Source organism: Acomys russatus, chromosome 7 (assembly GCF_903995435.1).
Source record: "Acomys russatus chromosome 7, mAcoRus1.1, whole genome shotgun sequence".
NCBI lineage: Eukaryota > Metazoa > Chordata > Mammalia > Rodentia > Muridae > Acomys > Acomys russatus.
Genome location: NC_067143.1, coordinates 39,214,975 through 39,319,922, shown reverse-complemented (window position 1 = coordinate 39,319,922; position 104,948 = coordinate 39,214,975). Strand labels below are relative to the sequence as shown.

Genomic DNA, 104,948 nt, shown 5'->3' with positions numbered 1-104,948 from the left:
GCAGAACAGTTTAGAAATAAATCAACATAGATACAGTAAACTGATCGCACAGAGAAGAGGAAAACCCTTTGATGAAGAGCCTTCTCAACTAGCAACGAGAAGTGACTGGGCAAACAAAAATGAATAGAATCACAAACCTTTCACAAAAGCACAAAAACAGACTGCTAAAATTTCTAGGATATACTAAGAGAAATCTGTTGAAAGGCTGACAACATACTTTAGTTGGTAAACTGTTTGTCCATTCTATCACCAGCACCACATTCCCAGACACAGTGGTATACACCTGTAATCTCAAAATTCAGGTGGATTAGGAAGATTAAGAATTCAAGACAGTCCTCAGATACATAGCAAGCCTAAGGCCTCCGAGAAAGCACTATGTGAACCTATCAAACACACACACACACACACACACACACACACACACACACACAGGGTGGGGGGCGGAGGTAGGTAAATTTTGGGTGAAGGATTGAAAAGTTTACATATAAAAATTATTTATGTCTTCAAGGAGTATACAAATAACTAGATGAAGAAAAAAAAATATCCTTTCAAAACCCAGAGAGAGTCAGCAACAGGGATGAGAAAGTAAGCAAAATGGATGAGAAATTCAGCAAGAGAATGGAGGGGGTTGTGTTTGTTTCCTTGTTTGTTTGTTTTTGTTTGTTTTGAGATACAGTCTCACTATGTAGTCATTGCTAGCCTGGAACTCACTACATAGACCAAGCTGCTTCCGAACACACAGATCCACCTGCCCCTGTCTCCCAAGTAAGTGCTGGATTTGAAGAAGGGTGGGGAGGGCTGGTGGTGGTGGGGAGGAAGAGGAGGAGGAGGAGGAGGAGGAGGAGGAGGAGGAGGAGGAGGAGGAAGAGGAGGAGGAGGAGGAGGAGGAGGAGGAGACAACTTAAAAGAACTCTGGTAAATGATCAAGAGACCAAATCCAGCAATCTGTCGGGGTATAAGGGTCTGAAATAACTAAAAACACCAAGAATGCACTTAATGAAATTAAACGGAAAAAAATAAATTCTACAGAAAAAAAAAGAAATAAATCCAAATGCAAGAAGCATTTTAGATTCCCCCAATTGGCATGACCAGAAAACATCATTATTCACTGTATGAAAATATAAAAGAAACATTAGAAAAAAATGAGAGAGGAAAAAGTGTCATATCACAAAAGCAAACATATCAGAATAACACCAGACCTCTCAACAGAAACCCTGAATATCAGGAAAGCATGTAATGATAGATTTCAAGTCCTGGAGGTAAAAAAACTGCCAACTTATCAAAACTCCTAAAACTGATGTAGAAAGAGGGCCACTTCAAACAAGCACAAATTATAGCAATTCACCATGCCAGCATTACAGAAGATACTTGGAGAATCCTGGACACAGAGAGGGAAGAAAGACAGGCTCAGCCAAAAGAACACAGTGAAGAATAAATTTCATGAGAGGAATATATTAGCAACGGATAACAAAGGGACAATCCATTGTGTCAAACACAGTAAATAAGCAAATTCCTAATCCAAGTAGGAAAGAAAAGAATGAACATCCCAACCTATAAGAAAAACCATCAACAAAATTTGTAGGAGTTAGTGATCTTCTCTCAAAAATAGCCTGAATTGCTAGGCCTGATGGTGCCTTGTAGTCACAGTACTTAAAAGGTTGAGGTAGAAAAGTAGCCACAACTTTAAGACTAAACTGGACTATTTAGCCTCAGCACCAGAATGAGACGAATAGTAATGATGATGATGATAATGATGATTTAAAGAAAATTATCTTTAACTCTCAATTCAAAGAGGTAGACTAGTAGTTTGGACTGCAAAGCAAAGCCAACTGTTTCCAAGAAACATACCTGTCAGGCACCACTCAGTTCACCAAGTGAATAGAAACAGACACAGCTATTCTGATAACTGATAAAGTAGACGTCAAACCAAAACTAGAAGAGACTAAGCCACTACATATTAATAAAAAGATTACTTACATAATTAATTACAGATTAATAAAAATTATATACAAAGACATAACAATCATAACAACATGTGCACTAAAGTTTGGGTAGAACTCCCAGTTTCATAAAACAAACACAAACAGACTTAAAAAAAAAAAAAGATAGACTCTGATATAATAATTTTGGGTGGTTTTGATATATCACATTCATCAGTAGGTAGGTCACACAGATTAAAACTCAATAAACAAACTTTAGAATTCAATTTAGAGGAAGCCTAACAGATATCTACAGAATATTCCATCTGCATTAAGTACTTTTCTCATTGCTGACAATAACAAGGCTGGACAAGAGGTACTTAAGGGTGGAAAGGATTATTTAAGTTTACAGTTTGAAGAGATGAATCTCGCCATACTAGGGAAGGGACCTACGAAGACATAGCACATGGTCGGGGAGGAGGCTGATGGCATGGCATCCACAGTCAGGAAGTGGAGAAAGGTGAATACCGGTGCCCAGATCCATTTCTCCTTTCCTTTATTCAAGGCCTCCAGCCCAAGAGATAGTGTTGCCTATTTTCATTTAATCTTTTGGAAACACACAAACACGTGGAGGCGTGTTTCCATGTGATTCTAAACAAATAGTCGAGTTGACAATATATTACACTCCCCCCAACAGCTAGAAAACACAGATTCTCACCAGCCCATAGAACTTTAACATAGATCACAGTTTAAGCCATAAAGCACGTCTCTGCAAATATGAAATAATTCAAATAATCCCTTTTATTAGATTGCGTTCCTGAAGCATTTGCATCAACACAGTCTGAGGGGTACTCCCATAGACCTTACTTAAACTATCCTGGACTTTCTAGTCTGTGATTAGCCATATTTCTATTATCTCTGGCTCTAGAGTCCATAGGTCTTCCTCTCTCTCTTTCATTTGGAAGTCAACCAACATTAACTAAGTGACTTCTTGTAACTACTCTGGAGCAGACCTCTCACTAATATTGTACGGAAGGAACCTGAGGCGTCAAGCAACACAGGCGCCACACTTTTCCGGATGCTGGCTCCAACTCCAGCCTTCACCAGCACTTCGGGGTAAGTGTCTCTGCGGACCCTGAGCAAGGCTACACTGGCAAGGATAAGCTGGGATCAAGAAGTCTGCTGTGTCCGACGGCACCCGAGGAGCTGGAGGACTCCCAAGACAAAACAATAGAGTCACTGGGTGGATCCCAAATTGCAAACTGGAAGTGGGCTGGGGAAGAAAGGAGGAATAGGGAGGTTGGACATCTTTGAAAGGGGCGGGGCCTGAGATTGTGAATATAAAGCACCTACAGGGGCGGGGCCTTGGGGCTGGGGCGTCCTAGGAGAGAGTTGAGACACAGGTGCTGATCCCGGAAGAAGGCAGTCTAAGCATAGGGGCGGACCAAGGCGGGGCGGGGACCAGACGGGGTCTTGAGGGCGGGTCGGGTCGATTCCAGGGTGGATGAAGAGGGTCGTTTTGTGTGTCCTAAAGGTGCTGTAATGCCGAGGCGAAGAGATCAGGGAAGGGGGGCAAGGGGAGGAAGAAAATGGGATTATTCCGGTGCTGGTACCATGCGGTTCCGGGATCGGAGCCGGGGGCGGGCCGGGAAGGCGGTCAAGGGGCGTGAGAATGGGGCGGTCCCAGGGCGGCTGCTGGGTGGTACCGAGGGTGGGCTGGAGACAGAGGAGGAGGAAAGGGTGTGGGGCGGTCCAGGGGCGGGTGCAAAAAGGGTTCCTGGGGTGAGGAGGCGGTATCAGGGGTTGGGTTGGGGTGTACGCTAAGTGACACGGGGTACCCGCCTGGGGGAGGGCCGTCCCTGGGTTCGGGGCGGTCCGGGAATCTAAGTGTCTTTGGCTAGTCTGATTCTTGCACTAAGCACAGTCGACCTAGCCTACCCCTGCCCGCCGCGGCCTTTCCTGCTCGGCGCTCATCAGCATGTCCTTTATTCCGGTGGCAGAGGACTCGGACTTCCCAGTCCAAAACCTTCCCTATGGCGTTTTCTCCACTCAAAGCCACGTGAGCTTCGGCGTTTGGGCTCGGGCGCGGGGAGGTGGGATCTCTGCTCGGTTTCTTCCGAACCTCGGCGGAGGGTGCTTATGGCTTGAATGCCGCTCATGATTCATACATAGCTGTGCACGATGTCGAAATTTAGTCTCAGCTTCTGTGAGGCTGTGCAAGAACTAGATGCAAAGAGAAATGGAAGCACTCACTCCCCTCCAGGACTGCAAGCCCACGCCATAGCGATCCAGAAACGTAGACCTACAGGTCTTTTCCTTCCAAAAAGCCGGGTGGTCGTTCACTGCTTAGTCCTTGACCCCACAACCTCAAAAGTATCAGCTGACTTCCATATTATTATTTTTTTTAACAACTCAGAGGACGCAAGCACTTCCTGGACTAGAAACTGCGGTCTAAGACACCAGCTTCTCTTACCTCTAGCCTAAATTCTTTCTGTTCTAGTGTGAGCTGCTAGGCATTCCCCGAACTAATCACAAGCCCCGTGGGGCAAGAGAACCGAACTTTGACTTGGAAGCATAGGCTGACTGGAAAAGAATCTTTGAAAACGGTTTAATGGAGCTGAGTGGGAAAAGCACATCGCTCCGAAATGTTTGTGAAATTTCCTGCTTGATTTTTTTTTTCTCACAGTGTTGAGTTGGCCACATAAGCCATAGAGCTGTGGGAACTCCGTGCACCCAAGAGGAGTCCGAATATCTTTGCCAGGCAGGAGTAACAGGTAGCATAGAGGGAGAGTGCTTGGCTAGCATGCACCAGGAGAAGGAAGAAGGGTTCCTGGCAGTCTATACCTTCCGCCACAGCTGTTGCCCTTTTGTATCCTGCCTGGGTGGAATGCCTTGGTCAGAAGAGTCAACCCGTGGTTTCACAACCACCAGGCATGACTAGATGTTGCAAGGACACAAAGTTAACTTGTTGTCCTTTCCACGTATGAGGTGTGTGGAGCCTTAACCTGTGCCAGCCAACCACCTTCTGGAAGCAGAGTACTCCCTCTGACCTCTTCTGATACTTTGCCCTCCGCAGGCATGCTCTCAGCCTTTTCTGAGAAAACCAATGGGCTGGGCGGGGACGTTTATGCAGGCAGGCACATCACTAGAACTTGATTCGGTAGTAAGGAGCTCTAACTTGCTTTGCCAGGGGAATCTGCAGTTACTGGTTTGTTTGTTTTTTGGCTTTTTGAGACAGGGTTTCTCTGTGTAGCCTTGGTTGACCTGGGCTCACTTTGGCTGGCCTCAAACTCACAGAGCTCCACCTGCCTCTGCCTCCCAAGTGTTGGGATTACAGGTGTGCACCACTGTGCCCGGCTGAGTTACTGTTCTTTTATATGTGATTAGAGGCTTTTCAGACACAGTTTCTTCTTCTTTTTCTTCTTCTTCTTCTTCTTCTTCTTCTTCTTCTTCTTCTTCTCTTCCCCCTCCTCCTCCTTCTCCTCCCCCCTCCTCTTTCTTCTTCTTTTTCTTCTTCTTCTTCATCATCATCATCATCATCATCATCATCTTGTCTTTTTGAGCCAGGGTTTCCCTGTGTTGCCTTGACTGTCCTGGAACTGGATCTGTAGAGCAGGTTAGCCTTGAACTCAGAGGCTGCCTGCCTCTGGTTCCTGAGTGCTGGGATTAAAGGTGGGCACCCCCATGCCCACTTTTTTTTAGTAGTAGTAATTTCAATTTTTTTTTTGAGAATTTCATACACTAGCACTGCATCTGTGTCATTCCTGCTCCTCCTTCTCATCTCCCCAACTTCTCCCTTCCCTCTCTCAAATTCATGATCTCTTCTTTACTTATTACCATTACATGTATACCCACGTGTATATATAGCCTACTGAATGCACTTAGCTTTGCTAACTTGTGCACGTCTCCAGGGATGACTGCTTGGGATTGGGCCACTTATGTGGAAGTTTGTCCCTGGAGGCAACCACTGACCTCCTGTAGTTCTTCATCTAGGAGTGGGACCATGTGGAATTTCCTGCCTGCACTGACAGGCCACCTAGTCTCGCTGTGCCAGTCTTGCTGAGAGTTCCTAAGTACACTTCCCTGGTCATGTCTAGGGAGGATGATCTACTAACAGGTGTCCTGGGCCTCTGGCTCATCAATCCTTTCTGTTCTCTCTTGGGTGGTTTTTCCTGAGCCTTAGGAGTAGGGATTGTATTACAGATGTATCTTAGGGCTGGGCTTGTTCTCTGCATTTTGACAGGATCACTCTAACAGTTCCAGCCTTTGATGAGGGGTGAGAGCTACACTTACCTGTGGTCATAAGGGTACATATTTAGAACACATTTGGATAGTATGTTGGTTTAAGGGAAATGGCAGTAATAGGTCCTCTTGGTTCTGTGATCTCTTCAACCATGGGCAGATGGCTAGGTTTTCAGTAACAGGCATGAATTCCCTCCTGTTGAGCAGGTCTTAAGTTCAACTGGACAGCTGTTGGTTACCCCCAGGATATAAGTGCCACTATTACAGCACTGTGAATATCTTGCTATTTCCGTGGTGGTTGTGAGTCATAGGCTTTAGAGCTGGGTAACACTAGTGATCACTCCCCTCTCTTGGCCTTAAGTGCCTTTGTGCAATTTCTAGGCTTTCTTCACATACGACTAGGCAGGTAATGCTTATGATCAGGTCACAGAAGTGACTCAATGAGAGAGGTTCCTTCAGCAAGGTATAGGATGATTGCCCCAGGGTCCCAGGTTCAGGCCCCTGAACATCACCTGCCTGTTCAGGTACCAAGGAAGCCAGCTTAGGAGAGAGTTCTGGGAGGTGAAATCTTCCAGCATGCTCAGTATTGTCGGGTCAGGGACCAACCTTGAGAAGATATTTGGGCTACTATAGTCATCTGAACTCCTGCAGCTCCTGAGCGCTCATCATAAAAGAAATTCATTCACGTGATCTGAGCACTGTGGCCTCTGCACCTCCCTACAACCTGCGCTCTCCTGCATTTGAGCTACCACGGAGCTGATAGCCCCTCCTTAATACAGAAGGAGCACTCACTGCTCTGCGTCATAAGAGAATGGCCCTAAGCCAAGCCCAGCATACAAAAGGATTCAGGTTCATTATTAGAGAAAGGCATATAAGCAGTGCTCGGAACTTTGCCTTCCCAGGCTACCTGTTCTTCCTCTATTCCGTGGAGATGTTTGAATAGTTTGAATACCATTAAGAGCCTACAGCTCTTGTCTCAAAGGAACCCACGGGTCTCGAAGTATTTGCTGTTAACAGTGAATAGGCTGGGCCTATCAGAACTGACTGTCATTCTTCTCCTAGCCAAAGCCTCGGATTGGTGTGGCCATCGGTGACCAGATCTTGGACCTCAGTGTCATTAAACACCTCTTTACCGGACCTGTCCTCTCCAAACATCAGCATGTCTTCGAAGAGGTGGGACACTGTGTCATGGGTTGTCTCCATTTCACCACCTACTGCAATGAGAAAGTAGTTTCTTAGTCACAGGTTATCCCTGGATAAATGGGAGATGTTCCGAGACACATCAGTGGCAGGAGGTAGCCTGGACACTTTAGGGTGGCTTCTCAGCAGAATGTGAGCTCCTGGGTTCAGTCGGTCTCTCCAAGTTGCCTGTGAGGTGGTATTCCGTGTCTCTGGTTCCCATGCTTTGGTCTTTTAAGGCCCAGGAAAACCTTGACAAAAGGAGCCCTGACCCTTGCAATCCAGATTTGGGGTACAGCTTGAGACATTCACCCTGGAGCCCATGATCTTAGGGGATGGACACCCAGTACTTCGAGGGTATAGTCCTGGAGCCTTCAGCCTTGCTAGTGTGTCTATGGAGGATGGCTGTGCTTGTCATCCAGGGCTGCAATAGTGCCTGGGGGCAGCCAGCTTGGCCTCCATATCTCTGTGGGATGCTTATAACTTTTCTCCCTTGTCACAGGTCATGCCTCAGGATCTGTCTTTTTTCCCTGCCACACAGGCAGGGATGGTTGTGGTGTTTGCCAAATACGTGTTCTGTCCAGGAGTTTTGCACACTTCCTTCCTGTCAGTCCTCCTGGTCACCCTCTAGAACAGAGTTTGTTCTGTCTCTAGATAAGTGAGACGTGCCGTTTGTGGGTTGCTCGCCACATTATAGCTCTTGAGCATTGATTGTGGGGTGCATATCTAGGAGTAGATGGGGCATCAAGAAAGGAAACAGATTCCTCCAGCTCCATGCAGAGAGGGCAAAAAGAAAAATGTGAATAAAGCCCCAACTTGTGAATGGATGGAGTGAATCAGACTCTGGGAGGAGAGATAGGCCAAGGGTTTTCTCAGGCCTTACCTTCTCACTTCCTGTTTTCATCTTAGACGACTCTCAACAGCTTCATGGGCTTGGGCCAAGCTGCGTGGAAGGAGGCAAGAGCATCCTTGCAGACCTTGCTGTCTGCCGGCCAAGCCAGGCTCAGAGATGACAAGGAGCTTCGGCAGCGGTGAGGAACACATGGGGAAAAGACGGATATGTCAGGGGAGATGAGGCCTGAGTAGAGCAGTGGTGTTCTGCAGTGCTGCTTAGCTAGCTGCCTGGCCTGGTGCAATCTGACCAGGTTCATCCACCCCACTGCTGGGTTGCATGTTGGTGGGAGGGCTCTGGGCCTGGAAGACTAAATGGAGCCTCTGATTCTGTGTTTCAGTGCATTCACTTCTCAGGCTTCTGCCACGATGCACCTTCCTGCTACCATAGGTGAGTTCTGTTTCCCTGCTATGTCAACCTTCGTAGTTTTGTGGGCCTAGACAGCTAGACAGATGCACTGGACCCATGTATCTTGGTGGAGAGAAACCAGAGTGAGGACTCTAGGATTGCTACCTGATCCCAACGTGACAGAGCTCATCACGCAGTTAGCCGTGGCTCAGCTGTCTGAAGCCCGCTCTGCCAGAGCAGCAGCCTCCCTAAATTTCTGGCTAGCTACATGATTCCATGCAGAGCAGTTCACTCCTTCTTCCCAGGAAGTTGTGGGGCAAACACTTTGAGCTGTCAGATGAGCGTGCTTTGAGGAAAGCCAGAGGGCCCTGCAGGGTGCATGTATGCATTTGGCCAGGCATCTGGTTTGACTGAATCAGCAAGTTGCGGTCAGTACAGCCTGTGGCCGGGCATAGGCTACATCCCTGTATGTCATCCGTGAGAGGTAGCATCTGCTCTTGCCTGGGCACTTTTGACTGAGAGCTATACAGCTCTGACCTGGAAGGATAGGACTTCTCGAAGCAGGTTCTCCAGTTGGCAAAGCCTTCCAGATGTACTAGTTGCCAACGGCTAGGCAGAAGATGGGCTTGAGGATGAACACATCTCTTTCTTCCCTGTAGAACTGTGCAATCCAGATGTTTTCTGGGGATCCTTCATCCTTTCCAGCTAACTGATGCTGACTTCTTGTTTTTACCATTATAGATGTGATTATTCTTGTGATAAATACCTTCACTGTACTTAGGAAGTAGTAAGAACAGCCCAGGCTGTCCATCCCTTGCTTAGCTGGCTCCCAGACTTGCTTTCCTCTCCTCATCCTTCCTCTTCTAGTCCAAGCTGATGGGATTGGGGTACTCAGCTTTGCTTTGGGGGTGTTGGTAGAAGGTGTAGGATGATGAGTAAGCAAACTACCCTAAGTGGATAGTCTAGTAGAGCTTAGTCATTCACTTGCATATGAGACAGGGGATATCTGGAGTTCATGAGCCACCGTGTTCCTCCTGCAGGAGACTACACGGACTTCTACTCCTCTCTGCAGCATGCCACTAATGTTGGCATTATGTTCCGGGGCAAGGACAATGCGCTGATGCCCAATTGGTATGTCCTAGACCAGATGCTGGGATAGACTCAAAGCCAGCCCCTGCCTCCTCCTTTCTCCAATATGTTTTTCCCAGGAGCTGCAGAGACACCCTTTGGTCAAAGTAGGTGGGAGCGAGGGGACCAGAACGGATGATGTTACTACAGCCTCTAGAAACAGCAGGCCCACCTTTTGGTTTCCTCAGCATGACTTTAGGAGTGGGGAGCTATCAAGGGCCTGTGGGTAGCTCCTTTCACCACCACCCCCACCCGCATTAGAAGAGACATTGGGGTTAGCCACCCTGTGATGCTTGATTCTCCAGATTCCTCTGTTGGAAAGCTGCCTGTTACTGTTCTAACCACCAGCATTCTGAAAAAAGATCTGAAATCTAAAATACCTTCAGCCCCAGGCAGTTTAGAGGAGAGATGCCCAACCTTTATTACCTTTAGGACAAAGAACATGTGCACAAGGTAAACACAAGGCGGGGCCAAGGAACACCCTGAGTCACCGGTCACTAGAGAAGGCGTGTTGCTCTTGCCCTGTGAAGGAAATGCAGGCCAAAGGCTGTGACTCCTCAGCCTGGCTCAGATGAGGGCAAGGACCCAGTTCCTCACCAAGCCTTGCTTCTCCCTTCCCGATCCCTGGCATTTGGCTAGAGGAGTTCTCATACCCTGGTGACAGCCAGCTCCTTTAGGGCTACACAGTCTGCTGAGTCATTTTCCCTGAGGCCATGAGAACAGTTTCTGACCATCTGAGGATCAACACAGCCTGGACCTATACAGGGCAGCAGTTTGTCGTATCCACCCCTCTTAAACTAGAGCCTGGAGACTGGCCTAGCATGTCCTGTCTTCCAAGTCTGACCCTATACCCTTTTTTCTGCTGCTATGAACAGTCCCTGAGGCCACATCATGCTTCCGTCTTCACATGGCTATCTCCTCTTCTCTGTGTCTTCTACCTTATACAAGCACATGCTGGGATATAGGGACTCTCAGATGATCCAGGCCTATTAATTACACCTAAAAAGACTATTGCTACATCTTCTCAGGGGTTGGGGTATAGACAGTTCTTTTGGGGAGTTGCGACTCACTGCACTGCAGGCCTAACCTCTTGCTTTATTCAAAACAGCCATCGGTGTTTATCACCTACTGTCTTCTCACCCATGTGTTCAGCTAAGAGCATCCCTGGCCCCACCTTGCTTGGTAGTGCTTTGATATTTGGGAAGATTCTTTTATTTCCTCTCCATACACTTGTTTTACAAACATTGTTCCGCAGCCTTGGGAAGCTATTTGCTTTGAGCACTATGATTTATTGCCAGGGCTCCCTTGTACTGAAGATGGGCAGAGTCCACAGAGGAAGCAGCAGAGCTCTATCTGTGGTCAAAGAAAACTGGGTTCTTTGGGTATAGGGTCAGACTTGCAGGACAGGACATGCTAAGCCGGTCTCCAGGCTCCAGCTTAAGATGGGTGAATATGACAGACTGCTGCCCTGTATAGGTCCAGGCTGTGTTTTCCTCCTCCTCCTTGCCCTGTAGCTAGTTAGTGCTGGCTGGCCTAGAACTCACTATGTGTACCAGGCTGGCCTCAGGCTTGTAGTACTCCTCTTGTCTCTGCCTTCTGAGTGCTGGGGTTGCAGGCATGCCCCGCCCCCACTTCTTCTTAAAGCCAAATCACACACCCCCGCCCCAGTATCATGTTTAGTTTCTACATTGATCTATCAGTAGACATTTGGGGACATATTTTAATTTTTTGAATACTATTGACTCTGTTTCTGTAGTTTAGTTTACAACATGAAACAGCTTTGGCACCTATGCCCTCTCACCCTCCTTTATCAGGCTCCATTTACCTGTGGGATATCATGGCCGGGCTTCCTCCGTTGTGGTATCTGGCACCCCAATTCGAAGACCCATGGGACAGATGAGACCTGATAACTGTGAGTGACTCCAGTATCCAGACCCTGCCGATGCCCAGCTCTGTTTTGTTGCTATGAGCTCTGTAGCCTGGTGTTGATGGTTTCTTTCATCTGCTGTCTTTTCAGCAAAGCCTCCTGTATATGGTGCCTGCAAACGCCTAGATGTGGAGCTGGAAATGGTGAGTTATGTGTGGAGTTTTATTAAGTGGGATCCACAAAGGCCTGAGGCAGGAAAGCTCTCTTTATGGGACAGCAGTTCACACCTGTCCAGCCACAAATACCAGCCCCGTGTGCCCCTCTGACTGTTGCGTGCAGTTGATGCTCTTTCTTCAGATTCTGTGTTTGTGAATTCTCCCACTCGCTAAAGCTTATTTGCAACCCAAATATTAACACAAGTCATTGCCACACAGAGAAGTGGAAATTTTGAGGTCATACCAGGCTCTCTGTCTTCTTGTTACAGGTCTCATTCTAGAAACACGTGTTATTATTTGCTCTGTTCTTCCCCCATGTTTTCCACATAAGTATGTGATTTGAGCTGATTTTGTTATTTATAATGTCCCCCAAGTGGAGGCCCTTTGTGCTCTCCTAACTGCAAGAGGGCAGATGCCCCTTAAAGGGACACACATTAGGAAAATTGTGTTCGTGCCTAGGTGTAGCTATTGACAGGGATCTGTAACACAGGTAAAATGTGGTTAGTACAATGACTACTGTCCATTTGGTGAGTGTTGTAGCCGGAGGCTGTGAAAACCCAGCTCTTTCTTCTCCTTGGAGTACTGGTTTACCTGGTCTGTTCACATTCATGCTGATGGTGTGTGAACGGCCATACCTCGCTGCACCTGTGGCAGGGCCCGCATCATGTTAGTGCCATGCTTTACCCCGCGGCTCCACTTTTCATTTAGATCAAGCATGTTATTTTGAGAGTGCTGAAAACTCACATATGGTTGTGAGAAGTGAGGTGGAGATCCCCCGAACTTGAGAGTAGTGGCATCCTCCATGCCTCGGTGCCCTTGGGTCTTTTTTTCTGTTTATCTTGATGGAATTTTTGCACTGCCTAAACCCCATCTCAGGACAAATAAAACTGTGACCCCCTGGTTTCATGAATGTAGATGAATCTGTGCTGACCTCAGAGTCTGTGCATTTAGTTTCCCCCTAGATATTACTAGATGTTCTATAGGGGTGTGGCTATCGCACAGATCCCATTTTTTTTTGGGGGGGGGACAGCTTAGGCTATGAAATCAACATGCCAGGTGCTCCTGGGTCATAGAGCTGTCAGATAACAGGGAATGGAGTATGGGGGACAAAGGAAGGAGCAGAAAGGCCTGGGCTGCCCTGAGGGCCAGGAAGAAACTGTCATGGGGCTGGTGGGAAAACAGAGCACACACAATGCAATTCCTGTCTTAGAGAGCCAGTGAATTAGTACAAGGTTCTCAGGCAGCCATGGTCCCTGGGTGGACTTTGAAAATAGTTCCCCTCTGCTCTGGAGGCCACTGTGGTCCAAAGTGACAGGTCATCTAGGTTCTAACCAACTTTCCCCATGGCAGGCTTTCTTTGTAGGCCCCGGGAACAGATTCGGAGAGCCAATCCCCATCTCCAAAGCCCACAAGCACATTTTCGGGATGGTCCTCATGAACGACTGGAGTGGTACCGACTGGGAGCTAGCTGCCACTGATGTTCTGTTCTGAGGGGCACACACAGGTGTTGGGTATGGGGCAGGAGGCCCGAGTGCCACAAGGGGTGGGTACCACACAGACTTCTGACTCTGAGGATGTGGGCAGACACAGCTTCCACGGGCAGCTTCCTCACGCGTGGAAGGATGGAATTGACAGGATCTAAAGCTTTATCAAGCCCGGATATATCTCCACTCACTATCACCAGCCCCCTAGTCTGCTGGAGGAGTGGAGTATGGAAGGATTTTATAGCCAGTGACTGAGCAGTAGGAAGTGGGTTCACACATCCCAGGAGAGGGCCCTTCCCCCATTCAGGCCCTTTATGGGAATTATCCTGTTATCTTTTGTGGTAGCCTGGCACAGTGCCTCCAGTGACCTTTGTCTTCACACTGAATACCCTTCTTTCTATTTCCCGAGAGATCTGGTTTGCCACAGCCCTGTAGAGAGGTCCATGCAGGCAGAGGGGAGGAAACAGCTTGGAGTGCGACTGTGAGCCACCTGGAGCCCTAAGCCTGTTCTTCTCCCACAGCACGAGACATCCAGCAATGGGAGTACGTCCCCCTCGGACCATTCCTGGGGAAAAGCTTTGGAACCACCATCTCCCCATGGGTGGTGCCCATGGATGCCCTCATGCCCTTTGTAGTGCCCAACCCAGTGCAGGTAAGCGCCCTTCTGCTGAAAGCCCTGCTCTACGTTCCTGCTTCTGCCCTTTCTCCTGCTGCCCTCTGAACAGAGACAATGCAGCACTTGGATGATCCTGGCGCAGCGGCCAGGCAGCTACGGCTACAGGGGTTTTCTCCCTCCAACACAGCTCATAGGGAGACACATAATTTTGTCTCCTTCAGAGTTCAGGGAAACTGCCTAGCAAAACCCTAACTGCACAGCAGCACTATTGCACAATTTTGGTTTGTGCAATGGCTCCCTCTGGAGTCTAATTTGTAGAATGCATTTTGGAATGGAGGGTATAAGGAAAAGTGCAAGTGTCTCTTGCAACTGGGTTCCCAGCTCCTCTGCCCAGACTTGGGTTAGTGGCCCTCACTCTCGCTCCCTAGCCTGTCACAATATGCTCTGTCCTACCCCTTCACCACAGTCACCCTACCCTTATGGCCAACACCTTGCAGACCCTAACTTTCATAGATGTTCTCTTAACTGTGACTCTGGCAAATGATCTACCTGCTCCCTCTCTGGGTCTGATGCTCCCTCTCTGGGTCTGATGCTCCTCCAGAGGGCTCTGTTCCTGACTCTCTCCGGTCCCTCCTCACACTTTCCCTGGCATTGTCTTACCAGCCTATGTAGTGCTGCACTCCCTCCCTCACTCATCCATGTCATTTTATGCTTGAACAATCTTGGGGGCTTTCTCTGAAAATTGGCCCTATCATCAAAGTCTCTGCTTTCACCCTGTCTCCTTTGATCTTCCTCAGCTGTTCCCACTGGAGCACCCCCCCCCCCCTCTGCTGTTCTCCCTTTCCTTTGTCTCTCTGCCTCCAATATCTCTCCCGTTTTCTGCCCTCATAGGACCTGTTGGGCCACTGCGTTTAATGACCCACACATCCTCCTTCACTGTCCTTCCCCCAGGTCCCTCTTCACAGGGCTGTCTGGACCCCAGCTGCCTCTGTCCTTCCTAAGTTGTTTATGTACAGCTGTCGCCACTCTTGTCCCTTCTCAACTAATCAGCTTCTAGTCTCTAAAGCAGTTTCTAATTTAACCCTTTGTGCTCTGGGAAGGAGCTGTATTCCCTACAAGCATCACCAGTCAGACTGCTACCCTTAAAAACACGCAGCTGCTCAGATCACCCAGAATGATCTTAGGTCCTGCTAAATGATTTTTGCGTTGTATTTCAGGAGAATACTATTTTTCCCAATGTGCAACATTCTGCCTGGCTAGCAGCTGCCTTCCCAGCTGTTCCAGCACCAAACAGGGCTGCTGGTTTCCCTGCTGCCAGGCACTCTGTTTTCCAGGACATTTATCTTGCCTTCTCTATTGTCCTAGCCTTTCCTCACAGGTTCTATGTCCATCTTTGACCTCTCATTGTCCCCCAGTTCCCAAGCTTCCTGGAGCAGTGCTCCTTTGGCCCTATGACCTTTAACCAGCTATGCACCCCTTCCTCAGCTTATTTTCTCAAGTGTGGCACATGTGACTTCCTGAGTCTTACTGTCCAACCAAGGACAGTGTGCAGGGACTGGGTCTTGGAAGGAGAAACACCGCATGGCCCACTCTGTGTTGGAGAGCAGAGGCTGCTGGGAACTCAGCCTTCCTGATAGCCACACCTTTGATGTGCTCTTCCTTCTAGGACCCCAAGCCCTTGCCATATCTCTGCCACAGCCAGCCCTACACATTTGATATCAACCTTTCTGTTGCTTTGAAAGGTATGTTATGGGGTGAGTGGTGCTGCCCAGGCTCAGTGGGCAGGCTCAGTGGGCAGGCTTGGCCAGATCATTGCCCCAGGGGAGTCTGAGTTTTGGCTGGGTATCAGTAGAGGCATCTGCTCCAGCCTGTCAGAATCATTGTCCTACACGGGAGTCCTGGTCCCCCACCCTGTGTTTGACTCTGTAGCCTTCCAGCCAGGGTCCCCCTAGTCTGTGTTCACAATCTGTCACTGCCACGTACCTTATGCTGCATCCCGGATGTGTGGCACATTTCATCAAATGTCTGTTGGAAAGCCTGATCTCTCAGCCTCATGAGACTGTGAGAAGTAGGCCTCAGCCCTGAGCTGCATCCTGGGCAAGCCAGAGAGCCATGATGATGACCTGCCTCCACTGAGCCTCTCTGCAACTGAGCTGTGGTGAGAGGGGCCTGCTATGTGGTGGAGGGCTAATTTGTCATCTGTGAAATGGGAACTGCAGCATTGATTCTGTAGTATGAGGGCAGTGACTAAGGAATAGAAGCTGTAACTAGGAAGGGGCAGGTGTCATCTTCATGTTCCAGGTAGAAGAGAGCTTGTCTGGGGGACACATTTAGAGACATTTCGTTCCCCAAAGCCAAACTCTAGCTAGCTCCTTATTCCTTCAGTCTTTCCCCCTTTTGTCTATGATCACACACAGGCTCTGCTGTGTCCTTATGGCCAATCCCTAGCTTTCAGGAGTTTCTTTCTACTGTTAGGTTTGGGTTTTTTGTTTCTGTTGTTGTTTGGTTTTGGTTTTTGGTTTTTTTGGTTTTTTGGGACAGGGTTTCTTTATGTAGCTTTGGCTGTCCTGGACTCACCGTGTAGACCAGGCTGGCCTCGAATTTTGTTCTGTTTTTTTGAGACAGGGTTTCACTATGTCGCCTTGGTTGTCTTGGAACTCACTCTGTAGATCAGGCTGTCCTTCAGCTCACAGAGATCTAACTGCCTGGTTCCTCAGTGCTGAGATTAAAGGTGTGCACCACCACTGTCTGGCGAGACTCAGTTTCTTAAGGATCAAGTAATAAGAAGCTCCATCTTTCTCTCTCGCTTGTGTGTTTGCTTGTTTTGTTTTGTTTTTTGAGAAACAGTTTCTTTGTGTAGCCCTGGCTGTCCTGGACTCCATCAGTAGGCCAGGATGGCCTTAAACTCACAGAGATCCTCCTGCCTTTTCCTCCCCAGTGCTGGGATTAAGGGTGTGTGCCACTGCACCTGGCTCTTTCATGTTTCAAGCCTTGCTTAAGACTCAAAGAGGAAGGATTTACCCAGAGACACCGAGCTGACTTAGGGCCAGGGTGAAACTAAGTGCCTGGGATGTAAATTCCAGGCTTGTGCTTTCACTCACAGACATATCCTTGGAGAGCCTTCCCATCTTGTACTTGTTCTGGGCATTTCCCTCTGTGTCAGTGAAAGGCACTGGTGGGGAGAGACAGGATGGGCATGAGAGCACAACTCCTCTCAGGGTGCAGCGCTGAAGTGACCATTCTGAGGTTCCAAGATGACATGAAAATAGCATGGTGGGCACCAAGCACCAAGGTGGGCCCCCTGATCTCCCGTGGGGCTGCAGAGCATACCTCCTATTACAGAGAGGCAGCAGGCACCAAGGGAAGAGATGGGTTTTGAAGGTGGAAGCACTTTCTAGTGCCTCATACTGTTTCAGAACATTTAGCATTAGCTGAGCTCTTGCATGGAGTAGGTACTTAGTAAGGACTGCTGGCATTAATGGTGATCTACTATATTGTCTGTCATTACACAAGTATAGCAGGTAGACCAGCTGTCCAGAAGGTAGCAGGCTGTGCTTGATCAAGGTCACATGTAGGTTTCAGCTTATGCTGTCTTCCATTGCCTGGTGGATATTAGGAGCATTGTGGTAAAAAGTACTCTGCAGCCACGCGCGCGCGCACACACACACACACACACACACACACACACACACACACACACACACACACCAGTCATCTAGTGATGCTTGCTATGGGGCTCTGGTGCACAGCTTTGCCCTTCCTGCATTAGATGGCCTCAGTGGGCATAGCCCAGCTCTGATACCCTCTAAGTATACTGTTGCACAGACTAAGTGAAATCATATCAGACAGCTGGAAGCAATTTGAGAAGTTTTCTTCCTAATCAGCAAGGCTACATCTTCATAAGTATCACTTCTCAATTTCTGACAGGAGAAGGAATGAGCCAGGCAGCTACCATCTGCAGGTCCAACTTTAAGGTGAGTCTGAAGGCCGTTAGATTGCTTTGTGGGAAAGGCAGAAAGTGACAGGAGCAGAAGAGTAGCATCAACATGGCATGGAAAGACAGGTCAACCTGAAAGCCTGACAGCCTTACAACCCTGTTCTCTTCTAGAGATGCATGGCATAGCAGGGTCCCCTCAAGATGGAGGCTGCTGAACAGATGTGGATAAGGTTTTCTGGGTGTATTTCACATCCAGTAAAGGCCAAGTCCTGATAGGCTGGATTGATGGAAGTGCTGTCTGTGTGCACATGGGGGCGGAGTGAGGGGGCTGAAGTTTATAGTGGGTGTCTTCCTTAATTTCGTTCCACCTTATTTTTGAGACAAGGTCTCTCACTGAACCTGGAGCTCACTGACTGGCAAGACTTGAGGTGGTCATGAGCGTATAGGCCTGGGCAGACAGCAAGGGCTGAGCTTTCAGGCATTTCAGGTGGTTGGAGAGATGAGGTCCCAGAGAAATGAAGTTACACCTAGTGGGAAAAGTGGGCCAGAACCTCTGCAGGTCATCTGTAGAGGAACTAGAGGAAGGCAAAGTCTCAACTGAAATGAGATAAGCATGAATTCTAAGTATGTATCGAGTATCAAAGGCAGAGAACACATGAAGCAGGCTGACTAGATCCCTCCCAGAAATCGAGATGCCCACGGATGTCCTACTATGTTTCTGCCCTCAGCATATGTACTGGACCATGCTGCAGCAACTCACACACCACTCTGTTAATGGATGCAATCTGCGACCTGGGGACCTCTTGGCTTCTGGAACCATCAGCGGATCAGTGAGTCTCAAAGTACCTACGTAGGTCACCAAGACAAAGATAGGCAATTTGGGGGCAGAATGCTTCCCTGCTACACACAGTCCAAGAGAGACTTTTGTAAGCACCGGAGCCTGACTCTGTCTCCCCAGAAAATGGCAACCACACTCTCTAACCCTCTGTTCCCTCCAGGATGATGTGACCTCACAGCTGCATCCTTCTCACCTACCCTGGACCCACCACGAGCCTGGGGAGGGATGTATAACTTTGAAAACAATGATGTGGGGTAGTGGTGAAAAGGTTGCCTTCACTCTCTGAGACCCTGACTATGTTGACTGGGAGGTGACAGCCTCTTTGTCAGTGATAGAGTGTTGGATATGACACTGTCTGGGGTTGTGAGCTGAAGCAAGCCTCTGGGTACACTGTAGACACAAGACCCTGGATAGACAACATGTTTACAGGAAGGATGAAGGCATACCCTGTTGAGTGACCAGGTAGCCTCAAAGTTTTTATGGGCCCCCAAGTCTCACTGTACTGTTAACACTAGAGCTGACATATCACCAAGATATAAATATATGTCACATCCCCCTTTCTTCTTATAAAGGACCCTGGAAGCTTTGGCTCCATGCTGGAACTTTCCTGGAGGGGAACAAAGGCCATTGATCTGGGTCAGGGGCAGACCAGAACCTTCCTGCTGGACGGAGATGAAGTCATCATAACAGGTGTGAACCACTGACCTCCATAGGTCAAGAGTACCTATCTGGCAATGGAGCCATCTGCTTTCCTTGCACTTTCCTGCGTTCCTCAATTCTGTGTTTGTATGGTATGCTCTGGCCTACAGCCTGGGCTCCCAGGAACTTCATGTGTTAGTGTCCATATAGGAAACACTGTGAGAGTCCATTTTGTATCCTTTCCCCGCAGCACTTACCCAGTAATGGTGGGTCACTTGCTTTCTGAATTATGTCCCAAATCATGGGCAGGGTCTGTCCGGGAACTGTGTTGGGAAGGGCATATGGTAGTGCCTGAAGTTCTTGGCAGCCCCCATTTCAGGAGGTCGGGAGCTTCATATGTTTTGTTTCAATTCTGCTTTCCACGTGTTTATTAATAGCAAGGAAGGCACTATCACAGTTAGAAGACCACTTCTTGGAATCAGAAACAATCCAGTGACCTTCCAGGGACTCACCAACAGTGTGATCATCGAAGTACTCAACATTATGAGACTCAATTGGTCTCATCCTTCTAAGGCCAAGTTGATAACAGAGCTATAGGATCATTCCAACAGTGTTTCCCTTGGTAGATGTGCACTGGGCTGAGTCCCCTGGAGGGCATCCTGGGGCTCCAGAGATGAGGATACTGGCTCTCACTGGAGCATCATTCCTGGACTATAGTACAGATTACACAGTGACGTTGGCACTTCTCGGAGGCCTTGCAGACAATGATTAAAGAAGTCTGATTTTCTCCTCCAGGCAACTGCTCTGTAGAGTCCTAATTCTTTTCAGGGCATCTAAAGCATGAAGTACATGTTACAACTAAAATAGTTGAATTAGTAATGATGTTCATGTTCACTGCTGTTTCACACAACTGCTTCTGGAGAGCCCAGCATCTTGACCTTTCTTTAATGAGACCCTCTCTGAGGGGGTATTCCTCCATGGGGCCTAGAACAATCACCTACATTCCCACCTGTTCTGCTCTCAGCCCACCAGCCACTCATTTCCTTTTGTGTATCTTCCGGTCTCCCATACTTCCTTGATGCTGTCCCAATACCCAGAGTCTGTCCTGTGAGCTGGAACCTTGGACCCATTTCCTCACCCTGCTCTGCTGTATCTCTTTCCAAGGTATCTTGTTCTCTCTCTATGCAGTTGATATAGTTGACACATCCCATGGACCCACAGCTGGAGCCCTCACAAAGCTCCTACAACAGAGCTATTGGTCAGTCCTGCTCACAGGATCCTCATGCTTGCTCCACACTGTTCCTATTCTGCCCAAGATGCTCTCCTGCCCCTCTGCTGCCTCACGCAATCTGTGTCACCACTCTCTGTGTGTGATTCTGTATGGCCCACTCAGCCTCTTTCTACTACAAACTCTCTGCTATCATAGCACCACTTTCCTTAGACCCTGTGGACTCTCGACCTCAGCCTGGCACAGCCTGGTTCAGCCTTCCTCACCACTTCCTCAGCCAGCAGCTCACTTACTGCGACTCACGTCAGCAGCATGCCTGTCAGCTCCCACACCTTGCCAGCAGCTCCCTTTCATTTTCCTGCTGGGCTGTGTTAAGGGCTCATAGCTCGATGCTCTTCTTTTACAGTTCCAGAAGGCTGTGCAAGTGGTGAGGGGGATACACTCTTTTCAGAGCCCCCAGCGAAAGGCCTAATCTTGGCCCTTCAGCTATAGTGCCACCAGCAGAGCCCCAGTCCATTAAGTCACAGGCTCTTTCTGCTCCTCAAGCCTCCCTCCTAGTCTCATAGGACACACTTGTGCTGGTTTGAGGACTCACTCAAATAGCCCTATCCGAAGATTGTTTCTGCAATCACGTCTGCAAAGACTTTACTCTCTGAGGTTGATTTGTGGCTTCTGATGTCTGTGGAGTCCACAGCTCAATCTGAAGTGCATAGAGCTGGGCTAGGCATACCTTTAGAGTGTTGAACCAAGTAGAAAGGTTCAGGCAGAGTTCAAGACACCAAGTGACACCCTAGGGTTGATCAGTACCTGCTTTGTCCCATGGAGCCTAATTCTACTTAACTATGTAGTGTCCCAAGGTCTCTGTGCATCAATGTCCATGGATTCAACCAATTGCAGAGGGAAAATATTAAGAAAAAGTTGTGTCTTTACTGAACCTGTCCAGACAGTTTTCTTGTCATTATTTCCTGAGCCATACAGTATAACTCTTGACATGGCATTTGGATTGTTGTAGGCATTGACGTCACCCTGAGATGATTGTAAGTGTAGGGACTTTGTGGCCCATATGCAAACTGTTCAGGGGTTTACCCTGGAGATGGCAAGGCTGACCGTATTTATTAAATGTCTGCAGATCCCAGCTGTGTTGGAAGTATTTCTACTTCTACTTAATTTTTTTACTCACCTGAGCCATTCGGAAATGTGCTATTGCCACTCTAATTTTGCAAAGTGAAAATGCCTAGGAGAGTATAAGGGAGGTGAATCATGCCAGATCATACAGATGCAGTTCCTGTGGTGAGCTGCTGCCACTAAGGCTAGACCTCTGTGTGTCAACAAGTATTCAAACTGCTGTATGCCAATTTTGTGTCTGGTATTGCCTCAGTGCCTGCCAGCCAACCCCAGGTTCTGGCTGTGGATTGGGCGAAAGCACCTTCTGAAGTGTTGATGTGGAAGAGAGGGAAGATGATAGAGAGAGTGGCATCGACTCTCCGATGTCAGTGTGACAGGGCCTGAATAAGCAGTGCCTAGTGATGCAGTCTAGCTCAGGCAGCTGTCAGTCCTGGGGCTAAGGCAGACAGCCCCAAGGTGTTCTTGATGTTTGTGCCCCAAAGGACAAGGAGAGTCCTTTTCTGTGTGGTTGTGGGAAGCAGAATCCACAGGTGCCCTTGGTGTCTTCCCTTGGTCCCCAGGCATCAGGACCTGCATTCTGCCTTCCAGCTTGACAAGCTCTGAGTATCTTTGTATCTTTCTTCCTGGCTTCCCCTGACTTACTTTTATCTTGTCCTTTTCCAGATTTCTGCCTTCTCGATGGGGAGACAAGTCCCTATATCAGTCCTTGATGACTGAGTATGTGGTAGCTTCTCATGTAGTTCATATGACATTCTTTACAAGGTCCCCATGGGCACCCAGCCCTCATCCTTCATATACAGAGACCACAATTGAAATCTACATCCTTATGCAGGGTCAACACACATGGGTACAAGCAGAGCCAGGATTTTAACCTGAGCTTCAGTTCCACTGTGGCCCCTGCCTGTGAGAGACCCACATAGGAGGAGAAAGCAAACCGAACACCCTCAGTTGAGCAAGTGCTAATAGGTGTCAATGCCCTGCCTTGCCCTCTGCCCTCATTTGCCATTCTGCTCTGGACCTGCAAGGACTTGTTGCTGGCCACATCTGTGCCCACTGCCCTTCAGCACACGGTTAGTTGAGACTTCTGTCTATGCACCTGAATCATTGTGATACCAACCTGTTCCTTTTCCCACCATCACGTGGTACTGGCATCTCCTCACACCTGCCTCTGTGTCTATTACTCTTTACCACAAAGACATGCTGTTCATCTGCTCCAATGAACCACTGGGCCTCTTAGCCTCCTGGCTACTCAGTAGTGTGCTTGAGTTCTCTTTCACTGGTTGCTGGGATCTCATATCTTTTCCTTTCTTCCTTCTCACTTTGTAGCAGGAGGCACAGCTTTGGGGAGGGGTCTTGCCTCGAGGTTGCGGGAGTGTAGAGAATAACATGAAAGGCAGAGCCGAGGGTTGGCTTCCATCCTGGGCGGTGCCGCCATTGTCTTCATGCTGCCCCAGTCCACCCTCTGGCCTCCATGTGCCTTAGACCATAGAGAAGTAACTCTATGGAGTTTAAAAATCTGTATTAATTTGATTCTGAAAAAGTCTGCCCTTTAAGATGGATTCTGGAAGCCCTTCGCAGCTGTCTTCTCATGGTGCCCTTGTGACGGCCTCATTGACCAAAACTAACCAATGCCTGTCATGTCTGTTTAGTGGACACCTTCGCGTCCATCAAAGCCCAGCTTAGATATTTCTTTCTTTCTGCATCTCTTCTTCCCAAGCTGCTCTGTCGGCAGCTTATATACATCCATCCTTTACCTCTTGTCCAGACCCAATGATCCCACTGAACAGACCTTCCTAGAAGGCAGGGACAGCCTTCTCTCTACCTTAGCCTCATACCTGTTGATGTAGAATGGAATAGATGAAACTGTAGTTGAGGATTCTTTACTTTGAATGTTCCCTAAATGTTGCACCCAACTTTCACAACCACAGAGGATGCGCCACCATTCCTCTTGGCAGAGGAGACTGAGTTCTGAGGGAACACATTGCTCCATCATCCAGGCCCTTACCATAACAGGTAACACTTACAGGGTCGTCACACAGACCAAGCCCTGCACTCAGTGTTCTACACACAGCATATGAAGTGGCTATTAGATTCCATCACAGATGAGGAATCTGAGATCTCAAGGGATAAAGGGTCACAGAGCCAGTGGGTAGAGAAGCCAGGTCTTAAAACTCAGGGAATTTTAGCCTAGGTTCACTTATAGATATAGGTTTTGCATCTAGATCCATGTGGAGAACTGAGAACCCCCAGAAAGACTGTCGAGTGTGGCACTGCTCCTGGGGATCCCTAACTGCATGGTGGGCCCGGGATTCAGCTCAGGTGCTCCTGGCAGGTTCACATGTATGTCATGCTGACATACCTGCCTACCTCTGACTCAACCTCCCATGATACCTGGTCCTGCAACTGCCTGGGGCTGTATCCAAGAAGCCTGTAGCAGTGTGGCTGATATCCTCCTTACTGTGTTTCAGGTCACTGCCAGGGGGACGGCTACCGTGTTGGTTTTGGCCAGTGTGCTGGGAAAGTGCTGCCTGCCCTCTCACCAGCCTGAGGCTCCAGAAACCACAGGACATAACATTACCTTCTGGAGACCATGCTACAGCTGCCCTTCATTCAAGAATGAATAAAGCAGTTTTGCTTGTGGGGAATGCCAGAGTTCTCTGTCCTTTGTTTCGGCCAGTGAGTCAGGATATGCTGCTTCTATGTAGGCGGTAATTAGTTCATCTCTTAGGTATGAGGCTGAAGGCCCTGGTGGGGGCTATTCATCAGAAGTCCAGGTGCTCTCTGGAATGTAGGAAGAAGATGTCCCCTGAAATATTCAGCACTTCCCAGAGAGATACTGGTGTGTGTGTTTCTGTGTGTGTGTGTGTGTGTGGAGAGAGAGAGAGAGAGAGAGAGAGAGAGAGAGAGAAAGAGAGAAAGAGAGAAAGAGAGAGAATATCTAGAGGCTTCAAGCTCAAAATCGGTAGTCTAGGTTATTTGACACACTATATTTTCTCCTGTCACCATGTAACCACGTCCCAGGGACACCCTTGAGCTAAGGGCAGGAGAGGCAAGGGTCCTTGTGCACACCTTTCTCTTTCACACCTATTGGAGCCCAGAAGCATCCCTGCCTGAGGTCCTCTGTCCTCACCCACTCTACACTCTAGCCCTGGCCCAGTTTCTGGGTGATCACAGGGGACAAGATACTCATGACTTTTCTTGGGATAGATGAATGAGAATTCAGGCACACTAGTAACTAATGCTATTCATTATTCATTCATGATCTTTGTAACCTTCCAACCTTCATGAGTCTTATGCGTTTCCTGAGCTTCTTATTTTGTTTGCTTCCTTAGTCTTATAACCCTCACTTCTATCTTCTTTTTGGAGGAAATAGCTACACAGCACTCCACCTCTTCCTCTGGTCTCCTCCTCCCACTTCTGAAAATTTCCTTGCACCTTCGAAAGGATAATATAGATGTCTGATTATTTTCTCTCATTTATATCTTAGAATTGGGCCACTTGTCACAGTAATAATTAGTTTTTCTCTGATTTGACTCATCATGAGACACCATAATAACCCCTGCCCACTATGAAAAAGAAGTTTGCTTTCATGATGGAAGCTGATAGTTGCAGTAATCTAAGGACATATGTACAAATGTTTAGAAGGTTAATTTGATAGGCACATATTTTTTCTTCCCTTTTTTTATTAATTCATTCATATTACATCTCAATAGTTATCCCATCCCTTATATCCTCCCATTCCTCCCTCCCTCCTGCTTTCCCCCTACTTCCCTCCCCTATGACTGTGACTGAGGGGGACCTTCTCCCCCTGTATATGGTCATAGGGTATTCAGTCTTTTCTTGGGAGCCTGCTATCCTTCCTTTGAGTGCCACCAGGCCTCCCCCTCAAAGGGACGTGGTCAAATATGGGGCACCAGAGTTCATGTGAAAGTCAGTAAGCACTCTCCACTCAATTGTGGAGAATGTCCTGTCCATTGGCTAGATCTGAGTCAGGGTTCAATGTTTACTGCATGTATAGTCCTTGGCTGGTCCCATAGTTTGAGCAGGACCCCTGGGCCCAGAACCGCCCATCATAATGTTCTTCTTGTATGTTTCTAGGACCCTCTGGGTCCTTCTATTTCTCCACCCTCCCATGATTTTCTCACCTAAAGTCCCAATAGGATGTCCTACACTCTGTCCCACTTTCCTGATAAGTGAAGACATTCATGGGACATGCCCCTTGGGCTAGTGTCCAGATATAAGTGAGTATATACTATGTGAGTCTTTCTGCTTCTAGGTTAACTCACTCATTATGATCATTTCTAGTTCAATCCATTTGTCCACAAATTTTGGAAATTCCTTGTTTTTAATAACTGAGTAGTATTCCACAGTGTAAATGTACCACAGTTTCTTTATCAAATCTTCTACTGAGGGACACTTAGGCTGTTTCCATGTTCTGGCTATTATGAATAAGGCAGCTATGAACATGGTTGAGCATATGTCCCTGTTGTATGTTGGAGCTTCTTCTGGGTATATTCCAAGGAGTGGAATAGCTGGGTCTTGAGGAAGCCCTATTCCAAGTTTTCTGAGATAGCACCAGATAGATTTCCAAAGTGGTTATACTAGTTTGCAGTCCTACCAGCAATGAAGAAGTGTTCCTCTTTCTCCACATCCTTGCCAGCATGTGGTGCCGCTTGAATTTTTGATCTTATATAGGCACATATTTTTGTTTAACAAATAGCAGTTACCTCCCCAACTGCAGGGATTTGCCCTGGCATAGTTTCAAACATAAGCTCCCTCTTGTAGAATGGACTTTAAATCTATTAAGAACATGGTCGATTGCATCTATAATAGTCAGCCCACTATTGTCCCAGTAGGCACATCTTACCTGGCATGTTGTTAGTATGGTATACTAAGCACTAGGTCGATAACCGAGAGGACTATCCGTGAACATTTTTCCTCTGAGGCCTGTACAGTACCTTCTGCCTCTACAAAACCCACTCACAAAGGAGGCCTCCAGCTCAGTCTCAGCTTGATTTCTCCAGGCCCTGGAGCCAAAGCACATGGTGTCCTTAGCAATACAGACTTAACATCTACTTCCCACATGCAACCAACAGCAGTGGCAATAGATGTTTCGGGTTCTGGCACCCTAGGCACCTCTCTGGCCAGCAACTTTTAGGGAGTGCAGCAGCTGCAACCTCCCTCCCTGAGGACACTCTATTTCCCCATCTGCCTTGCTCCCCAGAAACAACTGGCGCAATTGTAGTGTAGAACAAACTTTGAAAGGTTTAATTGCAGTGAATGGCCTACAAAAAAAGCAATGTCTACCCCTTTTTTATTTTATTTATTTTTTAAAATTGATACACAAATTGTACATATTTATAGGATATCATGTGATGTTTTGATATGTGTGTATATTGTGCAGAGCCAAGTCCAGCTAACTATATATATATATATATATATGTGTGTGTGTATATATATATATATATATATATATATATATATATATATATATATATATATATCTCACCTCAAAGCTTACTTCTTTGTGGTAGAAGCATTCAGAATCCTTCCTCCTAGCTCCTTTGAATATGCAGCATAGTAACACAACAAAGCTTATTCCTCTAACAGTAGCATAGGACCCAGTGAGCAGGTCCCCCGACACCCTCCCCGCCTCAGTCTTTGGTAGCCACGGTTCTTTCTCAGCTTCTGGAAAAGCAACTTTTTTGTTTGTTTGGTTGATTGGTTTTTGTTTGACTCCATATGTGATGTCACAAGTACTTGTTTTTCTGTACTTGGATCATTTCACAAAATGACCTCCAGTTCCATCCATGCCCCAATGACAAGATTTCATCCTTTCTGAAAATGAATCAGATTCCACTGTGCTTAGGTACCACATTTTCTTTATCTTCTCATCCATTGATGAATATTGATAAGCAGTCCAGCTCTTGGCTATTGTGAATGGCGCTGTGATCAACATGGGAGTGAAGTCCTTTGAAATACTGATTTCGTTTCCCCTAATGTGGGATAATATGGCATATCTAGGTTCAATTTTGTGAGGAATCTCATGTTGTTCCTATCATGGCTATATTAGCGGTGTGTGACTGGTGGAATGAGTTTCCCACCCCAATGACCCTAGATGTTCTGTATTGGGAGTCTGTGGTGATGTGAGATGAATGTGTCTACCAGCGAGCACGGTGGGAGTCTGATACATTGGAAGATGACTTTGTGCCATTTGGGCCTTATTGGGTGAACCAATGTCTAGGAAGGGGGACTGATGCACTGTCGGGATTTTCCCTCATACTCCAGGAGCTATGAGATTGCTGTTACCCTATGGGGGCAACGAAGACCCACTCTGGAGCCCAAGGGATCCCTGGGACACTTGATACTTCTGATGTGTTGTGTCCCCATTCTGGAAGTCTAGGGTTCCAACTCTTAATTAGCTCTCTGGAGACTCTTTGTCTTGGGACTACGGTTTCATGAGCTCCTGCTGTCCTCTCCTGGGAGTTCTAAAGATCTTCCAGGTAGACCCTGAGTGCCTCTTGCTAAGTTCTTTGGGCAAGTGTTAACTCAATAAAAATAGGACAGGACTTTGTGTCCTCTGTGGATGAAGTAAAATGCCCCCACAGCTGAGGGACTATGCAGGAGATGTAGGGTATGAAGGGAAAGACCAAGGCTGCTGTCCACTCCAGTCCTCATGGGCACCACCAAGGAAGCTGGGCTAGCCTCTCTGCCTTACACTGGCTACATTCCAGCATAAGATCTGGCTGAGAATGGGACAACACTGATTATCTAGGGCGATATGGGTCCACAGGACCATTTGCTTAGGATCAGTGGTTGCTTCCCAGTCTTAGCAGAGTTTGTGATAAATGCTGGGTGTTGCTTGGGTTGGGCTGTGCTGGTTATGTTTTAGTCACTGCAGTGTGCTGACATACATAGACCTCGTTATTCAGCCATCTCACCCGTTAGTGATTATTATTTTTGTTCAGTGGGAGACTTAGAAAGGAAGCAAAAAGTCTCTCAAACTCTCTTTCTATTGATATGAAATTATGCAAGGATGTTTTTTTCTGCTCCTGGGGATTGAACCCAGGATCTTAGGCAGGTGCCTAGCACTGAGACATAGTCCAGCCCTAAGTAAGATCATTAGATCTATCTGTGGCATAGCTCTTCTTGCTGACTCCATTATGCAACACTCTCTACTGGCATCTGTTGTCCTTCCTTGTATCTTCAGGCCTAGATAAGTCTGGTGCCTCACTGAGTGCTGTCCTTGGTATCTGCCATTCTGTTTGCCTGTACTCCACCCAACCTCTGTGAATATTCTTTCTATAACTCTATTAATATTTCAAGCACAGCCTCTCTGTTCTGAGAGCCATTGACAGGTAGAGAGCATTCCCTGGGGGGAAAGGAGGCAAGGTTTTAGTCGATGACTGTCAAGGACATAAGGAGTCAATACAGACTGGCAGAAGTAGGTGTGCTTGAGACTGTCTGTCTGTCTGTCTGTCTTCTGGACAGAGACAACCTATATCTCTGCCAGAACTGATGTGGGGAGCTCAGTGTGGGCACTTCTCAGCAGCCTGGGCCATCAGCTATAGAGACTATTATGGGTACCATCCATCCTACGTAGCAGGACCAGTCCTCAACAGCAAGGCCATGGGACAGACACCTATATTTATGGACACTTGGCTTTGCAATTATTTTCACTTGGTGCTTGAAAGCAGGACCAGCCTCTTTTGGAAACCTCTGGGATCCTGGAGTAACTTTGTTGGGTGGAGAGACACTGGCTTTTCATTCCAGAAAGGACATGTGGGGCTGGGGCAAATGTCAATGACGGAGCGGTTGTGGCCTCACATGTACAAGGCTATAAGTTCCATACCCAGCAATGCAATCATTCCACCAAAACAAAAGAAAACATGTGGACATTTGAAAATTAATTAGAAAAGTAAACTGGCTGTGATGGCCATTGATTTGACACACTAGGGCAGCTGGGTAACCCAAAACTTCTATCAGTCAGCCTCTGAGCATACCTAAGGACCACCTTCCTTCTGGTGGTTATTGGCTTTTCTGGTTCTGAATATTTTAATCACCCATTTGTCTCTGGGAACACCTGGGCCCTTTCTGTGGCCTTCACACAGATGCTCCACTGCTGCAGCTACCCAGCCATGAAAGGGCTGTGCATCTGCCTTGATAAGGCTGAGGCAACATAGAGGGACTTCCACACAGTCCATCCCTGGCAGCACAACTTCATCTCAGTCACTAGATGCTTTTGTCTGGAGACCATCGTGCCATTCTCTGCCACTGAGAGCTTTCCCTGGCTTCTGGGTGACTCTATAGCTATCCTATTCCCCCAGCTTCTCTTCACTTTCTCTGCCAATTTCCAGCCTTCAGCACTCATCTTTTGCTGCCATGTTCCTTTCTCTCTCCACAACTGCAGGCTTTCTCTCAGCAGAAACTTGTGAGGGTGCTCTGGCCTCAAAGGACCACTTCCTCCATCCTTCCGCATGGAAAGGACAAGAGAAGAAAAACTAGGAATTCTTCCACCTTTCTTGCCTCCACATGACCAAGTGACAGATGAGGACCTCCCTTTTCTTAGAGGTGTGCTATAAACCTGCCCTCTCCCCTCTCCTGAGCAAGCCCCAGACTCAGCACAGCCACTTCTATCTATTTCTTCTCAGCACATATACAATGGAAGAATGAAAACAGCATGAGAAGTATTTGCTATAGTAGTCTGCAATGCTATACACACGTATAAGGGGATCTTTTAAAAAAAAACAAACCTTAAAAATGATAACGGGGGTGGGGTGAGGCTAGGAAATTGGCTCAGTAGGCAAACTGCTTGCTGTGCAAGTGTGAGGACCTGAGTTTTAACTCCCAGAACTTCTGTGAAAGTGAGTGGTTGCTGCAGTGCACATCTGTAATTTCAGTGCTCCTGTGGGAGATGGCAGGTAGATAATGGAGAATCCTTGGAAGCTTGTGGTCCAGCTAGCCTGGGGAATAAAGTGACAAACAACAAAGAAGAGACTGTGACAAACAAGGAAGGTGAGGACCAACATCCGAGATTGTCATCTGACCTCTAAACATGCCCTGTGGCAAGCATATGCTCACACTTTAGACGCCAGAGCACGTACATGTCGCACACCCATATCATACACACGCACAGCGATAGAAACAAGAACAAGCAACAATGTGAAAAGCTGCTTGTGAGGTGATTCCAGTTAAACAAGCATCTGAAGGAACACAATCAATGGTACTTACGGACAGGCACAACGTGTAAGAAAATGAAAATGAGAAGGGAGGATGTGGGCGCAAAATAGAAACCGCTGCCTTGTTGCCTTGTCAGAAGCTTGATGGAGGGGGAAGTGTAATCATTTCTCTTCTCAAATGTTATTTCTCCTTGCCATGAAAATAGCACAAAGAGATAAGGTGAAAAATACTAAGGGGTGTACGTGTGGGAAGTAGTCTGAGACTAGGGGCCCTGGGCAGGGCTTCTCAAACAGGGATGTGCTGACATCCAGGGTTCTGGCTAAGGTACATTCCTGCACCCCAGATGCCCAGTCTAATTCTGTAAGTCAGGAGAGAAGATGAGGGGCTCCTGAGGGCATGAGGGGCTCCAGGCATGTTCCTCATGTGCAGTCTGAGGCATCCTGCTTTCCCTTCCTGAGAGCTCCAAAAGGCCTTCACAGGGGGTCTTCAGAGCTCTTTAGATCTCTCCTCCTTCCTGCTGCCATCATTAATAGCCCTGATTGACTCTGCCAACCCTTCCTAACAGGTGCCCACAGAAAGTGCCTCTGAGGTAAGTTTCTGAGGAAGGCTGGGCTAACAGTAATGTCTCAGAGCCAGGTTTGGAGCTTGTGTCAGCTGTCCCTTTGGGCATTCCACAGTGTGTGTGCATGTGCTTGTGCGTGTGCGTGGGCGGGGGCACAGACACAAAGAGACAGACGACATACCCTGGAAAGCTACCTTGATAGCATCTGTCCACTTTTAGGGGTTACCTAGTAGTGACAGAGCTTTGTTCCAGGTAGCCTAAGGTGCATGGGGACCCATGGCTTGAGCGTGGGTGATGGAAGAGGTCTGAGGTCCACAGCACAGGTCTCTTTTGATAGGGCAGCAGGTCATACCTTAGAAGGACACAATAGATGCACCTCATGCATGTGAAAAAAAATGACAATAGTGACAATGATGTGAATTAATAGACCCTATATGCCTTGGTTTCAGGTGTAGAGGTCACTGTGAATGTTCAGCTGGCCACTGTAAATGTGGCCCTGGCTGGGAGCTTGGGCTCTTTTCCTAGGGTTTGGGGTTCAAGAAAGGAAGCTCCTGTTTGCTCATGCTCTTCTCTTTCATCTCCACAACAACCGTGTGAGGTAGATGTTACTCCCCTGCTTTGTAGATGAGGAAATTGGAGCTCGCAGGTGTTAATTTATTTAGGGGTCATATCACAAGGACACAGGAGTTGATGGGGTGAGGGTGGACAGGGTAGAGTGTTGCGGGCTCTGACCTAGAATCCTTGCAGCAAGGTCATAGATGTAGGTGACAGTGGGTAGAGAAGAAGATGAAGTAAAGACCAGATAAGAGTGATCACTGACCACCTAGTCTCAGCTCCCATTTATAGCATGGCTGCCCTCACAGACAGACAGACAGACAGACTTCTCCTTTCTATCTCACAATGAGGAAATGGAGGCACCAAGAGGCGAGGTGATTTTCCCAAGTTCACACAGCCTTTGAGTAGCTGAATGAGGACTAGGACCCAGCTCTTGCCTGGAGCTCCTGGGATGCAGAGCTTCTGAAGGTTACCGGGTGAAGTGATTTGTGTGCGAATGATGTGGAAACGTTAAATAGACGAGGAAAAGGACTATATTCAGTCATGATCTAGTCGGTACACTCTCAAGTCACTAAAAACAGCCATGGCATCTTGAGAGGCAGAAGGTATTCGAGCTATCACATGAATCAATGCAGCATCATGCATACAGTGTGAATTATTAAAAAATTGTTGTAAAAAAGACTTAAAGTATATCAAAATGATGGCTTCTGGGAGGTTGGATTATAAGTGCGTTTCACCTCCCTTTCCTTCTATTTCTCTATATTTTCCCAAGTGTCTAAAATGCACATATCATTTTTAACAGGAAAAATATATCCTGTCTGTGTCTCAGTTAAAAAAAAAAAAAAAGAGTTTGGAAGTAGCTGTGTGCCTTATAAGAATTTTCAGGAGAAGCTCCTTGAATTTTCCATCCTTCCTGCCCCACCACTGCTTGTCTGTGGAGGGTACCAGGCTCTCAGCAACTTCTCTGTGCTGTGCATTTGAAGGCCAGTTTCCTCCTGACCATTGTTTGCAGACCCGAGTGTCTGGTCTTGGTTCAGTTTTCAGAGGCGCATAGGAGCCTTGGGCAGGGCCCCGTCATCCTGAAATCTCCCAGTGGAGTCCTAGGATGGACTGCATTTGCTGGAGTCATGGCTCAGCATTCCTATCCCTGGGCTTCTCCAGACTGCCTCGGCTCCAGCACTCTGTCACTTCCCCCTGGTGGTCTTGTGAGAGCCAGTAAGGTGAAAGGGAGCTTTCTTTATCTTTGGGTGGTCATAGCCACTCCCAGCCTCCAAGTGCTTGCAGGATGTTGGCCAGAGTATGTAAAAATACATACTGGGAGACACTGTCTTGTGCCTCAGTCATCCAGGTGCTGCTCCTCCCAGGTGGACGTGGGGATGGCGCTATAGGGGTCCATGATGACCTTGGCACAGCGGATGATCATGACTATGAGGAAGAGGCAGAGGAAAACGAAGCAAGCCAAGGTCAGCCCCTTGTCCACGTCCACATAGACTGGCTCGGGAGTGGGTTCCTCCATCCTGCACCAGTGACTGTGTGCTCCCAGGGTTCTGGCCTGACTGGTACCATTTTCTATCCCTGTAGAGAGAGGCAGTCAGTGAAGAAGTCAGGACCACTTGTCCATGTAAGCTACCCCCAAGGGCAAGAGCATACTGCTGAGGCCACACCCTCCTAGGGGCACTCACATGGTTGCAAGCCCTGTACCTTGTAGGCCATCTTTGTTTCTGGCAAGATGTGCCTGAGAGTGGTGGTGGTGGGGTGACAGCAACTCTCAGCAGGACATGGGTGGAGCTTGGGGCCAGTGCACTAAAGCTGCCTCCATTCCTAAAGCCCTTCAGGAAGTCTTGAGGGCAGCACTCTCCACTCAGCAAAGGCAGTGGCAGAGCCTGATCAAAACACTTTTATAATGGGTGGTGAATATCTCTTAAGAATTTAGTAGACCCTGATTTCTAAAGAAACTGAGGGCTGAATTGGTACAAGCAGAAAAGAAACTTCTGCCATAGAGCAGTGGGAGGCAGTGGGACCACATTCTTCCAGGAACTCCCCAGGACTTGTGCTGGGGCTCAGCCAGCCTTGAAAAGTATGGCAGGGACAGAAGGTACAAGGTTGGAGCAGTCAGACAGACCCCAGCCCAGCTCTGCTGATATTAAATGGTCTGGGTAGCATCACTCAAGCTCCTGGGGGTACTTTACAGACTTTTAGGCCCAATGGTCTCCCTGCTGAGTGCAGGTGACCATACCTATTTTATAGGGACCCCTGTGTTAAATGAAATTGATCCTATGTTCAAAAACCCAGCACAACCTCTGGCTCTGGGATTGGCCAGTTAAGAAATAAGTGGATTGACACAGGATTGGGGGTGGGGCAGAAGAGGTCTAGCTCAGTCCCCAGCAAGGGCAGCTTCAGGGCGTAAAGCATGAGGTTGATAGGCCAGTCCAGCTCCCCACATGGGCTCATTTTGTAAATATTGATGCTTAGCTGCAAAGCAGGTGAATGACAGCCAACACCTCAAAGCATCCTCACTTCCTCTTAGAGACTCTTTGTCCTCAGCCACCCCTGGGCCACTGACCTGCCAGCTGGAGTGGTCGCCACTTCAGGAGAGCCCTGGGTTGAGCTGTTCCAGGAGGCAAGATGGACCTTTGAGCATCACAGCTTGAGCCAGTGAGTCAGTGTGGCCTCTCAGAAAGCAGAGCTGTGGGTGGCTGGAACAGAAGGACAGAGAAGGCTGCTTGTTTCTGGAGACTTCTACCTCAAGTGAGATCATGGCTAGGTAGTTACACCCCTCAGCCCCTCCTCACACTCCCTGCCTCATGCTGGATTTTTTTCCTTTTTTTTTTTTTTTTTCCAAATTAGTTTTTTTTTTTAATTGCAAACAAAGAAAGGAGTTTCATTATGGCAGGATCATTCACACTTTGTTTTGTTTCATTGATCTTTCCCCTTCCTCTACCACTCTCCCTCATCTCTAGTGAGATGTCTCTAGTGTGATTTCACACCATGCTTATTCTATTACCTTCTTTTTCTTCCTTTTCCCAGCTCTCCTTTACGATCTCTTTCCTCCCCTGCCTCATTTTCAGTTTCATGTCCTATGCCATATATAGACACAGATGTGAAGCTAAAATCCTCATATGAGAGAAAACACATAGTATTTGTCTTTCTGTATCGGGGATACTTCTCTTAAGATAATGGTTTCCATCACGTTAGTTTCCTGCAAAGATCATGACGTCATTTTGGTTTATGCAAATAAAATCCTTTTTTTAAATGTGTCCTATGTTTTCTTTGTCCATTCATTTGTAGATGAGCATCTAAGATGGTCCCGTTTCTTTGCAATTGGGAAAAGCATAACAAATAAACATGGATGTGCAAGTCTGTGTTGTGTTGTTGACTTAGAGTCCTTCATTACATGCCTGGGACTTTAAAAACTTCTACATTTTTGCCAATGTGGGGCAAAATATCTTCTAGAGGTATTTTTTCCAATAGTTTCAAGCATACAGAAAACATGAAAGAATGTAACACCCAGTGAGCTACCTATCTAGTCATCCCTCTCACTCTGGAACATGCATTAAGGTAAGATGCAGACACAGGTACTCTTCAACTGAGAGCTCCACAGCATTCACATCTGTAACTGGAATGCACTATCTGCTTCTAGTTTGTTTTTTATTGCACTTTTGGTGTGAGTGTACTCACAAGCATTCCATGGCTCATGTATGGTGAAGGTCAGAGGACAACTCGTGGGAGTCTGTTCGCTTTACCATCTGAGTTTGTGATTGATGGAAGTTCTTTTACCCAGTGACACACCACACTGGACCTCTTTATAGTTTCTTTCTTTCTTTTTTTTTTTTTAAGTTTATTTTTATTAATTATTTAAGAATTTCATAGGTGAAAAAACTGGGATGAGGAGAAAGAAGAGGGTTTGTTTGGGGTCTCACAGCGATGCTACAGTGGCACTTGAGGTAAACCCAGGGTTCTGTGACACCTCCCCCTTTCCCAGGTTTCAGGCTTTTCAGTCAGTATGGTCTTAACGTGGTGGTGAGTGGCTTTCTGAGAGGGAACATGTACTGAGTTTTTTGCTTCTGGGCTGGAGAGCACTACTCAGTCCTCTGGCTTTTCAAAAGCTGACAGAAGTTCTTGGCAAGGGGCCTCAGGTTCGTATCAGATACTTTGTACGTTGTAAGGGTCAGACCTCAGCAGACTCACTTTGTGACCCTCTCCTGTCTTGTCCTGCCCTATGTCGTAGAGATTCTCCCCCATGTGAATATGTTCAGTATCTCCTGGCCCAGGGGTGAGTGCCAAGGATGTGGCCTCAAAGAGCAGATTTTCCCCCATGCTACCACCCTCCCTCCAGGTGGGAAACACTCATTAACCTTAATGTCTAGGAGGGCACAAGTTCCAGCCAGCCCTGTTTCAAAGTGAGGGCATGACATGTAGGAGGAGACTCAACATGGTACCCAGCTGCTGTTTCCTGGGAACCAAGCCATACTCCTTACCAGTCACCTCTCCATCAGCTCCAGCATCCCTGCCACTTCTTTTACATTGATCTGACCTATGCCGGTGTTTACTCTCCACACTCCGGCTGTAGGTAGAAGGTTCCATGTTGGGGACGCCGACCATTGTGACATTGAGATGGGAAGTGCTTTCTGGGTTGATGCTGCAGACTGGTCAAAGCTTATTTGTATCATTGTTGGGGTGTAGATGAGCCAAGCAGGAAAGAGGCTTGCCAAATGTCATAGAATGCCAGGATGCGAAATAAAGAGTACAAATTCAGGATCTGGGAGCAAGGTCTGAGTTACAGCTGTAGAATAACCTAGAAATAAGGTGGTCATGACGAGAGAATGCACAGATATGGGGCTTGTATGCAGATTTACATACTACACCAGACCAAGTTGGAGATGCTCCAGGAGGCTCTCAGCCCATCCTCTTCACTTTCTGACTTTTCCTTACGGAAGCTCAGCTGGGACTCATAACCGCACTGGTACCACTTGCAATCAGGCCAATCACAATTCATACCCTACCAAGTGAGACCTTACTTCTTTGTTTGCTTTTAATCATGTAAGTATGAATTAAAAATCAATGAAAAGTTGTAGAGTCAAAGTCGGCTTGATAGAGAGGCTAGAGAGATGGCTCAGATAGTAAAGTACCCTGGAGGCACATGGAAGGGCCTGAGTTTAATCTCTAGAACCCCACTTTAGGAAGGGCCAGATGTGAAGTTTGCAGGTCTAGTACCTTTTTGGAGAGTTACAGACCAAGAGAAGAAATTAAAGGTAGACAGCCCTTGAGGAATGACACTTGATGTTGCTGTCTGCCTGCCGCAGACTTGAGCACACATGCGCATTCATACCTGCTCACGTAGAGTCTCTCTCTTTCTCTCTCTCTCTCTCTCTCTCTCTCTCTCTGTCTCTTTGTCTGTCCCTGCCTGTCTCTCTGTGTCTCTGTCTGTCTCTCTCTCTCTGTGTGTCTCTGTGTCTCTCTCTCTCTCTCTGTTTCTCTGTCTGTCTGTCTGTCTCTCTGTTTCTCTGTCTGTCTCTCTCTCTCTCTCTCTCTCTCTCTCTCTCTCTCTCTCTCTCTCTCTGTCTCTCTCTCTCTCTCTGTCTCTCTCTCCCCCTGCTGCAGGAGGCTGGGACTCTACTTATGCAGATATATTCAAACACCATCAGAAGTTATAATACATTTCTGGAGTTTTATCTCCAATTGTGTCAACATAAGTACAGGTCCCACACCTGATGAGTGTCTTTGGATGTGTTTGTCTGCTGTGCTCTAACTGTTGCTCTTGTTCTCTGGGAGCCAATTGGTCACAAGGCAAAGCTAAGCTTGTTCCGGACAGGGCACTAAGGGTTATTACTGAGCATTAATTTAAATTCGCTTGAGCTGGCAGCGCACATTATTATCAGACGTGCAGGAAGAATTGCAAGCAAAACTCACTCCACTTTCCATTGACTACATTCAGACCAAATAAGCCAGAAGCAGTTTTCTGAGGTTTATTTGATTTTTTTGTTTGTTTGTTTTGAGGGGGGGACAAGGTCTCACAGTATGTCAAGTTGTCATATTGCCTCTACCTTGTGAGTCCTGGGATGATAGACATGAACATATGCCTGTGTATGTACAACTGGTTTGTGTATCTTGTCACAAGGCCACTAGTGCGATTATCTTGAGACCCCAGTGTTGTGACCTAGTCTTTTTGTATAACTTTTTAATCTTTACAATTAACATGTGAGGTATTAGTTATCACTATGACATTTGCACATGGAGCATGTTTCAGTGATTCTCCTTTATCGCTCCACCCCTATTACATGATTCCTCCTTGTAGTTCCTCCCCCAGCATTTTTTTTTCATGTGCCATGTGTGTTTCTGACCACTTCTGATCATCTCTTGTCACCTATCGTAATCTTAATTACTTCCTAAAAACCCTACATTCAAAATGCTGTCAGCACATGGATCTGGGAGATAGCGTCCAGTACAGGGCAGTAAGTTGGTTGAGGGCACTGCCACCTTAGATCAGGCCTGGGTCCACCCTTCTGGCCTCCAGACGAGAGCTCACGTGTTACTTCTTCCCTCCAGGCACCAAGGGCAGAAAAATGAAGGTGTTGAAAGAGCATGCCACTTGCCACCAAAGGGATCAGCAGCAGGCTGCAGCGACATTGCGAATTCATGCAGGGCAACACCAATCAGCGCTGACCACGAGCATTAATCTGCCTGATCTATAAATAGAAGCAGAACCATTATAGAAGGTGACCTGTCTGAATCACCACCTCCCCAGCTGACAAACTGGTTAAGCGGATGGCATTTTCTCAGTCCAGAGGGAGCCAATCACATTGTCTGGTGGGAGCGTACGTGGTCGCCTCACTCCTCTATAAGAGCACCGGGATGTCAGAGGAAGGTGATGAACGCATGACAACTGATGATTGAGACCATGATGACCGTAAGGGCTGGAGAAGCTAATGGAATTCAGTACTGTGGTTAGGACTTCCAATACCTGGACATAGCTGGCCTTTTAGAACCTTCCCAAGCAAGAATGCAGCCTCTCATGGCATGGCTTCAGGTAAGAGGAAGCAGCGTTTCTGCTAAGAGCATGTAGGATCGTTGTACCACACTTTTACCCACCACACCAGTTCTCTCGTGTGGCTTTGTAGCATGGTACGTGCGCTGTTGATGTCCCAGATCCCCCACCAAGCCCATTGCCGTTCCTCGCATACCACCTCCAGGCCCTGCACAGTTCTCGCCTAACAGGTCACTACCACAACTTCCTGGACTTCCATTATGCTTCTAAGGATTATGATCCTAACATACTCCATGTACAGAGCTGAGAAGTTGAGGGTACCCGGGAGTTTGTCACCCTGGGATGGCCCACAGCTAAAGATGGATGCTGTAAATTCTGAAAATTCACATCCTTAGTCTAAATTATTGTATAATTTAGAGCACCTTGGCGCCAGAAGGTGACAATGTCTTCTTCCCGAAGCAGCATGTTTCCTTGGGATTCTTATTCAGCTTCCCCCAGTTCTCCTGTGGTTTCTCCCAGAGCGCTCCAAACCCTTTACATCAGCCATTGCCTCAGAGGTTGCTCTGAAGGTCAGCTGACCCAAAACAGACAGATGTTGGTTCCTTTTATTTGTCTCATACTGAAACATCAAACTCCCTCTAAAAGCTAGAGTAGGAAACGTAAGGTGCTTGTGACACCAAGTTTGAATCAGACTTAGTCCTTTGCCCTCAAACATTTCAGCCTACCACATTGAGTGGCAAAAAAAAAATGCAAGAATTATGACATTGACAATGGGAAACCATGCTCTAGAGAAAAGGCCAAGGGTGGGATTGGACAACCTTTTGATAATAATAGATGTGCCACTTATAGTTCCCCTTAGCCATCTCAGTAGGAGTCAGGGTTAGAGGAGTGTCCCGAAAAGAGGCTTGGAAGACCCTTTGGTCTAGTGGACTAAATCCTCATGACAGTCATGAGGGAGTCACAATGTTTTTGAGACACCATAGCAACAGAAGCACAGCCAGTTTAGACTAAAATGGACAGAATGAAATCAGAAGAGGCTGTCGATACCTGGGATTCTACATGCTGATGAGAGATACGCTACTGTCAAGACAAAAAAGATGGGTCTGGAAGAGCAGCCTTAGCACAGAGAGGGTGGGTGCAAAGAGGAGCACCCCAACTAGACGGAAGTAGAATCTCAGGGTTTGGAGACTGCTGAAAATCTTTTGATTGGATTTTGAAATGTCTTAGGATGGATGACTCCTTTGTCCTCTCAATTTGCTTTCTCCTCTTTTGAAATTAGAAAGATAACAGCTATTTGGGGCTTGTCACACCACTGGTTTTTGTTTGTTTGTTTGTTGGTTGAGGCGATAATTTGCTTTCCAGGTCCATAGATACAGAGGAATTTTCTCTGGGGCGCCTCATACTCATGCCTCACCCTTGTTTTATAGGGATGACGAGACTTGTGACCTTGATTTGATGCTGCAATGAGCTGAAAATTCAGGGGATGTTGGAATGGAATAGATGTATGTAGGGACAACACGAGTCTTTGGGGCCAGAGAGTGGACTGAAAATCACTTCTTACAAATTCGCAGTATAATTCTTGGAAGTTGTTGTGCATATTTTCTGTTAAAGGGACTTTGAAGATGTGATGATGTCAAGGATATATTATTCCGGCTATAAGTAATCGCAAGTATCCACTATATATATATATACATGGCAGATGGGGTTTTGGCTACAGTAGAGGAGGAGGTAAGGTGACCACAGCCAGAGGTGATGTGACCAGAAGCCAATGAATTCTGGAAGCTTCTGGAAGCGGAAGAGAGAAGGAGTGGATTTTTCTTACAGCCTCCAGAAGTAATCTACCATCTTGATTTTAGTACCTTATGGTGAACTTTGGATATCTCATCTCCATAACCACAAGTGCGTACTTCTGTATAATTTTAACTCACCAAACTCAGTAACTTATCGTAGGAACAACAGAAAACTAATAAGGGAGTCTTGAAATGTTTTAAAATAGAGGCTGGCAGATCGCTGAGTTCAAGGCCAGTCTGGTCTACAAAAGTAAGTCCAGGACAGCCAAGGCTACACAGAGAAATCCCGTCTCAAAACAAACAAACAAAAAAACAAAACAAACAAAAAACCCCAAAATAATAATAATAAGAAAAATAAAAAACAAGAGAAAAGTTTCAGAATAGTGAACCTTTATTCATAATTCTAACTAATTTGTCTTTGATATATTTCCCCCATCACAGCGGCAGTCATTTGTCAGCAATTTTAGGGAAGACACCGCCGATCTGTCACTGTTTCTCTGTGTTTACAGTAAGAAGCCACTGTCTGCTTTGATTCTGCCTTGTTTGGGGATAGGGTCTCACCATGCAGCTAAGTCTGTCTCATTCTTTTGATCTTTATGTCCGGTATATAAAAGGCATAAGCTATCCCTGCGTGATTCCCTTAGGCTTAGAGAAACGGGAGAAAAGCAGCCAAGGCACACGAGGGCACGGTGTTTGCCTACCCGATGAAGAATGACTCACTGGCAAATTGTCAGGAAAAACTGCACCTTAAAATCGAACCAAGGAACAAAATGAGAGAGAGAGAATGTGTGTACCAACCTTGAGCATGGGCTGTGCCAAACAATGTCAGGGAGAGAAAGAAATTGCCCAAAGCCAAGGAAAGCCTTATCTGTGCTGTCATTGAGGGGTAGCACCTGAATGAAGTATATGGATGCTTTTTTTCTTTCTTTTTTCTTTTTTCTTTTTTTTTTTCTTTTAAGTTAGAAACAGATCTTTATTTTTAAACTCTGATCTACCAAGTTACCATTTCCCACCAACTCGGGGAGCAGAGACATTCACAGGTTTCAAAATCTTTTGTTTAGGTGTGGCCTTTGTGGGGGCCTCGGCAGCATCCATTGCTGTCTTCTTTGATGCCTGTTTAGCCTTTTTGCTTCCTTGGCAGCCCTGACAGCCTGCTCTCGCTGAGCTTTCCTAACTTGTGGTTTCTGGTTCCTCTTGACCATTATATCATCAAGAGATGCACCAGTGATGGCCTATTGGAATTTGACTGCAATGCGGGTTCTTTTCTTTTGAATTTCTTCTGACTGTCCCTTCTTGTGTTTTCTTCTGTAGAGGACAGTCCAGTTTATCTGCCGAGGATTCCTTTTGGAAAGGAATGCGGACTCACATTTTGCATTAAGAAACTGGACCTGGAAACAGCCTAAATGTCCCTCAGTTGAAGAATGAGTAAAGAAACTGTGGTACATTTACACTATGGAATACTACTCAGCTAGTAAAAACAAGGAAATTCTGAAATTTGCGGACAAGTGGATGGAACTAGAAATGATCATACTGAGTGAGTTAACCCAGACCCAGAAAGACTCACATGGTATATACTCACTTATAATTGAACACTTGCCCAAAAGGGATGCCCCATGAAAGTCTTCACTTACCAGGAGATTGGGATAGATGTGGGGACTTCCTATTGGGACTCTAGGTGAGAGAAGTATGGGAGAATGGGGAAATAGAAGAATCCAGAAGGTCCTAGAAACTTACAAAAAGACTATTAAGGCTGGAGGATCTGGACCCAGGAGAGTCTGCTCAAACTACCGTACCAGCCAAGGACAATACATGCGGTAAATATTGAACCCCTACTCAGATCTAGCCAAGGGAGAGGACGTTCTCTACAGTTGTGTGGAGAGCGGGGACCGACTCTAACATGAACTCTGGTGCCCCATATTTGGCCAATCCCCTTGGTGGGGAGGCCTGGTGGCACGCAGAGAAAGAATAGGCAGTCTACCAATATGAGACTTGATAGGCTATGACCATATGGTGGAGGAGGAGGTCCTCTTCTATCACAGACCTAGAGAAGGGGAATAGGGTGAAAGAGGGAGAGAGAGAAGAATGGGAGGATACAAGTAAGGGGATAACAATTGAGATGTAATCCAAATAAATTAATAATACTAAAAAAAGAAATGGGCGAACCCCTACCAAGACCTAGCCGACGAACAGGATATTCTCCACTGTTGAGTGGAGAGTGAGATCTGACTCTCACATGAACTCTGGTGCCCCTTTTCTGACCATGTCCCCTGGATGGGGAGACCTGGTGGCACTCAGAGGAAGGATAGCAAGTTACCAAGAAGAGACTTGATATTCTAAGAGCATATATAGGGGGAGGAGGTCTCCTTCAGTCACAGACATAGGGGAGGGGAGAAGGAGAGAAATGGGAGGGAAGGAAGAACGGGAGGAAACAGGGGAAGGGCTAACAAATCGAGATGTAATATGAATAAATTAATAAAAAAAAAATCCCGGCAAAAAAAAAAAAAAGAAGAAATGGGAAAACCTCCCCATCGGTCCAGGTGCAGCACCATAGCAGCCCGTGTCTGGGATAGATCTTATACTGGCTGAAGTGCAACAGCTCGACCTTCATGGTGATAGCTGCTGGCTGGAGGGAGGATGGAAAAGAGGAAGTATGGATGCTTCTTAGTGCAGCTTTACCTGGCCCTCCTTTCAACATACTGATCCATCAGGCTGTGGAGGTCAATGCCAACACTGGCAAGCCAGAGTTAAGTACACCAAGAACAATCCTGAAAGGCTATGAGAGAAGAGCTAGGTGACAATCTTCCTTGGCCTTGAACTAAAAGATCCTCCCCTCCAAGCAGGCTTGGGGAGCTCTTGTCCCTTACAGAATTATTCTTGTGCATAACATATTCACTTTTAGTTGATGGAGAACTCAACAGCCTTATGGATGGACATTACCTTGTAATTGTTTATGAAGGGCATAAACAAACAATGAGTAATTCTACACAATCATGTCACACTGTCATTCGAGAAAAACATACACCATGAAGATACCTGTGTGTGGGTGTAAATATTATGTACAATGGTAGAAGACTTTGAGAAAGAGTGAATGTCCTGTCCATAAAATAAGGAGGGGAGCCTGCTTTCTTGTTGAGCTTTGCCACTTGGGATGACATCCAGTATGAATATATGCTTTGGGGTTTACCTTGCTGTGGGGCCCCTGCTCTACTTTACTCACACAATTGGTATGTACTCAGGGATCTGGATTCTCTTGTTGGCTCTGGATGCACATTTTACATTAGTAGTTTCTCAACATTTTTAAACACGGTGGCCCTCTAACACAGTTCCTCATGTTGTGGTGAACTCCAACCATAAAGTTATTTTGTTGAGACTTCATAACTAAAATTTTGCCTCTGTTATGAATCATAATGTAAAAATCTGGTATGTAAGGATAAATGATATATGACCCCCAAAAGAGTCATGACCCACAGGTTGAGAACTACTGCCCTACGCCATTTTGTCTTGTTCAATCTCCAGCTTTGGATCCAGCTTGGCCTATGTGCTTCCCTGCTAAGAACATCCTTCTGGTTCCTAGCTCATGGTGACTCCCACAATTGTTTCCCACTGAGAAGGAGAGGGCACCCACAAAGCCACACTCCAGATCTAGCCTATGATGACACAGGAGAAGGCTGAGTTCTGACCATGACTGGTTTCCGTCTGATGCCTCTATGTCTTCAACCTTTAACATCAAGAGAGATTTTATGTGCCTGAAGTCAAAAAAAAAGAATGATATAAATATATCTTCTGACAACAAGGTCATCATCTACCCAAGAATGCAGTTATACTTATAAAAAGAGAGAGAAAATAGAAGGAACACTTTAAAATTTAATGAGAGATTCTCTGAGCCAAAGAAAGTTTCATGTCTTTAGCTTAGATCAAGCAAATACAAGACACTTCAGAGGGAAAGAGACTCCATTCTTCTTGGTGATAATCTAATTTCCAAAGAGAACCCTGCCGTATGTTAAAAGAGAAAGGAGGAAATGGGTTGTCTATAGAGAGGGGAAAGTCACTCCTAGGCTAGTGTATATTCTCTACAGCTTACGTCTGAGGACTAGGAAAGCGTTTGCCGGGCACTGAAGGAGAAGATTCAGTACTAAGTGGGACTGTAGAGCTGTGAGAGAAACAAAACTCATTCCCTCAGATAGTAAAGGACCTTTAAGTATTCATTCGTAATAGACAGACAAAACATTCATAACAACAGCAACAGAAAATTCTATCAAGTGGTACTTCTACCACCAAGAACAAATAGAAGTGAGGAGTTCAAAAGCAGCACAGATATGCAGAGAAAAAAAAAAAAAGAAAAAAAAAAAGAAAAAATTCAATAGCCCATGCAAACAATTATAACGGTCTGAAGCTACAAGTGCTAAAAGTAATTTTTGGACATGCTTCATAATAAATTGCATCTTCAATTTAATATCACTGTTACAAAAATTTGTGGGGGAGCGGTGACAGGTCATTAGGTATATTTTTATATTGTTTGGATAATGCTAGTGAATATTACTGACTCTTTTGCTGCTCAACGTTTTTGAGTTCTTTCCATCCTGTGGGTATTAATTGCCTGTCAGATGAATAGCTGATAAAGACCTTCTCCCATTATATTGGTAGTCTTTAACTTTGTTATGCCATTTTCTGGCAAGAAGCTTTTAAAAATCAATATAAGCCTATTTGTCAGATCTTGCGATGATTTCCTGAGCTCCTGGAGTTCTTTTTAGGATGCCTCTGCCTATGCTGAGATCTTGAAGTATTTCCTCTGAATTCTTTTTTAGCATCTGCAAAGTTTCAGGTGTTTCTTTAAGATCATGGTGAGCTGCTTTTGCACAGGGAGAGGGACAAGGCTCTAGTTTCATTCTTTGGCATGTGGGTATCCGGTTTTACCAGCACCATGTGTTAAAGAGCCTGTCTCTTCTCCGATGTAAGTTTTCAGCACCTTTGACAAAAATTAGGTGACTGTAACTGTGTGACCTTGCTTCTGGGTCTTCCAATCTATTCTTTTCCATGGTCGACATATCTGTTTTATGCTTCTACTTTACTGCTTTAGAAACTGTGGCTCTGCAACATTGTTGAAGTCAGAAGCACCTCCAGCACTGTTCATTTTGCTGAAGGGTTCTTTGCATATTTTGAGTCTTTTGTGTTTACTTGTGAATTATAAGACTGCCCGTCCCATTTCTTTGAAAAAAAATTCATCGGGACTTTAAGAAGATTCACTTGTTTATTTTTTATTAATGTGTATACAATGTGCCTGCAGGAGTTTATGGGCAACATGTGTGTTCAGGTGCCTGGGGAGGCCAAAAGAGGGTGGCAGACACCCTGTAACTAGAGTCCCAGGTCGGGGTGAGCCACTTGAAGTGGGGGTTCAGAACCCATCTCAGGTCCTCTGCAAGAGCAGTTCAAAATCGTAACCTCCGAGCCATCTCTCCAGCTTTACATGTCAGGGGATTTTAAGGGTTTGTAATGAAACCGTGAATCTCAAGGATGTGGCCATTTTAATGATGAAGGTGTTGTTGAAGGCAGGGGGATTTTGATCTTTCTAAAACAGTGGTTCCCAACTTGTAGCTTGCATCCCTCTTGACAAACATCTGACTCCAAAAATATTTACGTTACAACTTATAACAATAGCAAAATTACAGATATGAGTAGCAACTAAAATAATTTTATGGTTGGGGGGGTCACCATAACATGAATTACTTAAAGGTTTGGAGCACTAGAAAAGGTGAGAACCAGTGTTCTAGAGTCTGCATCAATTTCCTTCTTTAGTATGTGCTTTGTAGTTTTTATTGTTGTCTTTAACCTCATTGATAATATTAATTCCTAAGCATTTTGTTTGATTTGTTGTGGTTGTTGTAAATACTATTGTTTTACCTATTTTCTTTAATAAGACAGTTTTTTTGGTGTATTGAAAAGCTACTGCTGCTAAGTATACTTATTTTATTTATTTTTATTTTTATTCTTTTTTTTTTCTTTCTTTTTTGAGACAGAGTTTCTCTGTGTAGCCTTGGCTGTCCTGGACTTGCTTTATAGACCAGGCTGACTTTGAACTCACAGAGATCCACCTGCCTCTGCCACCCCAAGCACTGGGATTACAGGTATGCACCACCATGCCCAGCTAGTATATTTATTTTTATTCTACCATTTTGCCGAAAAGTTTATTGAAGTATGAGAATCTTCTGGTGGAGTTTATAATGTATATAGAGTCATATAGTGAGCAAACAGCAATTCTTGGACTTAATCTCCCTTAATGGTGCTCCAGTTAATTGTTTCTCTTTCCTTATGGATCTGGCCAAGATTTCAAGCACTATTGAGTAGGAGTGGTGACAGTGGCTATTCTAATATCATTCCCAATTTCAGAAGAAGTGTTTTCAGTTTTCTCCCCATTTAGTTTAACATTAGCCAGTTTGTCTTTGTTGTCTTTATTGTGCTGTATTAGCTACTTTTTGTTGTTTTGATAAAATACCATAACCAAGACAATTTAAGTAGGAGGAGTTTAATTTGGCTTATGGTTCTAGGGGGGAGAGTTTATAATGGTGGAAGAGATATGGCAGCAGGCAGCTGGAGCAGGAAGCTGAGAGATCACATCATCAACAGCAGCCATGAAGCAGAGAGAGTGGACTGAAAGTGGACAAGGCTATAAACTCTCAAATCCCATCCCCAGTGACCTATTTCTCTAACAAGGCTCCACTGACTAAAATTCTCATAACCTACCCAAACTGTGCCATCACAGAGGACTATGAATTTAAATATCTGAGGCTATGGGGGCCATTTCTCATTTAAGCAGACTTGAATATGTACAAATACAGTAGCCTTTGGGGTTTGATGCTAAGACCCTCTCTGAATGGCTCTTTGCTCCAGCACCACTGAACAAACCAGAAGATAATGCCAATTATTCCATTTGCATCTGCCTGCTGCACAGATGCCAGGTCTCTGGTATTAATCTGTATTTTTGCAGAATACCAGACTGTATACACCTTGGGAGCTCTTTTGCTTAAAGTCCTACTGAGAGGATCTTATTCATTCCCAACATCATTATTTGATGCCCTATGTTAGAGTTGAGTTTTTCTTTGAAAAATTGAAAGTCCATTCTGGGTTTCACCTGGTCTTTGTCTACCAATTGCTCTCCAGCATCTTTCTACACCACACACCTTTGTCCATATCTGTGCCTTTTATTTTAATCTCTTGGAGATGGAGAAATGTGTTGGGTGTGTACTGAGGCAGCTCTTCTCGCTACTAAAGGACATTCTCATTGCCTGCAGAGATTGCTCATTCTGTTGATACCCACAGAAGAATGATGTAATATACAATTGTAAAGAATAACCACAGAAATATATATAAATTCCAAAAAGTTGATATTTTATGGGCTGTCATTCTAACCAGAAAGGATTAGACAACTGGACAAACTAATAGCTTTGTGATTCAAATAGCATTAAAATAATTATTGGGTTAATGATAAGGTGCCATTACAGGGTGTTTAGAAAATCACTCTAGAGGAATAGGATACAGTAAAAACTATGAGGTGAGATGATTAGTAGCTGTTTACTATCCTCAGAGGCCTATCGTGATGTTCCCCATAGAACAAGAGGATACAAATGCAGTGAAACAAAGACTCAATCAAAGAAGTGGTGTAAACATCATCAGGGGTGACTGGAAGAGGTAGTTAGCAGAGTTAACAGTGGTAGCTAATAGCTGACAAAGCAAATAAGCAAAATTAAAAACAAGTCCTACAGCAGGTTCTTTGTTAAAGTTCGAACCTAGACCAGCTGTGATGAGTTTACTCTAGAAAAGAAAAACCAAACACACACGCTTAGGAAGAGAATGAGTTCTAACCATAGATACTAGGGTGATGCTAAATAAAGCCGAGTGAGCTGACTCTGTGTATAACTCTACCAAGCCAGGGAAACACTTCGACAATGATGCTTTCCCAGAAAAAAAAAATCTCAGTGGTCAAAATTAAGTGAAAACCCCAAATTAAACAACTATATGATTTCATACTCCTGACTGTTTCCTTGGAATGAGTTGGATTAAGTCATGAGTGGGTCAAGTCCAAGTCCACCCAGCTGACTACCATCCTGCAAGAATCATGGGCTGCCCTTGGAGCAACTCTAGATCAAGGTTACTCATTCTTGTTCTGGGAACACTGGGGTATACATCTGCTAGCATGACCCTCCTTACCACTGGGGGTCCTAGAGCAACGGCAACATATTTTCTACTGCTCTTTCTATTGAGCTGCTGTGCTAGAGCACACATTTTGAATATTTGGCTTATGATTAAAGCACCACAAGATACTTACTTACGACCAAAGTGTTCCCTGGCTTGGTAGAGTTATACACAGAGTCAGCTCACTCGGCTTTATTTAGCATCACCCTCGTATCTATGGCTAGAACTCGTTCCCTTCCTAAGCGTGTGTGTTTGGTTTTTTTTTTTTTTTTCTAGAGTAAACTCATCACAGCTGGTCTAGATTCGAACTTTAACAAAGAACCTGCTGTAGGGCTTGTTTTTTAATTTTGCTTATTTGCTTTGTCAGTTATTAGCTACTACTCTTAACTCTGCTAACTACCTCTTCCAGCCACCCCTGATGATGTTTAAACCACTTTCTGATGGAGTGCCCCTTGGGAACAAAGGCTGGCTTGGCAAAATTCACAAAACAACTAGGAAGTTGGCAGTCTCATTCCCCCATTGCTCTGCACGACGATCCTTTAGTAGATTGTTGGGACTCCCAGTTTTATTTACCCTCTTCTATGAGTCCTAATGTCATAGCACCATCCATCTGTTCATCTACTTGGGGCTACATTTTAGAACAGTAGCTGGCTTTCAGGATGGTGCAATTCAGACCTGCCCCAGAACCCAAAGCATTAGGAATTCAAGGCAACTTCTCTTCAACCTAAGGCAATGAATGCCTATTTTCCCTGTGGTGATTCCATTCCTGGGCTTTCATGGCTCCCTCTGGATTTTTGTTTAGCGAACTGAGGACTACTAAAGCAAACTTCTTCATCTCTAGTCCTTCAGAGAAAGGAGACAGGCCATCAGTTAAGTCGCTCAGGGGTTCTCAGAACCTTTGGTATATGGGCGTGGATATTTCTGGCACCTTCCAAAATCCGGTCATTAAAGTTTATATCTCAGATAGAAATGGTAAGTTCTGTCTCTTTGCATATTCAACCACATAAAACCAAGATGATATATATATATTTTTTAAAGTTTGTCTTTATCTCAGCTTTCCTTGAAGAACTCTGAGGACAATGTCTACATTCTCCAAGGCTCCATCACACTGCATAGAGCATATATTTTCCTGCTTTGCTTATACAAGCCAAAGGGCAATAAAGCACACTGTCTTTTAATAGTACTTTCCCTAAGATAATGAAGATCCTCTCTACAGAGCTAAATTGAGATTTTGTGTTCTAATAAATGGACAAAAGCCCAAAGTTTTGCAGATTAGGGAGGAGGTACTTCTTGCATCAAGATATTTTTTAAAAAATGTTCACTTTACATCCCTATTGTAGCTCCCTCATCCCCCGACAATTCAACCCTCCCTCCCTAATCCCCCTTCCCCTAGTCCTCAGAAAGATGGAGCCCTCCTCCTCTATCATCTGACCTCAGCCTATCAAGTCTGGAATGCCTGCATCCTCTTCCTCTATGGCCTGACAGGACTGCCCTGCCATAGGGAAGTGATCAATGAGTGGACACCAGAGTCGATGTCAGAGGTAGTCCCTACTCTCCATATTATGGGACCCACAAGGAGACTGTGCTGTCTATGTACTACATCTGAGCAGGGGTCTAGGTCCTGACCATGCATGGTCCTTTGTTGGTACATCATCAGGCTCTGCAGCACCCCGACCCCTCAATTTGTTGGCTCTGTTGGTCTCCTTGTGGAGCTCCTGTCCCCTTCAGGTCCTTTTATCCCCCAACTCTTCCGTAAGACTCCCTGCACTACACCTCAATGTTTGGCTGTGAGTTTGGCATCTGCTTTGCTCCACTGCTGGGTCTTTCAGAGGACCTCTATGGTAGGCTCCCATCCTGTTCCTTCTTTTCAACTGCTTCTTGTGTCTATTCTATTTGACCTTCTGAATGAAAATTAAGCATTCTACCTAGGGTCCTCCTTGTTATTTGGCTTCTTTAGGTCTGCGTTTGTTTCCATGTATTGAGATCTTCACCATTCCCCCTTTAAAAACTTTACAGCTACTAAATGTGGCAGCAGGGCAAATCAGCTGACTCATCTTTCACTGTCATTGTAAAAATAATGTGGCTCTTGTTTATGGGATCATTCGTCTTTTCATATAGAGTTGGAAGCAATCAGATCATTCAGTGCAGTGTGACTGTTTTAGAGTTTAAGAGAACCAGGCATAGGTAGGGCAGGAGTCTTGATGAAGGATCTCCATATGTCCCACAGGAAACCAGAACCCTGGGGCTCTTTTTGCTGATGCAGCAGCTCTCTCCAACTTTGACAGTTCAGTAGCTTGGCTTCTTTGACTTGGTTCCAGAGGGACAGAAGGTAGTTTCTAATGCCAGGACATGAGACTAAACGTGTCCTTCCTTCCTTGACTCCTTCCTTCTTCCCTTCCCCTCTTCCCCTTTTCTCTTTCTTTGTACCTATCCCCTTGTACACCCGTCACAAGCTCTACCACTGTGGGTAAAACAGCAACAAATCAAGCTCTGAGCATAAAAGAAAAGTCTAAGAAATCAACACAAGTCTTCCGAGAATCAGGCTCCAAGAAAATCCAAGAAGAATCCTGTTTCAACCATGATGTTGTGTGTCTGTTTCTGTAAATTATTTTGGTAAAGTTAGGGCAGTTTCTACTCACAGCCTGTCATATAGCAAGCCTCATTAATTGTTTCCTTTATTGTTTATGAATTTTCTAACTTCTTAACTTTTTTCCTGCACTGATATTTTAAGTGTGTTCTACTTGCATATTCTAGAACTATGAAACATTCAGGAGTATAAGGCATCTGAAATTGATTTTCACATAGGACTTTAGCTACGTGTCTTCCTTTATACATCAGCAATTGTCTCTCTTGGTTATTGACTACTCTGTCTTTTCCTTCATGATCTATAATGCCATTTTCTTGCTCATATCTCCACAGGCGTCCATTTCTGGATGCTTTATCACTTTCAATTTGTTTACTGTCTATATCTGAGCCAATTCCACACTGTCGTAAGTTGCATTAAAATAGCATTATCATGCATTGTGCAGTATGCCGCTCCTAGTCTCCTTTGTAATTTTCATTCAAGAGTTCTAGCTCCTCACTGTATATAGCCTAGAAGGATCTTGTTATGTCAATGACGAAATCTACAGAGATGTTGACTGGATTTGCATTGAAATTATAATTCAATTTGTGGCGAATTGTTATGTAAGAAAATATTTTCTTGTTTATTCTAAGGTATTTTTGGCATTAATATAATCAGTAATATCTTTTTTCTTTTTACATTTTGCAGACTGTTTTGGTATGTAGCAATAATGTAAACTTATATGGGTATAAAGAACAGACTGAGAAGTTGGCTCAGTGGGGAAGAATGCTTGTTATCAAACTTGATAATCCAAGTTCTATCCCTGGAGTGCACATGATGGAAAGGGAAAATCAACTCCTTCAAGTTTTCCTCTGATCTCCAGACATGCACTTATGGGTGCACTCATGTCCCATGTATGCATGTACACATAAGCACACATGCAGTAAAAACTACTTTTGAAAATAGATGAGAGTGGCTTCTTGAACTGTTAGCAGCCTGGTGGCTTAGCTAAGAGCTTTATAAACTTTCTCAGGTGTTCTCCGATATGCATTACCCCTCTGCCTGGTCTTCCTTCAGACCCAGATGTTGAGGTCCTAAGAGGGTTTTAATATTAAGTAGGACATATGCTTTTGCAGGAAATACGATAATGTCAGTGAAGGCTAGCAAACACGTCATGACATTCTCTTCCTGAAAAACGGTTCTTCCCTCCCGTTTTCTTCTGTGGTAGCTCAAGCCAGTGTCTTCCATGCCCTCTAGCTCTCCTGGCTGTGTTAGGAGCCTCCCAGAGCATGCTTATTAGTTCAGAGAGGAAGCAGTATGACACAGGAGCCTACGATGACTATCAAGCCTTTTGTGTGTGAGGGGAACCACTTCCAATGCTGGACTGCCTCAGTTTCTCCTATACGCAGGGCAGAGTGCTCCAGCGACTCTTTGCGGGAACATCTTTTGCTCTGGCCCAAGGCTCTGTGGCTGTTCTACTGGGGACAGCACTCTGCCCCTCTCATGATGGGGGTCTCCTTTTGACATGGGGGGGTCTAGCATTGACCTGCTGATGACCACCATGACCCTGTCTGCTCCCTGATGCTGCAGCTCCCCCAAAGAGCATCCTAATGTCTGCCAGCATTACTTCAGCTTTTGCATTTATTTTGTTTTTAATTTGCTAATTTCACCAGGATGTAAAGGAAGAGAGAGGAACAAGTAATCAATTACCCTTTAGAGACGAACAGGATGCCCGCATCTTTTGGCTCTTCTGCCTATTAACTAGTCTGTTCTTCATAGCTTATTCATGGCAATGGTGGCTTATGGGGTTTTATTGCATGCACACAGCAAGCACTTTAAAGAATTTTACTTCTGTTTGGGGAAATTCATCATTTCCTCCATGTTTCCCTTGATTCCTGAGTTCTACTTTCTTCTTAATGTTATGAAGAAAAAAGCAAGAAGCTTGTGTACAAGGCATATGTCCATGGTCCTTCCGTGCACAAGCAAAATGCACCTTAACTTCCTGCAGCAGACTTAATATCTTTCTCAGATTTATAGGCACCCATCTTTCTGGGTTGCGGAGGGAAACTTATTATCAATGCCATGGTCTCCCACAATTAAAAAAATCCCTTTTCAGATTAAATGGTCACTTTTTAAAAATCGAGGATGAATTCAGTCCTCCATTCTTCAGGTTGCACCTACTGCCTGTTGGGTCCTGTTCACACAATTAAACTGTGTACAGATCCCTAACTGGTGGGAAATTAGTGACAACAGTAAGAGGTCAATCACTGGCAAGCTTCAAATGTATTGATCTGCATGATCTACTATTCTAGAGCCACGAGCCAGGCCTGCCACCATGGGGTGACACTATGGAGACATCCATTCTCCCACAGAATGAAGAAACTGTGATCTAGATATCCCATGCCAACTCATACATGAAAAAACACTGTTACCAGTAGGAAAACCCTGATGACACAGATATAGAACTTTTTGCTTGACATAAGTGCAAATGGCTGTTTTATAAACTCCATGTCATGTATCTCATGCATTTTTGTGAGGCCAGCCTTCTTGGTCCAGGCAAAGCATGCTAGAACATAAATACATGGTGGAATTCAGAATTGTTCTAAGGCCTTGAACTCTTAGGCTTAGAAGTTATTTCCTGTACAGACTCTGAATCTGTTGACTCATTTCCAAAATGCCTTTCTAGAATTCTTGGGTCAGTAGGATTACATAAGGTAGAATCAATTCTGTTTCCAGATCTGCAGCAAAGTAATTGCAGATTGCATCCTGCTGGGCTGGCAGGCCTGATGATTGTCTCTAAGAGCCTCTGGTGACGTGGGTGTCACCTCCATTAACAAGCAGGAAGATGTTCAGTTCCTATTTCTTAAATATTCATAACCTCCTAAATGTCACAAACATGAGCACATGCTCACACACTTCTCTTGAGAAAAAATGTCCAAGAGTTTAATGAAGCCAAAGTGTCCATGGGTCTTCCTGTGTCCAGCTTGGTGCAGCTGTGACTAGCGGCTTTCAGGTCATTTGATTTTTTCATCCTGTCCTTTGTTTAACTTGCTATTCATTATTGATTAGAATATTACATAACACCAATGCTGAGGGGAAGAGGTAACTCAGAGAATGCTGATAGACATCAGATGATTATTGCCTGGTACAACACAAAGACTTCTGTCTGGTTATTATTATCCTTTGGAAAGTAATGAACTCTTAATATAAATTAGATACTTTTTTGGCCTTCCTTTTAGCATTTATACAGGCTCACTTTCTACATTTTTCTTTGACAACTGTCTTGGTCACTCTAGGTTGCTACAACAAAAATGTCATGAAAAACACCATGGGTGGCATGCACACAACCACCATGCATTTATTCATGTTCTGGTGGCTGGGAAATCAAATATCAAAGAAAAGACAAGCTGGTTGTCTGAAGAGGACCTGAAGAGGCAGCAATTTTTAAAAAATTATTTATTTATTATTATGTATACAGTGTTCTGCCTGCATATACTCCTGTAGGCTAGAAGAGGGTGTCAGAACACATTACAGATAGTTGTGAGCCACCAGGTGGTTGCTGGGAATTGAACTCAGGAACCTTTGAAAGAGCAGGCAGCGCTCTTAACCACTGAGCCATCTCTCCAGCCCGGAGGCAGCAATTTTTACTGTGGCCTCATATAAAGGAAAGAGAAGCAAAGCTTTATGAGACTCCCTTTCTCTCTTTCTTTCCACCTGTCTGTCTTTCTTGGGGGTGTGAACCTAGAGCCTATGCAAGATAGGTAAGAGCTCTTCTACTAGACTATATCCTCAGTCCTTATTTATTGCCTTTAAGTTTAATGTAATTTATGTGTATGTGTGTTTTGTCTGTGTTTCTCTATTAAATGCATGCAATGCCTGTGGGAGCCAGAAGAAGGCATCAGAGACTGAAGTCACAGACAGTTGGGAGCCTCTCTTGGGTGACAGGATTGAACCCAGGTCCTATGGAAGAACAGCTAGGGCTCTCAACCACTGAATCACCTTTCCAAATATCATCATCGTCATCGTTGTTGTCAACTAATTTTTATTATTGTTGTTGTTTGTTTGTTTGTTTTCTGAGACAGGGTTTCTCTGTATAGCCTTGGCTGCCTAGGGTTCACTTTGTAGACCAGGCTGGCCTTGAACTCGCAGAGATCTGCCAGCCTCTGCCTCCCAAGTGCTGGGATTAAAGGCATGTGCCACCACGCCTAACTAATTAAGTAATTTTAAAAAGTCTTGCTTAATTGCTTAGGCTAACCTTGATCTTGCTTTCTAGCCCAGGCAGGACTTTAACTTGTGAGTCTTAGCATCCTAAGTAGCTGTGATGACAGACCTGTAGTTTTTTTTTTTTTTTAAAGGACACTGATCCTGTTTCTGTTGGCTCCACCTCATAGTCTAACCAGTCCCAATGGTTGTTCTTAACACTATTGCTCTTGAGAGTCGGTGTCCGTCTCCAGGTTTCATAGGCCACATTCAGACCACAGCACCAGCTTTACAGTCTTGCTAGTTCTCTCATTAATGAACTGAATTAATCACTGTCACTTGCTTATTCTACACTTGTGTAAGAGCTACAGTTTTAACATTTTCAAGTAAACAGGTTTTGAAGCTTCCACTGTGTCCTTGGAAGCAAGTCTGTGTCAAAACCAAGACTCACTCAATCATATACAGAGACAATGTAATGATTTTATATGTAATGTCTTTATATTTCCTGCAAAGGAAGTAGATTCTTTCCAAGGGTGTAACACTTTCTTCTTGACAGATGATTTTATGCTACTTGGTAGCCAAAGGCAACCTCCATGCTCTTCTGGAAAAGTGTGAAACCTTGCAAGTCTGCCTACTTGGATTCTGACATCAAGGATGGGAAAGTGAGAGTTCAGTGACCTGTGACATTCGGGCAAGGTGTCATTTGGGTGCTTGTAACCAGTGTCCATGTAGGTTCTAGATACAGTTCTGGTCTGTCTGAATTTGTCCTGTAGGCCTCCATTGAGTAAGCCATTGGCTATAGCAACTCAGCCTTTATGGTCTGGTTGCTTGGCTGAAGTGGATTTCTAGCAGCTCTTGTGGCCTGTAGACCCTGAGCCCTTGTCTCTTCGACACCCAGGCCCTATAATGGGTTTTCTCTCCATTGCCAGTTTAAGAGTTATGAACAGTAGGTAGAGCAGACAGACCTGGACTGCAGTCATTCTAACAATTGCTCACCGTTTCTTGTGTTTTTAAAGAAATGTGTCTGTCCATTTTCCCCTAAGCCGTTAAATAATCCTCTTGATGTTTTAAGATGTTGGCCAAATATATAGTGACACCTCTTTTGTATCCCCCAATACTGCAGTTCACACCTTCTTCCTTTCTCTAATATTAGTTTATAACTTTTTCAATGCCCAGACCAGCAGCTCTTGACGTTTTGCTTTCTGTTTCATTGGTTTAGCCTTGTCGTTATTTTATCTCCAGCCTTTGATTTTCTTTGGGTTTAATTTACTTTTCTTTTTCTACCTTGCTGAGTTGGGAGCTTTCATTATTGATTTTTTGACCGTTTCTCTTTTTGTTAAAGTCCACATTTAGAGTTGTAAACATTCCTCTAAGCGATGACTTAGCTTAACCCACAAGCTCCAATGGTTTCTGCTCTCCATTGTTCTTCTACTGATGAATTGCTAAAGGGTGTTGCTTGGTTCTCAAACAGTTAGAAAATGTCTAGCAATTTTCCTACCCATGCTCTGTCTGTCCTCCCTCAGTGCTCCACCTTGCTCCTAATTCATACGGAAGGATCTTCAAGGTGACTTTTCTGAAGTCCCAATGATTCACTGCTCCCAACTTCTCTCCTGCATCTTGCCCCCCAAATCTGACTAATAAGAGAGATCTGGAGACAGTCCTCCGACTTCCTCTCTCTTTCCATTCCTTCTGCATTTTTGCCTTGCCCTGTTAATATTTAACTTCCCTTGTGTCAGCATCCCCTTTTTGAATGCAAGCCACCTCATTAAGAATGTGGAGATGGTAAACACCACAGGAGAGAGTTATGAGCCACATCCTACACATTGTGTTTGTGATACGCTAAATGAGGAAGGAAGTGAGGGAGTTTGGAAGATTGATTCTCAGGAAGAAAGCCTGGCTAGTTTTCTGCTGCATCGCTGTATTTTGATTGTTGGTCTCTGACTACTGTTGTGGTTTTTTTCCCCTGTATGCCTCCTGTCACATCCTCACCACCTCCTTAAATGACCTGTACTCAATACGTACTCAAAATGAGAAAGAGCACATGAACTTTCTAATGTTATCTTAGAACACAGAAAAGGTATGTACACCTGCTGCTACTTGCCCGTAATTTATATTTTAGAAGATTTCCATTCATGATGTCATCAAGCATGAACAAACAGTGGGATCTTGTGATTACTCAGCCATGAGCCTTCAAAAGACTGTGGCATGAAGCTCCTGATGTCAGGATAGGGCAGAGCCACGGGGATCAGCAGTGTCTCACAGTTGTGACTAGAAAGAAAGACGGGTGAGTGTTGGGGAGCATAGCTGACAGAATAGGGTGGACCCTGGCTGTGGAGAACACTGGAAGCTGTCAGGCAGGGAAGACAGCGGGCTGAGAGCCAGGCAGAGCAGCGAGGTACTGCAGGGACAGGAGCTGCCATGGACACAGGAAGAGCCCTGGCTTCTGTGGCTGCCTTCCCTTTGAGTCTCAGAGGACTTGTTCACAGTCTTGGCAATCTTCGAATATGTTGATCCAGTGGCCAAAAGCATCCTGAAGAAATTGGATTTTCATTTCTAATCTGATTGCCATTTAATCTGATGCCCTTTATGTGATTATTTACCATTTGCATTGCTAAACCTTGGCAAGGAGCTCAAGATTTATTTTTCTTCATCTTGAGTCTGTCTCACTTTGCAGCCCAGTCTAGACTCAAACTTGCAATCCTCCTGCCTCAGCCTTCTGAGTGCTGGGATGACAGGTGTGAGCCACTATACGTGGCCATGATGGATATTTTTTAAATGTTAAGAATCAGTTTTTTTATTTAGACCAATAAACTGAGTTGGATGGCATGGGTGGGCAGTGAGAGGCCTCTTGGCTACATGATAAACAGCTCTTGATCAAGATTTCCTTTCATAGAAACCCTTCAAATCCCCACAAACACCTCAGGCGTAGAGCTCCCAAGTAACATCTCCCATCCCCAACAATCCTTCGGCAGGGAGTTTCTCTCTCCCTAAAGGCAGCCAGAGATACTTAGCAGTTATGCCTTTGCAGTGATGTCTAACCACCACAGTTCAAACCCCAGGGGTCTCTCTGCAAGGGAAGCTAGAAATCAGGTCCTTGCAGATATGTCCTGGGATGCAAAGTCTCAGCTCCAGATGGCAGCCTGACTCCTAGCAACCTGGCCTTAGACCAGTCATGCAAGTCTGAATTTCCTTACCTTTACAAGGGGATAGCAATGCATCGCTGGCTCACTGAGAAAAACAATGTAAATCTACAACTTGTGCTTTTGTTTTGAGTGTTTCCTTCTGTAGACGTTTAGTCCTCCAAGCTATGATGCCACCTTGCTGTCACTGGTGGCTTCCTCCCAGCATGGCCACTGCTCTCTTCTGACAAGGGGGCATCCCATAAAGACTAAGTCCTCTAAGATGTGTTTACCTTATCCAAAGTGAGCTTGGAGCTGGAGCTGCCTGGAGTTGGTAAGGACCAGACTGTGCCCACCCAGAGGATGGTGATAAAGATGCTGGGGAAACTTCTCAAATCCACATCCTGCACCATGACTCACACAGACTGTAGGTAGCTGCAAGACACCAGCTTGGCTGTCTCAAGGAGTGATTAATCTCCCTGAAATTAATGGTCCCTTAAAGGCAGCCGCCACAGAGGCTGTGTGCATCTATAAAGCAGGATTCATTGCGTCTGTAGAGATGTTTGCTAAGACAGACATTCCACCCCCGCACTGGACACCCATAGCCCTCCAGAACCCACAGAGCTTGTCTATGGATTCTAAGTTGCCAGCCATGGAATTACCATCACAGCTCCTTGCTGCCTCCTCCAACTCCACGATCAGAGGAAAATGCATCTTCAGCACAGGGGTGGTCTTGCTGGAGATAAGCTGAGTGAGCCTGCGTCATGGGGCAGATCTTCTCCAGTGTCAGGTGTGCTGGACTAGGGAACAGGGTCTTTGTATGCAGGGCGTGAGACAGAACCCAAGAAACAAAGAAAATAGTTACCTCATTACAGTGTACTAGCATACCTCATGTAGGGAGGCTTCGGGGACACATGTAAATATAGATTATGGAAAACTGACATTTTTGTAGGCTGCTCCTCTGAGATGGGGCTATTTAAGATGAAAATTTGAAAACAAATCATTACTGTGTGTTGTCTTAATCTAAGAAACACATTAAGTCAGCAGGGCAGTTAGAATCAAGGGGGCAGAGAATCAGGGCAGGGGTAGAGTCAGGGATAGAGGGAGATGGAGCTGTGGAAAAATAAACACCACCATTCCATCCTCTGATGCTTTGGAAAAATCAATAATGTCAAAATGTCTCTGTATCGCATGCAGCGAGGACTGATCCTCAGTTCTTCACAGTACACCTTTGCTCTGGCCACTTCTGAACACACATCTGCTAAGGTCCTTTCCTCACTTCTTAGCCATGGCCCAAGAGGGAACAAAGGTGAGAGGCTGAGAGCCTGTCCTGTCCTCAGAGTTTGAGTAATGGCTCTGCCCCTTGGTATCTGTGTGACTTCAAATAGATTCCACAATTTCTCTATGCTATTCAACCAGGGCTCCTCTTCTCTTCTCGGCTGCTCTTGTATTTCTACTGGAGGAAAGGGGGAAAAAAAAACCTCTTGAACTGGCTGGGCCAGGTAGGCACAAGGGTACCTCTTCTAGGTCAGCTAAGCAGATAGAGAGCCAGTGTGTGTGGGCCTCCTCTATTCCTCACCCCACTAGGTTCTAGGAAGGATCTGGGAGGTTCCCAAGACCCACAAGCCTAGGGAATGAATTGCTTCCTCTCAGTGTGTAAAGTACCACTTATGGCAAACTGTGGAAGCAGTGCCAGAAAGATGTACCCTGAGCCAACAGCCATCGTGTACCTGGGTGTCAGGATGCTGGCCTGCTTGGTTCAGTATCACACAATCACCTTCAGTCACATTTATTTGCATAGCCTGGTTGTGGATTAGACTGGCTGGAGCAGAAGGCATGCTGGGAATGGCCTAACAAGACTGTCGAAAGCTTCAGGGGAAATCAAGTCCCAGTTTCCATTTTCAGCTTGGCCTCTCTCCTGAGGAGGCTCCACAGCTGAAGGTCCCCACTGGGGTGTCCCTGGATAGTGTTCTGACTCCACAAAGTCTTCACTGTGTGGGCAAGACAGGGACTCATTGCCCTGCCTTCTCATCATGGAGTGATTGTTCTATTTCCTCTTCTCAACGGGCTCATGTACGGCTCTGTTCCTTAGCAGCTGTGAAGTCTGGAGCACAACCCTTCTCTCCTTCAGACCCCAGCTTTCTCTTCTGAAAAATGGGACACTCAGTAATGTGCCCATGAGAAATAAGTTGGGTGGATGCCTGTCAAGCCAGTAACTGTGTACCTGGCTCAGAGTAAACTCAGCACCGCACACTAAGGCACTCAGGCAGTGGCCCACTTTTGCCTGGGAACTGTCCAGAGTTCTACAGGTTCAGATTGTTACACTACATGCCCCATAAGAGCATGCCCGCTCGACGGTGTAGCATGGAGAGCTCCTGGAGTGCTGCTCCCCATAGAATAGGGTCATGTCCTCTGCACTGAGGATTCCCACAATCTGGTAATATGATAGGGAGCGGATGACAGGCCTCGGTCAGATCTGGTTTACAGTCCAGGAAGTTGGAACAGCTGCACTTAAAAATGGTTAGAAACCATTAAAAAGGAAAAACCATGCGATGTCCGGAGATGGCAAAATTCCATTTCTATGCCCATGGGTGGCTGGCTGTAGCCAGGCATCTTGACCCACAGCATCCATGGCTGCTGTTTCAACTGATGAGTAGCTGTGAAAGCCCAGAGAGGAGAGATAAGTTTTGAAGTATTTCCATTCTGCCCCTTTATAGAACATTATGCCGATTCCTCTTTGAGGTTCTGGAGATCTAATTTAGCTGTTTTACAATAAGCGTTTCCTAAATGAGTGAGCACGTCTTTTTTTGTCTTCCAAGTCATAAGCTGGCAGTTGGAGCAGACAGAGATGCCAGGCAAATAGCCTGGGGTCCTCCGTTCCTCACTTATCCTCTTCCCCTCTGCCTCCAGTGCCGTGTTCCGCTTTCTGGATCTTCCCCACTCAGCTCTTGCGTTCCAGGTTTCTCCTTAAGCCCAGAGTCCTCTGCACTGGGGTTTCTTCATCGTCTCTTAACATCCACTTCTCCTGCATCTACCTCAGATAAAATATCCCAACCAGCAGATTGCTTCCCAGAGCCAAGTCCGTGGTTTGTCCATTGGAACCTTCTGATTCCTGTCTGTGTGAAACCCTGCACCACTGCCCCTGAGCATGCTGACTTTTCATACCAGTTTCTGTGCCTCGGCTGCCCTTCCTCATTGCCAGCCAGAGCCTGCAGGATTGAATTTCCTCTCCTTTCTTCTAGAAGCTACAGAGCTACATATTAGTGGAGCTTAAGGCCCAACCCCCTACTTGCATGAGCCTCCTCTAAGCTCTGAGGAGGCATATACCGAAAGAGTATGTCCACAGGGTCCTCTATTTTAGCAAATTTTCCAGAATTTAGACACAGAGGCTGCAGTTAATGAGAGCCACAGCCGTCGTGCCAGCACCGTGACTCTGGGCTCATATCTGCAGATCCTTGAGATTCTATAGCATTTTGGGGACTGGGGCATGAAGAAGCTGAGTTGAGGCTTCGCTTCATGAGGATTTAATGGCACACATTTATTTAGGCCAAGATGACCTTTCCATAATGAAAGTACATGTAGCAAGGCTTCAGAGGGTATTTGAGGGCAAGGAGGATTTGAGCCCTGGCTTTCCTGCCAGTTAACTGTTTTAGGAGCGCATTCCCTTAGCTGCTGTATGCTCAGCAACTTATCGACAGGCCCTGACTCCCTAATTAAAGACAGGCTAGTTGGTGTTTAGAGTCCTGCCACTGTCTATTGCTGGGTTCTGCCCTTTACCTGTTCCCATGTATTTCCTTCCCCCTTCCATCCTTCGTGCTTGCTGGGGTGCCTCCCGTGGACTCGTCACCCCTTCCCACTCTCCTCCCTTGAGCTGAAGTAGCCCAATCATCTGTGAAACTTTTATTAACTTTGTGTTGACTCGACATGAAATACTGACTTCCAGGAAGACAAGAGGCAGTTCATCCACTCGCACAGTAGCGTGGACACTGAAAACGATCGGCTAATGAATGCCATCAATTCATAGAGTCATTAAGATTCATTGAGCCAGAGAAAATTGTAAATGCCTAAAAGGCTTACAGTCTGGTCATGAGAGAACACTGACAGGGGTTTCTTCACAGACATCCCATGACAATGTGAGCTATGAACTTGATTGTGGTGTGTGTGTGTGTGTGTGTGTGTGTGTGTGTGTGTGTGTGTGTGTGCGTGCACCTAGCTAATAAACTATGATCAATTATGCATGAAGACTCGCAATATTTTGCATGTTCTATGGAAATGACTATATAAATGTATTAAAATATAAGCAGTAGATTGAACATCGGCCAAACCATGTTTTAAATATAATAAAAGTGAAGTGTCTGGCTAGCTCAGCTGATAGAGCATGAGATTCTGAAAATATTACAAAAGTAGATCCAACAGTTAACTGTTTAAAGAAGGCTCAGTGTTAAGGGTGTGCACTGCTTTTGTAGAGGACTTAAGTTTGGTTGCCAGCACCCACATCAGGCAGCTCACAAACATCTGTTACTCTAGTTCCAGGATATCCAAAACCCTCTTCTGATTCCCACAGGCATCTACATACTTGTGAATACACACACATACAGACACACACACATAAACAGTGTGTTTTCATAGGCACCCACACACAGACACATAAACTGTGTTTTCATAGGCACCCACACACAGGCACATACACGTAAACAGTGTGCTTCCATAGGCACCCACAGGCAGACACATACACATAAGCAGTGTGCTTCTATAGGCACCCACATGCAGACACATACACATATACACAAACAATGAAACATAAAAATATGTTCATTTTTCATAGATTTTGTGATGTCTTTGATACTCCTCTCCATTTATAAAAAGAGAACAAAAATCACTTTATTATTTGTAATTTGCTATAACTTTTTTCATTCCAAATATTTGCTTTTGTACTTACTTTTGTTTCATTGTTACAAAGGGCTTCTCAGATTGTTTAACCTTCAGGAGCCAGAAACCCTGCATCTGCCTCTGTCCTTTGTGTCTATGGGAGATCAAGTTTCTCTCTTTCTCTCTCTCCCTCCCTCCCTCCCTCCTTTCTTCCTTCTTTTCTTCCTCCCTCCTTCTGTCTCCCTCTTTCTCTCTCTCTCTCTAGCTCTCACTTGATCAGCATCTCCCTTGGGGATATAGCTCATGTTTGCTATTAAACTGCTATGAAGGCTTGCACTACTTGTTCAGTTGCACACTCATCGCATTACTGCTGGAGGTACCACCCCCTCCCCAACCCCCCAGCTCTTAGCATCTAAGTCAGTTCCCATTCATCCTCTAAAGTTGAGTTCCTCCCATCTGGAAGTCCTGAGAACTTTCCAGACATGCTGTTAAGGGGAACAGGATCTTAGAAGCTAATTTGTCTCACTGATTCATTGATAAGAGCTCCTGAAGATGCATCTGCTTATTGGAGATGCTCTGTTTAAGATAAAAAAAAAAAATCAGGAGCAAATGCCACTTAAAATGAAAATAAATCCAATGAATAAAGGCACACACAGCAGTTACTGTGTGGTCCTTCATATAAAAGAGTCCTACCAAGGACTGGAGATGGGGATAGGGCTGGACATGCCTGCAGGGTGACTGAAACCTTGAGTCATGGCAGGAGGAACCCCAGACCAGAATCTCTGGGGGAGGCTTTCCAGTAAGGAGTGAGCCCACTCTGTGAGCATGAGTGTGGTTTGGGTAGGAGGAGGCAGCAGAAGACAGATGCCAGTTTCCCGGATCCTGATTTCCTAAGAGCAGTGTGTCTGTGGGTACAAAGATTTGCCTCTCTTCGGCCCCTCTCCTCCTCCTCTCATGTGTTATCCTCTAATCCCCTAAAATTCTTAAACACAATATGGGGTTTCCCACTTTTATGTCTTGCTCAACAGACCCTTCTGTCTAAAGACCTCAGGAAATCTTTCTGATCTGAACGGAAGACTTACTTCTGTTACTTCTGTTACTTATGACATTCAAACAGGCAGAGGCTTTGGCAGGTGTGAGGGCAGGGAACCCTGAACCTCCTCTTCTCAGCTTTGGTATAAGTGGGCTCTCAGTAACTATGCAGGATGAAAACAATAGCCATTCTGCCTCCCACTCCTCCACCCCCATATGAAGGAGCTGAACAGGCGGTAGAGTCACAGGCACCCATCCCTGCTGGTGCTAGTGCTGGGTGTACTTGTCTGGAAGGAGAGTCTGTTGTTGGCTTTCCATCCCTTCCCACAACACCATGATGGCAGCATGCTGCTAGCCAAAGCCATGCGTCCCGATGGGCAGCGCATTCTGAAAACCACAAGGCCAGGCTTCCTCCAAGAAGTCTGTCTCAAGCAGACTGAAGAAGGAGGAGCAGAAATGCCAAAGTCAATGTTTTCCGTTCCCGCAAATAAGAACAACAGATGCACAGAATGACAGCGTGCCCTTTCTCTTGTCATGCTCCCCTGTTGGGAACAATATTATCCCTGTATCCCACGTTTTCATCCCAGTATACCCTGGTGATGTAGGGAGGGCAGGGATGAGATGAGGACAAAGAGGTTCTCAGGGGCCAGTCACTGCATCTATTTCTATTTCATGCCATGTGGGCTATGAGGACTTGGGGCATCTAAAGAGACACAGGATGCACAGACAGGTGCATGATAGTAACCCTGAGAGACTGTCTGAAAGGAGTTTCTGCACCTCAGATGTCCTTCATTGTGCTTTCAGGACTTGGTGGCCATTTAGAATCCCTGAAGCCTGCAGCAACTCATGGTCCATGGATGGGAAGCAGGTCCAGTTAGCCAGGACAAGAAGATGTTTTTTCCCTTTCTGGTGCTATGGATGGAACTGAGGCCTTATACACGTTATGCATTCATTCTACCTCTGAGCTATATCCCCAGCCCTCAGTTTTGGAATGCAGATGGAGTCTTGCTATGCAATTTAGACTGGCTTTGAACTTGCAAAGTAACCCAGGTTGGCCTTTAACTATGTATTTTTTTCCTGCTTTTATCTCTGAAGTGCTGGGTATACAGGCATGTACCATGTTTGACTGAGAGCAGAGGGTAATGGAGAGGCCTCAGGAGTTGAATACTGTGAGGCGAGAATGAAGCCAACCTAAAGCTCCATCTGAGTCCTCATCCACTGGAACAGTTCTGGCTTATCTCTCTCTGTCCTGGGGTCACCTCAAGCCTAAAAAGCTGCAGCAACTTTAGTTCACTATTTAATTTCCACAGAGCACCTAAACCAAAGGTGCTGAACAACACAGTGGATGTCCATATTGATCTGAACGAAGTTATATGATGTTCTCAGTTGAAGGTGTTGACCACTGGGCGATTTCACATGACACTTGATGCTTTTGCTTTTGCAAAATGATCTGGCTACGCTCAGCTGGCAGTTTGGAGCACCAACACAAAGCTGAAGCTGAGTCACTAGCACCCTTCAGACAGCCCATGTGCCTGTTCTCCAATGTCCCCCATTCCCTGTCCCTCAGACTCATCTGCTTCAGTCATCATGGCACCTGCCTGGATTCCATGGGCATCTGGTTTTGTCATCCCATGAACATGTGGATTTCAAAGAGCAACCTTGGAATGAGAGCCTTCAAGCTGTACTGTCCTGAGAGCTCAGGAACCTTAGATTCATAAGAGGGTTGTTGGACAGTCACGTGGGCTGTGGCTTCCACCTGCCACTTGTCAGAGTCCTCTTCACTCAGGAAGGGAAGCCAAGTATAACAGATGCCAATCAGTACTGATAGCAAGGCCTGGCTGAAGGGAAAGATCTCCAGGGGCTCCTATGTAGCCTACAGAATGGGGTCTGTTATAGTCACTCTAGGTTGGCCAACCCAAGTTATGTTCCCTGAGCATGGGGTTCAAGATGCACATCAGATGGTGGCCATTCCAATGTGTACCAGGGCATCTGGAGATTCCACTTGCCAGTTGTCACCTCAGTATGATCTCTGAGATAAACTAAAGAACCCTAGGAGTAGGATATGAGTGACCACTGGGGTGAGTGGTGAGGAGAGGGGTTGAGTCCTGCAGTGGCAGAATCTTCGCAGGCTAGTACACCCAGGATACACACATGCCTTGCACAAGTGTCCCAGGCTAATCAGGGGGTAACAGTGAGGCTCTTTGCTGTTCTCATCTTCCTTACCTGCTTTTTTACAAAATTTAAATATAGATCCCCTCCCCTTGTGCTGTTGATACCGTCCTGAATTGGACTGGGGACTGAGTCCACCTGCTACCAGTGTCTGGGGGAAGGAGAGAGTCTCCTCTATCTTGTAATATGGGAGTACAAAGAAGTCACCCTGCCCTCCCCACCTGAAGCACTATGCCTGGCTCTGCGGCCATATTCCACCCCTGCACAGAACCTTCTCCTCGATCCTCCAGAACTTCTCCAGGATGTGTTACAGGATGCGTGGGTCTCAGCATTTATGAACAGTTTACTTTGCTTCCTTTTCACATAACCCAGTTATAATATTTTTAAATATAAAAATATCACAAAGATAACAGAAAGGAGGCACAAACTGGAGGAATTACTAAGATATTGGTCATGGCTCTGGGATTACAGGTAGTCATTTCCTCCTTATATATTCTCCAGAATATTCTGAAAACTTCACAGAGAACACCTTTTATAATCCAATTTTCCCAGAAAATAGTCTAATGGGGAAATGATTTTGCACGTAGTGATAGAATATATATTTAGCTTTACAGGACTCTGCCTCAATCCTCAACACCATAACTAGACTACAACTACCACAAAATATAACTGATAAATGTTTACTCTGTGAACTCACAGAACTCAGGTGTGCAAATTCTTCTCCTAAAGGAGCACGTTGTCTATAATTCCAACATTTATTTCATACAAAGATGTAAACACACACACACACACACACACACACACACACACACACACACACACACACACACCAGTCCTAAATGAAGGCAGACTCCCTACTTGTATACTGAAATTGGAGCAATCCTGGGCTTTTGCTACGCAGTGACAACTGTTAAAAGAGACAATGGCATCAAAGCTAGAAGCCCTGTGGGTTCTCTCCAGATTCAGGTCTTGTCTTTTCCCTGTGATTTTTCCAGGCAGGGCCAATGAAGATTTGGACTACATCAGCTGGACTGAGAAGCTCCGGGTACAGGCACAGATGATAACTAATGGTGTCATGACATTTGTGGAAAGCAGAAAACTAACAAATGCCCTTCATAGCCCACTGTGGGAGCTAACACATATGTGTGCATTTAGGTGGGCAATGAGTGCATTTGCTTTTCTGTCCAGGTGTTGAGCTGTAGACATGGATGGATATGGAACTTAGGTCAAGCAAGTGTGAAACCCTGATATACATGTGCCCAAGTTGGACCAGTGACTATCATAGTTGAGGCTTTAAAGTTCTACCAGTTTGTTAAAAATGAGCATTGCTGCTTCCTCACCAGGAAGTTTTGGTGTAGGAGGAACAGGATTAGGCTCTTGACTGTATTTTACAATGAGCCTTCTGGGTAATTCTTTCAGCATCTCCGGCCTTCTGCATGAAGAGGTGCACTCTTATAATCAGGCTAGTTTGCCAAACATGTTTCCTTTGGGCTGAGTGGCGAGCATGATGCTGCATCAGTCACACACTGTCCTCTGTAAGCTTCTCTTAAAGCTTAGGAGACTTTGTTCTTAAGTGCATTTCATCCTGGAGAAAAGGAAACTCAGAGCGGCAGGGAGAGGTGTGTGTGGTCATTCACTTGAAAGCAGAATTAGGATTTGAAGCCTTATCAGGGCAGTTTGACAACAGAGGCTCCTGTGCATCTCCAGGATAAGTGCTCACATGGTTCTGAAGTTGGTCAATAGGCCAAATGGGTCTTGACAACTACATCTTTCCTCTCTCCATCTTTATCCCATCGTAAAACAGAGGAAGCTCTCTTAGACCCTCCCTTAACCACACCCACTTGGAACTTTTGAGGGCCTCTCAGAGGCATGCCTCTTCTTGTCTTTTGGAAGAGTCAAAGGGTTAATCTAGGGTTAAAGCTTTGACTGCTGATTTCTAAAGGAGGCGAAGGTTCCCTCCTTGGCATCACAGGTTGGAATGAACACCTGCTTTGGATTGTGAAGTACAGGGGGTGGGTAGTGGCAGTACTCAAATCTTTCTTCGTCAGAATAGCCAGAAATCCTGTGTCTTTCACATATGAAATCTCAGAAATCAGGGAAGTCACTGAAGAAGAAAATGAATTCCCAGAGTGCTGGATTTCAGTGGGCATGTATATTGATTAACAATAACGTCCTTTTTCACTTGAAGATGTGGCTGCTGGGGATAGCATGACTTTCGTTGCTCTGCTTTCTAAAAGTGGCAGCTTCCTCCATTCTTCTGCAGAGCTGAGAATGAATATGTTAATATTGTAACTGGGACACAGGGAAGGGGATGCAGTCTTTTCTGGTGACTGAACAATTCTGCTATAGAGTTGATGCCAGTGGAATGGAACTCCCTTCCCGGGAGTTAGGCCCAGAATATCTATTTGTCAAATCAATTGGCCCAGTGAAGACAGGGACCCCTCCGAGAGTTCAGTTAATAAGAGAGGGTAACACTGTTTTCCAGGAGTGGGGTCAACTTGGAAGATGAAGGCCACACTGTTAATGAGGGTCTGGCTGGCAGGTCCACCTAGCCCTTCAGAGTCCCAGAGGTCCCTTTTCTTATTCATGGAGCCTCCTTACTATGCCAGCATGCAGTCTGTCTTCTTAGAAGTGCAAGCATTCCAAACCTTCAGCCTCATTTTCTTTGGTGTCTTATCTGTATAAGTAACATATGGTTTAAGGCAGGCAGTCCAGGGTGGACACAGACACACTCCATCAAGCCAAGAAGAACAGCATCAAACTTAGTGGGTTTGTCTATCTGTAGACACTTTGGACATGGTGGACTGTACAAGGGCAGAGTTTGTAAAATGCCCATTTGGCTCGGGAGAAGTGAGGATGTCTGGAAGGAAGGGCAAATCCTTCCAGAAACTTCACTTTCTTATTGTTCCCCTGGCTTAAAACTCTCCACCGCTTCCCAACAGCCATGGTCCTCCACTAGGGATCATTTCTCTAGCCAACTCTAGGCAAGTCTTGAGGAGGATTCCAAGGCCTTATTCAACATCATGACCAATTACCAGTGCCTGCTGTGGACATATGGAGGTGTGACAAACACAAGCCATTTATTTACGGGACACAAGAAGTTCCACTTAAGCCAAGGAGATCCTGCATTGCCAGAAAGAAAGAAGTCCGACGATTACACGCAGCACCAGGTCACCTGTCAGCTACCAATCTCCAGATGACAAACACATGTCACCATGTCCATAGAACATGAACGTTTATGCCCATGGAAAGGACACTGAGCTTCATTCACCTTGTCTGTTCCAGCCTGGACTGCAGGAGCCGCAGCACAATTCTTGCCTTTCTGACCTGTTCCAACCTCTGGAGGGCCCTCAGAGTCCCCTCCTACCATTCTGTCTCAAGGGCACAGATGAAGTCCTTGATAGTCTAATGGGGTCAAGTACTAGGAGTCAGATCTTTTAGAGACAGAATATGAAATTCCCCAAAGGTCAGAGAGAAAACTTTACGTGAAAGTGAAATGTTTTGAGGCCACCTGCTGACTGTCCAGGGTCAGATCTCCTGTCACTAGTAGGTTTCTGTAGAGACATCTGAGAGGTTCGAGTCTAAATGGCTAAGTGCCCTTTCATTTCATCCCTCTGCCTGGACCTGTCCTTGCCATGTGAGTGGTAAACACTTGAAAGTCTTTCTATAAATATGTATAGCTATTATGAGTCAATTAGAAGCAAAACAAAAGAACAGACTTTTAAAACGTCTAAAAAGTCTTGAGTGCCAAGGTTGGGGCTAGGCCCTGAGGTCAGGGAGGCACTTGCTCTGCTCTTAGTCTGGACCTGGGGCTCCTCCTCTAGCATTGCTGCAGGGATGGACCTGACTGCATTGGCAAGCAATGAGGAAAAGAAAGGCAGGCAGACACTGAGCCAGAAAACTAGGACCATGGTGGAGGTGGTCTCAGCTCTCTGCTAGACAAACTGCAGCACCACAGGAGTGCAACATGTTTGTTTGGTAGAGTTGAAGAAGGAGGCAGGGTTTATGGTATGCAACTGGAGCAAGGAGACAGGTGTAACTAATCTTGGTAGGAACATTCTCTGTAGAAAAGCAACCTTCAGGTTATAAATATCTGGGCAGGGTGGGGCAGCCGGGGAAGCTTTGGTGGACATTTTCTGCACCCACTCTCAACACACATGGATCAGAGGGAGACTTTGTCATTTTCCTATGAGCCTCACCCTGGTTGCTGGGAAGATATTTTCCCAGGGGTCTGATGCCCTGCCCATGTGTCGATGTTTCTCTCTCTCTCTCTCTCTCTCTCTCTCTCTCTCTCTCTCTCTCTCTCTCTCTCTCTCTCTCTCACACACACACACACACACACACACACACACGGATTCACTCAGTACTTCCTTTGCTCTCCACACTGGGGTGAGGCTCAAAAGCAGTCCTGGGCAAGCAACCAGGCAGGATACCATGAAAGGGGATGCAGGCCAAGGTTACATGAAGCCTGGAGGGTGCTGACATGTATAGAGTCTCTATGGCTATGTGAGCCTCTAGGGGGATTCTGGGAGTAGGTATCCCAGTCTCAGTTCTTCTAGTCAGTGACATCACCTCCCTATATTACTTTAGGAATGAATTTCACAAGGACACTTTACCTGGAAAGGCTTGAAGCATTGCAGTCAAGGGAACACATCAAGGGATCCTTCAGGGAATGTCTAGCCACAGACATCTTTGTTCAATATCATGCCATAGAAATCTACTGATCATTAACATCCATTGTGAAACCATAGGAGTGGACTATGGGAGAGATCAGCTAGGAAGAATTGGTTCTAAGCACTGTGTGTCAAATCACCAATTCCAGTTTCAGTTTCTACATCACCCCAAGGAAGGCAATATTTCCCTTGTCTATGTATTTGGAGACTGAGTCCTAGATGCAGAGAGGAGCTTCTAGGGGATGATGAGTAAGCCATAGCTAATAACAAAGGGGTCCTCTCATAGGCTCCAAATATGAAAAAACCTCGTGCACTCGAGTCTTCAGAACGTGGAACTGATTATCATCATTAAAGGTCTCCACTATGACTTTTGAGTGCTGACTCTTAAGCAATTTCAAACAATGAGTACAGTTCAGGGGAGGAATGGTGTTAACTTGTTTGGAACCCAAGTTCTCTTATCCATGATCAAACTTGGTTAATTGAGGTAACTTTTTAATTAATTAATTAATTAATTAATTTTTGAGAGTGGGTTTCTCTGTGTTAGCCTTGGCTGTCCTGGACTAGCTTTTTAGACCAGGCTGGCCTCAAGCTCACAGTGATCCGCCTACCTCTGCCTCCTGAGTGCTGGGATTAAAGGCGTGTGGCACCACGCCCAGCCTTTATTTTTATTTTTAAAAAATATTTTAATTGTTATTTTATTTTGCTTACATTGGTGTTCTGCTTCCATGTGTAAAGATGTCAGATTCCCTAGAATTGGAATTACAGACAGTGTGGACTGCCAGAAAGGTGCTAGGATTTGAACCTGAGTCGTTTGAGAGAGATAAAGAGCAGCTAGTGCTCTTAACCACCGAGCCATCTCTTCAGCCTCTGACGTACTTTTTAATTATCAGTTTCTTTATTAGAAAATGGAGATAAAAATGTGACTCTGAGGTCCGTGGAGAGGGCTCTGTTGGTCAAGTGTCTGCTTATAAACATAAAAACCTATATAAAAGCTGAGTGCAGCGGCTCATGCCTGTAATCCTAGGACGTAAGGTGGAGATGAGAGGATCTCAGGGCTTCACTGGTCTAGCTGAATCAGTGAGCTCCAGGTTCAGTGAGAGCTCCTGTTTTAATAAATGAAATGAAGAGTGGCTGAGAAAGACACCTGATGTAGAGTTCTGAGCTCTACAAGCACGCCACTATGCCTATGCACACTTGTACAAACAGGAACATGTACACACACATCACACACTGCTCATATCCATACATAAAATGTTACTGTGAAAGTTGAATGACTGTTTATAAAAAATACTTAGTGTATGGCAGATACCTAATAAGTGCAACTGACTTGGAATTGATTATCCTGGGGCTTAATAAATAAGAGAACCCAGAAAGGTCACTTGCTTAAGGTCATCTGATTAGTTATACAGCCCAGACTAAACTCTGACCAGTCTCTCTCATACACATACCCATGAGCTTTTCACAGCACCCACCCTGACTCAGCAGGAAACACAGATACCCATTAGCTAACTCTCTGGTGGAAGGAGGCAAGCATGGCACATTGGGGTTTTTTTTTTTTTTTTCCTTCCCAAAGAAAATACTAAAACGTGTCACTTCCAAGAACAAACTTCAGTCACCTAAAACACTCACAAACATGGAGTGATTCCAGAAGCTACAATGCCCACATTCAGAGCCAGTATGTGCTTTTTCTTTCACATTTGAACTTATTAGAAGCATTAACCTCAGAGACTTGGAACTCTGTCAGTTTCATAAACACTGTTCCTTCTACTGTGGCCAGGCTGGATAATGTAAGGACATTTTCCTTGATGTAATTTCAGTTTCCATTTAAGTCTTGGAAATAGTGTTGACTTTGAGCCATACTATATGTGGACTGCCACCAGGCTGCTGATTTCGAGTCTGTGCTGTGATATTGAGGCCCTTTAGTATAAATATTTGTCAAAGAAAGATTAACTAGTGAGGCAATTTATTCAGAATGATTGCATCTTCCATTAACCTGGTAAGGAAACAGTCTGGAAAGATACACAGTTCACTAAACGACTGTTTGTAAGCGGTCACTGAATTTCTAGCTATTTTTTTTTTCCAGGCACATACACAGGTGCTTTTCACCAATGTATCCCTTTTCCAGTGCATCCTTGCTTATTTCAGACTTAGGCTTTGTCCTTCAGCAGCCTGAAAGTTGCTATGATTTTCCACATGTAGGTGAATTCAGAAACATGCTATGTCTCATGCATTCATTACCTGCATTTTGCTCAGAAATAATAAATGGCATTACTGGAAAAGTGATTAGGGAATTAATCTCTTAGAACCGGAGTATCTTAATGGTACATAGAGTAGGTGAATAGCTTACTTAGAGCCCTTTGTTTGGGTAAATACAAGGCCAATTGCTTCAGAGTACTTTCCTGAAGATGGTGGTTTGTTTGTACAACCCCCACCCCCACTATGTGCTCTCGAAGCCTGTGTAATACACTGTGAGCTACCTCCAAAAAATACATCCTTAACCAAAGTCCAATTTATAAATCACACCCAAAGGCTTGGTATTTGGCTTTATGATGGCTTAAACCTACTTTGCAGAAGACCATGAATTGCAAATAATCAGATTATTGCAGCCCTGCTCAGAAAACGGCTTCCTGAGGGTGCAGGAAAGCCAGGGGCAGACCTACGATGCACTAGACAACATACTTTTGGGAAAATAGTAAGGTTGTGTGGGCCAGAAGCTTAGATTCTCTGACTGGGATTTGGGAGGCCAGGGAAATCCCAGAGGGTGTAGGGGCAGAACCTCCAGACTGATGCAGAACTGGTTACAAGGGAGCCTCTCCCAAGATAGCATCAGGGAGGCTGGGTGAGGCCTCTTTTCTGGGTACACCACCATGGTTTGACAGATCATTGTGACACTAGGACCTTAGAGTGCATCCAGTGAGAAGATTCATAGCCTTGGACTAAGAGTTCCCATTCCAGAACTTTCCCCGTGGGCAATCAAAACTATTATCAAATTTAGCGCGATAACACAGTTTCACAGAATCACTGGCAACATTCTCCACTGACACGGGGAAAAATATCGAAAACTTGAGTTAGGCTTTTCACACAGATCAGGACAAAAATCCTACTGAGACCTGACATTTCTTTAGAAAGACTTCCACCTACAGAACTTTCCCCAGAAGTCCCATCAATCATGACCTTCATAAACTACACTGATGAGCATCTGTTCTCTGCTGCTGGCAGCCACGAGCACACAGAATTTTAGGCACCGAACTTGACAAGAGGGAATTGGTAACTTTGACTCAGTTTCAACACTCATTCCTTTGGATCCCTTAAAGATCAAGGGTGGAGGGTCTCGCACTGGGAAGTGATGAATATGAACCCAGCATTACCAGCTCTCTGGGTATTGAGACCTGAGCCCCCCAAGGCAAGTGTTTGCTGCAAAGCATAGCCTTGTGCCATTCCATGCCAAGCGCTGCATTTACTGGCCTCTCGGGACTGGCCGTCCTGGTTGACAGCTAAGGTACTAGGCACTGGGCTGCCAAGGGGTCCTGGTGTCAAGTCCTTTTAGGTCTCCTAGCAGCCAAGGCCAGGCGGCCCACTGAATTAGCAGATCCTGCCCCTGCTACCTGGGACTGAGACTGATCTCCCGCAGGGCAGACCATGCTGAGCCCCCGCCCCCGAAGGAAAGATGCTCAGGGTGATGCTCCCGCAGTCTTACCTGGCCATGAGAGCCCAGTGCGCTCGGGGACCCAAAGGGGCCAGCCCCTCACCTCCGGTAACCGGTGGCTCATGCGCTGCGGTGCTTCCCGGCGGCTCAGGGCACGGGGCGCGGGCTCCGGGAGCGCGCTCCCCAGGTCCGGCTCCGCGGAGCAGCCCGACTGCGGCTGAGTCAGCGCCCGGCGGCGGCGCGGTGAGCCCCGGGGCAGCCGCCGAGAGCGGCTGTGAGCAGAGCTGAGGCCGCCCTGGCATTTTAAAGGCGAGGCTTGGACGCTATTCAAGTGGAAACGCAGCGAGAAACTTCGGCCCCCGTGCAAAGCCACGCGCTCGGGGAGGGCTCCCAGGCTATGCAAAAGTCTTTCTGTTAAGGCAAAAAGGCAAAAATCAGACCTCCAAAACCATGAAGCTTCTCTGTGAGGATTCCTCTGCCTTATGCTGAGTACAGACACAGAAACGTCCATTGAAGTTAGGAATCAGACAAAGAGGCTGGTTTGGAAAGTACTGGATGCAATTAGGCACGAAAAGGAAGAAGAAGAAAAAAAAGAAAAGAAAATGAAGTATAAATTACTGAACCCGTCCGTGTCTTACTGTGTGTGTGATGGGTTTAAGCTCGGAACCAGAAGGAAAACAATTGCGATTTTCTGGGTTATGATTGTGTTAGGAAAATCCAAAGTAAAGACAACAGTTACACAGTAGTTCCCCACAATGCGCTGGTAGGTAGGTCATGATATAAATACAACATACTTACAGTGTTATTGTCCGTAACAAGGATGAAAAAATCCTCTTCTCACTAATAGAGCAATCATAAACATCTAGAAATATAAACTCACTGTTAGAGTAGTCTTGCTCAGGGCTTTATTGAGAACCACTAAGTGAAAGCTATTTCCTTTTGGCAAGAGTGGAATCTACCTCTGGCTTTCGGTGGAGATCTAACTTTCCAAGCTGTCCAAAATAGGAGATTAGTGGCTGTGTCAATCAGTTGCCACCACTCAGGAAGACCAATTCCCCTTAAGATATGATAAGGAAATGAGAGAAATAATTATCCCTTTAATGAGATAGTTGTTTTTCCTTCCTAGAGAGCCTTCCTCTGGAATTGCACAAAGAGTCATAGCTATGCCATGTGGCCCTGCAAAGGACTGCTTTTCTGAGTTAAAACGCAGAGAACCTAATATTCACCATTTCTTTTTTCTGTCTCTATTGGATACTGGCCAAAGCTGGGGCGTACTTTAACCCCTTGCTATGTGACTGCTTGTCCACCATTTGGCCTCTTACAAGTAGCCTTGCTTTCTCTTTTCCTCTTCTCCATTTTCCTCCTCCAAAGCAGCAGTTGATATTTATAGCCTACTTACCCTGATGTTTTTCCTTGAAACTCAAATGAAATTGTCCTCAAGCCTCCTTCTAAGTGTTAAAAAAAAATATTGTATTAATGGTACTAAGAACCCTAAGAGAGAGCCCAAATTTCCCTAGTAACATTGTCAGGGAACACACACCATACTGAGGACCCTTTTATTTTTGATTGGAGGAACAGAAGACTTTGGCCCAATTAAGACTGCCTTATTCTTGGACAAAAAAGAAAAAAAGAAAAGAAAAAAGAAAGAAACCCTGTCAGCCAATCAGATCCTCTGTGTTTGCATTCCCAACATAACCATTGTCAAATTGCAAGCAGAGTTTTCCTTGTAAATTGATATGGTGATTTTAGGATTCAGTTGGGAAAAGAGAACAATCAACAAAACGGACAAAGAAGACGATGGGAAAGCAGCCCTGCTGGGTATCACTCAGTGAGGTGTGTGTGCCTGCCTCAGGGATGCTTTGTGGGAATTAGTACATTTTACTCTTTATTACAAGTCTATGAGGCAGATAATGGCATTGCTGCCACTCACAGATAAGCAATGGAAGTAGCTATCCAAGGTCGCAGAGGTAGAAAAGAGGAGTCAGGGATTTGATGCCTATGGAATCTATGCATCTGTGTCACATTCCTCCACAGAGCAACAGTGATTACAATGGTGTGGCACTGCCCAGGAGGCCCACCCCTGGAGCAGGTCCCACTGCTCCACATCTAAGTGCAGGAAAAATTTCAGGTTGCAAATGGTACTGCAGTGAGTGGAACAAATGGACTTTTAAAGTGAATTATATTGAAATGACTGTAGTCATAATCAAGAGGTGGGGATATGTTTTCTATGTCGTTCCCTAGACCAGAATAGATTACAGATCACTCAAATGCTGAATGTAAAATCATGAAGCCAAGTAATAAATAAATAGATATTTGCCATGCACTTAATATTCTGAAAGCCTTTTTAATACATCATACCATAAAGGAAGATGCTGGTAGATATGAGTATAAAAAAACCCAAATGGTCTTTATGTAAAAAGACACAGTAAACAGAACTGAAAAATAAATAAACTGGAAAACTATTTGCTATACATGTGGCAGGGGTTGCTTAATTTAATTTTAAAAGGAAACCTTTGGTTAATTTTCATTTTTCAAACCATAATTTATTTATTTTTATTTTATTTTCCTCCAGATCTCACTGGGTGGGAAAAAAAAAAAATCTCACTGGGTGACCCAGGCTGGCTTGGAACTTGCTGAGAGGCTGTCCCTGAAATCACAATCCTTTGCTGCAGCCTGCAGCTTGCTAAGATGGCAGGCAGTCACCTGTCACCACAGGGCCCATGAGTTATTTTTTAGTGTGAATAGTTTCAGACACTGTGTATCTAAAAGTCAGATTTAAGTAGTGGTCCTGTATCTTCTCTGACATCCCAATAGGATAAAACTTTAACATAATTTACAAAAGGCATCAAATGAAACAAAGAAAGGACTAACTCCCCAGAACAAGAAGTGCAAGAAAGCTGGAGACAATTTCCAACAGAAGAACTCAAACAACAAGACAAACCTCTCTGGTGATGGAATAAATACTAGTAGGAAAATATGCTTGTTAAGTAAAGCTAGGAGGATTTAAAACATAGGCAGCAACCAGTGCTAATAAAGGGTGTGGATAAATAAACCTACATTTATGAGAATGTAAAGTAGTACAGTGTTTCTAGAAAGCGCTTTGTGAACAAACGCCAAACTGAGCACTCATTGTTCATGACAGTCAGCCAAACAAATACATTTTCAGGTGTTTTCCTCAGGAAATCACTTGACATAGCTTAGTGATTAAGAGCGTTTGCTGTTCTTGCAGAGGACCCTGCTTCCCAACGCCCATATGATGGGCTCATAACTGTCAACTGTTCCAGGTCCAGGGGAGCCAATGCCCTTTTCTGGCTTTTGTGGGCACTTCATGCACATGTTTATGTAGGCATGTTTACGTAGGCAAAACATTCATATGCATAAAATAAAATTAAATTAATAAAAATAAGAAATCCTTGACATCTGGATGAAATACATACCACAAATGTGCACTGTTTTACAAAAATAATTTATGATAGTGAAAAACTGGACACAACCTAAGTGCCCAGATATAAGAAGCAGCTAAGAGAATAAAATGATAGAATGTATTGAGGCTTTATAAAGTTGTACAGTATGATTTTTAAGCACCTTCTGGAAATTTGTTCATCAAGACAAATAAAGAACCCCTCAATGAGCAGGAAGATGCATGTAGCTCCTCAGGTTTTAAGAAAATAGGACAAAGAGTTAAGCAGTATATTGGCTTAAAGTATTGCTGTCACTGTCAACTCTAAGGCTGCTCCCTGAGCTCCACGTCTCTCCTGCAGACCATCAGTTAATCTCTTTTGTAATTTCACACAGATTTTACTCCTCTCTAGAAATGAGAAGCACCCAGAGATTTGTGTAACATCTTCAGTCACCTTAAAAAAAAAATCAATCCGGTTGGGCTCCACTTTAAAGGTTTTTCTATCAGGGCTTTACAAACCCAAGTTGGTGCCTATACACATGGGTACGGCACCAGTTTGCATACGCTGTCTGTGCTGTGTAACGAGCAGCCCCTAATTCTCAGCACCTGGAAACATTCCTCCACCATGGCTCATGCTGTATATCCATGATGGGTTGGGTATGGGTTGACGTCACGTGGATAACATCACATGGGATGCCAAGATGGAGAAGCATTTATATCTTTGGTGTTTTGTTTGCATGGGAGAGGCAGGAAAGGATGTGGCCAGCTATGGCCTGGCTCATAAAGTTGTTACCAGAGCAAATCACTTTGCCAACCAGCGAAATTAGCCCTGGCTATTCTTGCTCTGTAACTGACTGGATAGCCAAGACATGGTATTTGCCGTACCCTCAGTCATGATGCAGAAATGATTCTCGTAAGATTGCTGGAGAGGTCAAATTTGGCACCAAGCATAAGCCAGTAAGCAGTATTGCAGGGTGAGCTTAGACCTCTCTTTAAAGTGGAGCCCAACAGAATTAATTTTTTTAAGGTGACTGAAGACGTCACACATAGAGAAGCTTTACAAACGGAAGCTTGTTTTTCCTCTGTCCACTGCAAATAAGTAGTAATCACTTGCAACGAGATGCCCAATATCCATATGGGTGGTTTAATTAATTATTTTTGCTTTGCAAAATGGTGGTTTACAATGAATTTTGGAATATGTGTCCATAGAATGGCTGGATCAGGTTAGGTGGCATAGGCTTTATTTAATCTCACCTAGTTGTCAGAATTCAATCTTTAGCTATATAACATTTTCTTTCATTCTCAAAGTTTAAAGCAGGTGTTGTCTTTCACAGATTAGCTAGGGCCCAGTTTTGTCTTTAGTGGGTAATTAAGCACTCTAGCTACCTTCTGTGAGAGCCTACCTTCTTTGTGGCAGTGACTGAAAGTCCTCAATCAGTATCAACATCGTCCTATTATAGACCTTGTCTGTCTCCCCCTCATCATCACTTCAGCTTGCATCCTAGAAATACAAAGGCCAGAATCTGTGTCATTGGCTTCTCATATCTTTATAAATATCACATGCCACAAGTGACATGTGTACAGCAAAGTCATAATTCTTTTAGCTTCCTGACTCTTAACTCCTGTTGAAGGGGTTGTTTGTTATGGTAGCATAACCTAGATCATCCTGACTACTATTCTGGATGCTGGGAATTTTTCTGTTTGTACTGTGAGTTTCATAAGGAGCTAGTTGGGGAAAATAAGTGTCCAAACCCTCTGGTTTTCATATGCATCAGGAATTCTGATTATGACAAGGCACAGTAGGCATTATTTGATGGTGTTAGCAAAAAGAGTGGCTCCACAGAAGTTCTAAGGGCAGCCTGCTTATTCTCCCGAGGGCCAGCTGAGACTGTGTGTGTGTGTGTGTGTGTGTGTGTGTGTGTGTGTGTGTGTGTGTGGTGTCATTTTGCTTTCTTTGGTCTTCTGTGTCCCAGGCTGGCCTAGAACTCACTGTGTATCTGGAGATGTCTTGAACTTGTGACCCTCTTGCATCTACCTCTCAAGTGCTGGCACTATAGGAATATGCAAACATGCCCAGTTTATGTGGTGATGTGGATCAAAGCCAGGGTTTCCTAAATGCTAGGCAAGCACTCTACCAACCGAGGAAATCTTCAGTCCCTCAGGAATCTTGCTAGCTGTTTTAAACTCTTGGCAACTCAAAATCAGTATTTACCCTACATGAACTATCAATGCAGTCATGGGGAAGTGTTTACCCTATGTGAACTGTCAATGCCACAGACGAAGAGTCCTTTGCTGCCGCTGCAGGCTGGGTGTTAACGTTCTCAAGCATAGTCATTGCAGGAAAGAGGTTGTGGGGAGTTTCAGTTTGGGCATGGGTTTTGCAGCTGTTTTCTAGGTTTCTTCCAGGTGGCAGGGTCCTGACTTCCCGGCCCTGCAGAAAGGCACCCGGGTGCTTACGTTTTTGATCTAGCACAGCCTTGTGAGCACAAGCGGAGCATATTCAGGGAGACCATTCTGTCATATGTAACCTGGAGTCCTTTTCAGTGTTCTCTGTGTTTTCTGCCTCTGCCTGTAAATACATTTTGAAGGCAATCAGTCTTTCACGCAACAGAAAGTAATTCCCTTTAGGGCTCCAATCAGGGAACACCACTCCTTGGCACAGAGGTCAGCGTGACTTTCATCTCGTTCTAGATGGTTTAGAACATCCCGAAAGATCTCCAGATCCTTCCCCAGCCTCTACTCTGATGCCCCTCCGTCACTCATGCTCCTCCAACCCTGACAGCTGGTAAGCAATTCCCCTGTGCTACAGCTTGTTCTACTCACGGCTGCTTCTACCCAGAGCGCTCTTCCTCCGGAGATGCACAAAGCCTGTTCCCTTCCTCACTCAAAGGTCACGTGACCTCCTTAATGGTTCTCTGCTACGCAGTCACTCTCTTCTACTTGTTTCTGTTCCCCTTGCCTTGATCCACAGCACTTTCCTGCTCTCCTGTAACGTAACATGCTTGCTGATTCACTCCAGTTCTCTCTGCCCATTAACAGGTACACTCACAAGGGCAGAGGTGCTAGTTCAATTTTGTATTATTGGTGGCGTGTCTGAGTTGACAGCGTGAATGTCCAGATGCCTAGCACAGCTGTTTCCTGAGGATGGGTGAGGCCCCTACCCCCTAGGAAAGCTTAGCTTTGGGTGTTTCTCCTGTTTGGAGCACAGATGAAATACAATGGCACCGTAGAGTCAGGATGAGACAGCCATCTCAGAAAAAGACCTTTAGTTTCCAGCTTGGGAGTGGCCTGGAGACTGCACATTGGATAATCCTCCATCCACACAGGGCTTCCGGCCAGCTGCCCGCTGTCTTGGTCTCATTTTTTGCACTTTACTGGGGTTGAGGCAGATCTGAGAGCTTCCTGTTAGTGCTGACTGTCCTTTCTTTATCCCTGGATGGGTGGCGGAGGCGGCTTTTGAGGGAAGCGTTGGCAAGTCCCCAGCTGTTGGCTGTTGTTTAGCTCAGGGTACTGTTTATGCCTCTGTTCTGGGCTCCCTGCCTCTGCAGATGACACAGCATGACCAGTGTAGGGTCAGCTCCTCCTCCTGGCCATTCTATGGGCTCCAGGGCTGATTCACGCTCTAACTCTCAGGAGACTAGACAACAGAGAGGAGCAGGCACTGGTGACAGCCCATCCTTCCTTTTTGCACTTTGGGAGAGCTGATGGATGATCCAGTCTGAGAAGGAGACAATCAAGGGAAAAAGATGACTGCTGCCTGCTGGACCAGCCCCATGTATGCAGTGCTCACTCCTATGCAACCTGGGCACATCAACTATCAGCTTATGGGAGGGTAAAGTGGGGTGGCAACTTGTACCTGTTTTTCAGATGAGGAAATAGAGGCAGAGGTCAGTTAATCAGCATATCCAAGGTCTCAAGACCTCAGTTCCAAGGCCTTCCGAGTACTTGTTTGACAGTTTCTGTTACATTCACCTGGTACTCTGTCACATATAGCAACGGAAACTTTTATTGTGTGGTTAAGTGGCAAGTCCCTGGTCTAATACCTCCCTAGTTTCTGTCAAGCCAAGGACTCAGAATATTTAGCTAGCAAAGGAACACTCAAGAACATACTACTTTGGGTTCCTAAGAGCCAATAGTGCATAGGGAAGAGAAAGACCCACTAGGAGGAGATACATCAAGGCAGACATCAGCCTAGGAACTCTCACCTTCATACCTAAAAAGTGCATGCAATGCAATGCAATGCAATGCAATACAATACAATGCAATGCTGCTGCTACCTGCTTCAAGTCTTCTGGCTGCACCATGGGGAGAAGGAGCAGAGTGTGAGGGAGAGGGTATGGTGGAAAGCACCCTATTCACCAATCCCTTGTTACCATTTCAAGAAGATGGGCTCTCAGTGGGGACTTACACCTTGGACTTCGGTCTCAGGGTGTATGAAGAAGACAGCATAAGAGTTTTGAGGGATGAATACTCTGCCTGAGAAAAAGACACAGATGCAATCAGAGGCAAACAGCAGGGGAGGGAAGGGATGCAGAGGCAGAGATCAGGCTTGTTGGAGATGATTCAGAGCTGAGCTCTGAGGTTTTCACAGTTATGACTGGAGTAGAGCAAAGAGAGCTCTGGGGCGTTGAGACAGTGGAGTTTTGGGCAAAAGGAGGTGAGGCGAGGAAGCCATCCGTGATTTGAGCAAGCTTTCAGGAAATCCACAAGCTTTCAGGCATGCCCTAAAGCACTCCCTTTCCTCTCTACGCAGAGATAATCTTCACTACAGGTCTAGCTTGCTATGAACACTCTGTGGGGGTCCACTCTGGGGACAGTCTCACGGTGCCAGTGAGTGGAGGTCATTAGGGAAGGGGACAGGAACAGCGCCTCTGGGGCCATGGAAATCCAAATGGGCAAGCCTGGTAGTTGCCATGAATTGTCCCTGCTACTTGTTAAGAGAGTATGGTCTGTACATACTTCCCTCAGAGACTCAGGCTTCTCCTCTACAAATAAAGTTTAAAAAGATGCCTTCATGTTAGGGGTGTTGTGAGGGTTAAACTGTTAAAAAAAAAAAAAAAAAAAGCAGCTCTTGTACTCAGATGGAAATGAACAGGCAACAAGCAGCCTGTGGTGTTGGCAGCCTGTGGGCTGGGATTCTTAGGCACAGGTTTCTACTGCTAGGGCCTTGAGAATGAGAGACTTATGACTCTAGGCTTTCAATACCAGAGATTTATAGCTTGAAGTGCTTAAGTCAGAGGCTTATTGCTTTAGGCTTTGAATACCGCTGGCCCAGCATGCAGCAGCCAGTAGAAGAGTACCTAGCTTGCTGGTGGCAGAGCTCTCAGCTCTTAGTCGTGGGCAGAGATCTGGAGCCCCTCCCCTGCCTGGTGCCTGTAGGTCCTTCCACTTGGCTCTTTGTAGTGTTTTCCAGGCTTACCTTTCCATCTGCTCAATACCTTTGTGGTCCTTGTCATCTCTGCAGATATCTTCTCTTCGGAGGAGTGAACTTAGGGCTCATAGCCCCAGGCATCCTCAGAGGCTTACAACAGCGAGAACCATTCTCTCATGGTAGTCTCCAGAATCTAGTACAAGCTGTGTGGGGTGCTTCTGACCAGAGAAAGGCCTCCCAAGACAAGGGCCATGGCTTCAACAGCAGCCACACTTACTGTACACTTTACAGCTGCAGCAGAAGTGTCTTGCTGTGTCCATGAAGTATTCAGAGTGGCCAGCATATCCGGTTGACAGTCTGGCCAGTCATCAAAGGCAGGGTTCTTTTGATGACAGCTCCCGGCTCAGAGCCTTCAAGCACAAGGAGAATCTGACAGCTGTCAATCAAGCAGCCAAGTGCTCTACTCCTAACAACTTCAATTATTCAAAGGAAAAGCAATCAGTAGCACTTATGGCAAAGATTTATTTATTTTTTTTACTCAGGAAACATCGGCCAACAATACTGACCTCTCTCAGCCTAATGCCTTTAGGCAGGGCTGAGCCAATCTCTCTGTCTCAGAATCATATGATGCATTTTAAGCATTTTTTTTTTTTTTTTTGTTAAGCCCTGTGTATAGTAAACATAGGACAAACAATGAATTGAAGTGATAGACAGTTGTTAGGATGATAGAGAACATGGAGAAGTGTGGAAAAGTACTGGCCTTTGATGTATATAAAACAAAGAGAAAGGTTGGACCCTGTAGAGTTATTTATACAGAAACATGGACTAGAGAAGAAAATGGCTGAAAAACAAAATGTTCGTTAGAGTGATGGAATTGCCAAGGGATTCCCTAAGGTGCTCATCTCTCAGATAGATTGCATATTTAACAAAGGTTTTTTTTTTTTATTATATTTCATGTTTTGTATAGAGTGGGGGGGGGGGGGAATATGGGTAGGATGAACATGTTATCCTGCACGGGGTGGAATTCACACCAAACAGCAACTTGTAGCAATCAGTTTTCTTCTTCTACCAGAAACTGAGACCAGGTTAGTAGCAAGCCCCTTCAGCCGGCTGGCGCCTAGATTTCACGTTTTTGTGTGACAAGCAAAAAGGAAGAACTGGGCTGTCTTGAGTTGTAGGGAGTCTCTATCCGTGAGATACCTGTGGTGCGAAGGCATGGCCGGCTTGCCTCTCCTGAGCACAAAGGGAGATTGCAATTGACGTTTCTGGTTAGTAGATTGTAAGTGTACCCTTCTCAGGCTCTGTAACATTTAATCGCCAGTGCAGAGTCTCCGTGGCTCCTTCTCCTGCCAAGTGATAAGGCCATGGATCCAAGAGTCTGGACACCAAGCCTGGATCTTCCAAGGACAGAGCTCCCTGCTGACCTCTGCTGGCCATGCAAAGCTTGAGCAAGAAGCCCATTTTGCCGCCTGCAGCTACTAGCAGCACTTCTAAACCTTTGCTTGCTACAGCCATGTGTGCTGCACCTTCTGCAGATGGGCACATATGCCTGAGTCTAACTGTGTTTTACCTGAGGTGGAGGAAGGTCATCTCTGTGATAACTGACTCAAGGCTTGGTCCTCCTTCATTCCCAGCCCTGTATCTTAACCTGGTGCTTCAAATTCTCCCAGACTAAAGAAAAACTGAACCTTGTTTACTGTCTCTAGCCTAATGTCTAAAGACACTTTCCCACTGAATGCACAGGATAAAATTGTCATGGTACAAAAAAGTAAGGGAGTCATTCAAGATCATTCAAGAAGGATATCTTAGCCCAGAGTTTGGACATCACGGTGAATGTCAAGGAAGTCAGGATCCTCCTAGAATTTGGATTTTGGAGTTACTGTAGATATATTTGCTTCTGGTCCTGAGATTGGTCCAGTCTACTATTTTTCTTCCACTGTGTACCATCCACCTTGTCATCTGAGCACCTTGTTCCTCATAACCCCACCCGTCAATAGCCAACCTGAGCCAAGAGCACAGTCCTTTTCTGGGCATGAGATGCTTTATCCTAAAGAGGGATGTGAAAAATCAGTTAGCACTAACCAAGGCTCTCTCTTATGTTAGGAAGTATTTTCTATATTTTCCACTGCTGTTGATATCTAGCTTTATTTTATTGTTTTCATATAAAATTCAGGGAATTATTTCAACTTTCCCATATATGTTGAGGCATGCCTGTATGCAGTCTATTTTTGCTTAAGTTCTATGGGCTGCTGAGAAGAATGTGTACTCTCTAGTATTTAGATGGAATGTTCTGTAGGCGTTTACAAGGCCTGTTTGATCTATGGTGTCATTTAGCATTATTATGTCTCGATGCATTTTGTGTATAGATGTCCATTGGTGAAAGTGAGGTGCTGATGTCACCTACTCTTAATATGTTGGGACTAATCTGTGGCTATATCTCTAGCAGCATTTACTTTATGAGTTGGGTGCACCTGAGTTTGGTGCATGTATGCTTAGCATTGTAATGTCCTCTTGATTGATTGTTTCCTTTGGCAGTCTGAAGTGACCTTCTTTTTCTCTTCTAATTAGTTTCCAGTTGAAATCTATTTCATTTCCTATTTTGTCATGCTTGTTTCCTGGTTCCACCCTAACATAGTTTTCAGTCTTTGGTGGAGAGGTATGCTTCTTTTAAAAAAACACATTTTATTTAATTTTAATCTATGTGCATTGGTGTGAAAATGTCAGATCTTGGAGTTACAGACAGTTGTGAGCTGCAGTGTAGGTGCTGGGAATTGAACCTGGGTCCTTTGGAAGAGCAGGCAGTGCTCTTAACCACTGAGCCATCTCTCCAACCCCGCCCGAGGTATGCTTCTTGTAAGCAGCGAAACGATAGATTCTGTTTTTTAATTCCAGTCTGATGGTCTGTGCCTTTTACTTGGGATGATAGAATCATTAGCGTTCAAAGTTGTTATTAAAAATAGTGTATTGGTTCTTGTCATTTTGTCTATATTTATGGTATTTTCTTAGTTCTCTTTGATTAGTCACTGACCTAACATAGTTTGGTTTTGTTTTTTTCTCTCACCTCTTGGATATACTTGTCCTTATCTTTAGCCTGAAGGATTCCTGTCACTATTCTTTGTCAGGCTGGTTTAGTAGTAAAAAACTCCCTTGAGCTGTTTTATTATGAGGAGTTTTTCTTTATTTTTCTATTATGACAGATAGTTTTGCTGAGTAAAGTAGTCTGGGTTGGCATCTTTGTGGACTTGCGGTACTTTGGTCCAGGCTCTTCTTGCTTATGCATTTCCATTGAAAACATCAGCTGCTATTATGATAAGCTTCCTTTTATATGTTATTTGGTTTTTCTCTCTTGTGGCTTTCAAATAATTTCTTTGTTCCACAATTCACTATTTTGACAACTATATGACACAGGGAACTTATTTTCTGGTCTTGTCTATATGGTCACAATAGATAAAATCAAGAAAATCAATGACAACAAATGTTGGTGTGGATATGGGGCAAGTGAAACACTTATTTACTGTTGGTGAGTGTGCAAATTGATCTAACAACTATTGAAATCAGTGTGTAGGAGCCTCAGAAAGTTACAAGTAGTCTACCATATTACCCAGCAAGACCACTTTTAAGAATGTATGTGACAGACTCTATAGCCTGCAACAGAGTTTCCCGCTTATCCACATTCATTGCTCTAGTCACAATAGCCAGGAAGTGGAAACAGCTTAGATGTCTATCAACTGATAAAAGGTGAAAATGTGCACGATGGAATTTTATTCACCTACGAATAAAAATGACACTATGAAATTTGCAAGCAAATGTATGAAGCTGGAAATAATCATTCTGAGTGAGAAAACCCAGACCTAGAAAGACAAATGTTTTATGCGCTCTCTCATATGCGAATCCCAGCTTTTAATCCTTTGATATGTGTATTTAAAATGGAAGGATCTAGAGAAGTTAGGAAGCTGGGAAGGGGCCACGTGGGGAAGCTTTTCAAAGCAGGGATATAGCAAAATGCAGGTGGATGAAGGAGGAAAGGAGAATAATGGATCAGGAAGGGGTAAATGGGGTGGAGGATGGAAGGGCAGGGTAGAGTAGAGGGAACAGGGATATGTAACTAATACTAAAGTCTTTTGAAAAAGTCATTCGAAAACCTACTATTGTAGAAGCATCCAAAAAAAAATACATATACAAAAAGAGTTAAAATGGAGTTACCCTACAGAGAAGGATAATGCCTCTCTCAGAAGCCACAGGTTGTCAAACTAAAAACCCCATGCCCGATGTGGATTATCTCCTTTCAAGTTGTGTTTAGTAGAGTCTCACTAAATCCCCACAACAACAGGCTATTGATACTGCTTTTGCTTATATTTCAGAGCTTGATGGAAACATTATTTACTGCTGAAGTCACCATGTACTTGAGTCACAGGAAAAGGAGAAATCAAGCTGGCCGGCACTGACCTAGAAGATTTATCCCTATTGCTTTCCTAGTGTCGGAAAGTGCTATGCAAGCTACTGGGGAGAAACGACATCACAGTCTTACCCAGCTGTGAGCTCTGGTCTAATAATGGCCAGGTGACTTCTGGTTGAATTTGGATTTTACTCCACAAGACAGAATCCATGATTTGTACTGTTAACTTGGCCAAGAACCAATGGTTGGGTAGGTTCTAGGTCATAGGGGAGGACTCATTAGTTAGCTAAATGGGCATAGAATTAAACTGTACCCTAGATACTTTTTTCTTTATTCAACAGCTCTAAATGTTCATAACACAAGCTTCATTTTTGTGGTAGATGGTGGTTAAAACAGAGGCACACAACTGGCTTAAGTGCAGAGAATAAGAGGCTATGGAGAGCTCAACCCTAAGTGGGGCACTCCTTCCCCTAAGGCTCAGTGATCATCTCAGAAGAGAGGACAGAAAGGCTTTAAGAAGTAGAAGCAATAGAGAACTATTGTGAAACAATGTGTTCTAAACACAACAAGGACACTGCACACATGAGCTTAGGTGGCCTTGCCTTTATGCACAAGCCCTGTAGAAGACAAAGCCAGCCAAAATCCCCAAGGGACCACATGGGACTCCTGAAGTCCCATCCCTAACTGAGGAGCTGTTGGTAACCAATCTTTGCTGGAGTATGAATAGTCAGTTTGTTTTCATATTTGGATGTCAGTAGACTGCCCACTTTCCCATGTATAGCCCTACACCCACATACTAGCATCATTAAGTGCATTCAATGGGTTAAAAAAGATAATATATGAAATTTGGAGGGAATGTAATGAGGGATGTTGATGATTTGGAGGGGAATGAATTGGGGGATTGATTTTATTATAGTACACTGTATTTGTGTATAAAATTCTCTGTCAAACAACATTTTTTAAGTGTGTGGAGTCTGTGGGGCTACTTTCTAAAATATTAGGTGCTAAAACCAATTATGTCTGAATTTGTGTCTCTCATTTCCTATACTTGAGATTCCTTTTGGAGAGAAAAATTTAAACTTTCTTCTTCTCCTTTTATTTTTAATGTATATGAGTGCTTTATCTCCATGCATACCTGTGTGCCAAAAAGGGCATCAGATCACATTATGGATGGTTGTGAGCCACCATGTGGTTTCTCTTAACCATTGAGCTATCTCTCCAGCCCAGAGAACAAGTTTTAGTTCAAGCCACTCAAATTGTTATTTAACTTCAAGTTCAAAGGGAGCAAACAGCATGCTTCAAATACCCCTAGAATTAATATTGTATTATTTTAGGGATTCCACAGCTTGAAGAAATAAAAACAAATGAAATGTATACAAATTGTTAAAGTGACATTTTGCAATAGAAGTATTTTTGCAGAATGCTATGAATCTTTAAGAACAGATTTCTCTATTTATTTCATATGTATGTGTGTATGGGGCAGGGAGTCTATATATGCATGTGTACTACCTGAGTACAATGCCAGAAGAAGCCAGAAGAGAGCTGTGAGCCATCTGATGTAGGTGCTGGGAACTGAACCCAGATTCTCTGGAAGAGCAGTCTCAGCTCTAGAGTCTCACACTGAGGTCGCACTAGAAATTAAGATAAATGAAATGTTATGGAATTATGTGGCAGGAAATTCTGTCACATTCAGATAAAGAAAACAGAGGCTGGGAAGAAAGCTCTGTGGGTATGAGTACTTGCTGTAGAAGCATGAAGATCCAAGTTCAAATCCCGTGGCACCCACGTTAAAAAGCCAGGTGTGGCCACGTGTGTATATGTAACCCCAATGCTCTGTGGGGTTCAGACAGAATGAAGTGGGGAGGAGAGTGATAGAAATAACACCTGCTATCCTCCTCTGGCCTCCACATGTGCGTACTTGAGCATATGCACCTACACGTATGTGTGCACATACACCACACATATTCAACACACACACACACACACACACACACACACACACACACACACACACACACCCTGGGATACCAGAACTGCCACCAAGCTGCATCTGTCCATTATTCCTCTCTGCTGTAAGCTCAACTTAACCCTTCTGGGGACTCTTGTAAGTCAGGATGGAGCCAGGGTGCCTTGGAAAGCCACAAGGGATCCTATTCTAAAGAGAATCTTTGCCTGTTCACCTGTCTAGCATCCGCTGGGGACTTGTGCTGCTGACATCTCCATGCAGCCCGAACTGCAGGCTCTAGGTCTCAGCACCATCCACGTGAAATGATACACTTCTAGTGCAACAAATACGAGCAGAGAGGAAAGACTGGACATAACCCTTACGGAGCCATGAACCCTAGGCAGGATGGTGAGCAAGGCTGAAATGGAATCTCAGGGCACTCAACCAGTCTGTGATCTTTTCTTAGCTTGTTGTCTAAGGTTAATGAGTCTGTCACTAGAAAAGACCAGCCAGCAGGTACAGGCAAGTGTACCAGATGTTCTTTTCAGCAATTCCCATCACCACTTGGCCTCTTGGGATGACCTGCTTCTCACAGCCTACTATTCAAGCTGCAGGTGATGACCTGCTTTCTCTAACTCAGGAGCAAACAGGAACCCCTCTTGTTTGCATCTGCTACTTCCTGTCATAGTGCCTGCTTATTTTCTGTCCCCAGGAGTCTGCAGCATTGTAGCAATGCTCGCTCTCACTCTCATTCTGTCTTTTGGCCTCCTCTCGACTACGTGCCCCTTCATCCAACAAGCACGTATGAACTCCCATGGTGCCTGCCTGCTGGACCTTCCAACCCAGTGAATTAAAGTGATGTCCAGGAAACATCTGTACTCGGTCTTCTTGCAAATGCATTCAATGCGTGGAATGCTGTGGGACCTGGGCAGTAGGGAGGCTGGCCAAATACTGGTGCCTGGGGAAGCTTCCTGGAAGAAAGGATACTCATGCTGAACTCTGCCACAGAATGAGGAGTTTCAATGCTAGGAATGGAGAAAGAATGGACGGACATACAAGAGTGTGAGGAGTTCAGTCTTAAAGGAAGAACCATGCAGTCTGGGTGAGAAAAGAATTTGCTGAAAATGAGGTTAGAGTGGTGAGCAGAATTCAGTTACAAATTACTTTGGAGGCTCTAATAAGAATGTCAAACTTGGGCCAGGGAGATGGCTCACCATCTATCATATACAGCACAAGAGAAGCTGGTGAGGTAGTGTCAGTAGAAGGTCTCTATAGATGGTCTCTGTATGTGTAGAGTTTCAGGCTGTACATGACAAATGCACTGAGGGTTGCTGAGAAGTTGGTGCCACTCCATCAGAGTGTACATGGACCACCTGACCTCAGCTCTTCTGCACATGTGTCTGTCCTTTTGCTCTTCCCTTGGCACCCTAGTCAGATTTCCAGGACTCTGCAAATGATCTAAGAATGACTTGGTCAGATCTACATCTTATAAACGCACAGAATGACCTACAGGGTAGAAAAAGGCCCAAGGCCAGGGTTGGGGCAGGGACAGATGACACAGAAGGGGCACTGCCAGGTTTGTTTGGAGGATGACCACCTGCGTATTGCTGGGCAGTTGGCAAGCAAGATCTCAGGATAGAGCTGTCCAGAAAGTTGGTGCTCATGTTGATAGTTGGAGTGGCTAAGCAGAGATGGGGCAAGGGCTATTAAAGATCCATTTGTTGGAATGGGAACAGATTGGAGCACTGCATCATGGCTTCAGACTGGACAAGTATAGTTTGAGAGGCGTGAGAAAAGGTCGAGCCAGATGTGGAGGCCTGGAAGCAGAAGAGAGCTATTTTGGAGGTACTGTGGGAAGTCTGTGTGTATTGGGTTGAGATTGTTGATGGAGCAGATGTTAAAGATGGGGACCCTAGTTTTTAAATATGACAGAGAAGAGAGTGGAAAGGCTAGCGAGACAGATGAGTGCAGAGTTACGGAAAATATGAGGGGACTTTCAAAAGAAAAGTGCTGTGCAGACTAAGAGAGGATCCTTCAAGAGAATGGAGTGAGGGGGCGAGGCAGGGTTAGCAGCAGTGGAGGCTGCCTTGCCAAAATCAAGCGCAGTGAAATGGAGGGATATCAAGGAAGAAGCTGAGGTCAGGCAACTCTTGACAATGATTGGAGGAGAGGTGAGGTTGGGAAAGGTGCCTTTGTGGATGATTTACTCTTTTTTAAACATTTAATTGAAATATCATTTCTCCACTCTCCTCTTTCCTCCAACACATTCTATTCCTGCCCCTCCACCCCTTCTTAAATTAATGATCTTTTTGTAATTATTATTATGACATATACATATTATAATATAAATTTCCTGACTTTTTAATTAAAAGTTCATACAATAAATCCTGATTATGGTTTTTCTCTTTCCTACCTGCTCTCAGATCCTCCCTACATCTCCACCTGTTTAATTTCACACCTTTCTCTCTTTAGAAAAAACAAGCAAATAAAAAAACAAGCAAATGAAAAGCACAAGACACACACACACACACATACACACACACAAACTTAAAAACATACAACCAGAAGCCATAATTCACAAGCAAATGACCAGCAAGATTAAAAATGCTGAAACAAAGCAATAAGAGACAAACAAACAAACATCTACAAAGCCTTCACTGAGACTGCTGTAAGATGAAATCTCAGGTAGCTTTGATTTGTGTTTTACTGATAATGAAGGATGCTGAACATGCCTTTAAGTGTGAAATTATCATAACGAGTGAGTTCACCCAGAAGCAAAAAGAGACAAACGGTATATACTCACTTATATCAAAACACTAGTCCAAGGGATACGTACCATGAAAATCTTTACTTACCAAGAAAGTGGGTCAGAGGAGAGGATATCCAATTGAGACTTTAGGCAAGAGTAGCATGGAAGAAAGGGGAAATAGTAGGACCCACAGGGTCCTGGAAACCTACAAGAAGAACTTTATGACAGGCAGATATGGGTCCTGGGGTCCTCCTCAAACTAAGGCACCAGCCAAGGAGAATATAGGCAGTAAGCTTCGAACCCCTACCAAGACCTAGCCGACGAACAGGATATTCTCCACCGTTGAGTGGAGAGTGAGATCTGACTCTCACATGAACTCTGGTGCCCCTTTTCTGACCATGTCCCCTGGATGGGGAGACCTGGTGGCACTCAGAGGAAGGATAGCAAGTTACCAAGAAGAGACTTGATATTCTAAGAGCATATATAGGGGGAGGAGGTCTCCCTCAATCACAGACATAGGGGAGGGGAGAAGGGGAGAAATGGGAGGGAGGGAAGAAAGGGAGGAAACAGGGGAAGGGCTAACAATTGAGATGTAATATGAATAAATTAATAAAAAAATCTGAATAATAATAATAATAATAAATTTGATGAAACTTTGCATAGGATCCTGGTTTGCACATGAGTGTTACTAGGTGCTGAAAATGTCCATCTAGTTGCTGAAGAATAAAGATGTGGAAATCTTTAAAAAAAAAAAAAAAGTGTTGCTCAGACATTTGTGTTTCAACTTTTCAGAACTCTTTTTAGTTCTCTACACCATTTTTGATTGGGATATTTGTTTTCTTGATGTCCAGGTTTTTATTTTTTGCTCCTTTGTATATCTTAGATATTAATTCTCTATTGCTGGCATAATTTGTAAAGAGCTTTTCCCATTTTTTCTCAGTAGTAGTAGTAGTAGTAGGCTATTGCTTTTTCTGAACGTCAGGGTCCTTTACCATATAGAAGCTTTTCAGTTTCATGAGGTCCCACTTATTATTTGTTGCTCTTAGTGCCTGGGTTATTGGTATCCTGTTCAGAACGCATTTTCCTGTATCGATGATTTCTTTCTTCTCTATCAGTTTCAGAGTATCTGGCCTTATGTTGAGGTCTTTGATTCATTTGGAATTGAATTTTTGTGAAAGTTGATAAAATAAGTTTGTATTTAGATTGTTCTACATGTATCCATCCAGTTTGATTCATACCACTTGTTGAAGGTGATGTCTTTTTTTCAGAGTGTATTTTCTGGCTTCTTTATTAAAAATATAAGGTCTCTATAGGTGCATGGATTTATATATGGCTCTTGACTTTGATTCCATTGATCAATGTGTCTGCTTCAATGTCAATATTATGCTGGGTTGTTGTTTTAATATAGCTGTCCAGTACAACTTAAAATTGGAGAAGGTGATAACGTTAACAGCTCTTTATTATTGAGAATTTTTTTAGGTATCAAGTTTCCATTGTGTTTCGACAGATCTAAAAATTGTCCTTTCAATATGTGTGAAGAATTGTGTTAGAATTTTGGTGGAGATTGCATTGAATCTGTAGATTGCTTTCGGTAGGATGACCATTTGTACTGTATTAATCCTACTGACCCATGAGCATGGGAGAGCTTTCTATCTTTTGATGTCTTCAATTTCTTTCTTCAGTGTCTTAACATTTTTATTATACAAGCCTTTCAGTTGCTTGGTTAGAGTTATCTAACCAAGATACATGTTTTAGGCTGTTGTGAAAAGTGTTATTTCCCTAATTACTTCCCTGACATTCATATAAAGGAAGACTTCTGACTTTTGTGAGGTAATTTTGTATGCTGCTACTTTGCTGAAAGTGATTATCAGCTGCAGAAATTTCCTGGTAGAGTTTTAAGGGTCTTTGTGTATAAAATCATATTATCTTCTAATAAAGATACTCTTTGTATCCTCTTTATCTTCAGTCGCCTTATTGCTAAGACTTCAAGTACTACTATACTGAATAAGTATAGGTGAGAATGGACATCATCATCTTGTTCCTGAATTTTAGTGGAAGTGCTTTGAGTTCCTCTCTACTAGGTTCATGTTGGCTGTGGGATCACTGAAAACTGCCTTTGTTATAGGTATGTCCCTTGTGTCCCTAGTCTCTTTGGGACTTTAAAAAAATTTTTTTTATTAATTTATTCTTGTTACATCTCAATGGTTATCCCATCCCTTGTATCCTCCCATTCTTCCCTCCCTCCCATTTTCCCCTTATTCCCCTCCCCTATGACTGTTCCTGAGGGGGATTTCCTCCCCCTATATATGCTCATAGAGTATCAAGTTTCAAGTTTCTTCTTGGTAACCTGCTATCCTTCCTCTGAGTGCCACCAGGTCTCCCCCTCCAGGGGACATGGTCAAATATGAGGCACCAGGGTACGTGTGAAAGTCATACCCCACTCTCCACTCAACTGTGGAGAATGTTCTGCTCATCGGCTAGATCTGGGTAGAGGTTTAAAGTTTACGGCCTGTATTGTCCTTGGCTGGTGCCTTAGTTTGAGCAGGACTCCTGGGGGACTTTTATTAGGAAGAATTCTTGAATTTTGTCAAAGGCCTTTTCTGTAGCTAATAAGATGACCATGTAGTTTTTATCTTTCAGTCTGCTTATATGGTGAATTATGGTTATAGATTTATATATGTTGAGCTATGTCTTCATGTCTGGCATGAAGCCTACTTGATTATGATGGATGATCTTTTTGATGTTTTCTTGGATATAGTTTGAAAGTATTTTACTGAGGATTTTTGCATTGATGTTTATAAGGGAAATTGATCTTTACTTCTCTTTCTTTTGGGGGGGTCTTTATATGGTTTAGCTTTCGGCATAACTGTGGCCTCATAAAAAAGTATTGGGCAATGTCCCTTATGTTTCTGGTTTGTGGGAAAATTTGAAGAATATTGGTGTTAATTCTTTATTGAAGACCTGGTAGAATTCTATATTGAATCCATCTGGCCCTGGACTTCTTTTGGTTGGGAAACTTTTATTTACTTCCTCTATTTTATTAGTGGTTATGTATCTGTTTAAGTTGCTTATCTGGTCTTGATTTAATTGGTAGGTCATATATGTCAAGACAATTATCCACTTCTTTTAGGTCTTCCAGTTTGATGGGGTACAGATTTCTAAAGTTTGTCTTTATAACTCTCTAAAATTCTCCTCATTGTCTTTTGTGAGGTCTCCCTTTTTAACTCTATTAATTTGAATCTTCTCTCCATATTTTGTTAATTTGTCTAAGGATTTATCAACATTATTGGTTTCCTCAAAGAACCACTTTATCAACTTTATTTCATTGCTCCTTTGTATTGTGTGTTTTTTTTTTTCTAGTTTATTTCTTGCTGTCTACTTCTCTTGGATGTCATCTCTTCTTTTTGTTCTAGAGCTTTCAGAGTTGCCATTAAGTTGCTAATATGATGTTGCTCCAATATTTGAATGGAAGCACTTAGTACTATAAACTTGTCTTTTAGAACAGCCTTCATTGTGTCCCATGTGTTGGAGTATGTTATGTTTTCATTTTCATTCAATTCCAAATAGCATCTTATTATCTCCTTAATTTCTTTCATGACCCATTTCTTTTTTTGTATAGTAGTGTGTTGTTTGGTTTCCATGAGATTGTAAGCTTTCTATTGTTTCTATTGTTGTTGGTATACAACTGTAGTCTGGGGTGGTCAAATAGGAAGAGGGTGTTATTTCAATTTTCTTGTATTTGTTGAGATTTGCTTTGTATTCTAGCATATAATCAGAGCTACTCAGAAGAAGGTATACTCTTTTGTATTTGGGTGAAGTATTCTGTAAATATCTGTTAGATCTATTTGGTTTATGACATCAGCTCCAATATTTCTCCATTCAGTTTCTGTTGAGATGACCTGCCCTGTGTATTGATGAAAATGCAGTATTGAAGTTGCCTGCAATCGCTGTGTGAGGGGCAATATGAGATTTCAGCTCTAGTATGTTTCTTTTTATGAACTTCAATGCCCTTGTATTTTGGTATTTATCTATTTAGAATTTTAATATCTTCTTAGTGGACGTTTCCTTTGAGGAGTATGTAGTGTTCTTCCTCACCTCTTCTGATGAGTTCTGTTTTGAAGTCTATTTTGTGAGATGTTAAAATGGCTACATTTGCTTGAAATATTCTTTTCCATCCTTTATACCAAAGTTAAGGCATGTTTCTTGGATTCAGTAGAAAGATGGATCCTATTTTTTAATCCAATGTGTTAGTTTGTGGTTTTTAAAATTCCATTTAAAAGCAGGATCATTTTATTTGTATATTTGATTTTTTTCAAGGGCTCCCAGATTTACTGAATGTTTTGTGCCTGGATTTTTTTTAGATTTAACATTTTCTTGAATTGAGGTAATCCATTTCTTCTACCTTATTTTCAATGACCAACATTCTTTTTTTTTTAAAGTTGTATTTTATTATAATTTATTCACATTACATGCAGATTGTAATCCCATTGCTCTTATCTTCCTGTCTCCCTCCCTCTTCTGCCCCACTTCCCTTACCTGGATCTCTGACAGGTGGGGACCTTATCCCCTACCATCTGATCATATCCTATTAGGTCTCATCTGAATAGCCGGCATCCCCTTCTTCTGTGTTCCCACAGGGCCTCTCCACCAAGGGACAGTGCTCAAATCACAAGCATCAGAGTTCCTGTTAGAGGCAGTCCATGGCTCACCCTCTCCCTTCCCCACATGGAGAATGAGCTGTCATTCAGACTTCATTTGAACAGGGAGTCTAGGTTCTCTGCTTGCAATGCCTTTGGTTGGTGCATCAGTTTGTGCAGGCTTCCCTGGGTCCAGATCCCCCAGCCTTGATAGTCTCCTTGTAGAGCTGCTGACAACCCCTCCCCCGGCCCCAGCAGCACTTTGCTCAGAGTCCAGCTGTCCCAGTATCAGTACCTAGCTGGGTGGAGTCTCTCAGATTACATCTATGTCAGGCTAATATCCACTTATAAGTGAGTACATACCATGTGTGTCTTTCTGGGTCTGGGTTACCTCACTCAGGATGATCTTTTCTAGTTCCATCCATTTGCCTGCAAATTTCAATTTTTCCTTGTTTTTAATAGCTGAGCAGTATTCCATTGTGTAAATGTACCACAGTTTCTTTATCCATTCTTCAGTTGAGAGACATCTGGGTTGTTTCCAGATTCTGGCAATTATGAATAAAGCTACTATGAACATAGTTGAGCAAATGTCCTTGTTGTATGGTAGAGCATCTTTTGGGTGTAGGCCCAGGAGTGGTATAGCTCAGTCTTGAGGTAGCACTATTCCCAAGTTTCAGAGAAGGAGCCAGGTTGATTTTCAAATGATTGTACAACTTTTCACTTACACAAGCAATGAAGGAGTATTCTGCTTTCTCCACATCCCTGCCAGCATATGGTGTCACTTGAGTTTTTGATCTTAGCCATTCTGGTAGGTGTAAGATGGAGTTGTGTTTCCCTAATAACTGAGGACATTGAGCATTTCTTTAGGTGTTTCTGGCCATTTGATATTCTTCTGTTGAGAATTCTGTTTAGCTCTGTACCCCATATTTTAACTGGATTATTTGGTTTGGTGGTGTTTAATTTCTTGAGTTCTTTATATATTTTTGATATTAGCCCTTTGTCAGATGTAGAGTTGGTGAAGATATTTTCCCATTCTTTAGGCTGTCATTTTGTTCTGTTGACAGTGTCCTTTGCCTTACAGAAGCTTCTCAGTTTCATGAAGTCCCATTTATTAATTGTTGACCTTAAGGCCTGGGCTGTTGGTGTTCTGTTCAGGAAGTTGTCTCTTGTGCCAATGTGTTCCAGGCTCTGCCCCATGTTTTCTTCTAACAGATTTAGTGTGTCTGGCTTTATGTTGAGGTCTTTAATCCACTTGCACTTCAGTTTTGTGCAGGGTGATAAATATGGATCTATTTGCATTTTTCTACATGTAGACATCCAGTTAGACCAGCACCATTTGCTGAAGATGCTATCTTTTTTTCTGTTGTCTGGTTTTGGCTTCTTTGTCAAAAATCAAGTGTCCATAGGTATGTGGGTTTATTTCTGGGTCTTCTATTTGATTCCATTGATCAACCAGCCTGTTTCTATGCCAGTACCATGCTGTTTTTTATTACTGTTGCTCTATAGTACAAATTGATCCCAAGGATGAGATTCCTCTGGAAGATCTTCTACTGTACAGGATTGTTTTAGCTATTCTGGGTTCTTTTTAATTTTCCATATGAAATTGAGAATTGATCTTTCAAGGTCCGTAAAGAATTGTATAGGTATTTTTATGGGAATCACACTGACTTTGTAGAATGCTTTTGGTAAGATGACCATTTTTACTATGTTGATCCTCCTGATCCACAAGCATGGGAGATCTCTCCATCTTCTGAAATCTTCTTCACTTTCTTTCTTCAGAAATTTTAAGGTTTTTTTTTTTTTATACAAGTCTTTCACTTGCTTGATTAGAGTCACACCAAGATACTTTATATTATTTGTGGCTACTGTGAAGGGTATACATTTCCTAATTTCTATCTCAGCCTGTTTGTCACTTGTATACAGGAGAGCTACTGATTTTTTAGTTGATTTTGTATCCAGATGCTCAAGGTGTTTATCAATTGTAGGAATTCCTTGGTAAAATTTTGGGGTCACGTATGTATATTATCATATCATCTGCAAATGAGATAATTTTACTGCATCGTTTCCAATTTGTATCCCCTTGATCTTCTTTAGCTGTCTTATTGCTCTAGCTAGGACTTCAAGTACTATATTAAAGAGATACAGAGAGGATAGATGGCCTTATCTTGTCTTGAATTCAGTGGATTTGATTAAGTTTTTGTCCATTTAGTTTGATGTTGGCTATAGCCTTGCTGTATATTGCCTTTACTATGTTTACATATGTGCCTTATATCCCTGATATCTCTAAGATTTAACATAAATGGGTATTGGATTTTGTCAAATGCTTTTTCTGTATCTAAGGAGATGATAATGTGATTTTTTTTTCCTTTCAGTTTGTTTATATGCTGGATTACATTGATGGATTTCCATATATTGAACCACCCCTGCATGGCTGGGACGAATCCTACTTGTTCATGGTGAATGACATTTTTGATGTGTTCTTGGATTCAGTTTCCAAGTATTTTATTGAGTATTTTTGCATCAATGTTCATATGAACAGTTAGTCTAAAATTCTCTTTCTTTGTTGAGTCTTTCTGTGGTTTAGGTATCAAGGTGACTGTGGCCTCAGAGAATAACTTTGGTAATGTTCCTTTTGATTCTATTTTGTGGAATAGTTTAAAGAGAATTGGTCGTAGCTCTTCTCTGAAAGTCTGGTAGAATTCTGCACTGAAATCATCTGGCCTTGGGCTTTTTTTTTTTTTTTTTTGGTTGAGAGACTTGATAACTGCCTCTATTTCCTTAGGAGATATAGGACTATTTAATTTGTTTACCTGATCTTGATTCAATTTTGGTAAGTGGTAGCTATCAAGAAAACTGTCCATTTCATTTATATTTTCAAATTTTGTAGCACACAGGCTTTTGAAGGAAGACCTAATGATTCTTTGGATTTCCTTGGTCTGTCGTTATGTCTCCCTTTTCATTTCTGATTTTGTTGATTTGAATATTCTCTCTCCCTTTTAGTTAGTTTGTCTAAGAGTTTGTTTACCTTGTTGATTTTTCTCAGGCAACCAGCTCTTGGTGTTGTTGATTCTTTGAGTTATTCTCTTTGTTCTTATTTATTGATTTCAGCCCTGAGTTTGATGACTTACAGCTGTCTAATTTTGGGTGTGTCTATTTCTTTTTGTTCTAGAGCTTTCAGGTGTGCTATTAATTTGCTAGTATGGGATCTCTCCAATTTCTTTATGAAGGTGCTTAGTGCTGTGGATATTCCTCTTAGCACTGCTTGTATTGTGTCTCATAAATTTGGGTGTGTTATGCCTCTGTTTTCACTGAATTCTAGAAAGTTTTTTATTTCTTTTTTTATTTTGTCCCTTGCCCAAAGGTCATTGAGTAGGGAGTTGTTCAGTTTACATGAGTTTATAGCCTTTCTTTTGTTTCTGCTGTTGTTGAGTTCCAGCTTTAATTCATGGTATGACCAACATTCTTTCTCTTCCATGTATTTTACTTTGTTGGAGATGCTTCCTTCTTTTTTTTGGTTTGATTTCTTAAAATTCTTCCAGTTTAATCTCAGTTTGGACTGTATTTAGTGATTCTCTTTCTACTTTTATGTCTTGAACTGTTTTATTATTTCATTTCACTCATTGGGTTTTCACAGATTTTATTAAAGAATTTATATAGTTCCTTTAAGTTTCTCAAACACATTCACAATACTACTTTGAAGTTCTTTTTTATTTTATTTACTTAGTCATTCATTTGTTCATTCATTCATTCATTCATTCATCCATTCACTTTACATCCTAGTCATAGTCTCATCCCTCCTTTCACCCCATCCCCACCATCCTTCCCTGTCCCCCTCCCCTACTCCCCAGAAAAGGTGAGCTTCCCTTCCCATCCACCCCAGATCATCAAGTCATATCAAAACTACGTGTGTCCTCTTCCCCTGTAGATTGGTAAGTAGAATCTATCTAGAAAAACATCCATTTCATTTATGTTTTTCCAGTTTTGCAGAGTATAGGCATTTGAATTCTCACCACTGCTGGGTTTGCCCGGTGGGACCCAGCAGGCAGAGCGTTGGGGTAGGGGGTCTCACCTGGTATTTTCTGATGGCTGCCACCTCTGGGATAGCCAGCAGAGCTGAAGCCCAGGAACTGGCATATGGACGTCAAGGCTGCTGGATTTGCCCTGGTAGTACGCCCACAGCTCCAGGGCTCCCTGAACTTGCTTCATTCTTAGGCAATAATTTGGGAATCTCTAGACTGTTATGTAGCTTGGGGAGAGAATACCTTTCCGTGGAGGTGCCTGCAGGATGTGAAGCTGCTTGTATGAGTTGTCACCCATGCTCTTCTGTGATGCAGCTTCCTGAGCCCCCTGTGCTTCTGCAAATGCCCCCAGTAAACTTGGTGGCCTGCCTGTATTTCTTTGCTCAGTGTTCTGTGTTTGATAGAAGTTTGCTTACTTCTTCATACAAAAAGTTATGTGGCACTCACCCACCAACCATCCCCTCCCTCCACCAGCCCTGCTGCTGGCACTTTCTTCCTTTTCCACCACTTCAGGATACAAAGATGCTTATTATAGATAAGCATACACATGTCACTCAGATTCAATGAATACAAACATTTCACTAGATTTACCTGACTCTTTCCTTTTACCAGAAAGTGCAAAAAGCATTTTAGAATCCTTGTGTGCATAGCACTTTAGTGTTTGATTTATATTTTAATGCAATACTTATCATATAATATAAGATTTAAATGCAGTGACATCTTGTGCCTCTTTTTACCTCCCAATAGCATTAAATGAGGCCATTTGCGTACATTTCTTAAAGGAGTGCAGCTGGGCCTCTAGTGCAACTAGGCTGTAATGGAACCTGGGAACAGGCAGTAAAGTATTAGCACACCCATCCTTCCATGAATTCCAAAGGAGCCGTACAAACAAGTCTTTTGGAGATTAAGGTCGCGTTTTGTTTTCATTTTATTTGCAATATCACAGTACCTTAATATTGCATAACTTACCAATAGTATAAACTTACTGGGCACTACAAGAGTCAGGAGGTCAAAATGAAAGCATCAACAGGTACCGTGTTTGCTGACGGTCCATTTCATATGAACAGTACCCTCTGTGTCCTTACGAGGCAAAATGGATGGAGGGCTTTTCATCCCAATAAGAACATGGAATCCCCATTACCTTTCAAAGGACCCCCTGCTTACATCCAGAACAATAGAAGTTAATTTCAGAGGTACACGCAGAGTCTCACAGGTACTACATGACTTGGAGTTGGGGATTGTATATGTCTATCTGACTCCTATACCCATGCCTCTCTCTCCTCCATTTCCTAGCAGACCACCCAAGCGAGGAGCATGAGATGCAAGGCACTCTCGACCACTTTCAAGATTTGTAATCATTGTAGGAAAGCGGGGACCCACATGCCGTTTCTAACACACTTCTGGGCCAGTAGAGCTAAGGGACAGTGTTCTATACCCCAGCTGGTGGGCTCTGCCATAGCACTGGCCGAGCAGAACTGAGTCTTTGGGTCTTGACTAGTAGGATGCAAGGTCCTTTGGCTCTTCCCCATGCTCACCCTCACTGTCTGCATTTATTCCCCATCCTGGGGCTCATGGGAGCTCGAATCTTCTTTCCCTAACTGTTGTTAGCATCAGAGCATATGGTGAAGAAACAATGAGTTCTCCTACACGGCTGAGCCAGCTCAATATGCTGTTTGTAACAGTGGGGGAACCTAAGTTCCATTTTCCTGAATCCCATCAAAACAAGTCATGCAGCTCTCAGAATGGCATGGTATGGTCTTACCCAGGCAACACCTGTCATTCAGAAATGTATACCGCACTCCCAAATATTTTCTTGATCAATGCTTACGTGTTGGGCACTGTTGGGACTGATGTTAGGAGAAGGATTACCCTGGATTTAAAGTATTAGGGACTGGCTGGAGAGGCAGACAGAACATTAAATAAATTGTATCAAGAAAGCACTCAGTTCAAAGCAAGCAAGAAGAAAATACCCTAGTCAGTGCACCCCAGGAATATGAGGTATATTCCCTTTAGCGCTTTCCAACCTCCTGTCCGTTTTCCTCTTTGATAAAAAATTGTTTTTTAATTAAAAAATTTTTCATATATTTTCCCTCTTTTCCAACTATACCCAGATCCTCTCTATCTCCTTACTCACCTGATTTTGTTCGCTCTTTTTCAAAAAAGTATCTATTCCTTTCTCATGAGTGTGATGTCTGATCCTCTACTCACTATTCAACTCATAGAAACCCCTTTTCCCATTTCAACACTTCAGACAGCTTATCCCACCATAGATATCTGTGGCTCCCAATGTCTCTCAAGCCAATGGGCAATTCCTTCTATCCTTTCTTTTCCTATCACTAATGTTCAAAGTACTCTTACTATTTATTCCACAGGTAAGGGACTAGAGATCCAATTAGCAAATAGACGACAGATTTTAATAGACATTTTTCCAAACATGTACAGGCAGGATAAAAAAACATAAAAAAAAAATATGTCTAACAGCATTTGTCAATAGAGAAATCAAAATCTATAGACAAAGTGTGGTACAACCAGGTAGTAGAATGTTAGTTACCCACAACCAAAGAAGTTGTACCTCTGGATGAATGCTAGCATTATCCTATAGTAAAAGAACTGGCCCACAGACCACATTTGCATGCCTATACAATAAGCCCAGCTATGAGAATTTAAGTCAGTTAGCATCTATGTACTGGGTAAATGGAGGTTGACTGGGAATGAGTATGACCTTTTCAGGGCAATGAAAATGCACTGGAATCAAATGGTAATGGTGGTTGTACAGCTGTGAATCAACTGCAAACCACTGAGTTGAGTAAGTGCAAGGGTAAATGTCACAGTACGTGACTTCAATAAAGCTATTAGGCACAGCAAGGAACAGTAAGCAGGGCAGTGAGACTGGAGGCAAGTCACAGCGGTGGGTCTGTGGGAAAACTCCGGGCCTCTGTGTGACAATGACAACAGTTATGCCTTGGTAGGGGATACTTGGTGCAAGGTGTAAGAGCATTTGGCAGGGAAGATGAGGATCAGTTTGTGTTGAAGTGCATCTGCTGCAGTCAATTAGGTTGGGACTCCAACCACTGTATCTGTCACAAGCTAAATTGAAACTGCCTTCTGGGCTCTGGGAAATAGGATTCTCTCCCTTGCTTTTCTGTTCTAAGATTTACTACTCCCTTGTTCCTTCTGTCATCAAGCAAGACTGTCTTAATAGCGGCCCAGCTCACAGCTATTCTCCCTTAGAAAAGATCCCAGC

At 44.5% G+C, this 104,948-nt stretch overlaps 2 protein-coding genes and 1 pseudogene across 2 annotated transcripts; 1 reads left to right on the top strand and 2 right to left on the bottom strand.

Annotated features, from left to right (window-relative positions):
• The first annotated feature begins 3,814 nt into the window (after positions 1-3,814).
• Fah (fumarylacetoacetate hydrolase) lies at positions 3,815-24,280 on the top strand. The gene is made up of 14 exons (XM_051148864.1): positions 3,815-3,978; positions 7,224-7,334; positions 8,250-8,371; positions 8,573-8,622; positions 9,621-9,711; positions 11,523-11,620; positions 11,726-11,778; positions 13,141-13,240; positions 13,796-13,926; positions 15,557-15,632; positions 17,818-17,864; positions 18,556-18,657; positions 19,238-19,355; positions 24,126-24,280. Exons 1-14 carry the CDS (start codon positions 3,898-3,900, stop codon positions 24,203-24,205), a joined length of 1,260 nt encoding a protein of 419 aa, XP_051004821.1. The 5' UTR covers positions 3,815-3,897; the 3' UTR covers positions 24,206-24,280.
• Positions 24,281-33,090: 8,810 nt separating this feature from the next.
• Positions 33,091-34,654, bottom strand: Ctxnd1 (cortexin domain containing 1). The gene is made up of 2 exons (XM_051149453.1): positions 34,518-34,654; positions 33,091-33,529 (listed from the first exon to the last, which is right to left on the bottom strand). Exon 2 carries the CDS (start codon positions 33,468-33,470, stop codon positions 33,291-33,293), a length of 180 nt encoding a protein of 59 aa, XP_051005410.1. The 5' UTR covers positions 33,471-33,529; positions 34,518-34,654; the 3' UTR covers positions 33,091-33,290.
• Positions 34,655-41,728: 7,074 nt separating this feature from the next.
• On the bottom strand, positions 41,729-43,340 carry LOC127191943 (60S ribosomal protein L24-like; annotated as a pseudogene).
• Between the last annotated feature and the right edge of the window lie 61,608 nt (positions 43,341-104,948).

Excerpts from the sequence above, each read along its gene's own strand:
- Ctxnd1 (XM_051149453.1), bottom strand. The coding sequence starts at position 33,470 with ATGGAGGAACCCACTCCCGAGCCAGTCTATGTGGACGTGGACAAGGGG.
- Fah (XM_051148864.1), top strand. The coding sequence starts at position 3,898 with ATGTCCTTTATTCCGGTGGCAGAGGACTCGGACTTCCCAGTCCAAAAC. Across the intron at positions 8,372-8,572 it reads GACAAGGAGCTTCGGCAGCG|TGCATTCACTTCTCAGGCTT; the intron begins GTGAGGAACACA and ends TCTGTGTTTCAG. Across the intron at positions 13,927-15,556 it reads TAGTGCCCAACCCAGTGCAG|GACCCCAAGCCCTTGCCATA; the intron begins GTAAGCGCCCTT and ends TCTTCCTTCTAG.